Here is a 123,977-nt window from a genome sequence, read left to right on the forward strand (position 1 = left end):
CAGAACAGCCCCTCGAGCCACACTGCACCCAGTACAACTTTACATTTCTCTTGGTAGCCAGTCCAGAGCCCGGCAGCCTGATTCAGTGTGCTGGTCATACACTATGTTACCACAGCCAGTTACCACTGGGGCCTTTATACTAGTATTTCCCCTTCGCTGTTTCAGAGCATCTTTTACGTTGTGAGTTCTTCGGGTCAGGGACCTCGCCTGGCACACTGTGGTCATACTCAGCTCTAACTAATACCAGGGGTCGATTTCACCGGGGCTCTCTACTGTTGTTTTAATTACTAAAGCTGCTTTGTTTTCCCCCAGCATTCATGAAAGTACGTTGTATGTATCTTGCACTGTCTGAATCTGAGAGCCTGATCCAGCCCCTCAAGTCAATCGGAGTCCTTCTAACTGCTGCGAGTAAGCATTACAGTAAAAGCTGTGTTATCCGGCACTTAAAGCCTTAGAAACCGGCATGTCTGATATCTCCCAATACAAATCTTCAATAGGGTTGACAGGCGTCCGGTTGACGTAGGGCCGGCAGGCTCCCTACCTGGTTCTGTGTGGCTCCCTGGAAGTGGCAACATGTCCCTGATGTTCCTAGGTGGAGGAACAGCCATGGGGGCTCTGTGCACTGTCCCCACCCTGCCCTGAGCACTGGCTCTGCAGCTCCCATTGGCCGGGAACCACGGCCAATGGGAGCTGTGGGGGCAGCGCCTGTGGGTGGAGGTAGTGCGCAGAACTGCCTGGCCATGCCTCTGCCTAGGAGCAGCAGGGATATGTTGCCACTTCTGGGGACCCACACAAAGCCAGGTAGGGAGCCTGCTGGCCCTGCGCCAATCAGACAACTGGCAACCCTATTGAAGATTTGCAGGGACATGTCGCCATTTGCGGTGAGCTGCCCGAGGTGAGGAATACCTGTAGGAGCATGGGAAAGACAGAATGCTTGTCACATGGAGTGCTAATTAATCTCTACTTCTGGAGGAGGCAACAGATCTCTCAGATCATGAAATAGTGATTGCAGCAGAAACCTTTCGAAGCGAGGCTGGAAGACAGTGTCATGAAATAGCTCAGTAAAAGAAATTATTTTCACGGAAGAGTTGTGTTCTGCAGATCAGTTTTAGGTTCAAGTTTGTTCTTTTCCCTGTTTTAGAAGTCAGTGTAAAACCCTTTACCCTAGAGGCCAAGGGCTTTTCAGGATTGAAAAAATAAATAAATTGGACATATATATGGGTAACGAGAGTATCTAGAGTTCTGTTAGGGCAGAAAGAAGAGTTTGGGCATGTATATAAACCCTGGTGCTTCCAGGCATAACTAAGGGGGTCAGAATTTTTCCAGGAAGCAGATTATCCCCTAACGGCCACTGCAGGGCTTCATGCACCTTCTTCCGACACAGCTGGCCACGGTTTGAGAGAGGATACTGGAGTAATGGTCTGATTCAGCCTGGCAGTTCATAGAATTATAGAATATTAGGGTTGGAAGAGACCTCTGTTCCTATGTTGCCATGTGTCACAGGGTCACTGGCCCATTTTAGGAGGGAGCAGGGGCCAGTGCACCTGTAACTGATTACCTGCAGCCAAATGGGTTTAAGGGAAGACACCTGGGCCTTAAAAAGGAGAAGATGGCAGCATGGGATGACTGGCTGCCCACTGACCTCTCTCCAGCCATGGAGCTAAGAATGTTGCTAGAGAAAATTGTGGTATAGTGCAGGAGCTCTGAGTAACCAGAAGAGCAGCAGAGGGGGTTTGCCTGCTGACCTCTCTGAGGCAGAGTTGAGGAAGGCTGAGCTCTAACTGGGAAGCGCTGGGCCTGGCTGCTTTGGTGGAGCAGACTGGAACAGAAGAAATGCAGGACTAGCTGAAGACACCAGAGCTGAGTATGAGGATTTTGTGTCGGCGGGATGGACTTTAGTTTGGAACACTGATGATTGTTTTCAACTGTTTGTTATTAAGCGGGCCACAAGAGAGCCTGTCTGGAGTTTTATTAAGGAGCCCTCAGCGAAGGGGAAACTGAGACAGGCTGCTGCAGAGCCATTCTGAGGACACGACTGGGGGCTTGGGAGGTGATGCACCTTGTTACATCATGTTTCGTGGAAAGCTCTGAAAGGCTTCTTAAGAGACAAGGCCTTTACAAGGAATCATTTGAATCAGACAATGGATTTGACCAGTGCTGCCTTATCTCAGTTTGTGAATTGCCTGTGAACTCACTTTTTTCACTGTTGGTTATCTGCTGTTTGGTTTGAATATCTGTTGTTTCAGATTTCTTCATCCAGTAAGTACACTGTTTGTTCTGCAACTCATTCGAGCGGGCATTTGCAATCAAATGGACAATGCACAATTCTCCTTTGGCAAATATAGGTGGTAAAAATTATCCTGTAGGGAAATGTGACAACACCTTTGCGTTTAACTGCTTGCTCCTTTCTAGATGTAATTGAGGTTATGGAGAGGAAGTGACTAACAAGACCACAAAGAAGCAAGAGAGTGTTCTAGGCATGAGCAGCAGCCTGGAACAAGGGCGGAGAATTGGGAGCAGGGTGCACAGGGAGTGGTAAGGAAATCGGTTGTGTTGGCTCGAAGGGAGTGGGAAGAAAGCAGAGCATAGGTTTATACAGGAGCAGAGCCATTTTAGAGGTAGAAGGTTGAATTGGACTGGCAGGATGAAATGTCACTTATGTTCCCCTGCATAGTACAGAGGTCCCCAAACTGCGGGGCACGTTCCCCTAGAGGGGAATGTCTGAGGGTGGGGGGGCCTGGGCCAGCCCCCACGGGTGGGCGGGGAGACAGTGCCACCCAGCCCCTCCCTGGCCCTGGCCCCGGCCCCAGCCTCGGCGTGACTCCGACTTGGCAGTTTCAGGACAGATCAAAAACTTATTCATGGGATGGAACATGACACTGGGTAGAGCCTTCCTGAGTAGACCTTCACTGAATGATCTAGTAATTTTTTTACTCCGAACCTGGTGGGGCAGTGAAATGAACGCACAATTGATGCAGTAAGATGAGCAAAATACAGATGTGGGTCTGGATTTCTGAACCCCTAAATTCATGAGGGCTTTTGCCCAGGGTGTTAGGTTGTCCAAGCAGAGAGAGTGGCATCAGCTGCACAAGTCATTAATGGATTTGGATTCTGGGATGTTCTACTGCAGACCTGTCTCTAATAAGTTTGATGCTATTGTCTTTTAGTGTTTGAATGAAGCCGTAATTAAGAGCAGTGCCAGATCTGATCCCCTCCCCTTCAATCTCTTGAATTTGGGAGATGTTCTCCTGAAGCGCTGCAACTTGTAGCAAATGTCCTTTATCTGTTCATGGGCTTGAATTAGAACACCAGACCTGAATGCCTCTTATCCTTGGGGCAGTTCATATTTTGATCCACGTCTATGGCTCAGGCCCATCTTTGGATATTTAGTCCTGACGGTCCTATTTTGAGAGAGGGACACCCTACAGTAGGTGGAAGAACACTACTGTGAGAGCTTCTTATGCAAGGTGCATGCAACACAGATGCTTGTGCAACACAGATGCTTGCACAACAAAGACTTCTGTGTTACTACTCAGCAGTTCCAGGCACTGTCCTGGCTTCGCGTGTAATTTTATTGGCACAGTTACAGCCTGTAAATCAGAACAGTTGGAAAAGAGCCACAATCCCTGAGAACACCGTGTCCTACAATCAGATGCCATAGTTACAGGGGAAAAAAATGACGTAGTCCACGTTAAAGAGCATTTCACTCGCTAAAGCAACAGATCACAATCAAGATTGGAAGTGTACTCCTGAAGCTGCTAAAACTTGCCTGGGAAAGAAAAAATTCAGTATATTCCTCCCGATTAAAACACATTGCGCTGAAAAGGTTGATATTCCTCAGTGTTAATCTGGGGAAAATGCATTGCAAAATACAAAACACATGCCGCTGTGAGGGGGGATGAGTGGGTAAGGGTAACAGGGAGGGCTGCCCCGTTAAGGGCTGGGAGTGGTGGGGAAGGGTCAGCCTGTTCTGGGGAGGGTCCTCGCAGGTTCTGGGAGTCATCAGACCCACTTGAGAGGAGGCAGATGACTGAGTCTAATGATTACCAGCAAGGGAATAGAGAGAAGGGTCCCAGCTCTGTTAAAGGAGCCTGGGGCCCAGGAGAGAGCTATGAAAATGCCCTCCTCAAACAAAAGACCAAATTATAGACCTTGACGTAGAGAGCTGCAAGGGGCGGGAAGCCCTGGGGAAATCCCTGGGCAGAGGGAAGACCTTGGTTACTAGAATACCAGAGGGGACCTGCACTCTACACTGGGGAGCAGGGGAATTGCTTTATGTTGTCACACCCATGTTTTCTTTTTTTGCATTTGGGCAGCAAATGCTGGGTTCTGAACTCTGGTTACTCATTTGGTGTCTGGACTGTTCGTGATATTGCTGGGCATGATCTGGGGCTCTTTACTTTCAAATTAACTTATCATATCAAATAGCAAAAGAGTTAAAAGGAGCGAACTACACTTTGGACAACGGAGAAAAAGCCGGCTGTATAGAGCTAAATACAGACTGACTTAACTAGTGCTTGCAAGCTGGGACCAATCAAGGTTCAACACTCCATGTGGGAGTTTTAAAAGCTCTCAGTATTTGCCTCATTCTGTCCCCATTGACATGAATGATCAAACTCCAGTGAGAGCTGAGTTAGCCCAGTGCTGAGTGTATTTGAAAAGCCTACCCCACCCTGCAGGAAACCTGACGAGGCTGTTTTAAATGAGGCCTAAGGAGAGGTATGGGCAACAAGGGGATTTCTTGTTTCCCCACAACTCTGCATCAGTTACACTGGTGGATTGACGAAGATGACACAAGGTGGGTTCTAGCCATGGCTGAGTCCTCGTACCCGAGGGATAGGTGCGCTTACAATCCACAGACTACTGGGGGGTCCCAAAATCACAGTTGAGGTCGGTGAGCTCTCCTGCCATTGTTGTGGTGGGCCTTTGACTACGAAACACGATCGCCTTGACAATCATCCTCACTCATCTCTTCCCATTTAGAGCCTGATCCAATTTTCACTGAAGTCAATGGAAAAGCTCCCACTGAGGTCAATAGGAATTAGATCCAGCCTTTAAGAAACACTGAAACCTTCCCCCCACCCCACCAAATGTGTTTCAGGGTAGCACCTGTCAGTTCCATCTTCATTATCGCCTGTAACTTCGCTTTTTGTGTATTGTCCCCCCCACACACACACTCTGTTTGCTTTACCACTTTGAATTATATGATGGTGGTTTGCTTTTTTAAATTTAATTACGTTTTCAGGCATTTGAATCGGTTTTTGTCCTGTTATTCAGCTTGAACGTCCTAGTGAGACGACAGGAGACTCCTTGGCTGAAATGTGGGAGGCACATCATAAGTGCATGGAGAAGTAAGAGGCAGGATCTATTCATCTGAGGATCTCTTGCACCATGTCCCATGTGTCGTACAGAATGGGGCTTGAGGACAGTGATGAGGCAGGAGATTTAGAACAAATACAAAGAAATTTTTTTTTTTTTTTTGTGGTTCAGTAGCTGGGTAACTTTGACTCCTGATAACATTCATGGCTATGCAAACAAAAGTCTTCCACTGACTTCAGGGGGCGTTAGACTGGATCTGGCCATAATTACAAGGGTAATCATAAAACTTCCTGCTTCAGAGTATGAACTGGTTATCTGCGATGCTCAGGAATGAATCTGCACCCTCAGAAACCAAATTGCCCTGACGAGAATTATAAGTTGTGGGGGGTGTTCATATTCCTCTGAAGTGTCAGATAGACAACTGCCGGAGACAGGGTATGATGGAAAGATAGTGTGATCTTTTATAACAGAAGGCAAAACGCCATGTGAGATGTTCCAATGGGCTTAGCTGGTACAGCAGCCTGGTGACTTCTTACTTTCACAGGCATTGTAAGTCGTATTTATAGACATGCCAATATTACTCAGCTAAGGGCACGGGTGTTCTGCAAGGGGGGTTCATGAGATTTGACACCCAGCATTGCAATCATTTCTCTTGTACAGTGGGCCAGATTCTTAGACCCGGTAAATCATCATAGCTCTGTTGAAGTCAATGGCGCTATACCAATTTACATTAGCTGAGGATCTGGTCTTATTCCTTCCGCTCCATGCTTTTTCCTTCCCCATTGCTAAGGTGTTTTCTGGGGTACTCCTGTTTGATCGGTTTAGCTATAAATGTCACTAATAACTCCATACAGCTGTTGTTATGTTAATAACTAGTTATTTATTAACACAGAAGACAGATACTGTCCCGAGCAGCTTTCCAGTCTTAATTAGATGCAGATAATGCAGTTTGCCCAGAGGTCGACAGTCCAAACTTTAAGTTTTTTAATAAGCATTGATTAAAGCTTAGTAATACTTGGCCTATTCTTGCAAGTGCAACATAAGGAGGGTTTTGAATGAGGACGGAGGGGTTCATATGCAGGCATTGTAGAAGGTATGGACAGTGGAAGAAGGACCCAAAAAGGTAACTAGGAGGGAAATTTAGGCTAGATGGATAGTAGGGAGCAGTCAGAGTTGCAAGAAAGAAGCTAGAACTTTGGGGCCTGATCCAATGCCCATTGCAGTCAAGGGAAAGGCTTCACTGGGTGCTGGACTGGACCCCTGTGCGAAAGACGAGAGGAAGCCAGTGAAGAGATGTGAAGAGGCAAGGTCAGAGCAGGGGCAGATGTTCCAAGGGGATCACTTGCTAGACAAAATCCTACTGTGCAATAAGATCCATGCCTTTTATTGAACCAACTACCTATGACACATCAGTTCAGGCCAATTTGGGCACTTTGGCTGATGGTGGCAGAAGAAGGGGGATGAAGATCTTTGGGCCCAAAAGTTTGTCTATTCTAACTAACTCCTTGATCTGATTCACATGGTACCATGTTATCTACTTGGTCCCTTTCCCGCACTTAGCACCGTGCAATATTGGCATCAGAGGACTTTCTTCAAGTACAGGTGAATCCCGTTCTTGGAGCGTAAGATGAGCTGAGGTATTTTGATGGGGGGGTTGGCCAGATCCGGTGAGAGTTCGAAGCGGAGCAGAGTCAGAGCGAGAGCCACTTTCAACTCATTCATGGCGAACTGCTGCCCGATGCAGTTCCTGAGAAAAGAGACCCAAAGGAAATTCAGAGAAGTTGGGCCTGTATCAGCAAAAAGCATGAACCTCTCTCCATAGCTCACCCTCTCTTTTATATCTCTTTCGCCCAAGAACAGCCATTACTTATGGTTTTCTTTAGTTCTCTTACTCTGCCAGACAGACACAGTTATAGTACAGATGGCCATTCAGCAATTCCAGTAGCTGAGACTCACATACTACCTGCCTGATGTATCCAGCCTATTCTCAGACTTAACCAACCACTCGTCTTTCACACATGTTCTACTAAAACCCTCCATAAAGTTCCAGAGTGTCCCGTAAGACTCTTGCCCATCTGTCCCGTTTCTGGTCTCTGTGTGCAGCCCCTCAGGGAACAGGCCTCTTGCCTTTGCCTTGCCTTATGGTGAAATCTTGCAGTGTTTCCCCCACTAGATCAGGAATAAGGTACGCTCCCCCATGTATCAATGATTTATGATCTTGAAGGCTTGACTGGGTTTCAGGCACCTGTTTCCTTGCTTGGGTACCTGTAGCCAATGCTAGTAACCAACGGTCTCCTTCAAACACGGTGTTCATATTTATGTTTGTATTAGCCAAGATGGGCAGGGATGGTGTCCCTAGCCTCTGTTTGCCAGAAGCTGGGAACGGGTGACAGGGGATGGATCACTTGATGATTACTTGTTCTGTTCATTCTGGGGCAACAGCATTGCCCACTGTCAGAAGAAAGGATACTGGGCTAGATGGACCTTTGGTTTGACCCAGTATGGCTGTTCTTATGTTGCCCCTTCTTGATGCAATCAAAGTTTGGGGCCTTGGGAATGTTCCAGTTGGAAGCAGAAATTAATGGAGTCTGGTATCTATCTTGTTTATTTACAAGGAATGTACAAAGTCCATGTCTCTGAACACAGAAAGAACCAAAAATAAAAGGAGAAGTTTCTTATCTTAGAAGCCCAAAGTCTCTCTAGCTAACACCAGACCCAAATCTTTCTCACTAGCTTTTTCCAGGGTCATAGTGTGCTTACAGGCTCCTGCTTGGCTTTCTTGTCTCTCTCCCTCTCCCTTTCTGTTCTCAGTTTCTGTATGACCTCTCTCTTCCCACATCTAGTCTCCTGTCGACTGTAATATTTTGATCTCATTTCGGTTGTTAGTGCTGTGTAATGATGGTGGCCTGTGATGTACTGAAGGTCAAAATAGAAGATCTGGTGGCCCCTTCTAGCCTTAAACTCTATGGGCATGGCTACACTTGCAGATGTAGAGCGCTTTGAGTTAAACCAGCCTTCGTAGAGCGCAGTAGGGAAAGCGCTGCAGCGTGTCCACACTGACAGCTACAAGCGCACTGGCATGGCCACATTTGCAGCCCTTGCAGCGGCATTGGGAGAGGTGCATTGTGGGCAGCTATCCCAGCATGCAAGTGACTGCAACGTGCTTTTCAAATGGGGGGGGGGGCGCGCGGCGGTGGAGTGTGACAGGGGGTGTGTTGTGTGTATGTGGGGGGAGAGAGAGTGGGTTTTTGGGGGGCTGAGAGCATGTCAGCATGCTGTCTTGTAAGTTCAGATAGCAGCAGACACTCCCCCTTCCCCCCCACCTCTCTCTCTCTCACACAGCATTCCACACTAATGGTTGCTTTGTCTCGGAGCAGAGAAGCAGCTGGCTGTCAGAAACGGAGCTTTCAAAAGGCATATCCGCATTTCTGCAGCGATTCAAAAACAATGACAAGAGTGGCCACTTGACTTAAGGGGATTATGGGCCATTTCTGGAGGCTGATCAGAGCGCAGTCATGCAACACCTCGTTCACACTGACGCCCAGGCGTTGTAGCCAAGTCGCAACAAGCGTTATTCCTCTTGCCAAGGTGGAGTACCAGCAGCGCTATAGCCGCGGAGGCAGAGCGCTCTACGTGCCTTGCCAGTGTGGACGGGGAGTGAGCTAGGGCGCCCAGGGCTCCTTTACTGCGCCGTAACTCGCAAGTGTAGCCAAGCCCTATGACTCTAAAAGCCCTAGGACCATGAGAGGTTAAGAAGGAGAGTAAGGGAGGGGATGAGAGTGGGCACGAGAGAGATCAGGAGATGGGATGGGGTCACTTGGGCAAGTGGAGATATCAGAGGAGAAGAGCAGATGAGAATTTCTTTGTCTGAGATGGGGTAGACTCCTTGCATGATCCCAGCCAAGTCATTTAATCTCTTTGTGTCTCGGTTCCCGGTATCTAAAATAAGGATAATGCTACTTTCCTATTTTGTGTATTTAGATTATAAGCTCTTCGGGTGATGGTACATGACTGCCTAGCACGGTGGGACAGGATCTTAGCTGGGGCCTCTGGGTGCTACCGGAATATAGATAAAAACTGATGTCAACTTGGTAGAAAATATTAAGATTGTCTGTCTTTGGGGAAGGGCTCATCTGTTCCTTTGTGCTTGCACAATGGGGCCCAACCTTAGTTCTTGGCTGGGGTCTCTAAGTGCTTCTGCAATACAAATAGAAACATCTGCTAAATCACATTTAACAATGGTGGGTTCTTTTCTTCCCTTTGCCTTTTTAAATTAAAATATACTTCACCTTGACCCAGCAGCAAAAGGCAGGAAGGCATGAGAATGTCTGTCAGAGATGTTCTCTGGAGAAAATCTCCACGGATCAAACACCTGGAATGAAAGAGTTCATTTAAAAAACAAACAACAATGATCATTTCAGTTTCAAAACTACTGACCAATTCTTTCAGAAGCGACTAGTGGCCTTGGTGTCTGTGTTCTCGATGCCCAATTTGAGACTCCTTTATAGGATAAAACTGGACAAATTCAGACAAGAAACAAGGCACAACTTATCTTTCACAGTGAGGGTGCTTATCCATAGGGGTGGATTATGATTTTGTGGGGCCCTGGGTCAGAGCAAGTGGGGGCCCCTCCCAACCCCTTCCACCTGCAGTCCCCCCTACACTGTTGCTGGGGAGCGGGGTCGGAGCGTGGGGGCCTTGCCCACTCCTCAGGAGCGCCAGGCAGGCTAAGCAGGACAAACCCTCGTACCCTGACCCCGCTCCCCGGCTGGAGTGCCAGACAGATGCAGTGGGTTGGAGTGCAGGGGGCACCCATTTTTCCAGGAGCCTCCAATTGGCCAGGGCCTCTGGGCACAGGCCCCGTTGGCCCAGTGGCTAATCAGTCACTGCTTATCCATGGAACCACTGAACAAGGGACACAGTGGATTCTCCATCACTTGAAGTCTTTACATAGGTATCCAATCTTGATTTAAACAGCTTTCTCTAGCTCCGATAGAAATGGAGGGCTTGATATTGGAATTACTAGGTCCTGGTGTGCAGGAGATCAGACTAGATGATCTAATGGTCCCTTCTGGCCTTAGAATCTGTGTCTCTCTTCCCCACTTCAACCCCAGGAAGGGTCAAGTACCTGCCCTCTGAAAGTCAGGTCCCTTTAAGGGAAGTGTCCTAATTAAACTTGCTGATGACCCAAATTGGGAGCCATCAACAATACAGGTAGAACTGGAGAACTGAAGTAATAGAAATGGGATGAAATTTAATAGTATAAAGTGCAAGGTTATGCACTTAGACTAATAAGTATTTCTGCTATCCATCAGTTGGAAACAGGAGGAGAAAGACCAGGCTGCCTTAGTCAATCACAGTAAGACTATAAAAAGAAAAGGAGGACTTGTGTCACCTTAGAGACTAACAAATTTATTATGAGCATAAGCTTTCATGAGCTACAGCTCACTTCATCAGTGGAATGCATCCGATGAAGTGAGCTGTAGCTCACGAAAGCTTATGCTCAAATAAATTGGTTAGTCTCTAAGGTGCCACAAGTCCTCCTTTTCTTTTGGCGGATACAGACTAACACGGCTGCTGCTCTGAAACCTGTCAGTAAGACTATAAGCCACCACTGATGTGTCTCTGGGGAAAAAAGGTAAAGGCAGTCCTAGGATGTATCAGGCAAGGTCCTTCCAGTAGAGAGAGAGAAGTATTAATGCCAGTAGTAGGCACTGATAAAACCTCATCTGGAATAGTGGACAGCTCGGGTCATGCATGTTTGAGAAAGATGAATTCAAATTGGAACAGGTGGAGAGAAGGGTTTCTAGGGTGATCGGGGGAATGGAGGGCCTGTTTAACCAGGGGAGATTAAAAGCCTAGCAAAATGAAGACTGGGAAGGGGATCTGATTGTTCTCTAAATACATTGGATTAAAATGGCGGAGGAGGTAAATTAGAGCGGGAGAAAGAGCTATTGAAAATAAAGCACAATCTTGGCACAAGAACAATTGGGGATCTACTCCCACAAACAAATTCAGGCTGGAAATGAGAAGAAGGTGTCCAGACATCAGAGGATTTAGGTCAGGGGTGGGCAAACTAACCGGCCCGGCCCGCGAGCTCCTCCTAACCAGCCCCTGAGCTCCGGCTGGGGAGGCTGCTCCGGCCCCTCCCCCGTTGCTCCCTCTCTCCCGCAGCCTCAGCGCGCCATGCGAGCAGCGCTCTGGGGCGGGGGGGGTGGGGGGGCTGCATACGCCGACGGATCAGCGCGGCAGCATGTCTGGCGGCGTGCTAAGGGGGCCTGGCTGGGCCGGGGCGGGGCAGGGGGGTTGGATAAGGGGCAGAGGGTCTCGGGGGGCGGTCAGGGGACGGGGAACGGGGGCGTTGGATAGGGTGTGGGAGTACGGATAGGGGTTGGGGCAGAAAGGGGACAGGGAGCAGGGGGTTGGATAGGGGGTGGGATCCTGGGGGGTGATTAGGGCAGGGGGGCTCTGGAGGGGGCTGTCAGGGGACAAGGAGCAGGGGGCTTAGATGGGGGTGGGGTCTTGGGGGGGTGGTTGGGGGGGTCTCTGGAGGGGGTAGTCAGGGGACAAAACGCAAGGGGGCTTAGATCGGGAGTGAGGTCCTGGGGGGCAGTTAGGGTGGGGGGGGTCTCCGGAGGGGGCGATCAGGGGACACGGAGCTGGGGGGGGTTGGATGGGTCGGGGGTTCTGAGGGGGGCAGTCAGGGGGTGGGAAGTGGGTGGGGGTCGGATGGGGGCAGGGCCAGGCTGTTTGGGGAGGCACAGCCTTCCATACCCAGCCCTCCACACAATTTTGAATCCCAACGTGGCCCTTGGGCCAAAAAGTTTGCCCACCCTGTTTTAGGTTCTGGGACAGCCTCCCAACAGGAGCAGTGGGGCAGACGCCCTAATTTTCAGGCTGGAGCTTGATATGTTTATGGATGGGATTATATCACAGAGTTGCCTGCAAAAGCAGGGGACTGGACTCTGTCCCAGGAGGTCCCTTCCAGTCCTATGTTCTTTAGGTATCTCCAGTTGAGCACCCAAAAATCACTACTCACTTTTGAGGATCATGGCTATTATTTAGTTAGCCACCTGGCTCTAGTTGTCTCTGTTTTCATAAATTACAGCCCTTCAGTTGTATAATGGGGATTCTAGCATTGTAAAGCCACTCACTAGATGTAAGAATCAGGGAGAAAGTTTCCCTGCGGGCTTTTGCCTGTCTGAAAGCTCAACCCGATTTGCAGCTCAAAACAAGGTTGTGACACACTGAGATGGATTATTATTTTATTAATCTGAGTAAGGACTTAATCTCTCAGTTGGGCGTGGAGTGGCTCCAAAAACACTTAATAATAATCAACAATTTGCACAGCTATGGGACATTAACTGAGGATTGCAATGCAAACAATTAATTAAGCCTTCCAGTGCCCTTGTGAGGTACCAGTACAGATTGTTACCAAAGCCAATTTCTGTTTGGCTAAACTGACACCCACAGAAAGGTCTGGGCCCACATTTTGAAAAGTGGATGCTCACTCTGGGTGCCCCTTCTTCAAGGGGTGGGAAGGTTTAATTAATATGTCTAGACTCTCTGGGAGATCTTCAGATAAAAAGATGGTACAGATGTGCAAATAACTATTGTGTAAGTGCTTTAAGAGATCTACCCATCAGAAGAGGCTTCCTGAAATGCCTAATCAACACAGAGGAGGCAGGTGGACTTGTGAAATCCCTTTGCTGCTCTCCCCTAACTGTGTCTTTAATTGCTGACAAAGGTCTCTGACTCAAGGATGTCTCCAAGACCACGGAGTCAGACATTGTTCGAGCCAGGATTAAACCGAGGCGACCGGACTCCATGGGTTGTGTGCCCACGCACATGGATTTTCTTGTGGACTTTTTTTTGGGGGGGAGGGGGGGAGGGAGTGGGGTTTGTGGGGGGCAGGGCAGGGCGTGTTTTTGTGAAGTAGAAATAGCTCATCAATGCCACCCACCCATCTGGGGAGACAAAGCCAGGAAAGTCACAACACAGTGTGTATGAAACGTGTGCAGCCTACAATCTTCAATCACAGGGGCCTGTGTGCCAAGGTGTTTGGCTACTAAAGGTGCTAGCTCACCTACTAAAATACATACATTGAATGCACTGCTTGCAGCGGAAAGGGTCTCGTAACGACAAAAGAAAACATACCAGCGGATCTTTCCATATGCTGGGGTTTCTGTGAATGAGATAGATGCTTACTGCAGCCAAAGAGCCTGTAAAGCAAACAAAGGGGAGAAAATGTTTACTGATGCAGCAATTACAGAGGGAAATTCTATGGCCTGTGTTACACAGGAAACCTGCTTAGGTGATCAGTGGTCTCTTCTGGCCTTAGTCTGTGGATGAAATCCTGGCCCCACTGAAGCCCATAGAAGTTTTGCCATTTCTCCTATGAATCTTTGAACAGGAATTGGGATGTAAGGACCTACTATTTCATAGAATCATAGAAGATTAGGGTTGGAAGAGACCTCAGGAGGTCATCTCATCTAATCCCCTGCTCAAAGCAGGACCAACACCAACTAAATCATCCCAGCCAGGGCTTTGTCAAGTCGGGCCTTAAAAACCTCTATGGATGGAGATTCCACCACCTCCCTAAGTAACTCATTCCAGTACTTCACCACCCTCTGAGTGAAATAATAATTTCTTTGTTCTTAATCCATTTTATTCCATCTGTCTACATTTGACACTTGCGTAAGTGGCCAGGAGGTGGAAATTAGCAACAAGTTTCTGCTGCACCTACATCTTTCCCAGCCCCTGATTTAGCAGCCCACTTGCTGATCAGAAGAGTGGAGCTTCAGTACAAAATAATCTGTGTGTCTTGTCTCTCCGTCTGTAGGTCAAGATGGGATCATTTACTCAGATGTGGTAGAACTCAGTTCACATGTGTTTAAAAGCATGACAGCGGGCTTGGAAGAAAAAAGGGCAGTTTTGAATAGTTTTTTCTTGGGGTATGTCTACACTTTGAGCAGGAGTGTAAATTCCAGCTTGAGGAAACATTGGACTTCAATGACTGCTTTTCACAAGGGGCCAATCACATATTATCTTGGGCTTGAGGGGCCTGATATAAAGCCCAGTAAAATCAATGGGTTTTAAATCAGGCCCTGTCAGAGGATTTCTATTTGATTTGTTTTCCAAATTAAATGTCACTTGTTCAGTATCCGTTTAGGAGAAGAACAAGTCAACAGGGTGAAAATCTGCTGATTCCTTCTGACAGGGGGGTACTAGGTGTTTGCTGCCCCCTGCTGGAGGCCCTGCTGGCATGGCAATCCTGCCCTATGAAGCAGTCCTTTCGGAAGAGAAGGGTAGCGAGTTCAGACCTCCAGGAGTTGCCTAGAGAGGCCTCCCGGGATCAACTGCTGGATGAATAAAAGTGAGGCTAGAAGGGCTGGGAGCAGGCAGAGGCCAATCAGGGGCCAGGAAGACAGATAAAAAGGGTTGGCTGCTGTTTTCAAAGGCCAGTTCTGGGTGTGGCTGTGACAGAGAAGGCTCCGTCTCCCTGATTTAAGACTAAAACCTGGGCTGGTCATAGGCCTAACACTGATAGTTTGGTTAGATCTGTGAAAGACTGTTATGTTATGGTCTTTAACACCCAGGTGACCATTTTGAGTTGAAAATTATTTTACAGAAAACTAAATTAAGGTAAGCCTGCTCCACAGGACACCCCAGCTCTGGCGAGCCCATGATATCCCTATTGTGACTGTAGAGTAGCATCCCATTCCAATTTGTTTAGGTTACTGGAACCCCCGTGAGCATGAAAATTGTCAGGCATTAAACTATAAAACCATCATCTAGTATAAGATAAACCAAGAAATGAATGTATTTAAACAGTAGGGGGTGAAGTTCATCTCTGTGCAGAAGGGCTCATGAACCACTCACATCCCAATTAATCCTTATTTTTTAGGATTTAAATGAGGCGTACACCTTGTTCTGGCACATGGCCTGGGGTAAATTTCACACTACACACTTTGAGGTGAATAATCGAGACTCTGGCATGAATAGAGAGGAACAAATTAAATGCAATGGATACAGGAGAGCAAAGTCCAACTTTCCTCATTCATTTTTAAAGCAAATATTGTGCAAAGTTCAGAACTAGGGCAGGGTGCTGGCCGGATAATCCTGCAGAAAGAAATCTGTTTGTCCACCAATAAGAAATTTCCCAGGGAGCAGCAGCAGTGTAAATTGCCCCCTGAGCCAGGCCAAGGTTTCACAGTACTGGCCTGGAGGGAGTTTAATCTCCAAGATCTCATTCCGTCTCTACTCTCTTCAGTTATGTTTCAGTTGTGGTGGGTTTCTGTATGATATGATACCCATCCACAGTGAAACAGCATTAATTAACAGTGAGTAATTATGGAACAATTTACGAACGGTTGTGGTGGATTCTCCATCACTGACCATTTTAAAATCAAAATTGGATGTTTTCTAAAAGATCTACTCTAGGAATTATTTGGGGGGTAGGGAAGTTCTCTGGTCTTTGCTATACAGAAGGTCAGACGAGGAGATCACAATGGTCCCTTCTGGCCGTAGCATCTATTAACTGAACTTAGATCATTGATTCATTTCATATAGGCACATGACCAGTGGTCACAAATCATTCTTGCTCACTAATGTCATATGTTGTTTTTCAGCTGGCTAAATGTGCAATTCCATTACCCAACACTAGTCCCTAGAGCAATTGAGTATCCCTTTCTAAAGGACTTAAGTCTCCGCTCTTAATATTAGAGCGGTCAAAAATTTGACTGAAGATTTTTGCGTCGGAATTCATTCAATTGGTTTCCAACAGTTTGATTCTAATCACCTTCTTCTTACTGCATTTCATCTCCTGACAACCAGAGGGTGATGTCTGCAGCTTTTTATATAAATGATAGGTTTCAGAGTAACAGCCATGTTAGTCTGTATTCGCAAAAAGAAAAGGAGGACTTGTGGCACCTCAGAGATAAGCTTTCATGAGCTACAGCTCACAGTGAGCTGTAGCTCATGAAAGCTCATGCTCAAATAAATTGGTTAGTCTCTAAGGTGCCACAAGTCCTCCTTTTCTTTTTATATAAATGCTTGCTCTTCTAATGGCATATAACTTATTTAGAAGTGGGCCATATCCTTCTCTCCGTTTCTTAGGTTTTTAAAGCCCGGCTTGAAAAAACCTTGGTTGGGATGATTTAGTTGGGGTTGGTCCTGCTTTGAGCAGGGGGTTGGACTAGATGACCTCCTAAGGTCTCTTCCAACCCTGATATTCTATGATTCTATGATTCTAACTCTCCTGGCTGTCAATGGGAGTTGTATCTTTATAGCTGAGAGCAGAATCTGACCATTAAAATTAATGGAAAAGAGGAAGCCAAATGTACAGACCTTCTGGTAAAGTACGTCCATCGTGGAACGTGATGGGTTTGCTGAGCTGTCGGGATACTCCAGGTACTGGAGGGTAAAGACGAAGGCTCTCCTTAATGCACATGGTGCTGTAAGTCATCTTGCCAAGGTCATCCCTGAAATGACCCAAAGGCAAGGGTGTGAGTGAGTGATACAGATATTCCCAGTAGAGCTATTTTAGCAAGCAACAGCTGTACACAGAGCACACACAGAGTTTTCATCCGGCACACCTTTGGTTGTGATTTGGAATTATAATTTTCCCTACATCTGCTCAGACTTAATTTGTGGGTAACATATTGCACTGCCCGATGCCCTGAAATGCAGTTACATGGACTAGATTAAATATAGATCAGAGGTTCTTGGGCCACATGTGACCCAATTACCACACAGCTGCAGCCCAGCTCAGCAATGCGCTACATCTTGGCCAGTGAGGCGGGGTCCAGGCTGTCTTCTGCCCAGCGCGGTGGGGTCAGGACTGCCGGCCCGCCCTGTGTGGTGGGGGTCTTGGGTTGAGGCTCCCAGCTGGCCCTGCGGGGTCGGGAGTCTGGGACTCCCAGCCGGCCCCGCGCGGTCGGGGATCCAGGGTCGCCACCCGGCCACACAAGCTCCAGGGTCCAACGCTGCCGCTCAGCCCCGCAAGCTCCAGGGCAGCTGGCCAGCCCTGTGCAACGAGAGTCCAAGGTCTGGGGCAGGCAGCCAGCTGGCCCCGCAAGGTGGGGGTCCAGGATCAGGGTCCGGGCTGCAGCCCACAATGATAAATAAGTTGAGAACCACTGATATAGATATTGCAGGCCCAGTTTTAAGAAGGGCGTAGCATCCACTACATCAAATGAAGTTATAACTACTGTATATTCAGTGCCTCTGAAAACTAGGCCCTGAGCAACTTGGCTTTCTAAGCAACATTTATTAATATGTTATCACCGAGTAACGATATTGATAGGGTGGAATCAAATAAATACAAAAATATGAGATTCACCACTGGATAGTAGTCCGGTCTCCCAGAATCTCCTTGATCTCTTCCCTGCATCTCTGCTGGTGCTCTGGGTGCAGGGCCATGCAGTACAAGAGCCAGGAGATCCCACTGGCTGTGGTATCGTGACCCTCAAACATAAACGTGTCCACCTCGGCACGTAGGTCTTCATCGGATAATCCAGCTCCGTTTTCATCCTAATGACACATGGACACTGTCAGTGGCACAAATGAATCCAGCAGTAGGAATTACATTCACTCATCATGCTGGCTATGGCTAGGCCAACCAGTTCAGGCAGGAATCCAAAATCTCTTTGTTACAGTGCCCATGGACAACAACTGCTACCTCGCCTTGGCTCAGAAATGGGAAGAGGCAGGTTGGCTCCTCTTGTGGAGGAGCAATGGAGAATCGCTCCTTACAGCACACTTCTCTGGTTTTCTCCAGGAAACATGCTCTCCCACTTTCCTGCAGAGACTGTTCTGGAGGCCCAAAGGGCCAAATTCATTCTGGCCTTAGCCAATTGACTGCCATGAAGTTAGACCAACTTTTGACCAGTTGTATCTATCTAACGCTGACAGACCCTGGTCGTTGGTGAGCGGGATCAAACCTGGGACCTCCGGAACTTAGTGCATGAGCTTGTACAGCATGAGCTAAAAGCCAACTGGCTGTTAGCTAAGGCTGTAGAGCAGACTCATTAATATCTTTCTCTAAGTGGGCACAGTGCCACTAGATGGGAGAGAACACTACACCCAGGAGGTGTGTGGGTTACATCTACATTTCCTTTTCTTAATATTGCCCCTTTAGTCCAAGTTATGCCACCTGTCCGGGGAAAGGAGTTATGTCCCCTGTAAAAATTTATCTGCTGTTGTAGTAGCCAGGCAAGGTACTAACAAACGTCAACAGGACTTTATTTTTTAAAGTGGAAACCTCTTTTCCAAGCTGCTGCTGCACCCTCAGTAGCTCTCCCTCAGCCTCTTCAACTCCTCCCCCCTCCTTCCTGTTTCCTGTCCTTCCAGACACCCAACAGCCAGTGCTCCCAATTCTAATAATTACAAGCAACGTCTAAACACCACATCTGCCCTCTCCACTCTTCTGTGTAGATACACGCCACTCCAGGAGCTTCCAGCAAGCAACCATGAGGAAGGGAGAAGAGAATATTTTCACTCTCCAGCGCCATGGAAAGACTTGAGAGCAAGGCCTGCCTATGCTAGAGAGGGGTAAATTGAAGCAAGGGGGCTCCCTCGTGGACTGAATCAATTATTGCGGATTGGAAAAGGAGGTTATAGACAAGAAGTGAGGTTTACATCTGGATGCTTGATTGGTGACTCACTGAGCATGGGGACTAACTTCTCTTTTCACTTTCTCTACAGGGGACCCTGCAGCTAAAGTCTGGGGGACCCTGCAGCTAAAGTCTGGAGGCCCACCCAACTTTCAGTAGGATGAGAAGAGGGAATATTTTATTTAGTCACCAGGTGAAATTCACTCTATGCAATAGGCCAGCCATGAGGCTTATGCATCACTTCAGCCCTCATTTGAGGGCCTAAGTGATGCGTAGGTCCTGTGCTGGCTCTCAGCACAGGGGTGCAGTTCACTTAGTCTCACCCAGGCCTCTGGTGGTGAAGCCCAGTGGAACATACCCCCTGCTTGGTGGTATTTAGTGCACACACATTCCTCCATAACTCACTTTGGCGTGGAGAAGAATATCCAGAAAGTCCAAGTGCTTCTTCTTCTGGACCTTCTCACGTTCTCGCTCGTCCTTGAGAGACTCCTTCCGCTCCCTGATCACCTTGTCTGCATTAGAAAACGGTTGACGTACACCTTTCAGCTACCGCAGGTAGAGCACTGTAGTCCTGGAGACTGCCTACGTGCTCTCCAAACACAAAGTGGGGTGGCCATTCAACTGCACCAACCCTCATCTGACCTATGGGAACATGGTAGCACTCACTCTGTTACCATAGTATGTAGATCTGATCCCTCAGATTTAGACTCCTGGTGTTCATTGAAATCAATGGATGTTAGGCGTCTAAATACCTTTGAAGAGATGGGCCCTTGTGCGTCAGCAAAGATCTGTTAGAAGGAGGACTTCAGGAGTGGAGATTTCCTCCTATCCTGACCCCATTTACCTTAGCACCTCCACCAACCCCATTTACTACACTTCAGGAACAATAGGGCACAATTAGGATTCAGAGAAAGGTCATTGATCAATTCCAGTCCAGACCGGGCATGAGTCAGCAGCCAAAGCTGTTACCCCAGGATGGCTATTCATTAGCCAATGTGAAATGAGTTGCTGGGTCTCAGCCTGGTTCCTAGCTGCCCTGTGCTCACATCATGAGAAACAACTGGTACATCTGACAAGTAACTGGACCCCTGGCTGAAGATTCGGCACTGAGGCCAGAGAGTGTATGGGCCAGGTAGTCTGCACGACTCTCTCAGCTCTAGCCTTTTAGAAGAAGGTTGGAGCATGTTGGGATGGCTGCTGTTAAACACCCGAAACGCACAAAGGATTCAGGAAACCAAAGGCCAGGGTGTTGGGAAAAATACCTGTGTGGCGGTGTGCGAGCTGGCAGGCCTTCGCGAATTGGAAACCATGAGGGCTGAGCCAATAAATGAAATCATTGTGATACGGGAAGATGCGCAGCCTCTGGTGCACCAAGTAGCTGAGATCAAAGACGGCTCGGATGTAGGAATTCTCCCTGGGGTTGGAGGGGAGGGACAAACAGAAGGGATTTGCTTTCAGGAAATCAAATATTGTATGCCGCGGTGCACGTGGGCCCTGCTCACTTTCACCCATGGACACCATGACTTCCCAGCACCTCCTGGTCACAGGCTACAAAGCAGCACTGTCATCTCAGAGGGAACAGTTATCTCTCTCCGAGGTATGAGCAATGTTAGTACCGTAATGTAACATGGGGGAGCAGCTGAACGGGATTTTAAAGCGGAAGATGGTGACCAAGAATAGAAGGGAGGGGCAAATACATCAGGACTCCATATATTCAACCAGATACCACCCAGGAAGGAGTGGGCTATCGCTATTAGTTATAATACAGTAGCAACGGAAGGCCTTATGCAAGACCAGAGATCTTCTGGTCTAGGTCCTGTCTGCATATATGGTAAGACACAGTACACTGGACCATGCTGCAGGGAAATACACAGTCTGAATAAACAAGACAGTCAAAGGGTAGGAGAAAGGGAGAATTATTATTCCCCTTTTACGGATGGGAAACTGAGGCACAGAGATTAAGTGGCACAAAAGGACTCTGTAGCAGAGCTGGAAATTGAAGCCAGAGGTCTCGCATCCCCGTCCAATGCCTGAACTGCAAGACCATCCTTCCTCTCTGCCTAAGGAGGGAGGGAAGCAAATATTGCAACCTTTGAAAAGGCGGCAGTGGTCTCAATAATGCATCCGCTCCTGGGAGCCCCAGAGACACTCTGGCAGAGGCAGAATCTTTGCTGTGGGTTATCTGCTGAGAAGAAAATGTACATGCTGAGACTGTATAAAACTCTGGGAAATGTAAAAGTCACCTCTGGCACAGGGTGACTGGCAGCCAGAGGCAGGATTCCTGTGCATACCGCCCATTAAACTTATGGACTGTTGGAGAACTTTTAAAATGAAGATGGGATAAATTTATCAGGCATAAGCAACTTGCACAGTTTATTCACGGCCAATGAATAGCAGCCTTCCATGAGGACCCGAGAGCACCCGGTACTGACCTGTCCGTCTGGCAGTTGCTCTGGTAACTGAAGGCACATTTCATGATGCTGTCGAGAGTCATCAAGCTGACATGTCCAAAGAGCTCCACCGACTTCTCCTGTGCGATCAGCTGTTCCCATTTATCCTAGTGCAGGAAGGAGACAGGTGAGAAGGCCCAGAAATGCCTTGCCCTGCAATGTCAGCATTTACCTTCCACCTTAAAAATAAACGAGGGACACCTTGAACCAGTTGTGTATTCTGGGGACAAAAAATGGGAAAGGGAGATGTTCCCTTAATTCTCTTTTAGAGATGCTACCTTGAAGCAAGAGGAAGCTAGGAATCGACTTGGCACTTGTGGTATAGACCCAAGTTATTTTTCTCTCTCTTGCCTTTGTCCAGAGTCAGTTGCTTTGATCGTTACACTGCAGGGTATCTTAGGGTATGGTAAATTAGTCCCCAAAATTACTGTGTACAAATGGTCCCTCTTTAGCCAAACCCTGATGCAAAGGTCTTGGGCTAGCCCCCTGCACAGGAGTGAGCTTTCACTGTAGTCCCCATGTATAGGATGCCAGACACTCTGCCCCCAGCCTGAGCAGAACCTTCCTCTTCCTTACGAGGCACATTCGCTACCAGACAGATATCTGTCCCATGCCAACATTGCCAGTGTCAATTCAGACAGGAGACACACTAATGCTGGCCCACAGCCCATCCTGACGTGTCAAATGTCATTGCCAAAGGCCTCCTTGGAAGAAGCCTCGGGCTCACATCATGATGAGGTCAGAAATAACGGCCACAAGGGGAAGTGTTTGAGTACAGCAGAAGCCACAAAGACAGCTGAGTGGTCCCACAATGGGCTCTTAATGTTTAGTTTCCTGTGTCACTGTGAGGCTCTTAGGTGTTATAATAAAAGTCAATCTAAAAATAACTTGTTCATTGATCAATGATTTCAGGTACCAGTACTGACTGATCTAAAGGCTACTGGTGGCTGAGGATGTCAGATGCTTTGGCGTTGGTATATGATTTGTATTGCTCCTTACTCCTGCCTAGGGGTAGCCATAGCTAGATTAGCCCAGAAGCAGCCCTGGGAAGGAAATTGACTAAAAGACTTGCAACTCCATCCTGGGTTCTCCTTTGCATCAGTAGGGGTGTAAGTTGATTCAATCATTTGTAGGATGCAGCTTGCTTCCTTGTGTGTGTGTGTGGGGGGGGGGGGGGTAGCATATCTATATAGGCTTGGAAGGATTAGATGCATTGATAAATATCAGTGAATGTTAATTTCAAATACATACACAAACAGAGGGGGGAAATATTTCCATAGATAATAAATCAAAATATACAGATACTTAAAGTTTGATTTAAGGCTTTTAACTTTGTCAACATGATGTTGACAAACTGTATTTTAATGGTTAGAAAGCGTTACCTTTTTGAATCTCAATCTCTCTGTAATAATTATTGTCTGACACCCCCCCACCCGCCCCAATCATTTCCTGAAACTGTGAAAAATTTAAACTGACGATACAAAAAAAGCTTAACCCATAATTTTGCGCAACTGTCAAAATTTAAATCAAAAATTGAAAAAAAATGCTTAAAAATAATCAATATTAGCTGTCCAAGATATAAAAATGAATCAATAAATTCTACCAAGCCCATGGAGAGAGAGATCACCCTCTCATGGCACATATCAGAATAACAGCATCTGTTATATGGTTTGTAAGTTTATAGGTTCAGTAAAGGTGTTATACTCTGTAAATGGCTTCCAGCTGTTAACACCTCGAAGCTTGCACTGGGTTATTACTGGCATGTTGGGGGGAGAAGCCACAACTCTGTGGCCACTCTGCTCCCCTCCTATCCTATTCCCTGCCCAACTTGCTGGGGATCAGAAGTAGTAACACTGCAACGTGGGATCTCACCTTCCCTCCTCCCGCCCACCTGAAGCTGCAGGCTAAATAGAAAAGCTGGGTCAGTGGGGCATTATGCGCCCCGCACCACCACAAGAAGGCAAGGGAGAATCTTGCCCATCATATTTAAAACTGGAATGTATTAGCTTTTTTGCTGCCCTATTAAAGAAAGCAGCAAAAAAGGCAGCAATACTGGTCAGTCTTAAGGAGGTGTGACCTGCTAGTGAATGTGTGCCCCTTCCAGACCCATTCCAAAGAGGGTCTGGGTCTGTTACAGCTCCCCACTACACCCGGAGGCTCTTTAGCTCCATACAAGATGTACAGGCTGATGTTTTCAGCAGTGGAAATCCCCCGTTCAATCCCAGTTATATTGGCTGACACATACAGAAGATAGGGCTGTTTTATTTTTCTGTAACGATAGCCCCGTGTGGTTCAAACTTCATGCCAGTCTGTCAGTATTATTGCTTCTCTCCGTGCACATGTTCAGTTCCCTCAGCAGTGAATCTAAGCTGCAGGCCTGTCTTTAATTCTCACACTAGAAGGCAGTGTTGTCCACATGGAATCAGAGTTCTTTCAGGGACAATGCATTGCCTGTTTAGTTGCTCTTGTACCCAGACTCCCTGACAATGTAGCTGCAGAAATTAATGATGGTCCCGTGCACAAATCTGGTAACTATTATTTTTCCTGCATAGAGCCCACCAAGAAGTGAAACTGTAGTTGCACTGAGTACTATGCAAAGCAGAGCTTGCAGTCTAAACATTGTGAATATTGGCATCTCGGGGTATTTTCTAATCCCCAGATCACAGGGTTGAAGTGTCCCCAATCCTAGGGTTTAGGAATGCATGAGATCCCTTATTTAATCCTGCCTTTCATATAAGTACCTTCAAAGAGTGCCACCAAGAACCTATTTAATGCCTTATTATATAGCAGTAATCACTATTGATGATTAGATGTGATTTTTGGATCATGGTAAAATGGAACCCCAAATCCCTGGATTCTAGAATTGTTCTAGAATTGTTAGCTATTGAAAAGCAAGGAAATACTGCAGCTGGAATCCACTTCAGAAAGGCCCGGACTGCCCATTTCCTTACATTTCTAACAAGCAAAATGCATTAATTAACTCGAGTCGAGCTGGTTGGGACCCATCCCTCACAAACCGTTTCATTGAAAAATGTGTCCCTCGCAGAGCTGCTCAGAACACCGGGGCATCTTCCATAGAAAAGGTCAACTTTTCATGAGAAAACAAAACTCAGCCCCCCAAAAATATTTGGCTGTAAACTGCCGAAAAGTTTTTTAAAAAATTGTTTTTCAGTTTTGATGAGGAAAAAAAACAGAAATTTTCAAGGACAGCAGACCGGTCACAGCCAGATTTTCATTTACTCAAAACACCATTCTCTGATCAGCCCTGGTCCCTTATCTTTTTTTTTTTTTTTAAATGATATTATAGGCTCGGCCACAGAGTCTGTACAGCTTCTGGACCAATTAGTTGCAATATCTCAGAAAAGAATTGGGATTCATTCAAAAAGCTAACCACCAGAAGAGAGAATTTTCATAGAATTATAGACTGTACAGGCTGATAACAGCAAGGTAACAGCAAGGAAACTCTTGATCCATCACTTTGCCTTCAACCCATCAAGGATAAGAAACTAATATAATAAATATGGCAATAGCAGTAATCATTCCTACCAGCATCACTTTGGTAGAATCTGCCATCAATGGCACATAAGGTTTCAAAACGTCATAATGAAACCCTGGAGTCAGCAGTTTACGATGCTGGTACCACTTTGGCCCATGTAAGACCAATAATCCTTTCCCTGGGGGAACACAAGTAATAGAGTTCAGATCATTTCAGATTTTAAAGACCATAAGCAGATATTTTGATGTATACAGGTAAAGTCTGAGCCTACAGTAACCAGAACTTCCATCAGAGATGGAAACTATTTGGTCACATCTAATCCATCTCCTATTTGCTAGGATAATATATTTTCTAGTCCTATGAAAACAAACAACTGATAGAAATGTGGAGAGGATATTGATCTTTCATCTTCAAATTTCACCATGATTGCTCAGGATCATTCTCCAGGTGATGATTTTATTGTGGATAGGTGACCAGGTTTAGATGAAATAAGAACCTATTTGAATCTTCCACCCATAGCTAGTCTTTTACCAGTCTCTAGTAAAATTAGCTTTGGTTGCATATTCATTTTCATGCTTCTCTGCATTTACCAGTTTCAGACCGGACCAGAAGTGGATGTACAGAAATGCCTGTAGAATGGCTGTGTTCCCAAGATTCCTGATTGGACCCGAAGCAAAGAATAGTCTAAATCACAAGAGAATGCCAGTTCTTATGAAATCCACAGCCAGATTTCTAGAGCCAAGAAGTTCAGATGAGCAGCTAAACTTTGGGTTGCTTCTTCAGACTGAACCTTTGGATCTTCGCCCATCACTAGTCCTTGCTGGATTCAAGGTATGTTAATGGAATTTCATTTGTATATATCACATAAGTATATGGTTGCCAACTTTGACAAATTCCCGGAGATGTCATCACATGACATAATCTTTAAGTAAAGATTAATTTTTAATTCCTGGAGACTCCAGGACAATCATGGAGGGTTGGTAACCTTACATAAGTAGCATCTTGTGGGGGAGAGACCTCAGTGTTGATACAAAAATGATAATAAAAATATTAACTTTTTTTAAAGTTGTTACAAACTTGTCTGCACCTTTACTGAACATTAAGATATAGCCATAATAATGTTTTAGCCAGGATGCTTGAAAATATAACAGACATGAGTTTAGCTAATTATGTTACAAAATGTTAAAGCTAATCAAAGAGATTTCAGAAGGTTTCTGTTTCTAATAGCCAAGGACAAGCAATCATCAAGTAGAATAACCATTTAAACCCTGATAGGAAGAAAACTGATTGTGAAAGAAATGCAAAGTTGTGTTATCAGAGCAATAAATCAAGAGGTACATTGGGCCTATAACAAATCCCTTCCTCTTTTCTTTACAAAGAGAAACCCAAGTTTAAACTCACACAAGGAATGCTAGGAATATCCTCATTGAAACTGATTTATCCTGAAAATACACTAAAGTCTTCATTCTATATACCTGCAGAATATTCATGGTGGTAAATGTTTTTACTAGGGCTGTCAAGCCTTCCTATAATAATTGCTTGATATCATTGCTGTATGAATAGTAAGATGTTTTATGTACAAATATAGCAAAGTCATTTGATGCTAGACTAATGACTAATATAAGAAGCCATTTAAGTATAGAATAGTTATATTAATGGGGAATTAATTAATCAAAGCAAACCCTCATCCAACACAGGAAGAACATAAAATCATCATTCCCAAAATTTCCATCTAGAATCAACAACTTGAGCTAAGGTCTTACAAAGAGTTATTTAATTTTAAAAGACTGTTTTGAGGACTAAAAACTCTTATATAATGAACAGGAATGCTTGGACTTTTTGAAAACAGATTTTCACTTCCTGTCAAACTAAGGTAAAAACATTTTATCAGAAAATGGACTGACTGAAAAGATTTCAGAGGAACAGCCGTGTTAGTCTGTATTCGCAAAAAGAAAAGGAGTACTTGTGGCACCTTAGAGACTAACCAATTTATTTGAGCATGAGCTTTCGTGAGCTGTGGCTCACGAAAGCTCATGCTCAAATAAATTGGTTAGTCTCTAAGGTGCCACAAGTACTCCTTTTCTTTTGACTGAAGAGTTAGTTTTAACTTTAAAAGTTATCTGGATATACCCTGCCACAAGAAAAAGGGTAATTAGCCGACTGACTAAGCGGCAGTTCTGCAGAAAAAGACCTGTGGATTACAGTGGATGAGAAGCTGGATAGGAGTCAGCAGTGTGCCCTTGTTGCCAAGAAGGCTAATGGCATATTGGGCTGCATTAGTAGGAGCATTGCCAGCAGATCGAGGGAAGTGATTATTCCCCTCTATTCGGCACTGGTGAGGCCACATCTGGAGTACTGCGTCCAGTTTTGGTCCCCCCCGCTACAGAAGGGATGTGGACAAATTGGAGAGGGTCCAGCGGAGGGCAACAAAAATGATCAGGGGTCTGGAGCACATGACTTACGAGGAGAGGCTGAGGGAACTGGGTTTATTTAGTCTGCAGAAGAGAAGAATGTGGGGGTAGGGGGGAAGGATTTGATAGCATCCTTCAATTGCCTGAAGGGGGGGTTCCAAAGAGGATGGAGCACGGCTGTTCTCAGTATTGGCAGATGACAGAACAAGGAGCAATGGTCTCAAGTTGCAGTGGGGAGGTCTAGGTTGGACATTAGGAGACACTATTTCACTAGGAGGGTGGTGAAGCACTGGAACGGGTTACCTAGGGAGGTGGTGGAATCTCCATCCTTTGAGGTTTTTAAGGCCCGGCTTGACAAAGCCCTGGCTGGGATGATTTAGTTGGGGTTGGTCCTGCTTTGAGCAGGGGGTTGGACTAGATGACCTCCTGAGGTCTCTTCCAACCCTAATATTCTATGATTCTATGATAAAGGAATGTTGCATATTCATTAGACAGACTGCATGTTCAGGTGTTGAAAATGTCACATAAGCCAATCCCAAAATCATGGAGTCAAAAAATTAACCAGAATCTAAAACAAGTATAAAAGGTTTGTTTTCCTATAATTTCACAAAAATAAGAAGGGATAAGACTGAAATAAACACCTCATGCTCACACACTCCCAGTACTCATAGAGAAAGCACGCCCTAACTCATCCTGTCCATCTCCACAAGCAAGCTGCCACAGACAGATAAGAAAAACAGAAAAGACTCAAGAAGAAACAACCCAAAGCAACCTCACCACGACTTCAACATGGATCGGTGAGAGGAAGTTAACTCACTTGCAAGGGATTACATTTAAAACTCTTGTAATGATTTTATTGGAACATTGAAATGGCGTTGTAACTTAAATTTACTTATCATTTCTCCTGTTAATCACCAAATGATTAGATCATGTATTCCTGGAGAGGAGACACGGGCTAAACATTGGTAAACGGAGAAACAGTGGGATTTAATTGGATTTAGGATTCTTAATATTTGTACCTGGCCTGTTTTAAGACAGCTTGTTAAATGGCTTCTTTTAAGGAACTAATGTAAATATTGTCTTTGAATTCATAGGATTTAGTTAAGATTGCTTACTTTGCCCAGCTATAAACTGTTTGGGTTATTTTTAACAACTAGATAGGCTTAAACAAATTATTTTGCCAGACATTAAACACTTAAGTATCTAATAAGCTACTAAAACCAAATTCACAAGAATTTTGAAAACAATATACTTTGATCTTTACTTACTGAGGGAAAAGTGACCCCTCCTCCCCAAAGACGGGTTCACTCCCAAGGGTATAATCTCTGTTAAAAGTTCACCACAGAAAGGCTTGCAAAAGAGACTAACGGAAGTTACAGTCCAGAATCAGGGCCTGCAGCGAAGCCAGTCTCTGGGCAAACTAACGCTCAAAGCTGGCCTTTAGTGGGCTGCCTGATTGGCTCCACTGCTTATTGCTTGGAAGAGGCAGCAGACTGGCTCTTAAATCCAGCAGCAGCAGCAGTTCAGCAGACGCTTAAAGAATTAGCCCATGGCTGCAATAGCTTATACTCCTGCCTTGGTCCTAGCCCTGCTCCTGCCTTGCTTCACTTCAGGTAACCCAGCTCTGACCCTGGCTGCTGACTCCAGCTAGGACCGTTGGCTCTGATGCCTGGCTACCGACTTCTGTCCGACCACTAGGCCTCACTCCTGCTCTGACCACTAGACATGACTGCCCACCTCCCCATCACTGACACTAACCAGTTTATCACGCTGTCATTTGTGGTATTTTGTTTCATGTTTTCTTTTTCTCTCTTTCATAATAAAATGGCCCGACTTAATCATGGGGGTTATTTGGCTTGGTCGTGATCAAGGTGTTCCCCATGGTATGTCAAAGAGCCCTGGTGATTAAATAATGGAAGCCACACCACTGAGTTGGCAGTAAGAGAAGCAATCCATAAAAGCTAGCCTACTCTTTCTTGTTTCTCTAAACTCAATATTTTTAGTAATTTTTAAAAGAAAATGACTTTGTAACCACCAATTTAAAACTAGCCCTTTCAACCCTACAATCTGAACCTTCTTCTGCGGCATGTAACCACCTTTATCCAAAATCTTCTTCGAGTTTCACCTTTTTTTGATACACAATGCGTACATGATGATTTCAGAAAGCTTCCGGCCCTCACCGCGCCAAGGAACGCAAAATGCCATCGATTGATGGCTTGTTCTTGACTGACCTTGGCATCATTTCTGGTCGGGAATATGGAGGAGGCCACGAATATACGTACCAATCCATGGAACTATATGCCTATAGCTAACGTTATCCTTGGGATCTGGAAAAGTCAATTGAGAGAGAGAGAAGAAGACAATACTTTATTAGTAATGATTCACTGTACTGTACATTTATCTGTGGAGTACGCACCAACCTTCAGTTGTGAATGAAACAAAGTGGGTGGCATCAGTTCATAATGAATCAATATTACACAACAAAGCTACACCCAGTTCAGCATAATTGTGAGGGGGCTGAATGAAGGAGAGATGCAAGACTAGGATTAACCAAGGATACTGCGAGTCTAGAGCTGAATGGGAACACGGAAAGATATTTCTGTAAGAGTTCACCGCTCATCTACATCATTTTTCAGCACAATCTGTATGGACGTGCTCGGTATATTACTTTGTAGCTATCATAAATTAGAGCATGACCCAAAACTCATTGAAGTCGCTGGACACAGCTAGATATGGAACACTGAATGGGGTGGACCAGCTCTCTGTCAGGAAGGAATTTTCCCTTGGCAAGGACCTTGGACGGGATTTCACCTTTCACTGCAACGTGGAACATAGTTCACTTGCTGGGATCATCTGGGCATATCCCACCTAATCTATTACTTGCCATTGCAGGAGATTTCGGTATTGGGGACACCTTGGTATCTCCTGTTCTCTGCCTGCATCAAACAGTTTCGTCTCCTAAGGACTGAAATGCTTTAGTCTAACTAAAGTCGTTGGTCTCTATAGGGTATCAGGTAATATTTAATGGCCTTTGATAGACAGGAGGTTAGACTAGATCAGGGGTCGGCAACCTTTGGCATGCAGCTCATCAGGGTAATCCGCTGGCGGGCTGCAAGACATTGACTGTCCGCAGGCATGGCCCCCGGCAGCTCCCAGTAGCCGCGGTTTGCTGGATTACCCTGATGGGCTGTGTGCCAAAGGTTGCCGAGCCCTGGACTAAATGATCTAACAGCCCCTTCTGGCCTCAAGTTTTAGGAAACTATCAAAGACTCCCACCAGACTTCAGTGTGCCTTTGATCAGTCCCCAAGTGTGCAGTTTTTATGTACTACTTTAGAAAGTTTGATTTGCAACCAAGGAGCAGGAAATATGAGGTTGGAAAGAGTAACTGCTTTCCAGTCTGAAAGTACACAGACTGTTCCAAGGTAGTAAAAGACCCTAGCAGTCCTTCAGAGCGGATAGCAGTCCCTGGCTGGGCACAGATCTATGGTCAGACAGTTGCACACATGATGAGGCATCAAGCAGTAGAAATTCCTAGTGACAGCATAGGTGTGGAATTCTGCTTTGCTGTGAATAGTGAACACCAGGGAAATTATGCACGGCATTTGCAATTTGCAGTCATGTTGCAATCATTCAGAACTCAGCTGCAGCAGGCCTTACCTCCTCTGGCAAATAAGACCTTGGCATAATCAGGGTGGGTGATGTTTAAGAATGCTGAGAAAGTCCCAAACCAGAACGGGAAGGCATACGGGTACTTCTGGCTCCATTGCTCTAGTTTGTTAAAAACCTCCCCTTCATGAAGAAGCTGCAACAGCAGAGGAGAAAAGAGAGAAGAAAATAGGGTGGTTGGAAAACTCTCTGTCCAGAAGAGCTCAACGATAATCTTGCCACAGCCAGAAGAATAGGGAATGTTCATAGGACGTGACAGTTATAAACAGTCTATGGTCCCTCTGAATTGGCCTGATGTACTGCAGAGAGGGGTGTCATTTTTAAACGTTATATGAAATAACTGTTCATCCAGGGATTCTCACTAAGAAAAATACCTTTACATGGAATGCTGTAACGGACTGGTCAGTATATGTTACATGTCCCTACCCTGGAAACCAATCCACAGAGGATGTGAATCTGTTACAGCTCCTAGCAGGACAGTCTGGCTTTTTAGCTCATAGACGGACACTTCAGTTTTCAGCTCTAGGAGGTCCCTGGTTCAATCCTTGCCACAGTGGTACAATATATAATGGACTTTGTAAAGGAGCAGGAGGAATCTAACTAACCGATAAAGAGGCCAGATAAAGATGGGCCAGAAGCTGTCACAGATCAGGGCAACTGCAGTTCCCTTTGTGGTCTCACAAGGGCACCCACTCTATGCTCCCAACTCCTCAGCAGTCACCTCTCTGGGGCGGAGACCTGTGTCTCTCTCCCTACTGGCCAGGGCTTTTCCAGACTGCGAAGTTCCCCAGCAAGTCAGACTGCCCAAGCAAGCCTGCTTGGCTTTCTCCTCAGAGTCTGTGAAGAGCAAAATTGCCCCTGGCTAGAAATCAGCACCCTGCTCTTTTAAGCAAACACATTTGTTATAAAGGTGAAAACAGTGCAGAGGAAACATATTAAAAACAATAAAAGGACCTACACACATGCTAATTAGCTTATCAGAGATCATAACCCCCACCCCAAACTCCAGCAAGGGCTCTAGTAGGAGTCAGTCCTTCAAACCACACACAGGGTGTTTTTTTTTGTTACAAGTTCATACATCTTTTGCTCAGAAGAAGACCCCACATGAATAAATCTGCCTGTGTGTTATACATCTGGGGTCTCTGATTTACAGATTCCAGGAGCAGGTAAACAGACAATGGACCTCTCCTCAAGGCATAGCATCAAAAGGCTGGGTTTTTGCATATCTAGAAGGGGGATGGGGTCCATTTGCAATCATCTCCCCCTAGAGATTTCCTAGGAAACCCACTTAGCCAAAAGTTCATTCTTGTCCGGCACACTGTTTAAAAGAGTCCTTTGAAGCTCAGAACACTTCCCAGGGTTTGCATTAGTCACATCTTCCCCCTAGAGCCGTTACATACAATCCCACAATACATAAACATTTGCATCGTTAATACAATAACTCTTAAAATACTTAACTTAATCCAACAAGGTTTGGCTTAATGCAATGAGGTTTGTCCAGGATAGTGAAGGAAATTGCCATATCTGTCACAGAAGCATTCACCCATCCCTTCCACCAACCTCTGGTTTGGGTTTTTACAAGGGGAGATGCACAGTATGGTCTAGTAGACTGAATAAAAAGGTAAGAGCCACAAATTCCTCAGTTTCTAATCCCACCACTGACTTGCAGCATATCCTTGGGCAAGTCACAAAGGGCCAGATTTTAAACAGGTATTTAGGTGCCTAGCTCCCATTGATTTCAATGGGAGCTAGGCGCCTAAATACCTTTTAAAAATCTAGGCCTAAACCTCTATGCTTCCATTTTCATTCTAAGTAAAGTGAGAAGAATAATAGTGGCCTACTGCACTGGGGCGTTGGGTGCAGTCAGCAGTAAATGCTATACGCTATAGTGAGCTGTAGCTCACGAAAGCTTATGCTCAAATAAATTTGTTAGTCTCTATGGTGCCACAAGTCCTCCTTTTCTTTTTGCGGATACAGACTAACACGGCTGCTACTCTGAAACCTATTCAGGTATAATTATTCATATTAAAACTCAACCAGTGGGAGCTTGCAAGACAAAGTCCCACCACGGTGTTGCTCCTGTTTGAACACTGCAGGTTTCCAGGTCGGGATAGGGGTGCGCATTTTGGGGGGCTGTACGTCATTCAAAGCTGGTAGAGCCTCTGCACGCAATGGAACTGCTTTAACAGAAGGCTCGAGCCCGTGCTTCCGAGGTCAGAATGGAGCCCTAACTCTCTACCCCGAAGTTGGATGCTGAAGAAAGATGGAACCATTCAGGTAAGCGTGTCACAAAGCTTGGTCGGGCAACTCAAAAATCTGCTTTAAAATTCCCTGCTGTCAATAAACATGTTTTTGAACAGTGAATAAATAGGGATTTTGTACCGTATGGAGCAAAGGTAGATACCAGGCTTTTATAAGCTGCCTTTATGCCAAGACGATGCCACAGTAGTCAGCTCGCACAGGGCGCTGTTTCATATTCCATTTCTAAGCAGACTCACAGACAAGTAGGTTCTGATCTGTACTTGCAAACACTGGGGAAGTCAGAGTTACAGCCAAGCCATCCATTTGTCCGGTCATTCCAAACCACCAATGAAATGACATGGTACAATAACTAAGCCCAAGGCTGTGTTAAGGTGCAAGGACTGTACGTTAGAACAGGGACTGTCTTTTGATCCTATTTCAGGTTTACTCTTGTTCTGACGCTTTTGTGGGGCCCTTGTTTTCTCATTAACCTGGAAACAATTGAACTTTGGAACTCAAACACAAGCTGTAAATAGTTCGCCTTTTGGAGCAGGTCCAGAACAGCATTTCACTGGAGAAAAATTAAAGGCCAGATTCTGATACCGTAACTCACACTGAATAGGATCTTACTCTACAGCTGGAGCTATGCCTGGAGTAGGGTCCTACTCAATATGAGTAACTGGATCACAATCTGATCCTCAGTTAACAAGCGATTTGAGCCTGCCCATTAGACATCTGCCTAAATGGCCTCAAACCTGCTGCCTTTGAAGTCAATGGGAGCTGAATCAGACCCATTTTATAACAAAGGCCTGTCTGCTTTGTGACATTACTGGGGAGGGGCCAGGCAGAAGTTCCCTGTGAATGGGAGAGTGGGGGTCGGAGGGATAGGAGGGGGGAAGGAGGGGAACTACCAAGACTTGGGGAGGAAGGGGAAAGGCAGGGCAGCTCCTTCATCTCCCCTGCGCTGGACAAGATACAAAGCCAGGTTTGTGACAGTACCCATAAGACATGGAGCCAGATCAACAGGTAACAGGGAAAATATTTAGCAATCCCTCTTCCTAGCCCTGATCCACTGAAAATTCATGAGGTTCCGCAGTCTTTGCAGTCCACTAATTTCCATGGGTGCAAGACCATGCCCTTCACCTTTCACACCTAAACTTCAGTCCCAGGTCTTGTACAGCATCTAACAATTACAAGCACTGAATTCAGCCTAGTAACCTTAAACTGGTTATGTTTCCAGGAGAAATGGAAACATTTACAGCCATACACTAGAGTGGTTATGGATTTTCTCTACAGGTTATAAAGATTTAATTAAGGAATACCCTAAATTTTAGAAGGATAGTCTGGGCGACCCTAGTGTTCCTGGCTCTCAGTGCAGGATAGATGGCATTGGAACAGATGATGCACAAATTTACTCATATGAGTAGCCCTCAAGTCAACAGTCACTCACCACCACAAACCAATGGTCTATAATTAAATGTTCTTGCATACATTGCTCATTTTAATCTCCAGCTAAAGTCAATGGGAGATAGGACCTTATCCTGGATTCCCCAAACTACCTTCAGACCTGCTAGATTAACAACCAAGTATATATTTATTGTATTACTATATTATTATCTGTGCTTGTGTTAACTTTTAATTGATTTATTATTATAAAAATCAATAATAGCTACATTTACAATTATGGATCCTATGAATTCCTATTCCTGTAAGAAAGAATCTTCTTCTGTTGCTTTGCAGCTGTCAAAATACTCTTACCTAGGTCTCTGACTCTGGGTCTCACCCTCAGCACTGTTCCTGTCCTCTGATTCCTGCTATGACCACTAGGTCTGACCATTGCTGCTCCAATCACTAGGCATGGCTGCTCATACCCCAGTCCATGACAATCAGTGCTGACTGCTGAGTGTGGGATTTGTAGCAGGTGCTGTTACATCACAAACTGATCTTCACTACTCGGTACATCTCATTTGGCAGTGGAATTAACGAAACCCTACAAATTGGTAACAATATGTCCCTGAACCTCATTATCCGCCATGTATGGAAGCCTGATTCTAATGTGCATTCTGTCCTTCTCCAAAGGAATGACAACATGGAGAGTATTGCAGCGGTTTCACTCTCAGTTCACTTCCCAGTCAAACCAGAAGAGCCCTGGGATCAGCAGGTGGAAATTGGTGTAGTTTTAATGAAACTACCCTGATTTACGCCAGGTGAAGAGCTGACCCATAAGGAGTCATAAGGTGTTACCTTCTCCTTTGCCCTCAGTTAATCATTACCTCTTTGTTGTGCTTTTTGCACTGACCTGTGTCTTTTGTTCCTTACACAACATTCCTTAGATAATGACTTCAGAGCAAGCTTTGTATAGCAGGATGCATGACTTACCAATTATTTATATTAGCCAAAGGGGCACGAGGAGGATTCTCTCACAGATCCCAGGGACATTCCATATCAGTGAGATTTTTCCCGCTTCCCGCCCCCCTGCCCCCAGATTCAGGGAAGCTGCTTCCTCTGTTCACTGCATTGTGTCTATTTCATTTTTAAATACCACCTCCTTCTGCCCCACCCCCCAAAGTGCAAACTCAGCCCTTTTCCTACCTCATGGACATGGCCGTATAGCCAGTGGGTCGGATGACCTGGGAATCTGCTGAAAGCTTTGATCAATTCCTGTCTCCTGTGATACAGCTGAATCACTTTCAACAGCACGCAGGTCAAGCAGAACACAGCAGCCAGGTGAAAAATCCGATAGATATCCACCCCCAGCCAGGACCAGGGGGGCTTTAACCCTCTTTCTAGCACTGATGTCATGTCCCTGCTGCTTCTGTCTGACTCCCCCAACCTGCACTCATTGTCCTGTGTCACCCTTCCTTTCCTACAGATATAGTCAGCAGCCTCAGCCAATGCTGTGCAAAGAGGCAGAATCTCAAAGGCTGGTTTGCTGTCAAATCATGAGAGGCTTTGTTGGAGGGAAGAGCCCAACTGGCACAGCCTTGGGGAAACATTATTTTTGCGGGGAAGAGCTCAGACAGAGCAACAACCTGGCAGGTCTTTCCTGTATCCTATAGCTGCAGACTAGGCTGTGAAGCACATGACACTCACATCGGACAGGTGTCAATAATTGCACAAGGTGTAAGGTAGTGGAAAATCAGCCCCACAGAGTGACCTACATAGTTCAAAGAGGAATGCATTAACTGTGCCACATCTATGCTGTGCACTGAATGCGTCAGGGCACTGGCGGAAAAATTAGTATGGAATCGTGTAATTAAAGACTGTATCACAACCCATCCACATAAGGGAGCCAAATTAAGGTTGCACTGGCAGGATCAAGCACTGTAGCCAACATTTTCAAAAATGACTGCTATTTTTGGGTGCTCAGCTTGAGGTACCATAGGAGCTGCCATCCAAAATACAGGCCATGCTGGGCCAGTCGGAAACTGAGCTATGTGGGCAGAGGAGTTTTGCTGAGTATTGTTTGCTGGAGCTCTGTGTGGGTTCGTGTGCGCAGATACGAACTGGAAACACCACTGGAGACAAAGCAGGCAGCAAGAAAGCACCAGGCACAGCCACAGAAGCATTGGTGGTGTGACTCTGAGAAAAGCTGAGAGAGAGAGAGAGCTTTTGGGTGAAGTGCTGACCGGAAAGAGGCCTGGATCTTTGAACTAAGAAACTGTCTTCTGCTGTTTGATTCCTATTGTGATCAGGGGAAAAGGGCTTTATGAACATTCTTTGTAAATAAGCAGATTTGCACCAAAGAAATACCTGACTCCATCATCAATTTCTCCTCCTAATGGGAATAACCCGCAAGACCTCCAAAATTGGCTAACTGCTCAGGTCAAAGGATGTAACAGTAATATTATTATTATCCCCATGGACAGGTGCCAAATTGAGGTGTTTTGAAGTAAACGCAGATTTGATTAACTAGCCAGACACCAGAAATTAACCCCTGACTGCTGCTTCTCTTTAGCTTTTAAACATCTGTGCTGCAATAAAGAATATGAGCCAGCACGGGCAGGCATATTGGTCCAGGTACTTGGTGTGCAAGGCAACATTCACCAAGCTGACAAAAAGAAAAAAGAGTCACAGAAGAAATCAACCCATGGTCATTAGTGCCTTTCATAGAATCATAGAATAACAGAGTTGGAAGGGACCTCTGGAGGCCATCTAGTCCAATCCCTGCCCAGAGCAGGACCAATCCCAACAGCAGGACCAATCCCAACTTGATGGCCTGTCTGAAACAGCTGTCCATGCTAGGAATACAAATCTATTTCTTTAACCCATTCCAATCATAGCATAGGCACTATTTGCCTGCTAGGTGAAACTGAATCTTTCCACTGGGAAGCTGGCTAAATCACAAACCAAGACTGGCTTGGATTTGCCGCATGTAGGGCAGGGGTTCTTCATGGCACCGCGGCCCTCTTTGACAACAAAAATTACTTCACAACCCCAGGAGTGGGGGCCGAAGTCTGAACCCATCTAAGCCCCACTGCCCCGGTGGGGGAGGGGGGATCAAAGCCTGAACCCCACTGCTCTGGGCAGGGCGGCAAAAGCTGAAACTCAAGGGCTTCAGACCCAGTCACGGGGCCTGCAACCTGAGCCCTGCTGCCCAGAGTTGAAGTCCTTGGCCTTTGGCTTCGGCCCTGGGCAGTGGGGCTCAGGCTTCAGCCCCGGATCCCAGCAAGTTTAAGCCAGCCCTGGCAACCCATTCAAAGGGGGTTGCGACCCACTTTGGGGCCCGACCCACAGTTTGAGAACTGCTGATCTAGTGTATTTTCCGCTTGAATAGATTTCCTCAAATGCAAGTGACAATGATAGACAAGGGGGGTGAGGTAATATCTTTTATTGGACCAACACACAAAGTGGAGCGGATTTAATGAAAGGTGTGATTTTGCACCAATTTAGTTGAATAGGTGCAACTTTCTGTGTGAACGCTCCTGTATCAGTTTAAGCTTCACGTGTAGCAGTTTAACTTGCGCTGGCAAATTTACAAGTGCAAGCAGATCGAGGGACGTGATCGTTCCCCTCTATTCGACATTGGTGAAGCCTCATCTGGAGTACTGTGTCCAGTTTTGGGCCCCCCACTACAAGAAGGATGTGGAAAAATTGGAAAACGTCCAGCGGAGGGCAACAAAAATGATTAGGGGACTGGAACACATGATTTATGAGGAGAGGCTGAGGGAACTGGGATTGTTTAGTCTACGGAAGAGAAGAATGAGGGGGGATTTGATAGCTGCTTTCAACTACCTGAAAGGGAGTTCCAAAGACGATGGCTCTAGACTGTTCTTAGTGGTAGCGGATGACAGAACAAGGAGTAATCGTCTCAAGTTGCAGTCGGGGAGGTTTAAGTTAGATATTAGGCAAAACTTTTTCACTCGGAGGGTGGTGAAACACTGGAATGGGTTACCTAGGGGGGTGGTGGAATCTCCTTCCTTAGATATTTTTAAGGTCAGGTTTGACAAAGCCCTGGCTGGGATGATTTAGTTGGGGTTGGTCCTGCTTTGAGCAGGGGGTGGGACTAGATGACCTACTGAGGTCCCTTCCAACCCTGATATTCTATGATTCTATGATACTAAGCTAAATGGCTATAACCAGTTCTAAACTGATATAGGAGAGTCCACACACATCGGTTGCACTGGTTTCAATAAACTAATTTAAGGTAAACCAGTGAAACTTGTGTGTGTAGACGAGCTCTTAGGAAACAAACAAAACAAAAACAGACAAACAAAAAACACTGGGAATCGCATTGGTGGGGTGATGTCATGGATCCACAGGCTCTGTGCTATTCCCCAGCTTTTAAACAGTCCCTTGGAGAAACCCCTTCTGTGTGGCAGCCCCCACGGGGTCCTACTCTTCCTCAAGGATAGTCCACACAGCCTCAATACCTCCAAGACTGAGCCTCTGGGCTCCAGCACTCCTGCTTCACGCCATGAGCTCTGCCTGGGTAGGTCCACTGAGGTAGACACCTGATCAGAGGCTTTTACACTCTTCAGGGACCAATGCAGCTCAGCAAGGATTTGCAGTGAAACCAGGCAGCCTTTTCAGAACAGAGTAGGGTTTTGAGTCAACTGGAACACAGTATGCGGAAATCCTTACGTTAGCACAGAGAACTATCCATTCTGGCCAAGTCAGCGCTCCACCCAGCGAAGATGGCATGGAATCTCTCTCGGGTTCTGGCTCTTTGGGCATGGCTACACTTGCAGATGTAGAGCACTTTGAATTAAACTCGCCTTCGGAAGCACAGTTGGGAAAGCACTACAGTCTGTCCACACTGACAGGAACAAGCGCATTGGTGTGGCCACATTTGCCGCACTTGCAGCGGCATTGGGAGTGGTGCATTATGGGCAGCTATCCCACAGAGCACCTCTTCCCATTCTGGTGCTGTGGCTTTGGGGATGGGGGCGGGGCATTCTGGGTCCTGTCTCAACGCCCCGTGATGCATCGGTTCGCATCCCAGTAATCCCTCTGCTTCCGTCCACATTTGGCGCCATCTTTCAACGGTTTTTGTACTGCGCGCTCTGTCTTCCCTTTCGGTCTGCGGGAATGGAGCCAGAACTGCTAAGGAGTCTGCTGACGAGTCTCGCCGGCACATCACGTTTGGCAGTCAAGTTATTCCTTATGATCCAAAGTGACAATGAGGGCTCCGACGATATCAACTCGAGTAACGTATATGACACAAGTTTGCTTGTGGCATTCACGGACATGCTCACCACCATGGCATGCTGCTTTTGGGCTCGGGAAACAAGCACTGAGTGGTGGCATCACATCGTCATGCACGTCTGGGATGACGAGCAGTGGCTGCAGAACTTTCGGATGAGAAAAGCCACTTTCATGGGACTGTGTGAGGAGCTCGCCCCCACCCTGCAGCGCAAGGACACGAGACTGAGAGATGCCCCGCCGGTGGAGAAGTGGGTGGCTATTACAATCTGGAAGCTTGCAACTCCAGACAGCTACCGATCGGTCGCTAACCAGTTTGGAGTGGGGAAGTCGACCGTTGGAATCGTGTTGATGCAAGTTTGCAGGGCCGTTAATCGCATCCTGCTCAGAAGAACCATGAGTCCGGGTAACGTGCATGATATTCGCAAAAAGAAAAGGAGTACTTGTGGCACCTTAGAGACTAACCAATTTATTTGAGCATGAGCTTTCGTGAGCTACAGCTCACTTCTCAACGAAAGCTCATGCTCAAATAAATTGGTTAGTCTCTAAGGTGCCACAAGTACTCCTTTTCTTTTTGTGAATACAGACTAACACGGCTGTTACTCTGAAACGTGCATGATATTGTGGCTGGCTTTGCACAAATGGGTTTCCCTAACTGCGGAGGGGCGATAGATGGCACACATATTCCAATTCTGGCACCAGCCCACCTAGCCTCTGAGTATGTTAATCAGAAGGGGTATTTCTCTATGGTTCTCCAGGTGCTTGTGGATCACCATGGGCATCTCACTGACATTAACACAGGCTGGCCTGGAAAGGTGCATGATCCACGCATCTTTTGGAACACTGGCCTGTTCAGGAAGCTGCAAGCTGGGACTTGTTTCCCAGACCAGAAGATCACCGTAGGGGAAGTCGAAATGCCCATTGTGATCCTTGGAGACCCCACTTACCCTTTAATGCCATGGCTCATGAAACCCTACGCAGGGAGCCTTGACAGCAGCAAGGAGCGGTTCAACAACGGGGTGCAGAATGACTGTGGCATGTGCTTTTGGTCATTTAAAGGGCTGCTGGCGCTCTCTGTATGGGAAGCTGGACCTGGTCGATGACAGCATCCCCGCGGTTATATCCACGTGCTGTACCCTCCATAACATTTGTGAAGGGAAGTGTGAACCATTCACTCAGGCATGGAACTCGGAGGATCATCACTTGAAGGCTGAATTTGAACAGCCAGAGTGCAGGGCTATTAGAGGGGCCCAGCACAGGGCTGCAAGGATTAGGGATGCTTTGAGGGAGCAATTTGAGGCTGAAAGCCACCAGTAATGTCTGGTGCCCTGCACGGGAGTGAAGTGCAGTGGTTCCAATGTTAATAGGAATCTGTGTTCGCTACGCTGACTTGCAGTGCCTGTTTCTTTCCTGGGCTAAGGTATCTTTTACTTTATGCAATAATAAAGAATGTTTTCAAAGCCAAAAACTCCATTTATTGAAAAGAAACACAACTGCTTGGAGAAGGAGTACTTGTGGCACTTTAGAGACTAACCAATTTATTTGAGCATAAGCTTTCGTGAGCTACAGCTCACTTCATCGGATGCATACGGTGGAAACTGCAGAAGACATTATATACACAGAGACCATGAAACAATACCTCCTCCCACCCCACTCTTCTGCTGGTAATAGCTTATCTAAAGTGATCACTCTCCTTACAATGTGTCTGATAATCAAGTTGGGCCATTTCCAGCACAAATTCAGGTTTTCTCACCCTCCACACCCCCACACACAAACTCACTCTCCTGCTGGTAATAGCTTATCCAAAGTGACCACTCTCCTTACAATGTGTATGATAATCCAGGTGGGCCATTTCCAGCACAAATCCAGGTTTTCTCACCACCCCCCTTTCCAAAAACCACACACATAAACTCACTCTCCTGCTGGTAATAGCTTATCCAAAGTGACCACTCTCCCTACAATGTGCATGATAATCAAGGTGGGCCATTTCCAGCACAAATCCAGGTTTTCTCACCCCCCCCCCCAAAAACCACACACACACAAACTCACTCTCCTGCTGGTAATAGCTCATCCAAACTGACCACTCTCCTTACAATGTGTATGATAATCAAGGTGGGCCATTTCCAGCATAAATCCAAGTTTAACCAGAACGTCTGAGGGGGGAGGGGGGAGGAAAAAACAAGGGGAAATAGGCTACCTTGCATAATGACTTAGCCACTCCCGGTCTCTATTTAAGCCTAAATTAATAGTATCCAATTTGCAAATGAATTCCAATTCAGCAGTTTCTCGCTGGAGTCTGGATTTGAAGTTTTTTTGTTGTAAGATAGTGACCTTCATGTCTGTAATTGCGTGACCAGAGAGATTGAAGTGTTCTCCGACTGGTTTATGAATGTTATAATTCTTGACATCTGATTTGTGTCCATTTATTCTTTTACGTAGAGACTGTCCAGTTTGACCAAAGTACCTGGCAGAGGGGCATTGCTGGCACATGATGGCATAGATCACATTGGTGGATGTGCAGGTGAACGAGCCTCTGATAGTGTGGCTGATGTGATTAGGCCCTATGATGGTGTCCCCTGAATAGATATGTGGGCACAGTTGGCAACGGGCTTTGTTGCAAGGATAGGTTCTTGGGTTAGTGGTTCTGTTGTGCGGTATGTGGTTGTTGGTGAGTATTTGCTTCAGGTTGGGGGGCTGTCTGTCAACCGTGATTATCATACACATTGTAAGGAGAGTGGTCAGTTTGGATGAGCTATTACCAGCAGGAGAGTGAGTTTGTGGGGGGGGGGGGGGAGGGCGGAGGGTGAGAAAACCTGGATTTGTGCTGGAAATGGCCCAACTTGATTATCATACACATTGTAAGGAGAGTGATCACTTTAGATAAGCTATTACCAGGAGGAGAGTGGGGTGGGAGGAGGTATTTTTTCATGCTTTGTGTGTATATAAAAAGATCTTCTACACTTTCCACAGTATGCATCCGATGAAGTGAGCTGTAGCTCACGAAAGCTTATGCTCAAATAAATTGGTTAGTCTCTAAGATGCCACAAGTCCTCCTTTTCTTTTTGCGAATACAGACTAACACGGCTGTTACTCTGAAACCTGTCACAACTGCTTGGGAAACAGAAAGGGCAAGGGGGTGGGGCGGGGAACGGTACAATCACAGATTTGCGTATGTCCTGTCTGGAGTGCTGTGCAATGAGTGCTGCACTTCAGGATGGCTCTACTGCCTGGTGGTGGGGGTTGAGTGCAGAGGGTCGGGGTCGTAGTTTTCAGGGCTGGGTGGTGAAGCTACTGGTGTTGGTGGCAGCTGGTGGCGGTAAGAACCCGGATGTTGGGGAAAGTGGGTTGGAGGTGACATGGGGGCACAAGGGAAAGAGTTTTGGGACAAGGGCTGCAGGGGGGGTCGGGCGCAGTAGTGCTCCGCCTGCATGGCGACGAGCACCTGGATCGAGTCCACTTGGCGCTCCATTAGGCTTATCAGCCGATCCGTGCTTTGCTGGCGGAGCACCGCGCTTTTGTGCCGGCACTCCTCATTCTGCTGGCGGATCCTCCTTTCACTGTCCCGCCACTCCTGCCCTTTTCGATTTTCATTACTTGAATGCTGCATTACTTCATGCAACATGTCGTCCTTGCTTCCTTGCTTCTTCTCTTTCTGATTCTTTGGGGTCTTTCAGCCAGTGATAACACGGACTGCTGAGATCTCAAGGTTGCATCTGTAAAGGCAAACTGCAACACTTGACAGAGGCATTGTTCACACCAGACAGAGCAATGATTCCCCCCTACTTAAGGGCAAGCACAGTCTACACAATAGCATAATTTGCCCATCCAAAAGCGAGCGCACATAACCCATGGAAGCCCCAAAATGGTGAGTAAGCACAAGGTCAAGCGTGACTGATTGCTTCACGGCTGTACTGTCCTCTGGGGTTCTGTGCCTTGGGGAGAGCCAACAACGGCAGGGGGCCCCTACACTGAACACGGACCCCACATTTTCCACAGGCATTCGTCCTGGAAGATATCTCGCTGTTGAGGGTGACCTGGGAAGCAAGGGAGGGTCTTCAACGGCAATGCGGATTGCGTCCCTGCCCATATGCAGCTTGCCTGTGTGCAGCAATGGTCCCCCCGCCCCTCACGGCACAGTGGCGCAAACAAGTTAGCCTTAATGGGACAAGGACCACAGTTGCTCTCCCGAGAAACCTGCACAAGCGCATTGCCCAAGTTCTGGATGAGACCTTTGAAGAGATCACTGAGGCTGATTACCGCGATGTGAGAGAGCACATCAGTGCCCTGTTCCGCATCTAGGCATGCATGCAGCCCATACCCTCCTCACCCCAAGAGCCTGCACCGAATAACTTCCTTCCCAAAATAAAAACCGCTGACTGGGAACCTCCTCTGGTGATGTCCTTCCCCAAGCACCGGCCGCCACAACTGGCTACCTTCCTGCTGGCATGAGAACAGCTCCTGGCTGCATGCATCTAAGGATGCCGGGGTGTCTCCCCCAGCCTCAGCACCCTCGCTCCCGCTTTGCTCCTCCTCCTCCTCCCACCTTGTTGAACTGGGCTCTGAAGTGTCCATGGTGGTCCTCGGAGTGGAGGTGGGGTCGTCCACAAGTATCGTGTCCAGCTCTTTGTAGAAACGGCAGGTCGCAGGGGCAGCACCGGAGCGGCTGTTTGCCTCGTGGGCTTTGCGGTAGGCATTCCACAGCTCCTTCACTTTAACCCTGCACTGCAGTGTGTCCCGATCATGGCCCCTTTCCATCATGTCCCTTGATATCTGCCCGAAGGTATCGTAATTCCTATGGCTGGAGCGCAGCTGGGACTGGACAGCTTCCTCCCCCCAAAATTATGAGGTCCAGCACCTCGCCATTGCTCCATACTGAGGCTCACCTGGCGCGTGGAGGCATGGTCACCTGGAAAGATTCGCTGAGAGCACTCCACGCCTGGCTGAGCAAACAGGAAGGGATTTTTCAAAATTCCCAGACAATTTAAAGGGCGGGTCTGACGGTTGGTCACCTGAGGGCAGGGCAGTAGAGTTCAAAGTGATGCCCAGAGTGGCTAGAACAGGCATTGTGGGAACTTCTGGAGGCCGATCAGAGCACATTATAGGACCAGGGCGTCCACACTGGCGCCGTGGCGCTCCAGCGGGGGCACACCAAATGTTATTCCACTAGCCGAGGTGGAGTACCAGGAGCGGACCAGCTGCGGAGTCAGAATGCTCTACATGCCTTGCCAGTGTGGACGCGTAGTGAGCTACTGCGCCCGGGGCTCCTTTAATGCACTGTAACTTGCCAGTGTAGCCAAGCCCTTTGTCAGTTCAAGGTTTGAGCTTAACCCAGCCACCAGCCACCTTTTCCCTTTGCTTTTAAGTGGGGACCTGTGCTCTCCTTCACTGTTGGGAGGAGGGGGGAAATTCCTTCCTCTTGGTTGGCTGTTGTAAGGTGTGAATGTTCTGGCCAGTGCGGTTCCCATTGTCGTCTCAGATTCACCATAGATTTGGGTTGGTTTCAGCCACTCCTTTAATAGCCCATTCATTCCATCCCAGACAGCTAGGTGACACAAACACCTCATGCCTATTGCTCCACTCCAAGAGCATCTTTAACCGTTTTTAGCCCGCTGTGGAGCAATGGAAATCACAGAGGGAAACTAAGGCACACATAGGATTAATAAAAATATTACAGAACATTCCCACTTCATCACTGGTGGCAAGTAACCAGCAGACCATCCTCTGTGAGGTCCTCCAGGGGTATTACAACTAGTAGGAAAATGTTGGGGGATGGGTCTGGTTTCTATTGAAAAGTTCAACTTTTTGCCAAAAAACCTGAAAAGCTTTAGTTTCCAGTCCAAAAAATTCCCGTATTGGGATTCTGAGCTTTTCAATGAAAAGCTGACATTTTCCACAGAAAGCGGATACTTTTTGTGGAAAATTTAATTTAGTCACAAAGCCTCTTTTGATGGAAAATCTCCAAGCTGCCCTGTCTGGAACTTACTCTCCATGTGGGCCATGTCTACACTAGAAAGTTGTGCTACTTTAATGATTCCAGTATAGCTGAAGTGGTACGGGCGTTATATGAGTATATGGGCATGAGTAGAGGTATGTCTACACTGGAAACTTCAAAGCGCTGCAGCGGGAACGCTCCCACGGCAGCGTTTTGGAGTGCGAGTGTGCTCTCCCAGCGCTCCTGGTAATCCACCTGCATGAGGGGATTAGCTCCGAGCTCTGGGAGCATGGCTCCCAGCGCTCAGAGCCTGTCTACGCTAGCTCTTTAAAGCGCTCAGACTTGCTGCACTCAGGGGGGGTGATTTTTCATACCCCGGAGCCAGCAAGTTAGAGCGCTATAAAACGTAAGTGTAGGCAAGCCCTAAAGGTGCTTAGTTATAGCTATTTCTGTAAGGGAAGAGAATAACTATATTAGTATCAGACACTTTTATACTGATATAACTGTGTCTTCATTTGGGCTTGTACCAGTAGGACTATATCAGTAAAAAAACCAGACCCTTAACCAACATGGTTATCGTGGTCCAACTTTCAAGTGTCGATGAGCCCTTAGTCTGAAATGGCTCAGATGTGGCCAGGCTGCAAAGCCCATTTATTCACCCAGGCCTTTGTGGAGGGAGGGACACCCTAGAAACTATCATTTATGTGGCAGAGTGTGAGAATTGTTGGGTGTGGCTTCTCCTGTGCACTGTTAGCCTTGGCATAGGGGCATGGAGCATAGCTGCTGACTTTACTTTGGATTGATTGTTTTTTTATCTGTTGGCAAAGGCCTAGGCCAGGTGCTTTTATCCATAGTGTTATAAATCTGAATAAATAAGCAATAGAAATCTATTTATCAAGTTCAGTTGTCACAGGTGATTAGCGCCGTGGCATACACCCTCCATGGACAATCCTGACTCACTTCTGCACATGCCTCTGCTTATTCACCCTGACAACACCTCAAATTCCTGCCCTGTCATGGGGAAAACAATCACAACCACAGGCAAATGATTTGCTTTGCTGGATGCTTCTTGCAGTGATCATCTGGCTCTACCTACTTTCAACAAGCTATCTGTGCTGCAGACTACAACAGCCTGGGAAACAATGCTCTTTGTCACTGTGTAATAATTGCCCACCGCAATAATTTCATGACACCATGTTACAATAGGGGGTTATACAGGGTGTCTGCATGCTTTGGATGTTATAACAAGCTGCTCTGCCCCTTGAAGAGCCAGGAGGCCTGGAGCCAGCAAGCCCTGTTCGATAATCAGACGCAGATGGGAAGGGGTCAGGGGCATATTATAAAGGGCTAAGAGAATACAATTGGAGGTTTCATCACATGACATAATCTTTAATGAAAGACTAATCTTTAATTCCTGGAAACTCCAGGACAATCGGGGAAGTCTGGCAACCCTACAGATCAGGTGTGTGGCAATGCAGAGAGGGAGGAGAGAAAGAAAGATATGAAGATGGATGGATGAGGGGGACTGACCGTGAGGTATATAGCCTTTTGTTGCTTTTACACTCCTACATCTCCAATCCAATCACAGGGTGGGAAGAGTGGATGGCTCAGGGAAGTGCAGGGGGAGGGGAGGAAAAGGAGTTTCCCTTGTTAAATATAATTAGAGCCACAATACAGTCCTATGCGTCCACTAGCAGTAAGAAGAACGTGAGTAGTGCTTTATTTAGTTTTGATTTTATTTGTGTCCAGATTATATATGTGGGAATTATCCCATTGTATTACCGTGTAACCCTTGCTGATTCAAGACCCTATCCACAGCAATCTACCTTTGTGTTGCTGATGTAACACGAATAAATAGAGTGGTTAAAAACTAGATCCTCGTGTCTCCACTGCTTCACACTTGTTCAGAGAAGGTCATTGGTTGTGGGTGACGGGCCCTAGCAAATTCATCTCTGATAGGAAAGCTGGCACAGACAGTCTCACAGCTTTACCAGGGCCAGCTTGTTCCAGCCCAACCTTTCATCATGATGGTAGAATAATGAGTTACAAAGAGAGTTGACCTCAGTGGGGTGGTGTCAGGGATGCTTGAGGTGAATTATCTGAGAATGGAGCCAGCTAACCATGTGTTAAAGACATAGGGTATGTCTACACTACGGAATAAGGTCGAATTTATAGAAGTCGGTTTTTTAGAAATCGGTTTTATATATTCGAGTGTGTGTGTGTCCCCACAGAAAATGCTCTAAGTGCATTAAGTGCATTAACTCGGCGGAGCGCTTCCACAGTACCGAGGCTAGAGTCGACTTCCGGAGCGTTGCACTGTGGGTAGCTATCCCACAGTTCCCGCAGTCTCCGCTGCCCATTGGAATTCTGGGTTGAGATCCCAATGCCTGATGGGGCTAAAACATTGTCACGGGTGGTTCTGGGTACATATCGTCAGACCCCCGTTCCCTCCCTCCCTCCGTGAAAGCAAGGGCAGACAATCACTTTGCGCCTTTTTTCCTGAGTTACCTGTGCAGACGCCATACCACGGCAAGCATGGAGCCCGCTCAGGTAACCGTCACCCTATGTCTCCTGGGTGCTGGCAGACACGGTACGGCTTTGCTGCACAGTAGCAGCAACCCATTGCCTTCTGGCAGCAGACGGTGCAATACGACTGGTAGTTGTCCTCGTCGTGTCCGAGGTGCTCCTGGCCACGTCGGCTGGGAGCGCCTGGGCAGACATGGGCGCAGGGACTAAATTTGGAGTGACTTGACCAGGTCATTCTCTTTAGTCCTGCAGTCAGTCCTATTGAACCGTCTTATGGTGAGTGGGCAGGCGATACGGACTGCTAGCCGTGCTACCATGAATTATATATGGTACTGTACCATCTTCTGCCAGGCAGGCAAGAGATGAGGATTGCTAGTAGTCGTATTGTACCATCTTCTGCCAGGCAGGCAAGAGATGAGGATGGCTAGCAGTCGTACTGTACCATCTTCTGCCGAGCAGCCATGAGATGTGGATGGCATGCAGTCCTTCTGCACCGTCTGCTGCCAGCCAAAGATGTAAAAGATAGATGGAGTGGGTCAAAACAAGAAATAGACCAGATTTGTTTTGTACTCATTTGCCTCCTCCCCTGTCTAGGGGACTCATTCCTCTAGGTCACACTGCAGTCACTCACAGAGAAGGTGCAGCGAGGTAAATCTAGCCATGTATCAATCAGAGGCCAGGCTAACCTCCTTGTTCCAATAAGAACGATAACTTAGGTGCACCATTTCTTATTGGAACCCTCCGTGAAGTCCTGCCTGAAATACTCCTTGATGTACAGGCACCCCCTTTGTTGATTTTAGCTCCCTGAAGCCAACCCTGTAAGCCGTGTCGTCAGTCGCCCCTCCCTCCGTCAGAGCAACGGCAGACAATCGTTCCGCGCCTTTTTTCTGTGCGGACGCCATACCAAGGCAAGCATGGAGGCCGCTCAGCTCACTTTGGCAATTAGGAGCACATTAAACACCACACGCATTATCCAGCAGTATATGCAGCACCAGAACCTGGCAAAGCGATACCGGGCGAAGAGGCGACGTCAGCGCGGTCACGTGAGTGATCAGGACATGGACACAGATTTCTCTGAAAGCATGGGCCCTGCCAATGCATGCATCATGGTGCTAATGGGGCAGGTTCATGCTGTGGAATGCCGATTCTGGGCTCGGGAAACAAGCACAGACTGGTGGGACCGCATAGTGTTGCAGGTCTGGGACGATTCCCAGTGGCTGCGAAACTTTCGCATGCGTAAGGGCACTTTCATGGAACTTTGTGACTTGCTTTCCCCTGCCCTGAGGCGCATGAATACCAAGATGAGAGCAGCCCTCACAGTTGAGAAGCGAGTGGCGATAGCCCTGTGGAAGCTTGCAACGCCAGACAGCAACCGGTCAGTTGGGAATCAATTTGGAGTGGGCAAATCTACTGTGGGGGCTGCTGTGATGCAAGTAGCCCACGCAATCAAAGATCTGCTGATATCAAGGGTAGTGACCCTGGGAAATGTGCAGGTCATAGTGGATGGCTTTGCTGCAATGGGATTCCCTAACTGTGGTGGGGCTATAGACGGAACCCATATCCCTATCTTGGCACCGGAGCACCAAGCCGCCGAGTACATAAACCGCAATGGGTACTTTTCGATAGTGCTGCAAGCTCTGGTGGATCACAAGGGACGTTTCACCAACATCAACGTGGGATGGCCGGGAAAGGTGCATGATGCTTGCATCTTCAGGAACTCTGGTCTGTTTCAAAAGCTGCAGGAAGGGACTTTATTCCCAGACCAGAAAATAACTGTTGGGGATGTTGAAATGCCTATATGTATCCTTGGGGACCCAGCCTACCCCTTAATGCCATGGCTCATGAAGCCGTACACAGGCAGCCTGGACAGTAGTCAGGAGCTGTTCAACTACAGGCTGAGCAAGTGCAGAATGGTGGTAGAATGTGCATTTGGACGTTTAAAGGCGCGCTGGCGCAGTTTACTGACTCGCTTAGACCTCAGCGAAACCAATATTCCCACTGTTATTACTGCTTGCTGTGTGCTCCACAATATCTGTGAGAGTAAGGGGGAGACGTTTATGGCGGGGTGGGAGGTTGAGGCAAATCGCCTGGCTGCTGGTTACGCGCAGCCAGACACCAGGGCGGTTAGAAGAGCACAGGAGGGCGCGGTACGCATCAGAGAAGCTTTGAAAACCAGTTTCATGATTGGCCAGGCTACGGTGTGAAAGTTCTGTTTGTTTCTCCTTGATGAAACCCCCCGCCCCTTGGTTCACTCTACTTCCCTGTAAGCTAACCACCCGCCCCTCCTCCCTTCAATCACCGCTTGCAGAGGCAATAAAGTCATTGTTGCTTCACATTCATGCATTCTTTATTCATTCATCACACAAATAGGGGGATGACTACCAAGGTAGCCCAGGAGGGGTGGTGGAGGAGGGAAGGAAAATGCCACACAGCACTTTAAGCACAGCACTTTAAAAGTTTACAACTTTAAAATTTATTGAATGACAGCCTTCTTTTTTTTGGGCAATCCTCTGTGGTGGAGTGGCTGGTTGGCCGGAGGCCCCCCCACCGCGTTCTTGGGCGTCTGGGTGTGGAGGCTATGGAACTTGGGGAGGAGGGCGGTTGGTTACAGAGGGGCTGCAGTGGCAGTCTGTGCTCCAGCTGCCTTTGCTGCAGCTCAACCATACACTGGAGCATACTGGTTTGGTCCTGCAGCAGCCTCAGCATTGAATCCTGCCTCCTCTCATCACGCTGCTGCCACATTTGAGCTTCAGCCCTGTCTTCAGCCCGCCACTTACTCTCTTCAGCCCGCCACTTACTCTCTTCAGCCCGCCACCTCTCCTCCCGGTCATTTTGTGCTTTCCTGCACTCTGACATTATTTGCCTCCACGCATTCGTCTGTGCTCTGTCAGTGTGGGAGGACAGCATGAGCTCGGAGAACATTTCATCGCGAGTGCGTTTTTTTTTCTTTCTAAGCTTCACTAGCCTCTGGGAAGGAGAAGATCCTGTGATCATTGAAACACATGCAGCTGGTGGAGAAAAAAAAAGGGACAGCGGTATTTAAAAAGACACATTTTATAAAACAGCTGCTACACTCTTTCAGGGTAAACCTTGCTGTTAACATTACATACATAGCACATGTGCTTTCGTTACAAGGTCGCATTTTGCCTCCTCCCACCGCGTGACTACCCCCTCAACCTTCCCCCCTCCCTGTGGCTAACAGCGGGGAACATTTCTGTTTAGCCACAGGCAAACAGCCCAGCAGGAATGGGCTCCTCTGAGTGTCCCCTGAAGAAAAGCACTCTATTTCAACCAGGTGACCATGAATTATATCTCACTCTCCTGAGGATAACACAGAGAGATAAAGAACGGATGTTGTTTGAATGCCAGCAAACATACACTGCAATGCTTTGTTCTACAATGATTCCCGAGTACGTGTTACTGGCCTGGAGTGGTAAAGTGTCCTACCATGAAGGACGCAATAAGGCTGCCCTCCCCAGAAACCTTTTGCAAAGGCTTTAGGACTACATCTTGGAGAACCGCAAATGCCAGGGCAAAGTAATCCTTTCACATGCTTGCTTTTAAACCATGTATAGTATTTTAAAAGGTACACTCACCAGAGGTCCCTTCTCCGCCTGCTGGGTCCAGGAGGCAGCCTTGGGTGGGTTCGGGGGGTACTGGCTCCAGGTCTAGGGTGAGAAACAGTTCCTGGCTGTCAGGAAAACCGGTTTCTCCGCTTGCTTGCTGTGAGCTATCTACAACCTTCTCCTCATCATCATCTTCTTCGTCCCCAAAACCTGCTTCCGTATTGCCTCCATCTCCATTGAAGGAGTCAAACAACACGGCTGGGGTAGTGGTGGCTGAACCCCCTAAAATGGCATGCAGCTCATCATAGAAGCGGCATGTTTGGGGCTCTGACCCAGAGCGGCTGTTCGCCTCTCTGGTTTTCTGGTAGGCTTGCCTCAGCTCCTTCAGTTTCACGCGGCACTGCTTCGGGTCCCTGTTATGGCCTCTGTCCTTCATGCCCTGGGAGATTTTCACAAAGGTTTTGGCATTTCGAAAACTGGAACGGAGTTCTGATAGCAAGGATTCCTCTCCCCAAACAGCGATCAGATCCCGTACCTCCCGTTCGGTCCATGCTGGAGCTCTTTTGTGATTCTGGGACTCCATCATGGTCACCTGTGCTGATGAGCTCTGCATGGTCACCTGCAGCTTGCCACGCTGGCCAAACAGGAAATGAGATTCAAAAGTTCGCGGTTCTTTTCCTGTCTACCTGGCCAGTGCATCTGAGTTGAGAGTGCTGTCCAGAGCGGTCATAATGGAGCACTCTGGGATAGCTCCCGGAGGCCAATACCATCGAATTGTGTCCACAGTACCCCAAATTCGAGCCGGCAATGTCGATTTAAGCGCTAATCCACTTGTCAGGGGTGGAGTAAGGAAATCGATTTTAAGAGCCCTTTAAGTCGAAATAAAGGGCTTCATTGTGTGGACGGGTGCAGGTTTACATCGATTTAACGCTGCTAAATTCGACCTAAAGTCCTAGTGTAGACCAGGGCATACATGCCATTGGACTGCAGATACTTCATGTGTGCGATATACAGAATCTCTTTGTCAGGGTGATGCCTTCTATTTTCATTCCCAAATATCTACAAAGAACACAGGGTTTGTCACACAGGATAGAGCCCAGCTCCATCTGGTCTGCTTTTCTGCCTCCTTCCATATCAGAATAGATTATTGGCTTGTGTATATCAGCAAGGGCTCGTATTTGATGCTTCAGAAGAAGGCACAGTCCCATACGGCACACACCTGCCCACCTCCTGCATGTGTGTGTGCAGACATACCCTTAAAGTTACACACAAAGAGGGGAAAAAAACTTCTTGTCTCCTGCAGCTGGTTATTCACCTTTCTCCCTGAAGCCATAAAGTTTGATTACTTTATAATCTAGCGTGAACAGCTGAAACTATATGATCAGTTAAGACCTTCTCAAGCTCTTGTTTATTTAAATCCAGCCCTGGTGTTTGCTATACTGACATCCTACTGCAATAACTAGACACTGCATAAGAAAGGTCTCTTCTTGTTTGCTTTACATTTGCTAAGTAAATTCCTAGATTGAGCCCTTATCTTGTAATTATTTATAGGGGTAACAGAGGTGACGTGTGTGGGGAGGGGGCCATCCGGGGTCATGTGTTCCCCCTCCCACCTCTCCGATTTGCTTCTTGGCTTGCATGGAGCATGCTCACACAGATTGCTGAACCCGGCTGCCCTCACTCTGCCGCTCCACCCCCCACTATTGGCAGGCCTGGGCCGTCTCTGAGGATAGCTAAGAGAAAAGATTAAAAACTCACGTAGTTATGTACTCCTTATTAGAAACAGCTACTCTAGTGCAAGTGAAATGTAACCCAATAACTAACTCTGTCTTGTATCTAGCTGCTGCTCTGAAAGGCTTTAAATCTAATTCACTTTAGAAACCATGCATTGCTCTTGTGAGTTGAGCACAGGCGAGCAAAGCCACACAGGCTGAGACGGAAACCCTCCACTGATCCACAGAGCACGTACGGCACTGAGAGCAATTCGGTGAGCAATTCAGCCAAACTATACCACTAAGTCTAGTCCATGGGCCCCTAGGTCTAGCGAGAGATTTTGTGACAGGAGGTGGACTGAGCCCCATCTTCCCACATTTCACATGTGCTGTCTCTGCTCTGTTGTGAAGGTCCACTAGCAAGACACAGTCTCAAACGTTAACATCCTTGAAAAAAGCAAAAACACCCAGCAATGGTCAGCTTAGATGGAGAAGTGGTGTTATTGGACTGGGCAACGATAGGCTCCCCAAAATAGTTTTTGATGGTGAGCTGAAGCCCGGAAACCCCTGGAAGGGTGGTCAGTGGAAATGCACCCTCAAGCAGAATCTCACCGCACACGGCATAGATATTCGCAAAAAGAAAAGGAGTACTTGTGGCACCTTAGAGACTAACCAATTTATTTGAGCATGAGCTTTCGTGAGCTACAGCTCACTTCATCAGATGTTTACCGTGGAAACTGCAGCAGACTTTATATACACACAGAGAATATGAAACAATACCTCCTCCCACCCCACTGTGGTCACTGACCACAGTGGGGTGGGAGGAGGTATTGTTTCATATTCTCTGTGTGTATATAAAGTCTGCTGCAGTTTCCACGGTAAACATCTGATGAAGTGAGCTGTAGCTCACGAAAGCTCATGCTCAAATAAATTGGTTAGTCTCTAAGGTGCCACAAGTACTCCTTTTCTTTTTGCGAATACAGACTAACACGGCTGTTCCTCTGAAACCTGGCATAGATATTGATAACTTCAAAGCCATGGCCACAGACAGATCTGAATGGAGAGCCGCTATCAATAAAGGTTGCAAATAGTTTGAGTAAGACAGAGGTTAAAAAACAGATCTAAAAAAGGTTCAGGTGTCCTGCCAAGGCTTCAGTGGGAACCTGCGTGTTCCTGTATGATATCTGTTCGTGATCTTGCTCCTCACTGTACAGATACATGAGGAAACACGTGATGCTGTGATGTCATCATGGTATTGGATTATATAGCCACACGAGAACACCTGTGATTACTCCTGGGGGGATTCTGTGTCCCCACTGCATGCAAGCAGAATTCATGTCCCCCACGCAGATTTCTTTGCTTCCCCGCAGAAAATTATGAGGAATTCACCACTGCCCCCACCCTACCAAGCCCCACTCCCCCAGCACCCGGACTCCCCGCTGAGCCCCCCACACCCAGACCTCCCCTGCAGAGTGCCAACCACCTTCATCTGGACCCCCCTGCAGAGTCCCATTGCCCCTGCATGTGGAATCCCCCAATGAGCCCCAATGCATCCAGATCCTGCATTGAGCCAGCCACACCCAGATTGCCCTACACACAGCCCTCTCTCTCCACACCTGGATGATGGATCCCCCCGCACTAAGCCCTCTGCCACTGCATCCTGATGGGCTGAGCCTGCCTGCCCACACCCACTGTGCCAGGCGCAGAGGGGCAGGGCCCTGGGGTGTTTGTGGGGCAGACCTGGACCTCACGCTGTGTCAGGGGTGGGTGCCACCTCACTGCCGAGTCCCTGTCCCACGGGGGAACGCAGGGTGATCTCCCGCCTCCATGCAGCCAGTGGCCCGTGCACGCCATGCTGGAGCCCCCACATTCATTTATTGACAAATACAATTTGCAGAATTTTAAAAGAGGGTGCGCAGAATTTGTCATGGGTTGGGGCGGAAGTCCCTCGGGACGCACGTGGTGCTGTGATGTCACCGCTGCATCACACAATGCAGCCACATCAGAACACCCCGATGTCCTCGCCCTGGGAGTCGGATACAGCCCCGCGCTGCCGTGCGTCCACAGAATATCAGGATAGGTCCCCTAGTCCAACCCCCTGCTCAAGGCAGGACCCATCCCCCATCTTTGCCCCAGATCCCTAAATGGCCCCCTCGAGGATTGAACTCACAACCCTGCGGTTAGCAGGCCAATGCGCAAACCACTCAGCTGTCCCGCCCCCGCCGTTGCCACTGGATACGGCCCGGGGACCCCTCCCAACAGCTGATGGGCGATACCACTCGGGCCTGCCGGGAGCGGGACTGGAACCGACCCCTTCCCACCCCCACGCGCTCGCGAACGCGCCAGACGGGGCGGCTGGCCCTTTAATGATCCCGCCCCCTCCCGGCCGGGCGGGGCGAGGCGGGCGCCGCTGGCCAATGGGAGCGGCTCTTACTGGCAGGTGGGGCGGCGCTGGGGCTGAGGGGAGCGGAGCGGCGGCGGCGGCCGAGGGCGCAGCCATGGCCCAGGCGGCGGCGGCGGGGAGGAGGAGGCGGCAGCGGCGGCGGCGCCGAGGCGCGAGGCCCTGCTGAGGGCGGGGCCCGGAGACCCGGACACCGACCCGCCCGGGGACCGGCCGACCCCCGCTGAGACCCGCCCGACGCCCCCGCCCGAGGGGGGGGGGCGCCTCCTGCGGGCGCGGAGCCGCCCCAAGCTGGAGAGCCGGGGCCCGGCGGCGGTGCTGGGAGTCGGGTACCAGCCCCCGGCGCCCCCCGCCGCCGGGGCCCCGCTGACCCCGCACAAGAGGATGAAGAAGCGCAAGGAGCTCAACGCGCTGATCGGCCTGGCCGGGGACGGCCGCCGGAAGAAGCTGCCCAAGAAGGGGTCGGGCCACCGGCTGCTCCGCACCGAGCCGCCCGCCTCCGACTCCGAGTCCAGCTCCGACGGCGACGAGGACGAGTTCGGGCCGCCGGGCACCCGCTCCCGCTTCGCCAAGTGAGCCCCGGCCGCTGGGAGCGGGGAGGCTGGGTTGGGGGGGAAGGGGCGGGGTCTGGGAGGCGGAAGCTGGGTTAAATGTAGGGGACGTGGGGAGTGGGGGGAGCTGGGGTGAGGGAAGTGGGGGGGGGGTCTGGGGCGAGCTGGGACGAGAGGGGTGGGGTGGGGGTAGGGGGGAAACTGGGTCGGGGGGTGGGGGGGAAACTGGGACGGGGGGGGCTGGTTGTATGTTGGAAGGAAGCAGGGGGTGAGTTGGAATGTGGTTGGATTAGGGGATTAGTTGGTGTGATAAAGGGGGGCTGAAGGTTATTTTGGATGTTAGGTATTGGGTGTGGAGGGGGCTTAAGGGGGCTAAGAGCTGGGGGCATAGATGGATGTAATAGGTGAGAGGAACCGGAGGTACAATTTGGGAGGGGATCAAGGTTGTGAGCTACAGTGGGGGTTCTCAAACTGGGGGTTGGGATCCCTCAGGGGATTGTGAGGTTATTATGCGGGGGGTCTTGAGCTGTCAGCCTCCACCCCAAAGCCCGCTTTGCCTCCAGCATTTGTAATGGTGTTAAATATATTAAAAAGTGTTTTTAATTTATATGGGGAGGTCACACTCAGACACTTGCTATGTGAAAGGGGGTCACCAGAACAAAAGTTTGAGAATCACTGGGCTACAGTGTAGGATAGGCGTATCGGGGAGCTGGAGGTTATAGGACATGGGAGGTGGGAGATGGTTCTGGGCTGTGAGGGTAACTTGGCCTTAGCACCTAGTTTCATCAGGCTCTGACATATGAGGAATAACCCTTGAAGATAAAAAGGGGTTTGTGCGCTCTTTTGATAGCACAGTGTTGTTGCCCTATTGAGTTTGTTGTTCCCTGTTTCCCATCTGTCTCACCCCTTACTTGATCCTAGTTACTTCCATCTTTGTTCTACTTACCATCAGTTATTTCAGTTGCTCACTTTCTATCCTTAGTAAACCTGAGTGCTCCTTGACTCCTAGTTTCAACCCCTTCTTCAATTCTCTCTTCTCAAACACAAAATAAGTCTTAATTGTCAGCAGCGTGGTTCCCTCGTGGTTAAGATGGAGACCATTCTTCCTGCATAATTTCTCTTTCCAAAAGGTTAGGCTGCCTCTAATAGCCTTCATCCCATCCTTGCTTTCATGTGTCCATATTATACTGTTTTTGTATCCATGCATAACACATTACCCATGTCTAGCGGACATTATCTGGCTGGTGACATTTCATATAAAGCTCTCACACAGGCACTGACTGGTCTTTCTAATTTAAATTTACTTCAAAGACTGAGCTCTTCAGTTTTCTAAGTTACTGGTGGTGTTATGTAAGCCTGCCACTGGCTTCTCCCTATTTTTAAAAAATTGCTTATCTTCTTCCTGGAATCTGACACTTCTGCACCCACTGGGCAGATTAGTCACACACCTAGCTATCTGGTTTCTGGATGAATAAATCCCTTTCTGTCTTCCGTGTTTCTAATGCACCAACCACTGTAGTTGTAGGCACCACTTTTATTTTGTTGATGCTCAGGAAATTAGCTTCAGTTTCTCCTTCTGAGGAAAAAAGTTCCTCCATACTTCCTTGGTTGTCTTCCATCTCAACATCACTGCATGACCCCAGTAGCTAACCTTACAGGATTATTTACCAGGTAGTCTGATGATAGTCTCTTGGTTGCAAATGGATCCTTAACTCTTCTAAAGTAACTCATTTAATGTGTTCTTAGAATCTTTCCTTTTATAAAAGTCAGTAAGGGCAAAACGATCTTCAGAAAGATTTTTCTTAAATAAATTGTGTGTTGTCCCGTATGAAAGAATTTATCTTCATACAACGAGTAGAAATAGATCTGAAATAGCTTCTGTATTTTGTAACATGTATGTGGCATATGTTGCATGTTAAATATCCACAGAGGTAAAGAATAGTAATTAGACAGGTCGAATGGTTACCAGTATATGCACATATGCTTTAATTATACTATTAAATTTACAGATGAATTGATGCATAGTGTTGCTGTTATACTAGGTATAGAGGAAATACTTTTGCTGGTAAATAAATTCTGCAGTTAAATATTGAAGATCCTCCAACAATGACTTAAAATAAAAGGCTTTACATCTCAGGATTACAATACTTTTAAAATATCTTTTGTCATATCATAATTGGTCTAGTCCTACCCTTTAAGTCTACATTACTTTCCAAACAAACTTTAATTTTGCATTGTAACTCTATTGTAATAAAGCAGGAAACTCTGGAAACAGAAGCATGACAATTGACAACGGGCATGGAGGAGGAAGCATGTTTTCAGTCTCATAGGGATACATTTTACTATGAATACTGTTGAAATCAGATTTTCACTAATCAACTGTTTATTCCTGGAAATGCATTGCATAGATTCTTCTCCCCAGTGAAGCAAACTTGCTGTTTTGTTAGTGTGTCAGTTAAGTGAACTTGACTGTAGGTTGTCTTACTCTTAGAATATAGCTGTACATGTCCCATTGCAGATTCATGGTCAATTTTTGATCTTTTATTCAGGGGAGAATACCTGCGATGCTGCAAGCTCTGTTATCCACTATGTGCTTTTGTCATTCTGGCTGCTTGTGTGGTAGCTTGCGTTGGCTTAGTATGGATGCAGGTTGCCCTCAAGGAAGATCTGGATGCACTAAAGGAAAAATTTCGAACTAGTAAGTATATCAACCGATATATTAAACTGAATAATTTAGCTGTGTTTTACCCTCGCTGTTGGGAGAAGGTAGGCTGTGCGTAATGTAACATACTGTCCTGTGCTTCAGATTGTCACAAGACAAGGTCTAGATAGACGGGGTCAGAGCCTCAGCTGTCCATGTGTTTTTATGGAGATTTGTATATATCTTTCTTAAAAACACTGTGAAAATGGTTCTCAAAAATACCAGAGGTGTATGGTCTGTGGACTGTTAAAGATTAACATGATTGCAGCACTGTTTTTTTAAAGGGGGGGGGGGCGGGGGATGGCAAGTAGTCTTAAGGGATTTTAACACATCTTTCATTAAAATTAATGGAAGCTGTGAAAATTCCTTTGGCTGCTTTAAAAAAACTCAACTTCTTTTCATGTCTTTGAATGCTGCCAGTTATGTCCTGCTTTAGTACAACTTTGGCTATTTCTGTGTATCTTTACTTTCATTTGAAATTGCTCACTCCAGGACCCATTTTTCTCATTATTTATCTTCATCTCTTGTTTAAAACTGATAGTTGATAATTCTGAACTTAGAGGAATTTAGGTTTACATGAAACATTCTGCTTATTAGTATGAGTGTTGCTTTGTTCACTCATACAAGGTTGACACAGTTGCAGCACGATCAAATCACATCCCTGTGCATAGACTTCCCTCAAACAATTAAGCTTGTCCCCCCAAAGGGACAATGCTGCAAAATCAGAGTATGAACCCTCACATGAAAAGAAATACAGAACTATCTTGTTACTGTTTATTTGTATTACAGTAGTGCCTCAAGTTCTCAGCCATATTGTACTAAGCATAATGTACAAAAACAGAGAAGACTGTCCCTTCCTCAAGGAGCTAACAATCTAAATAGACAAGACAGATGAAGATTCGGAGAGAGGAAACATTATTATCCCCATTTGCAGATGGCACAGAGGCTCCCTGGCAGGGTTTAGAATTGAACCCAAATCTCCTGAGTCTCAGTGAAGGGCTGTAATTACAAGACCAGTTTTCCTTTTTGTTGGGGTTTATTTTTATTTTAACCGTTTCTCATTATTGTTCCTATTGTATGTTCCTGATGTTGCACTGGGAATACGCTCAGTAAACTGCTTCTGATAACCCAAAACACCTCTGCTTTACTTTTGTTATAATTACAGAGAAACCAGATTTTATGGACATGTTCTTATAACATGAACATATCCCTTAATTAGTGTTTTCCTTTTGATTTAAATGGTAGGTGATGTATTTTTTATAATTATGAGCTTGTATGCAAAGTGGACATGGTAGTTTCTGCCATTGATGTCTGAAGCAGCTTTGTGTAAGAGAGAGGATTTCACACTTATGATTTTTTTCAGTATGATACTAAGAAAATTCAAATGGAAAATCTCTTAACTTCAAATAGGCTTTTTTTAAAAAAAAAAAATCTGACAATTTTTCACCAAAGAAACATGGTCAGTGAGGTAATATATTTTATTGAACCAACTTGTGTTGATGCGAGAGACAAGCTTTCAAGCTACACAGAACTCGTCTTCAGGTCGGGGAAAGGTACTCTGAGCATCACTGCTAAATACAAGGAACCTGTTCCACCTTGTATTTAGCTGTGATGCCTGGAATGCCTTTCCTAGATCCGAAGAATACCTTTGTGTAGCTTGAAAGCTTCTCTCACATCAACTCAAGTTGGTTCAATAAAATATATTACCTCTCACCCACCTTGTCTCTAATATCCTGGGACTAACACTATGCCTTTCACTAAGACAGTTTCAGGTCAGTTGTCAATAGTGATGCTTAGAATTTATATAGTACTTAATCTTCAAAGCGTCGTACCAGCTTTAAATAGGTCACTTAAACGCATAATAATGAACACATGAAAGTGGGGAAATCAGTCGCATTCATTAATGTGAAAAACTTTTGCAGGGTTTCCTGGAATTATAAGTAGGAGTGGGAGGACAAGCCATCATATTTCAATGTGAGCTCTTAAAGTGAAAAGCATAGAAATGCAAAGGACTCTGTCAGTTTGTTTAGGTAAAAACATTTACTTTCTTTCTAAAGCTATTTTATAAATACCTGATTTACCTATAGGAGCTTCTGAATAAAACACTGTTTGGATCCTGAGGAGTCCATACAGATCTATTATAATCCTTGATCAGGACCCAAAATTGTTTTTTCTTTAAACAAGTTATAAAAAGTAATTTTTTTTTTTTAAATAAAAGCTTCTTAAATATTGGTATATTTTTGAGCCCAAAGAGGTAGGCAGTTAAATGTGGGGAAGCAGCCTTTCAGGATGAGGAAAGTGTGGGACTAGAAAACAGAAGTGTCGTGGGGCTGCCACCCTTTAGGGCTTTAAGGAAGCCCAGCACAGCATATAGCGGGGGTGGCCAACCTGTGGCTCCGGAGTCGCATGCGGCTCTTCAGAGGTTAATATGCGGCTTCTTACATAGGCGATGACTCCGAGGCTGGAGCTACAGATGCTGACTTTCCAATGTGCTGTGGGGTGCTCACTGCTCAACCCCATCCTGTGCCCCAGGTCTTGCCCCCACTCTGCCCCTTCCCCCAAGCCTGCCGTGCCCTCACTCCTCCCCCCTCCCCACCAGAGCCTCTTGCACACTGCAAAACAGCTGATTGTGTGGGTGCTGCCAGTGGGCGGGAGGCACTTGGGGCTGGAGGGGGGTAGCAGATGGAGGGCTGCTGACATATTACTGTGGCTCTTTGGCAATGTTCATTGGTAAATTCTGGCTCCTTCTCGGGCTCAGGTTGGCCACCCCTGGCATACAGCAATCAAGTACATTTATTTTCCTTGGAGAACCATATAAAGTCAGTGGGAGTTGCTGCTGTTCTTCATTTCCTTTGGGCCCTTTTAAAAATCCCCATCTTAAATTCTAAATAAAAATGTCGCTTTCCTATAGATCATAAATCCACAGAATTCACTGCACTTTCTTTAAAGGTGTGCTGTTTACTCTTTATTTACAAATTTCTCTTTAGTCAAAGAATTTTCTGTTCGCCAACTTGTTTTACAAGCAGACTTTTAGTGTGTAAGTACATGCATTTTTTTTTGTAAACGGAGTTTGTTGTCAGACGCCACCGGTGTGGTGCTCCGCTCTGTTCAATGATAACAATCGGCTGCATGCGTGTGTTCCCTCTGCTGACACAGCAGACCCCGAGAGAACCCCCAGTGACCACAGACTCCAATAAGGTGCGAAGGCACCTGGCCAGGTTTATTGTCAAATGAAGCACAGTAATAATTTCCAGCAGACTCTAAAGGACATACGACGAATATGTGCCCCCTCACAATGGACTGGCTCAATCAGTGGCAGGACTCTCCACTGCCTTCTAGGCTGAACGAAGACATCCACTCAGGGATGCATTCTTATACACAGATACAAACAAGTTGCACATCACTCCTGACACATTGAGGTACAACCCCTCTACATGTTAGCGTGCTACCTCTCTCCTGGTACATGTAGGTTCGAACAAACAACTCTCTCATCATATTATCCTTTTGACCCTGTCTTTAGGATGGGTCAGCCTGTTCCTCATTATCTCTGTGGAATGTGTTCGTACCGGGATGTTCTGGTGCCATCCTGGCACATGTTCATCCTATTAGTACTTCATACCCTTTAGATATGTGTTTACGTGCAGTTAGTAGCCTTCTTCTTGCCAACTTCTTTGAGCAGGGCCCGCCTCTGGCTCATAGCCTAACTTTGCTTTATATTAGCAAAGTCTTGACCATTACTTTAGTTTAGGCCTCTGATATCAAGAGTTTGTCTCAGAGCCTCATCTTACTTACTCTGTTCAGTACTCCAAGTTCCTTCAAGTGATATGAAATCACTCTAATCTCTTTGGAATATTCTTCATAGTCAGCAGTCAGTGTTTGAATTGGGGATTGGGTTTAATTTCATATGTTTTTTCTATGAGAGTACAGTTCTTGGTAGTTCTCATCACTTACTCATTTTACATCTGAAGAACTGGGGTTTTTACCCACGAAAGCTTATGCTCAAATAAATCTGTTCGTCTTTCAGGTGCCACCGGACTCTTGTTGTCATTTTGCACAGTTTCTTTATTACATCAGTTATTGTATATGCTCCCAACTATGATGTAATAAGAAAATAGTGCAAAATGATTGGATTGCCTGAAGAGATTCTAAAGATTGTCAGAAATAACCATAATACGAAGGTACTGTAAAGTGCCAAACATAGTAGACTCTCTCTAATTTTTGGCATCATGTGTTAGTTACTGTTGGGCAGGAGCTATCAATTTAAATCAACACTCTATTTCTGGGTTGATTCTGAATATATGAGGATTATACAGTGGAGAATGTTACTTGCAATGTTCCCCGACTACTGTAGATGTCACTGGCTACAACTTGTGTTTTAGCTTGTATAATTTTCACATCTTAGTCTGTTTTGCAGGATTATTCAGTTTTTCATTTCTTTTTTTAGTGGAATCTAATCAAAAAACATCATTCCAAGAGATCCCCAAATTAAATGAAGATCTGCTTGATAAGCAAAAGCACCTTGAGAAAATAGAGACTGGAGACATGGGACTAAATAAAATTTGGATAAATATCACTGAGATCAATAAACAGGTAATAGGAACAAATGTTTAATATTGAAAAATACTTCATGGGATATTTTCAATGTTTTAAATTTACTCTGTCGTCTTTACTTTACTGTGTGTTTACACTTCGTATGAAAGTAAGAATGAAAATGAACTGTCCTATACTTACAAGCATGCTAGTAATCAGTTCTCTAAAGACTTAATATGAGAAGTTATGTAGATGTAGGTTGAAATTTTCAAAGCTAACTAAGGGATTCAGACACAACTCCCTATAGTTTTCATGGCACATATATGGCAAAATGCCCTAGTTAGTCAGCTTTGAAAATCGCAACCAGAGCACATTACAGTGGATCAAAAATAGTGACTGACTGCCATTCATCTGGGAGGAAAAGTTTAAAGGAGACAGCCTCAGGTTGACATTGCTTCATCTTTGTGACAGAGATAATTATGCCATTTGTCCCTCCTAACATGAGGGCAGCCCCAAGTGTGAGGGGGCTGTTGGAAGTGGGAATTAGCATACCTAATTACAGCAGAAGCTGAGGGGGATGAAAGATACCTAAACCACAATCTGTCTCCCGTTTATGGTATTGTAAAGGCAAATAACTCAATACCTCTATTAGTATGTAACATGCTAAAAAAGATGAGTCAGGTTCTCAGCAGGTATAAAATGTAGCTCCATTGAAGTTAATGGCACTAAACTAGGTTAGATTAGCTGAGGATCTGAACCTTTTTGAGTGTTATCTAATTTTAATCATAATTTATTAATTAAAACTGACAGATAAGAATCTTAGTGAAGATAAAGATACCTTTTGCTGGGAAGATGGAGATTTAGATTCAGTCTGTGAAATTGTTTTCAAAAACAATTTCATGTTGGATAAAGTCATCTCTTTGAGTCAGATTTTTAAAGATATTTAGGTGCCTAAAAATGCAAATAGGTGCCTACTGGGATCTTTAAATTTTAAATATCCACCTAGGCACCTCTCTGCATCCTTAGACACCTAAATACCTTTAAATTTGGCCCTTTTGCACTAATCCCTTCCAAGTTTTCAATTATTTTATAGCTGGCCGCTTCAGGCCAATCTGGTAGCCTGACATACAAGGGGTTTACTAATTTCTGTCACAGCCAGCCTACTGCTAAACCAGTATCTATGCCTTTCTGCAGCTTGGGAAACTGCATATATTTTTACAGGAGCAGGCTGAATTTATATGTTTAACAACTGGATTGTCAAATGGAAGAACTTTGTACTTTGTTCACTTCAACTGCAGAGAAGTGTAAACTGCTTTTAAAGTGATGTGTTTAGCAAATGACCACAAATTGCTGATAGTTTTACTTGCTAATTGGCAATTTTGTAACTTGCATAGATCATATGTATAAGTCCATTTGAATGACTTAATCTTTTTAATGACTCAACTTCTGGTGCATTATTTGTAACTAATTTTTGAGCTAAACTATTTTGCAGAAATTCTTCTACTTTCATAACTTAGTTTTTCAGTGCGTTATGTATGTAGCTCCCATTTTATGTAGCTGTTTGAAGCACATATTAAGGGAGGGACAGACAGGAAAGTTGAGCATTTTGTTGTATCAGATACTGTGAATAAGCACGCTAACCAATAAGGAACTAGATGATAGTGCATTTCCTGCTTTTAAAAGATTATTGCTTGTCATTTTGTTCTCTTACAGGAAACTAATTCTATAGCAATGGGCAAATACAAATTGAAAAAATTTGTTGCAAACAAATATGTAGGCTTTAGTTCCTATGATTCTTACAAATACAATAAAATTTTAAACAATGTAAGGAGTAGTACTGATGTTTCATGTAATAGAGCTCTTACATAGGCCAACTTACAGTATTAGTTGTATGTCAGTTGTTCAGTGTAATATTCTATTTTCTTAATTATTTGACCTCATTACACTATAAACAAAGCTCCTCACAATAGTGAAGGTGCTTGTCCTCTCACCACCCCTGTGAAGTAGGGTAGGGCTGTTGTCCCCGTTTTACAGATAGTGAACTGAGGCACAGACTGAGTGACAAGCCCAAGGTCACACAGAAAGTCTGTGACAGAGCTGGAATTGAACCTGGGATTCCCAAATCCAGGCTGGCATGCCAACCACTGGGCCATCCTTTTCTAGCTCTTTTTCAGGTGACTGCGAAGTTCAATAAAGTACTTACAATATTATCAAGGTACAGTGTCATATTTGAGAGTTCACTGAATAGTGAAAGTGCAAAAATATCGAGTTTGGACATTTCTATTAAGACTTTGCATTTAAAAAGTTTCTATTAATAAAAAGGCATTAAGATTCTTTCCTTTTTCAGGTGGCAGTGATATGAATAAAATAACACAGTAGAGAAGATATTACTTTATAGGTCCTATTTTCAGGCACTTGTATCTCATCCAGACGATCAGTCTCTTATGCTAGTTCTCAATCCTGATTATTATAACTTAACCAGATGTTAGTACCACAAAAATGATTTTCCGTGTCTGTCTTATACACAAGATTTAACATGAATAGTAAAGGAGGGTAGCAATCTGTCCAAACAAAAGCAGTCTAAAGAGTGAAATTAACCTGATATGTACACCACAAATTCTTTTTTGCAAATTCTAAAGTTTGTGGTCAGGGTTTTCCTGTGACTTGCAGGGCCCAAGCTGATTAAATTCTTGCTTTTTGTTTTATGAGAAGGCATTAATAGTGTTAGAAACATCAGCCATCCCACATCTTTGTGGTGGTGAAGACTGGTTGGGCTATGGATTCTGTGCACTTCCAAGAAAAACACATGGTCTTAAGCAGTTGCTTGTGTTGAATGTCAGTTTATAAATTAAAGTAACAGTCATTTGGGGTGGGGGAAGATTGAAATAAAGAACTTTGATGTGTTTACTAATTCTAAATACTTTTCTCTGTTTTTAGATATTGTTTTTGACATCAGCAGTAAATCACCTCAAAGCCAACATCAAGTCTGCTTCTGATTTGATTACTCTTCCTGTTACTGTAGAGGAACTTCAGAAGGTAAGTATTCTAAATATGGCTTTTGGTGAACATCACACTAACTCTAAACTATAGCTGATTGCAGAAACATTTGGAAACTAGTCAAACAGCAGTAACTACCAGAGTCTCTCAAAGATCATATGCCTCTATGAAACACTGTTAGCTTGTGTTTATTTCAGTGGAACACCTTTACTGTCATGCTCAGTGATCCTTACTTAAGGCAAGCTAGAATATGATAGAGAATTCTCTAGACACATTTTAATTGGTAAAATGAGAAATATCTCTCATGAAATGGGTACACCTTTATGTTGGTTTTATATGTATATTACCATTTGCGTTGGTAATCTTCCTCCATTCACATGTACATGAAGGGCTTGGCTTTGTTTTATAACCCTTACAACCCTAAATCAATATTTATTTAGCTTTCTTTGGTTGGAAGTGGAAACATATCATTTTTTGGAAAACCTTCTTAAACTTCAACAGTAATGTAATTCTCTGTATGGTTTATTTTTATATTAACATGTAGACGTGCAGAAACTGTGTCATTTATCCAATAGACTGAAGTGACAGTAGGAAAGCCCTCAGGGTATTGTGTTTTCAGTATATGCATAGTGAAATTCATTATGAAGTGGTCAGTGTACACATACTAACCAGAATTTCCAAGTTACATATCTGCCATTTTATGTTAATAGCTGACAAAATTTAAATTGATTAGTAAAAGTCTTTGAAATTAGTTTTGCCTTCTGTATCTCAGCTACTTTTTATTTTAAATTTGCACTGGTTTAAACTCTTTTTTAAAAGTAACAAATACACACCCCTCTTGTGGTCAGAGTTCTTGTAGAGCAGGGCTCCACATGTGGAGAATATTTCCAGGCAATTGATAACCTCTTGAAAGACTAGCTAGATGGAAACAAGTGTAACTGTACTTGGACTTCTGTTAACTGTTATTGGGGTGGTTTCTGTGGCTCACGCCTTAGCTGAACTTTCTTTCAAAAAGAGGAGCTGGCTTGTTCCCTGGGTTAAGTGGTTGCCTAAACTTTCCTAAGGTCCACATTAGCAGTTTTGTTAAAGCAAATATTTATATTAAGGGAATACCTGAAGGCTACAGATGGGCTGGATACCCATCATGATGACAGTATCTAAGTGGAAGTCTTACAGTCTACAGACACAGAGTAAAGGGTTGGAGATGGGGATACAACAAACAAATCAATATAATGAAGAATTGGCACAGTGTGGTTGGTTACATTGTAGGGGTTTTGTTTTTTATTTGAAGCTAGAGATGGGTGTAGGGTTTGGGAAAGAAGGGGAAGAGGAGAGTATTTATAGCTAGTCACCTGTTTTGACATGATCAGGAGACTCCATTTTGGAGGCATTATATCAGTGGTAAGTCTTAAAGTAATTTTCCAGGAGCCCAAGGGCTGCACCCAGTTTGCACAAAACAGAAGATTGCAGTGTCCCCAGATTCCCCATCGCTGCCACCACCGACTTTAATATAGAACTCTGGTCTCTAGGGCTTCAGGTTTCAGCATGCAATGCTCCATTTTGAGCTGAATGATAAGGCTGCATTTCCTGCTGGAACAAGTCATGCTTGGCCACATCTCACTAAAGTTGAAGGCCCAGCTGACAGTATGACGGAACTTTGGGAGCTGAACTAGGTTCATGAAGGGCACTATTTCCAACCCTAAGCTAAGGTATTGGAAATAGTGGCATCCATTTTCACTCTTCTCCCAGATATCCTCTTGCTTGCAGTCTTACATTTGGTAAGTACAGTGTAAAGTTGGAATCCTGCCAGGAAGTACATTATGCCTTAACTTCATTTTAAAAAAAGTGCTTGAAAAACACTATAGGGAGTTAAATAAAATTGTTTAACTAGTTTTTAGGTTTGACAACTAAAAAAGTGGTGAAATTCTAACCTTTAAGCTTGGTGTCCTTCACTCCTCACTGTGTGTACATTGCAGCACATTAGATCATTCAAGAGATTGCTGCAGTGCGTAGATGGTAGCATGGTTTTTTGAATACTCTTGTGGAAAAGAAGCATATGTGGAGCTTCTTAATTTTTGTATTTGGGTGTTGCCTTGTTTGCTAGGGAAACTGCTGCTACCCCCTGAATTGTATTTAAGAATATTTTTAAGCCTCCTCTTCCATTGCAGTTTAATGTCTCTGAAAGCAATGGGGAGGCTTTTTTATACTGTTAAACAAGCCCGAAGAATTCCTTTACTGTATCAGAGTTCCCCTTGCAGAAGGGCAACTGTTTGAGGGTAAGTGGTGAGAGCACTGTTGCTGCAGTAGGACACTCTTCCATAAGAGTGGAGAGGGTGTATGCTGTGTGCTTGTGTTGGGATTTACAAGAGGAGAAAATGGTCAAGTTCATCTAAGTACGGCTTAACAGCCCAGAAATACTTAGATTGCTGCAGGAGGAGCATGCCCCTATAGATCCCCTTAAGTCACCCACATGAAAAATGGAAGAATACATGTGGATGGAGGTTATATTAATCTTCCTTGTTTGCATCAAAACATTTTGAGCAAAGACGAAGGATAAAATGGCTATTATATTCTGTAAATGCAAATCTGAATCCTCCAGTTCATCACATAGGTTTCTCACAATCTAGCTGCCTGGCATTTCATTAACAAAACATTGTTTTGCAAGTTGGTCTTTCAGGTTCTGCAGCTGAGCACAGCTGAAATGTATTAAGTTGCTATTTCTGTTTTCAGAGCGTAGCTACTATCGGTAGCACTCTAACCAGTGTTGCTCATGATGTTGAGGCTATGCAGGCGGCGATTGAAGAACACAAGAAAACCACAGAAAGACTCCAAAATGATTTGGTAAGGACAGTACTGATTTAACAGAGTTAAATATTAGCTGCATAACCTGTGTAAAGCTTAATGTGAACTCTGCCAAGTGCTGTGTAACTTGAAAAATAATAATTAAAGATCTCTGCAAGATGCTGGCTAGTATAATAATATAATAGCTAATAGTCTTCATGTGGCATCCATTGTACAGTAATAAGAGCATATTTTCTTGAGGCCAGAATCTCTGGTTCCCTCCATAGGTTTGCAAGACCAGAAATACTGGTTGCCCACTGTGTAGGTGTGGCACCTCCGGAGGGCTTTACACCACCTACGTGCTGCAAAGTACAACTTACTGTGGCTCTCGGCACAACAACTTGAGAGCAGTTGGGATTGTGGTGGTGCTAGGAGTAGGCTGGGGTGAACAAGTCTCTGGCCCAAATCAAGGTGCATACATAGGAAATATAGGTTCACTAATACCAGCTGAAACTCTCAAATAACTGAACCTTTTTACTTTTAAACCTTCAGTCTTCCTGCCACACTGGGAATGGACGTTTGTAAACTAACTTCTGCTGCTGCAGCAGGAAACACTTCAAGAACACCATAATGCTAATCGATTTGTTCACTTCCACTAATCCGATTTTTCTTTTATAGCAGGGTTAACTCTCTAACACTGACAACCAGAGATTCTTTGTGCTATGTGTTGGAAAATCGTTGGTGCTGATTCTAAGAAACTATGCAGTTCATTCTTAATTTTTCTTAACTGAAATGTGTATTACGTGCATGTGTACTTTGAATGCTGCATGTGATGGGGAAAATGGCTAATGTGTGGCCACTATTTTGGTGAAACGAATGTCTGGACCCTACCTATTTAATAGAACAGAAATCGTACAATGTGCCTTCTACTCGCATACTTAAAATATTCCATGCACAACCAACCTATGGTTCAAAATGTGTAATTCTTGCAGATATTTTACTAAAATATGTGAAGTTATGTCTACAGTCTTGTTTCATAGATGTAACAAAATATTTATTAATGTAACTTCTGCTTCTTTTGTTAGAATGAATACATTAAAGAAAATGGAGAAAAACAGATATCTTCACTTTCCGCAACTGTCAGTCCAAGAATTAGCAATGGAAATCAGACTGAGAATTTTAAACAGGTATTTCTTGCTTTTCCATTAAATACCAGCAGTATTGCAATGGGTAAAAGTACAATTAATATTTCCCTTAGGCAATTCAATATTGTAGTATGATACTATGAAGTATGTTTGTGTCAAGGCTGAACTTGAATAGAGTCCACATAAGCCAAATACAATATTGTAATGATATTCCTGTAATGTTTTCCCATAGTAATGTTTCTGCATGTAACTCTAGATGGATCTTTACAGTGCCTCCTTAAGTGACATTTTTCATAGCTTTACTAGGAGTATAGTGTAAGTGAGTACACTGCAAAGGCTTAGTAACTGGTGGTTGAACAAGTTAAGGGTGTATCTTGTAGTAGAAGTGCGACTAATGAGTTAAGGACTTGAAATAGAACCTGGCTTTAGTGTCAGGTACTTGCCTGTCAGCTTGAGCAAGAGAAGGAGTGGCAGGTGATGAGTCATTCTGAAGGTGGTAAAGTACAGAAACAGCTTCAGAAAAATGAGTGAATGGGACATATGACTAGACGGAAATAACCTTGGGATGGGAGTGAAACCAGTGTTTGTGTTTTTAATACAAACCGTGCCCACTTCAGAAGTAAACCTTGTATGAACAATGCCTAGTGCTTAAGCTTTTTGTCCAATACAGTAATTGGTATTGTGCTTAAGGTAATTTGCATTGAAATTAGGTTAATGCACACTTCAGTTAACTGCATGGCACCTGTTGTAATCAGAGTATTCATTGGCAGCAGTGAGTTTTAGCACTAGGAAATCCCATTTTCAAACAGCAAAAGCTAAAGTGACTCACTCTGTTCTCTCTCACTGTCAGGCAGTTCCAAATACACAGTAATTTGTGGGGCTCTGAGGCCCTTTGGAGAAGGATACTTGGTTGAGCTGGGCTCATTCACTGTTTCGTTAACTAAAATAATGCTGTGGCAGTGTTTCCAAACAACCGTAGTAGGATAACACAACTTGCTGTCTTTTTATTTCAGGATAACCAGTTCCTGCATGCCACGGTAGAAGAGATAAATGCTTCCTTAGTGGCGTACCAAAAGCTCAATGATCTAAAGCTTCTAAGTATGGATACAACAATCAGTAATATAACTCGAAGGGTTACATGGTTAGAAAACTCTGTGGTTGCTGTGAATACGTTGGAAAACAGAGAGAATTTGTCCACTACTGTGGTAAGTGCTCAGTGACCATGGGTGCCTGCTTGCCTTGTAGGGTACTTGAGTGGCTGAGGGTGCTTCCTGTGCAGCAGTCCCAGTCTGCAAGAGACTAGGGAGGCCTTTCACTACACTGGGGATGGACTAACCCAGCGGTGCTCAAAGTGTGGATTGGGACCCCAAAGTGGGTCACAACCCCATTTTAATGGGGTTGCCAGGGTTGGTGCTAGAATTGCTGGGGCTCGTGGCTGAAGCCGAATCCCCTGGGTGGTGGGGCTTGGGTTACAGCCCCCCTGCCTGGAGCTGAAGACCTCTGGCTTCGGGCCCACCCCTCCCCCCGGATGGTGGGGTTCAGGCTCAGGCGTTAGTCCCCCTTTCCGGGATCCTGTCGTAATTTTTGTTGTCAGAAGGAGTCCCGGTGCAATGAAGTTTGAGAACCACTGGCTAACCTAAAGGAAATGTGTCAAGCTGATGTTCTGAGAGGCTTAATATTTGATTTTAAAGGAAGTTGGAAGTGTCAGCTGCTGTTCAGGTATCCTAAGTGGCAACCTTAAGAATGTTTGTTTGTGTGCTGAAACCGACACAGTTCTTCCACCAGCCCATTAAGAATCTAGGCCAATCCCTGAATGCTCCTACCTAGTATTGCCTCTAGGATAGAGTTTTCTAAGTGTATGCTATACAGTAAGGGTATGCTGATGCTACAGTGTGTAGGAATTTACTGTATAAGTCTCATTAACATTGAGTCATGCAGATAAATTTCTGGGCTGAAATTAAATTCTAGGACTACATAAGGTAAGATTCCCAATGCCATATTTGAAATTTGCATTTAAATACACTACTTAATCCCATCTTGTTCTGCAGGGTCTTGGTTGGTTGTTGGAAAGTAGAAAGTGTGGCCAAGTCCATGCATGAGATCCTGCAGAAATATGTTTCACATAGTGTGGTAACCAGAATTAACCTCTTAATATTAATGTGGTTCTGGTGTATATTTGTTGTAAGTTTGTTTCTGTTTTACTGCTACATGCTTGCCCAGTTTGAAGGAAGCAAACTTAATTTCAGAAAACTTTAAGCAAATGTCTAAGTTCTAATATTCTCACCTTTTTCTTCAGGTGGGTAATACAACTACCTCCCCAAAAGTGGAAAGTCAAGATCAACTAGAGAATGAAACTGGTGCAGAAAAAGCACAGAATGCAAAGGTAAGCAGAGGAAAGTAAAATCAGTGTTGATTAGTAGATCATGCCATTAGTCATTTTAAGTCACATTTATTTAGATCAGTCTGATACTAATACATATTTTCAAAGACAGTGAGGTAGCAAAGTAACTTTCCCACAACATTGTGTGTGTGGGAAATGAGTTAAGATGGAAGTAAAACTAATAGGGTAAGATCCTGCCATCTTGAAATCTGTAGAAGCAGCATGCACATGAGTAAAAGCTGCAGGATCCAGGCTCCCAGTAACTACATCTCCCTCTGTAACTTGCCAAGATAGCTGCATTCAACAGCAATATTGCAACTGAAGGAGCATCGAGGGAGACTCTGAGGGGCCAGGGGCTGGGTCGTCTTGGCAGACAGCCCTTGGCACATCAACTGCTTACTAAGAGAGATCAGGACACTCATGGCATGTTTTGTGGTTAAGTGAAAGCCTTCCCCCTCAAGTAACAAACTGTAAAGACTAACTGAGAGCATCTCTAATAGACAAACAAAAGACCACCCTGATTAAATAACAGCAGCTGAATTGCTGTGGGTGGGAGTTATTTCTGGAAAACAGTTTATTCCTTTATATTCAGTATATAAATAGTGTTGGAGCGGTAGTTGGATGCATAAGAAATGCTTGTTCACTGGTTTAAAAAAACAACCTGTGATCATCCGAGTGATACTTGCTGAAGATCAAATACCTTCAGTAACCCTGTTTTTGTAACTCTTATGTAATCTTGATTTACATGTTCAGTCTGTGAAGTATGGGCCAGAGAATGGATAGATTGAGCAAAAAGTTTGAAAGGGACAGTGTGATAAAACTTAACTTAGATACTCTTAAAAGGTATCAGAGTATCTAACAGCCATGTTAAGTCCGTATTCGCAAAAAGAAAAGGAGTACTTGTGGCACCTTAGAGACTAACCCATTTATTTGAGCATAAGCTTTCGTGAGCTTCAGCTCACTTCGTCGGATGCATAAAGTGGAAAATACAGTGAGGATGTTTTTATACACACAGACCATGAAAAAATGGGTGTTTATCACTTAAAAGGTTTTCTCTCCCCCCACCCCACTCTCCTGCTGGTAATAGCTTATCTAAAGTGATCTCTCTCCTTACAATGTGTATGATGATCAAGGTGGGCCATTTCCAGCACAAATCCAGGGTTTAACAAGATCGTCTGAGGGAGGGGGAAAGGAATAAACAAGGGGAAATACTCTTAAAAGGAATTCAGATGGATGAAATAATTCCTAAGATGTCCTAAGAGTCAGTGAGTTGACATAACTTATAAACAAGACCCCAAGTTCAACTACATGTGGTGGCTGGGTTTTAGTACCTGGCTTAAATCCTATGTTCACTATGAGAATTAGCAAAATAGATCCCATGTGTGACAAACAAGCTCTGTATAAAGGTCTGGATATTTTCAGTTAATTTGTCAGGGATTTAGTAACTTATAACTCCTGCATCCCACCACGGCCATCATTGTTGCACAAAGACTTAAAAAATAAGCAGTTGAAACAATGCTGTGCAGCTCTACTAAGATGTCAGAAGCTTACCCCACGTTACGTTGGGAAAATATAGTAAATGAAGGCTTTAGTCAACATACTGGACACCTTACTTTTAGATACAAAATAGTGGTAAATAAAGCATGGGAATTTTTTGTTTAGAAACAAATAATGCAAAAAAAAAAGTATTTTTGCCTGTTTTAGATTCAAGTTCTGGTATTAGAGACTAATGCATTGCATAGGAGTGAACTCTGATGGGATATAGTTCCCTGAAGATTTTTTTTACCTTCTTAACCAACTGAAGTATGTAGGCCAACAGTTGTAAAGTGAATTCTCTTTACCTGCTGTGCTGTGCTGTACCTGGTTTAAAAAAAAAAAAAAAAGGTGGTTTTTAAGAAATATTTTCCTGTTGCTTTGTGCAGAAAATAGAAAATGTAGATCATCAGGTATCAAAACTAAGAGAGAAGCTTCAACTGATCAATGCTCTCACAAGCAAGCCAGAAAATGAAAGATCTGAGGCATCAGAAAAAGGTGGGAATATTATGTAGTAATGTCACATAAATTTGAAGGATCATTCTATAATTCCGAGAATAAGTAACACAGGTGAATAATTAATATTAAGATCTTGGTCAGGGAACATGAGTAGTCTTTAAAATAGAAAGAAATTGATGGTACTAAAACGGAGAACTCTTGCTTAGAGTTCAAAATATAACGTGTAGAAATTAAGTGAGGTTTCCCATGGTGCTTAGAAGGACCCCTTAACTTATGCTGTGTAGCATTTCCATTTATGTAGAAGCAATACAGGCATGGAATGAAATGTTGTTTGTCATCAGGATCTGTTAAACTATCACATTGTCACTTTATCATTTTAATACTAATTGGTGCTCAGTAGCCAAATTAAGTACTGCTTTTTCAATAAATATTAGTGCTTCTAAAAATTTAGCATAATGCCAGCAAGAGTTACAGCTCTACTACTGCACCTCGGTCCCGAACTTCAGTATCTCTGCTATTCCAGTCCTAAGTAATACCAAACATGTGCATCAAATGGCCACTCTTTACTGTAGTAGAAACTTGCTAATTCGCATCTGGCTAATTGCTAAACTTGACAGTTCCTTCCAAAAAAAGGCTCTCACCTCACTTACTGGGAAAGAGATAAGAGCAATAGTGAGACCTGTGTAGGAATTGCCATGCCAAATCAGACCAGTGGCGGTTCTCCAAAATATTTAGCACCAGGTGATCTAGAGGAAGGTGCAAGAAACCCTGGAGTGGACAATTACAGTATCTAGCCATTAGGAAATTTTGTTCTTTAAGCCCCTCAGCTAGAGAGCGGCATATGCCCTGAAGTGCACTCATACTGCAAGTGTGTGTTCTTTTCACAAAATGTACTAATGTACATTTCCTAGTATAGCATGGAATACTAAAACCACATAACTGTCTTACAGAATATACTTCGGTGATATGTCCTATAAGATGGCTTATTTGCTTGCTTCCTGTTTCTCCAAGTTAGATCTCTAATGGGTCTCCCTACTACTAGTGAGATATAGCAAAATCTTGCTACATGTTGAAAGTAGCAAACCACCCCATAGTACGCTTGAACCTAGTTTTTGTAAGGCAAAAAGTCTTTGTACCACTGGTCTATCTTGTCCCTGTTGATTTTAATTGTGTTAAAATTGATAGAAGTTATTTTACATTTGTTTTAACAGGTGGAAAAATGCAGACTGCTACGTCAAAGCCTACAAATCTTCCAAAACTTTTATCGAGAACAGTTGGAGGCAACATGGAGAGAAATGGACACCCAAGACGCTTGTCGTTACCAGGAATTGCCACCATAAAAGGTACATCTCGGTTTACCTTTGATTTTCATAAACACTTCCTATAAGTGCAGACTAACAGACCATGAATAGTTGTGGTATAACATAGCTGAGGCAGAATATGGGATGGTAGTTCTGGAAATGGAACATATAGAAAGTATGTTGACAAGTCCAACAGAAGGAAGGATGGATGGAAGAAAATGGGCTTTAGTGATTTGGAGAAGGGCCATTTGCATGAAATGGGAGACTGTTTTGAGTGTAAGGTGTATCATGAAAGATACATAAAACAGGGTGGGAGAGAAGGGATAAAAGGAGTGGGAAGGTGTCAAGGGCGCAGGATATAGCTGTAAGATAGAGCAAACTGGTATCTGGATAGAACTATTTCAACTCTTAAGTTGGCAAAAATATAATGTTTTAGCTTCAAAAAATGTGCAGAGAATAATAGAAATGCTTGTCCCTCCATATGATCTACATAACAAGTATAGAAACTTTTTAGTTGAAAGGCTTCTGTCATGGAAGGTAAACTAAGTCTGTATATTTTTTTATCAATATTTGGTTGGGGGAGTGGGTTTTTAGATATCATTAGAAATAGCGATTAAATGCTTTTGTGTTCACATTCACTAAGTGGATTCCAACTAAATAAAATCTACACACCTTCAGCAGAGCTTACACTTGCTTTCTGAATTCTCATGGTTACTGGCTTATGCTTTGTGTTTGACCTACTATATGTATACAAAGAACATCTTATAAAGCCTCATGTAGCTTTCCAGGCTTGTAAGGGACCATATAATGTAGTAAAAAAGGAGCATAACTTGTACTATAACATCGTGTAATTAAAGTGCTTGCTCCTTAAAACTTTGTCCTTTTTGCAGATCTTCAGGATTTGTTTGAAAAGACAGATCAAGGCATTGATGGAAAGCTATCCTATGAAGATCTCCAAACTCTGGTTGGCTTGGCAATACAAGAGCCACAGAGCTTTAAGGAATTTGATACAGACGGGGATGAAAAATACTCATTACCAGAACTGAGATTAGCTTTAGGTGTATAGCATACATATTTAGCAATGCAGTATTGATGAACTTTACTGTAGCTACTGAAAACTGCAAAAGCTACGTCTGCACTTTGCCCAGCATTCTTCAAATCTTTGGAGCTAACTTTATGTACATGTTGCCACCTTTTTAGTTTGCATTCTTTGGATATATTTAAAGATTTTTAAAGGGTTTTATGTATGGCATAATGTTAGGAAGTTCCTTCAAAATTCCAGGAAGATCATAAACTCAAACTACATTAGGAATAGTCAGCCAACATTTTCTTTCCCTTTAAGGGGCATTCTTGTGTTTAAATTGGAACATGTGTACATATAGACAAACCCATGTTTTATATTTCACATAAATTTGCCTTAAATTAGAGAGCTGCACTTTATATAGAGCCAGAAGAAATCTGTCTTTTAAAGGTAGGCCTTTTCTTCGTGTAAATATTTGAAATTGAATAAATTATGCATATTTTGGGGAGAGGGGGTGTTTTCAGGGCTGCATTGATAACCACGCTGGTTTGTAAAACATAAAAATGCAGGATAGTCTGGAGGCAGAGGGTATTTCAGTTTCCACTTGGATTTTAAATTGCCAGTGCATCCAGGGATGGTGTTTGAGTTCAGACTGAGGCAGATGCAAGGCATGATTTTTCATGCCATCCTACAGAGGACTTTCACTTTAAGAGGCAAGGAGTGAGAAACTTATTGTTTCTTTTTACATCATGAGCCCATCCGAATAATGACATGATTGGGACTAGGTAAGCTAGCAGTTTATGACCCAGTTCAGTGTTTCCTTTTAACTTTGTTGCGTCCGGGGTTATAATTTGTGGGAGGAGGATGGCTGTAAGGGGGGGAAAACTATTGGAACATTTTAATTGACTCTTAGAGTTTAAAGCAACCTTGTCCCCTGAAGCTGCTGCCGGCTGCCATCATGACAAGATAACTTGCAACCCTACCCTCCATATACTTGGCAAGCTTACAAGTGCGATAATGGTCTCCCTGACTGATCATGGGTGTTTATTTTTAACAGGGCTTCTGATATTGTTTCATGTTGTTAGTCTATCCATGACCACGAGCAGTTTGTTTCTAAACAAGCCTCTTTGTGCTGCAGTGTCACCAACAGGATGGGAAAGCCTACAATAAAGAGAACTTGGATGCAGTTTCCTTGCTGCATGAATGTTCACAGTTCTTAGGATCTTAGACGACTGTATATTCTTCTCATTCAAACGGGGACAAAAGGCAGGTGCAGGGTAAGATTGTACTACATATAATTTTTTTATTGATGAGTGCAATATAAATTTTCTTCACTATAGGTATTGCTTTGACCTTGAAACCAATATCCACACTCAGAGAGGAACATACTAATATGTTCATACTATAAATCTAAACTTGAAGACTGCAATATCCAGAAACTTTCTCTGGACCATACAGAAAGGCTTTTGCAAAATGTAGTATCCCGCAGGCCAGATCAGGGACAAATTAGACTTTATACAAATCGTTTCATTGGCCACAAGCAAAATTCATAGCTCATTTTTTGTGGTCATTTGAATATTGATTTAGTGGACTGTGAAATACACTGATGGTCTATCGATATGGGCTGTCTGGAAGTCTGTTCATAGTTAATTTTATGTGACTTTGAATGGGATGTTTATAATTTTTCAAGGAAATATTCTCTGGAAGTATTCAAATCAGTGAAAGGTTTAGCAAAATGGAACCCTTTCCTAGGTTATCTAGTCTGTTTCACCATCACTCTTCTGTCCTGTTTTGGGCATGTTTGCTTTGCTCAACAGGGAGATGCTTTCATTGATGTGAAGTTTTGAAACGCAGTATAACCTGGCTTCTAAGGCAAGTAGAAGTCAACACTCGCTTGTTCTGACCAGTTTCCACACCCCTTTTATACACTTCTGTATAAAATCCCTTAACCAAATAAAATTTCTAGCAATAAAAAATAACCATTCTGGTATTTTATTTGTACATTGTGTATCATAGCTGTATGCCAGAATTTGCACGGTATTTTTGCAAGGTTTATTTGTATGAAACAAAACTTCGGTAAAAGGTAAAACTTAGAATTGTCTATAATCGCAACTTTGAATGTTTTCCCTTGTTGCAGTTTGTTTTAATTTTGCAGGGTTCTTCTACAGTAATGAGAAATCTTACTCAAACAAAACTCTGGAAAGAGTGCATGCATCTCTGATCTCTAGTATTTTTATGTCCTGTATATGGCAGTAGCACTGAATTGATCAATTATTGAGGCACTAAGACATGAGACCATTTTGTAGTGCTGGTTAACCTTGGTTATTGTGCATCTTGGATACATATTGCCATCTCTAAGGTCATTAATTGGCCTTGCCACAAGGTCTGCAGCCTTACTATGATTGTGGAGTGGACATGTACAAGAAATATAACAAACTAGGGTCATTTAAAAGTACAGTGAATTATTGTTTGTTGCTGACTAGTACTTTTTCCATTTAATTTTGGCCCGCAGGCAGCCATCCTAATTTCAAAGTATTGCTCAGCATTCAAATGCTCAAGACTTGTACTGCTTCTCAGTTGCCACTGATGTTATCAATCCATGTGCTGGCCTAGATTGTTAGGTAAGGCACCAGCAGGCTTTTGCTGATCGTCCAAAGCCCTTATCTACACTAGTGTTGACTGGTCAGTGGTAGCGGCAGATCTGTTAAATACTTGCCTAGATTTGCTCTCAGCAGGGTGAGATGACTGGTGGCTGGTCTACATTTGCACCACCTGGCACTAGTGGGAAATAGAGCCACAATTGGTGAGACTTTTTTAATCATGTTCTGTCAGCCATGGGACTTAATGCTTCCCTCCACAACCAGAACAGCTCTTCCAAAATGAAACAGTGGGATAGTTCATGGAAGATACATGGATCCTAAATTCTAGTCTTTCACTGTGGTTAACTCGATGGATTCCAGTGTAGTTACTCTTTACTTACCCTAGAAAGGCTCAACCATGGTCACTAGGATGCGGTACTTAAAGGGAGATGCTGCCACAGAAGTACCAGTGAAACTTTCTTAGACCTTGGCTAGTGGAAACCCAAGCAGGAAAGGGTTAAGTCTGAGAAGCAGAGGTGGGTTTACTTTGGGAGAGCGGATGGAGAAGAGGACTTGACAGAGGTCTTGGCAGCAGTGGAAGTTTGAAAAAGGTTGCTTCTAAGCATTGGGAAAGGGACAGGAGAGAAGGTACGTCACTTTATTAAATGGGCTTTTAAAATCATTGACTCTCAATGCTCTTAACTTAGTGATGTAGACTCCTGTTTGAGAATACCTACATGAGAGAAACCTCTGGATGCTCCTGTTAAACTAGTACTAAAGCATTGCACTGGTGTAGCCAATTGCTGTCCAGGATTCTTACACACCCATTTTATAACCTATCCTAGAATTGTAAATAATTACCAAGTTGTTTTGCAGTGATTTTTTTTGAAGTTTTGTTTCCATATATGTTATGTTCTTGCCTGCTAACTTGTTTTTAAACTTAGATTTACTAAACTCAGATTTTTAGACTCAACAGTGTATAAGGACCATTTTGTTAATTTTAGTTTACCTGACCTTTCCTGTACAATAAGTGAAATGTTGGATTTTATTTCAATAAAGTTGGACCTATTTTGGAAATGTACAGAAGCTTTTTAGAGCTGTATATGGAGTAAATTAAAGCTGATTTTAGTTATAGTTCTGCACATGTCATCATGTAACATAACTGTTTAATTTATCTAAATAAAATATTTCATTTTTGTAGTGTGTACTTGAGTAAATCATTTGTGGAATAAACAATACTAGTGATAAGAAGATAAAATTTAAATAAAACCAGTGAGAAGACATTGCAAATTGAGATTAGCTTCACTTTCCCTGATGTTTCAAATGTTCAACTTCAGCACATGGGTACTGATGAAACCTTTTTATTTCATTCAGGGTTCTTATCCCACCCTTGTTGCCATAGTATCAGAGTATCATAGAACCTTCCAGAAGTGCATTAAGCAATGTGACACACATTTATTATGTGTAATTTTTTCCTCCATTTTTCCTCTGTGGGGAAAATTTTGATTTTAATTAGTTTGTATCTGCTGTGTGTGCTATTGAAGGCAAGAACAAAGAATTGCTTTATACTTGGAAAGTGATGATGTTTGAGGCAATTCTTTCATCAGTGTCTTCCATGATTGGGATAAAAAGGAGTTATGAATACTTTAAAAAAAATATGGACAAGTTTCTCTGGATGAAATTAAGCGTTGTCCTTTCGGCTTTTAAACTAGAGGGGGCTGGAAAAAGTGTGCTTTTGTTTTTTAAAGGGGCATCTCAAACTTCTAAAACATTCAGGAAATTACCCAAAATGTATGTGGGGAAAATTCTGCTCCAATCTAACATTAACCATGCATATTTTGATGGGCAAACTAATGTCCTAGCCTAAATTGAAGGTTGAGGGAGTTTTAATACAGCCAGGAGTTCAATCCTTGATATTCAAAGTCAATGTCAAAACTCCCTGTGACTTCACTGGAGCCAGGATTTCACCCCTGGTTTATAATGGAACCATGGTTATAACCTTAATTATGAAGAAATTTTCTCCATAATTAAATTAGCAACACAAAACAAGGCTCTAGCATGGATTGCCGCGCTTAACCCCAGCTATGGCTGGGTGGGTACGTGATTTGGGGTGAAAGGATGAAAAACACCAAACCTGTGTGGCTGAATACTTTTTAATTAAACCTCAAAGGGGGGTGGGGAAGGTGTCTGCAGCTCAGTTAATTGGTGGGTTAAGCTCTCAGTTTCTTATTTTGATACAGTGCTTTGGTCAGGGGTCTGGACATGAAAATAAGAGAAGGTGCATTCTCTACTAGTCAGAATGATGTGAAGATGAAAAGCAAACTGTGTGCCAAGCTGAGCAAACGGCTTTTGTGGTGATTTCCTGGGGCACCAAATAGCTGGTTTAACTCTAAGTGGAGATCATAGAATATCAGGGTTGGAAGGGACCTCAGGAGGTCATCTAGTTCAACCCCCTGCTCAAAGCAAGGCCAGTCCCCAATTTTTGCCCCAGATCCCTAAATGGCCCCCTCAAGGAGTGAACTCACAACCCTGGGTTTAGCAGGCCAATGCTCAAACCACTGAGCTATCCCTCCCCCCCTACATATAGGAAGTTGAAATTGGGGTGGTTCAGGTTTAATTCACTCAAAGGGGGAAGTATCTCTACTGCAGACCCTATGTGTCTTGTGAGTAACAAAGAAAACACATTTAAGCTGGCTTTGAAAGTATTCTGGTGACAGTTTGTTTTGTTTGACTTTAAAAATTTTTTCCATGTTTTATTTTGGTTTTCATCACAAGTGATGCAGTCCACTCTGGGTTTGACATGAATTATATCTCACAAGCAGAGTTGCCGTTACTGAGGTGGCATCTCCCATTTCCTAATGTAACGAAGTCAGGAAGAGAGCTGAATGGAACGGTCCTTGATGGAATGGCTGAAAAAGGATAAGAGGTTGAATGATGGAGCAGCGGTGGGAGGCTGGAGAGTGAACGAGCACAAGGCAGTTCCTGAAACGCCAGTTTGTGTGAACCCACACCTGTAAGGGAAGGGAAGAAAGCTCCATCCCTGTCTGTGGTGGTCTCTCTGTTCAAGCTTTTGCCATTTTGCTTTGGGCTGGCACTGGACTCGGGAGTGCATACCTCTGCTTTAATCCCATATTGAGCTCTCTTGTTTGCCCAGTGAACTACTGCATTGGGGAAGAATGTTTCGCTCCTCATCAGCTCAACCCATGCTTTTGCACGTTGCTCCCGCTGGATGGCTTTCTTCCAGTGAAAGAAAAACATGGTACTGAATATCAAGATGTAACATAGCCCTAGGCTCGCAAAGTAGAGAGGCAGCCAACCTGAAAAGCAAGAGCAGATGGTAAGCTCTTTGGTGCAGGGATCACATCTATAAATGCATTTCTCCAGCATGAGAAAGTTTGCAAGTTGCAGTGGGGGAGGTTTAGATTGGATATTAGGAAAAACTTTTTCACTAAGAGGGTGGTGAAACACTGGAATGCGTTACCTAGGGAGGTGGTAGAATCTCCTTCCTTAGAGGTTTTTAAGGTCAGGCTTGACAAAGCCCTGGCTGGGATGATTTAACTGGGAGTTGGTCCTGCTTCGAGCAGGGGGTTGGACTAGATGACCTTCTGGGGTCCCTTCCAACCCTGATATTCTATGATAGGAGACCTAAGTCTGATAAGGGCCTTTTTGGAGCTATCCTGCTATAAATGCCATGAAGTGTCTGTCAGTCATTTGATTTTTTTTTTTAACCCACTTCCATTAAGTATAGGAGAAAATTTTCCCCTTTTTCCCTTTCTATGTGTGGATCTTGGTGTTCAAGGCTAGGGTTCACGCAATGTCTGAGTGTTAATAAGTCAAATTATATTTTTAGAATAGGGTCCATTTGAATGAACCTAAACTGCAGCTTTAAAACATGTATGTGATTGCCCTGCACAAATGAGCACCAGTTGAAACTGGTGTTGGCCCCTGTCTGTACATTCTTTCTTTGTCTTAAGCTGTTCCTTATTGACTTAAGCTAAGGGTCCACGCAGCCTTTTTTGCAATGGTTTTACTAAGTGTTTTAAGTAACACCTTTAGTTAAACCAACCTAACTCTGTGTTTAGACTTCCCCTGGCTATCTGGAAAGCCAGGTTCAAACCCCAGAAGTGCCAGTTTAGATTGAACATGCAGTTTGTATAAAAGTTTTTAAGAAATCGTTTTAAAAATAAAGACCTGTCCACTCTGTATAATTATAGAAATTGTAGGCCTGGAAGGGACCTCAAGAGGCACCAGTCCATCCGCCCTGCCCTGCCCTGCCCGTGAGGCAGGACCAAGTAAACCCAGACCATTGCTGACAGGTGTTTATCTAACCTGTTCTTTAAAACCTCCAGTGATGGGGGATCCACACCATGGCCATGTGGTATTTTGAGTAAGGGAAGGGCCTGGTCTCTGGCTCAAAAATCTACCCTGTTGTGCAAAAATAGCAATGTTGTTACGATGTAAAATACTTCAGGATCCTTCAGTGAGAAATGTAATGTCAACACCTGGCTTTATAGTTTAGGCACCAGGGAAACAATTGTTTTTGGCTAATTGAAAGAGCTGCTTTCAGTCTGTGAGGGGCATAACTAGTGCATAGCCAGCAGTAAGGAGACACAGATAGTGGGATCTGGTTGATGGGGTAATCACCAGGCAAGTAAAAAGGACCAGTTATGAGCTGGATGCAGGAATTACAGGGTGAACTTCTGGCACGTGTTATGAGGAGCTCAGGCTAGATGAGCATACTGGGTCCTTCGTGCCTTAAAACCTACGGCTGTACTGTTACCAAATGCCTTTTGAACATAGCAAATCTATCTGCAGTCCATAATTAAAGCTAATAAAATCCATAGATGCTTAAAGAACCTAGATTAAAATATTGCCTCTTCAGATAATCACTTGCTAATGTGACCTTCCCAATTTCCGGGGAGCCGGGGCATTTCTTAAAACTTGCCACAAGAGAACAATTGTACGGGCTTAGCAGCGAGATTGCCTTTCACCGTACATAGTAGTCTGCGGGATGGGTGAGTGATCTTATTTGCTAGTCCATTTCACTTACATAATATTATTATTTGAGGTTTCAGAAAAAGAACATCTTAAAGAGGTAATAGAGAACTGATGACTAGTTTTCAGAGGGTAAATATGGTACTCACTGATGGGGATAATCATTGTTTACCCACAGCGTGCTCTTCGAAGAGGTGTGGGTGGTAATCACAGGTCTGTGCTGGTTCCCATCCCCGCTCTGGAGCGGGGAGACAAGGAGGGATTTTGAAGGCACAAACACACTGAGATTACAGCCGCTGCCTTTGCTGTAACAGAACTGCAGTCGCTGAGCATTCTGCGTCTCACAATGAAACAATGGCGGCTGCTACAGCTGCATCAGCAAGAGTTAGAACATCAGCCTAGGGTGTTCAGGGCCCTCCTGGGGCAGAGGGCCTCAATAATATCTGGTGGCATAAAATTAACCCATGTTGTGTCTTGGAAATTTCCCTTTGAAAGGAGTGAAACAGATACTAGAAATGTGACTAAAGCTATGTCTACACTAGAGACTTTACAGCAGCACAGCTGTATCCCTGCAGCTGTGCCACTGTAAGGTCTCTCTGTAGCCGCTCCATGCCAATGGGAGAGAGCTCTCCCATCAGCATAATTTAAGCACCCCCAATGAGCAGCAGTAGTGCTGTCCACACGGGCTGGTGCTTCTCTCGGTGTAACTTGTGGCGAGCAGGGGTGTGTTTTTTCACACCTGACCAACAAGTTTTATCAACAAAACTATAGTGTAGACAAAGCCTTACTCTAGACAAAGCCAGAACTTCCTCCAGCTAGCACCAAAGCCAGGGGCTGATCTATCACTGTAGACACCGCAGAGATTTGGGGTGGTATATTCATAGGCTTGGCAGAATTTGATTTTTGTGTGTGTGTGTGTGTGTGTGTGTGTATATATATATATATATATATATATATAATTTTGATGGATATCAATGTTTATTTTTAAGCATTTTTTATTTCTATTGATTTAAATTTTCACAGTTGAGGGAAAGGAAGGGGAAGATTATTATTTAATGACAGCAGATGTTGAGATTCTAAAAGTTAAACCTTTACAACCGTTAAAACACAATCTACCAACATCGCATATCAAAATATACGAAGTAAATATCCTCACATCAGTCTCTGTTAAGTTCTAAAGCAGCATTTTGCTTCCTTTGCCTATCTGTACATTTCAATTGTTATCCATGGAAATATTTTTTCTGGGTTTGTGGGTGTGCTGGGGTGAAACTGACGTTCATGGACAGTTATCGATGATGATAATCTAAACCTTCCAAGTCCACTTAGTCAGCATGCCCCTATCCCATCCCTTCCCACCCCACCCTATACACAGATTTAACCTAGCAGAAGTCTCTGTTTTTTTTTACTGATCATACAGCCACAAGCCTTTACAGCTGAATCTTACAGCCTAGCCTAACCCTGTGGTTTTCAGCCGGGGGGGGATTTTTAGTCCCTCTCCCAAAATCACTCTATCACAGATTCACCATGTGTACTTGGTGGGCTATAGCAGTGGTTCTCAACCTTTCCCAGACTACTGTACCCCTTTCCCAAATCTGATTTATCTTATGTTCTTCTCTTCTTCCCTCCCCCCCCCACCCCGCAAGTTTCACCTCACTTAAAAACTGCTTGCTCACAAGTTCAGACATAAAAATACAAAAGTGTCACAGCACAGTTACTGAAAAATTGCTGACTTTCTCATTTTTACCATATAATTATAAAATAAAGCCATTGGACTATAAATATTGAACTTACATGTCAGTGTATAGTATATAGAGCACTATGAACACGTCATGGTCTGTATGAAATTTTAGTTTGTACCGACTTCGCTAGTGCTTTTTATATAGCCTGTTGTAAAACTAGGCAAATATCTAGATGAGGTGATGAACCCCCCCGGAGACCTCTGCGTACCCCCAGGGGTCCACTTACCCCTGGTTGAGAATCACTGGGCTATAGGATAGTCATGAAGCATGAGACTTCTGCTAGGTTAAATCTGTGTATAGGGTAGGGTGGGATGGGATGGGATGGGGGCATGCTGACAGTGGCCAGCGCCAGGGGCCCCAGAGGGAACGAACAGAACAGGGATCATCCAGGGATCCCTCCCCTGTCGCCCATTCCCAGCTTCTGGCAAACAGGGACTAGGGACCCCATCCCTGCCCATCCTGGCTCATGGGTGCCTAAGCTCTGGGCTTCCCATGTGCTGCATAATACAGTTCTCCCCCTTCCAGCCCCTAATCTTCCCCCCCCCCCCCCCACACACACACTTCACCCCACCTTCCCCTCCCCTTGTCAACTCCCCCCGCCCCTCCCGGAACCTTTGGTGCCCGGAACCCTGGCGCGGGCAGCGCGGCGGAGCCGGCGGGGTTCGCAGGCGGAGCCGCCGCATGTGGGGCGCCGGGGGGGAGCCGATGGCGGGGGCTCTGCAGCAGGTCTCCGGCCTGTACCGGGGGGCGCTGGCGCTGCGCAGCCGGGCCGTGCTGCGGCCCCTGGGCCTGCTCTCCCCGCCGGCCCGGCTGCTGGCGGTGCCGCGGGGCCCGGCCGCGGGGGGCGAGCCCGGCCTGGAGGAGAACCCCTTCTACGGGCGGTACCGGGACAAGATCCAGGCGCTGCGCAGGTGCGGGGCCGCGGGGGGACCCCTGGGGGAGGGGGCCGCCCGGGGGATGGGGGTCACTGGGATGGAGGGGGCCGCCGAGGGGGGGCAGCCCAGTGGGATGGGGGGGTTACCGGGATGGAGGGGGGCAGCCCAGGGGGATGGGGGGTCACCGGGATGGAGGGGGGGCCGCCCAGGGGGATGGGGGGTCACCGGGATGGAGGGGGGGCAGCCCAGGGCGATGGGGGGGTCACCGGGATGGAGGGGGGGCAGCCCGGGGGATGGGGGTCACCGGGATGGAGGGGGGCAGCCCAGGGGGATGGGGGGGTCACCGGGATGGAGGGGGGGCTGCCCGGGGGATGGGGGTCACCGGGATGGAGGGGGGCAGCCCAGGGGGATGGGGGGTCACCGGGATGGAGGGGGGCAGCCCAGGGGGATGGGGGGTCACCGGGATGGAGGGGGGGCAGCCCAGGGGGATGGGGGGTCACCGGGATGGAGGGGGGGCAGCCCAGGGCGATGGGGGGGTCACCGGGATGGAGGGGGGGCCGCCCGGGGGATGGGGGTCACCGGGATGGAGGGGGGCAGCCCAGGGGGATGGGGGGGTCACCGGGATGGAGGGGGGGCTGCCCGGGGGATGGGGGGTCACCGGGATGGAGGGGGGGCAGCCCAGGGGGATGGGGGGTCACCGGGATGGAGGGGGGGCAGCCCAGGGCGATGGGGGGGGTCACCGGGATGGAGGGGGGGCCGCCCGGGGGATGGGGGTCACCGGGATGGAGGGGGGCAGCCCAGGGGGATGGGGGGGTCACCGGGATGGAGGGGGGGCTGCCCGGGGGATGGGGGGTCACCGGGATGGAGGGGGGGCAGCCCAGGGGGATGGGGGGTCACCGGGATGGAGGGGGGGCAGCCCAGGGGGATGGGGGGTCACCGGGATGGAGGGGGGGCCTCCCGGGGGATGGGGGTCACCGGGATGGAGGGGGGCAGCCCAGGGGGATGGGGGGGTTACCGGTATGGAGAGGGGCAGCCCAGGGGGATGGGGGGGGGGTTACCGGGATGGAGAGGGGCAGCCCAGGGGGATGGGGGGGGTTACCGGGATGGAGGGGGGCAGCCCAGGGGGATGGGGGGTCACCGGGATGGAGGGGGGGCAGCCCAGGGGGATGGGGGGTCACCGGGATGGAGGGGGGGCAGCCCAGGGGGATGGGGGGGTCACCGGGATGGAGGGGGGGCCGCCCGGGGGATGGGGGTCACCGGGATGGAGGGGGGGCAGCCCAGGGGGATGGGGGGTCACCGGGATGGAGGGGGGGCAGCTCAGGGGGAGGGGGGGTCACCGGGATGGAGGGGGGCAGCCCAGGGGGATGGGGGGTCACTGGGATGGAGGGGGGGCAGCCCAGGGGGATGGGGGGGGGTCACTGAGATGGAGGGGGCTCCCCTCGGGCCATTGAGGGGAGCGGACACTCCTGGGGGATGGGGAGCTGCCCGGGTGGAGCACCCTCGGGAGTTGGGGCTGGAGTCCTCAGGTATTGGGGTTCTGACAGCATTGGGAGCAGGGGGAATGGAAAGGGGGGGGAGCTGGTGCTTGGTGGGACTTGGGGGTCAGGGGTGCTGGGAGAGGCCCAGAGTTTGGGTCTCCTGGAAGCAGATGGAGCCTTCAGAGTTTGGGGGGCAGTGAGGGCTTGGGGCTGTGACGGGAATGGGGCACTGCAGGGGGAACGAGGGGGGAGCTGTGGCGAGCTCTGGGGTGCGGTAGATGGGACCCTCCAGAACGTAGTCTGGGACATGGTTTTCTCAAAGGTCTAGATATTACACATCCAATCCGGGATCCACAAACACAGTCTGCTGATATAAACTGGATATCTGCAGATTTGCAGGGCTTTAACTAGAAACACTGAGAATAGAAATCTGTGCTACGGAAAGTCAAGTTTTAAAATGCCAGAATGGTAGTAGCCAAAATGTAGTAATAGTCTCAGTTTTGTTTCAGATCCAATCCAGGTGTTTTTGAATCCCGCATGGAGAAACGAAGTGAAGTGAAAAAGCAGCCAGTGGGACATTCCAAGCAAATGGAATTTATCAGATATATGGAAGAAAAGGCAAGACCAGTTGTTAACTTCGTTCAGTATCATGTTCAAATTAGCTTCAAAATGTCATCTTTTACAGCTGTAATCCTGGAATGGGAATTACTGTCTGGAATTAAAAATGTTCCTGTTTGCTATTTATATGGTGCCTGAAAGTACAAGGCTCACTGAAAATATGCAAGACAGGTGCTTGCCCCAAATGGTGATATTGCTAGTAAATGCTGTGTTTGAATCTTATTCAAAGTGTTTGTGATCAGTCCCAGATCCATGAGGTCCAACTTGGTTGACATATTCTCTTTTTATGAATGAAACAAACTATTGAATAGTATTGGATCTGGAATGGGTCTTTAGAGAGCCTCTGACGTTTCCCAACTTAATGCTGAACAATTAATAAAATGGAGTGATTAGGCAGTTGCATATTGATTTTGTAATTAATAATCTACATTAATTTACTCCTATTGTTGATGTTTACTTGTCCTGATCCAGTATTTTATCTAAGTTAATTGCATTTTAAGCATCTTTACTACTTATTCCCTTCCAGAGACACTGCTAGAATGTTGCAGGGACACCATCTTCTCTTGGTGGGCATGAAGACTAATGCAGAGTTAATTTTTCTACAGTGTTTTTCTTTGTGTGAAGTATCAGTGCACCACTTACCCAGTCTAGACTGGTGTATTGAGTGTATTCCCTTCAAGTGCACTGCCAATTACAGGACTGCTCCACCAGGTGACCCACCACCATCATCACACGTAGGGTGCTGAAGTTGTGCTCATTCACACATTGGGTGCATCCCATTAGGACTTCACATTTTTATGAGCTTGAGTTGCATGGACGTGTACAGGAGTTCAGGTCTGAGAACTGTGGAAATCCTCCACTGGTTGATTAAGAGGCTGGAGGGACTGAGCTGTGTGGAAAGATGTAGGCCCTAAGTAGGATATATGTCAATAGTCCTGTTAAAGTAAATGAGACCATTTATGCTCACATACCTTGCTGGGTCAGCTCATAAAAAAAACTACCTATAGCTTGGCTAGGCAGGGACTAAAGGAAGACTTAACTTCCTATAAGTATTTGAAGTTGTTAACACCAAGAAGGGAGAGGAATTATTTTCACTCCATGCATCTGAAGAAGTGGGGTTTTCACCCACGAAAGCTTATGCTCAAATAAATCTGTTAGTCTTTGAGGTGCCACCGGACTCCTTGTTGTTTTTGTGGATACAGACTAACACGGCTGCCCCCTGATACTAGTTTCTCCAGGTTCATTTTCACCACTGTTACAGTGAGCATGATTTGAAATCTTGTTTTACTAGATCTGGAATATACTTGCTTGCTTTAAAGGTGTTGAAACTAGTTTTGGCCTGTCCACATGAGTAGTTAAATAATTTTCTGTACCAGTTAAGGTGGAGATGGTTGCTGACGAATACAGGCAGCCATCTGCTGTGAACAGTGTGTAGACAAGGGCCATGAGAAGTGCTGGAATCTCCATTGTTTGAGGCTCTTTAAAAGAGACAAGGTTTTGAAGCAATGGGCAATCCTTCATTAGCTACAAGGGTGGGCATGTCGTCTTAACTGATATTTCCTTTGCTAATTTCTGTTGTTCTTGTTTATTTGTAATACCCCAATGTGCTTCAAGAACAGAGCAGAGGAACAATGCCGTGGGTGTGACCTCATGTTAAAGAAAGCCTGTAGGTCTAATTTTGGACCTTGTCAATGCCCCTTTAACAACCAAGGTTACTAACTACGTAGGTATGTCCTTTGGTTTCTTCACTTCCACTCACAGGGCACGTGCTTGAAAGGTTTTGTCAATGGGCCTATTATGCTTGCTGAATATGGCAGTATAAATAACATGAAAACAAACTTTGAAGGCTTATTTTTAATTTTAGGCAGAAGCCTTGGGCACAAAAGCATCAAAGGAAGGATTCACAAAAGATAAGGTAAGATAACATGGACCTCCACATCTGGCTGTGGTGTGCATGGAGATTAATTTTAAACACTGCATTATCCGTAGGCCAGTTGTTGTGTGGGATGCAGGAATCCAAAATTCCTTGTGTTGTATCTCATTTTAGGAGTTTTTTTAGTACTGGAATAGTCTTAAAATCCCAGAATAGTTCAGAGGGTTCCATTCCTATCCTTGTCTCTGTGAAATATTGGAAATCTGTGCTATTCTGGGGATCAGTCTTGAGTGCACACAGAAATTGATACAAAAAATTAAGCTCCCTTTAGAGCTTATTGATGCCTCTCCTAGTTCCATCAGAGGAGATGCTGCAGAGGGACTGTATTGTGGTTAATATTTCAGTGCCAGCAATCTCCTTGTTTAAAATTGTGAAAGCTACTAACAGAGCACATGCAGGTAATGGTTGAAAGGGAAAAGGTCACAAAACATATTACGAGCACATGGGTCCTGTTGCAGTTAGATTCCTGGAACCAACATTTACCATGTATCCTTATGGATTCTGTTACTTAGCTCAGTATATATTTCCTTTTCTTTTCATTGTAGGTCTATCTTATGACTTACCTTTTTTTTTTTTTTTTTTTTGGACAATTAAGTGTACCAGGGTATGGTTTAAATGAGATGTCATTTCTGAACTTTCTGCAGCCTGCATTTGTCCTGTGTAACGTACCAGTGAATTGCCTTCATAGTGACTTCTTTGTGCTTTCTGTTGCAGACACTTGATTCAATACTTAATGTTGAAATGGTGAAAGAGAAAACACCAGAGGAAATAAAACAGGTGATACATTTACATGGAAATTTTACAATTAAATGTTAATCGTCATTCTGGAATTCACTTATTAGTATTTTACGTGTGAGGTTGGAATGTGTACTAAGAAGAATTGTGAAAATAAAGGCATCTCTTTCAGCCAAACATTAAAAAAAAAAATTAAATAGAAACAAAAATGAAAGTTGTCTCGGGGTTAGGTAACGTGACATAGGACCTTTCGCCTTTGGGTAGATCAGCAGTTTATATCTCGACCTGATCAGTCAACAGTTGCCGTCTGTGCAACTGGCAGTGTCCCAACAATTGGAGAAGCGTGGCGACCGAATTGTCTGTTCACCAGCTGCAGTCAGAGTTGAAGCATATTGGTAGGACATCTTGCAGGAAGCTAATGTCGCCGGGGCTACACCTATTCTGCGGTTCTTCAGAAGAGCTGACAGCCCTGGCTAGCGCTAACAACGCTGAGGAGGAGGGGAGGGAAGTGAATGTTTATTAACAACAGTAAGATGAAAGGTGGTTTTCCTGGTACAGTTGTGGGCATTCCACTGAGATTTATTTTCCTCTTTTTGTTTTTTAAAATCTGCTTCCATTCTACATATCTGAAGCAGCCAAACTCAAGCAGAGTTTTTCTGTTTGGTCATCAGATTGTGAGGCAATGGTATATAATAGGGTACCTTGTGTGCACAAATGTCTCTAGGGCTGCACCACACTTCAAGATTTCATTTGTTAAAGGCCCTTCTGAAGATTCTGATTAAGTATCAAGGATTAGAGGGAGGCAGTGTTTAGCAGTTAGAAAAGAGTTTTGAGAGTCTGGGTTGTATTTCTGTCACTGACTTTATTAGTGACTTTGAGCTGGCCGTATAAATCACTTTCCCTGCATGCATAATGAAAAGAACTTAATCAAATGCTTTGAAATTCTCAGAAGCAAAACACTATGCAAATACAGAGAATCATTAAAAATATAAGTACTATCTTCTGATGGGAAGGGTCTTGTACATTCCTTACTTAGAAATAATCTTTTGCTTGAGTTCTGTGTTTGTGAAAAGTCACATGGTCTGAAGCATTTCCCACCATCACTAAACTGTGGGCCACCAAATCTGACCCCATTGTTTATGGCAGTTGTCTGGTTGAAATATGTATTATTTGATACTAGTAGTATTGGAACATGAAATTACAGCTTTCAAAAATATATGGAAAAATTCCCCCTGCCCTGATGTACTTACAAACGAAGATTAGTTGATAAATGAATACTTTTAAAGGTGTTTAATATTAAATGCTAGATGCTTGTTTATGGTGTTAATCATATATGGCTTCCCTCCTTTCTTACAGATCTGGAAGCAGTATTTTTCTGCAAAAGATACAGTTTATGCGGTTATTCCTGTAAGTAGTTACTTTAACAAAATGTACACGAGGGAGGTCAGCATAAAAAGCTTTGCAATACAAGCTTCCTTTCCTCTAGGTGTCTGTTGCTTGTAACAACAATCACTTAATGAAAGTAAGGTTTCTAACCCCAGTCTCCTTCCTAAGCTGACCAGCCATAATTCTGCATGTAAGATCTGTAATTTGAAAGTCAAGCTTCTTAGGCTTCCGTTGACCTCAGTGGTCTTTGGAGAAGGCCCCTTGTGTATATTAAATGCATAGTCTTCATACTTTCCCAATTGTTGACTTTCAGAATCAGTAATGCCTGTGGTGTCAATCTCCTTTCTGCAGCACTGGGATCACACCCAGGTCTCTCTCATAGCAGTGTGGAGCCAGTGGTCTGTTAGACCAGAATAGTTCCGAAAAATTTCAGCCAGAATGGTTTATCCATTGCCAAGAATGAGCCTAGGGGAAAATATATAGCTTTTCCCATGTTAAACAGTTCTGGCGACCTTTTCTCTAGTGCCGCATGCTTTGGAGTAAAGACTTGAAAATTGGTAGTAAGGTGGCTCTTGTGTCCAGGGTGAGTTTTGTGTGTCCCCAAGAAAATATGCCCAAATTCGGTAAAAATCCTTGTTTCGAAGCAGGACAGATCAAAGCGCACTGTGGAACTTTTCGTGTGCGGCAGCTGGATCCATTTGGACAGTTAGTGTGTGTCAGGCTGCTGCAGGGTAGATTTACACCTCAGCTAACTGCAGTCTTAGACAATCCCAGCTTTTCAGTGACACCCCATGAGCAGCCTCTCCCAATTCATTCAGCCTGCCCCTGTCTTTCTTTTCTAGGCCCTTGGTCTGGAAATGGCTTATTGTTTGATTTGATCTCTCTTCCCATCACAGCTATAAACCTGGCTGTTGTGTTTTTTTTTTGGGGGGGGGGCGGGGGGGACTCCTTATCTGGGCCAGTGTTTTACCTTTCCTGCTTGGTTTTTTTAACAACCCCTTTTGATCTTACTCCATAGCAAGTAACCCACCATAAACAAACACAGAGGCATGTATCATATTCATAAAATATAATATAGATAATTCTCAGTTCATCATAGCTAAGGCTGCGATTTAGCCACGGAGGTCATGGCAGTCACGGATTCCGTGACTTCCATGACTTCTTCGGCTTCAGCTGTCAGCGGCTTGCGGTGGGGGCTGCAGCCAGGGCCATGCACCTCTGCCCCGTGGCTTGCGGTGGGGGCTGCAGCCAGGGCCCCTGCTCCATGGCCATGGCTGCAGCAGGGGCCGTGTGCTCCCCTGACAGCTTCCCAGGGTCATGCACCACTCCCTCCCCGCGGCAGCAGTCAGGGCTGTGCACTTGTGGCTGGGGTTGGAGCTGGGACTGTGTGCCCCTGCCCTGCAGCTGCAGCCAGCTCTGGAGCAGGGGCTGTGCTTCCCCCCCTCCATGGGTGCTGGAGCCGGGGCTTTGCCCCCCCCCAGTGGTGGGGGGCTCAGTTTGTCAGTGTTCCCCCCCGCCCCCCTTTCCCCCCCCATGGGACTCCTGCTGTCATTCCCCCCTACCTAGCCCTGCGCGCCGGGTTAGATTTTGTCACCGTTGTTTTTAGTAAAGTCATGGACAGATCACGGGCTCCCATGAATTTTTGTTTATTGCCCGTGATCTGTCCATGACTTTTACTAAAAACAACTGTGACAAAATCTTAACCTTAATCATAGTTGCTCATTCCTTGAGCACCGTCCATCCTGTGCACTGGATGAGGCAGAGGTCCCGTGGAAAAAATCGTTTATGATCCTGTAATGAAAGACTGGATCATGCCTATGTGCAAGAGGGTCAAATTAAGGTTGCACAAGCAACCTGAATTCTGGCATTTCCTAACTTTTGACTGCTTGACTTTGCAACCTTAATGTCCTTTTAACATAATGTTTGTGGGTAATATAAAATATATATACTTAAAGAGATTGCTATTATTGGCAATAAGATGTGTCTCCAATTAAAGCTGAGTGTTTCTCTTCTGAGATCTAATCTTTTTGTTATATATTGCACCCCCTATTTATCTGAGAGGTTGTGGATGGTTCTAAAACTTCAGTATAAACCAGATCTTGTATAAGTAGGGGAGCAATGCATGGTGCATGTTGTTTAAGGAAGCAGCTGCATTTCAGTAGCCTGCAGTTTTACTTGGCTGGATGCTGAATTATCTCTTTACAGTGTCCAAAAGGAGTCTAGGAGCTTCATCGTTCGAGCCCTGCAAATCCGCGGATATCCGCTTTATATCTGCAGACCATGTTTGCGGATCACGGATGGATGTGGATCCAAATTTTATATCTAAAGCCCTGCAAATCTGCGGATATCTGCTTAATATCCACGGATCATTTTTGTGGATCGGGTGCAGATACAAATTTTGTATCAGCGCAGAGCTCTATTCGTAGTACAGTTGAACAGCACATTTCTCCTGCCCTGAATATTTTATAATCTGTATTAGCATATGATGCAGCAAAGGGGCAAAGAAAACAGCAGGGAGGGGATATTGGGGAACACTTGAACGAAATTACATTGTTATGCAGAAAAGGCATGTGTGCAGCATGGTGGAACTCGCATGTTTGTGGGGAACAATACAACTTAATAAGATAAATATGATGTACGACTCACTTGAATGATAATCTGGCTTGTACTGTAATAAAGAGCAGAAGAGAATCTATAGTGTAAGTTCCTATGGGTCAGCAACCTGCCTGTTTGCTTGTGTATAAAGCACCACCATGCACTCCGTGGAACTATATTGGAGAAAAAAAAGTATAAGTCTGAAGCGTAGACATTTTTCAAGAGATAAAAGCTTTGAATTCCAAGAGTTTGTTACTGTCTTCTAGGGACTGCATTGTCTAGAAAGGGTGCTGATGATACTTAGACAATTAAGAGCTAACTATAACTTTCCATTCGCTCATTTCTGCAAACCTTACCAATTAAGGCAGCCTGACTTGCTTAATTGTTAATATTTACATATTTGAGACCGACTGTATATGCAGGTTGAACCGTATAAAGGTTAATGGATTGACTGAGTGATAAATGTGTATCCATTATTTTCATGTTGTGAAAGTTAATTAAATGATCTTGTTTCATCTCCAAAGGCAGAGACGTTCGATGTAATATGGAAGCGGGCCCAGAATTGTCCATCAGTAAGTGTGATAGATACTACATGCATATACAGCTTTAATGGATTTCTTCTACATAGAAGTTAGAGTAGAAGTTTATAAACTTTTGACCTTTTGTTATTCAGATTGTCGTAACTTGATTGTAAAAGCCATTTGATCAAGTATTTATTTTAGCGGTCAGTTAAAGACAGCAGGATGCTCATATCTGTCAAACATTTCAGTATGGGCATAACAGGCAAGGAGTTCTACAACCAAGCAGTCTCTCAAGCTTAGTTTTATGATGGAGATTTAGCTACATGCCTCGCATTCACCGTACTAGGTGTCATGTTGTTAAATCGCCTGCATGCGGCTCTGTGGAGAAGCGAGCTTTGTATGCTACAGCGAGAACCCTGTGCATCAGCACATTGTCTGGTGTGACACTTCTCTTTCAGGTCCCATGTCATCCTTTCTCTTTGTATGTGATAGTGTTACAGATGCAACACTGAAGTCTATAAAGCCAAATAGACCAGAAATCTCCAGAGAGAAGTTGCTTTCAAGTTGCTGTGGGACAGAGTTAGAAAAACTAAACAAATGTGAAAGCTGTTCGCCTCTCCTCGTCCCTGACTGACCTTTTGTGACTTTAATCCCTCATTGCAGCATCTGGGGAGAAGGGCAAGAATGTCGGGAGTGCTAGGCCACCGTCTCATTGTACAGTAACTGCTCACTTAACGTTGTAGTTATGTTCCTGAAAAATACGACTTTAAGCAAAGTGATGTTAAGCGAATCCAATTTCTCCATAAGAATTAATGTAAATGTGGGGGTTAGGTTCCAGGGAATTTTTTTTTTGCCAGACAAAAGACTGTATACACACACACACAGTATAAGTTTTAAACAAACAATTTAATACTGTACACAGCAATGATGATTGTGAAGCTTGGTTGAGGTGGAGGAGTCAGAGGGTGGGGTATTTCCCAGGGAATGCCTTACTGCTAAATGATGAATTAGCAATTGGCTGAGTCCTCAAAGGTTAACTCATTGTTGTTAATGTAGCCTCACGCTCTACAAGGCCTCACGAATGGAGGGAGGGGAGACAGCGTGGCAGACAGAGACATGCACCCTGTGTGTGAGAGAGAGAGATGCGCATTTCCCCTTTAAGTACACTGACCCCACTCTTAAGTACACTGCCTTGTTAAGTTAATCAGCAAGCTGAGACTGCAGCTGCTGCCAGGAAGCTCCCTCTGTCCTGTGTCCCCCTGCTCTATGGAGAAGGGGTAAGCGGGGAGGCAGGAGCAGGGGGGAGGGGGACACCCTGACATTAGCTCCCCTGTCTTCCCCCACCCCCAGCAAGCAGGAGGCTCGGGGAGCAGCTCCAAGGCAGAGGGCAGGAGCAGCGCATGGCAGTGAGGGGAGGGACAGCTGAACTGCTGGCAAATGATAGCCTGCTGGGCGACTGCTGCACAAGGACCTTAGGGAGTGGGGAGCTGATAGGGGGGCTGCTGGTCCACCCTGATTCCAAGCCCCCACCAGCTACTTCCAACGGGCTGCTCTTCCTGCAAGCAGTGGACAAAGCAGGCAGCTGCCAAAGGACATGAAAAAGGGAGCATCGCACAACTTTAAACGAGCATGTTCTCTAATTGATCAGCAACGAAACAACGTTAACCGGGACGACTTTAAGTGAAGAGTTCCTGTACCATACTGTTCACTGTCCGGTTTTAAATGTCTCAAAACACTGTTACTGAACATCCTCCAGGAGTCCCTCCCGTGGCAGTGAATCAAGCGATTCTGAGAACACAGTAAAGTTTAGGGTCACGAGTCTTTTAAATCTGAGCTTCTAAAACTATCTACTAGGAAATGTGAAGCTGGCGTGTTGTCTGCCTGGAAGATGGATGCCCCCTCTCTCCACAAAGCAGGTAGTAAACAAGAAGCAGCAGTGCAGACTTCCCTACGCTGCCCTGCTAGTAAGGCTCGACCCAAGCCTTTGTGTGTTTTCCTCCCCATCGGGAAGGCTTTCCTGGTGGTGGGGAAAGGCTCCGGGAGGAGGCTGGCAGCAGGGAAACGCTCTATCAGCTCCCTTTCAGTGCGGTGTGTAGCTACACACCACAACGTGGGCACAGCCTATTTTTCACTGTAGCTACACATACCCTGCACTCCAGCCCCAGCACAGAAAAGCCGCAAGCTCTGTCTCCGTAATCAACTCCCCGCTGTGACTCCTAACAAGGTTGCCAGTTAGGTCCCATTTCGTGCAGTGGGGTGCCCATTTACGCTGATGTGGGCTGGGAGCACATAAAACGCTGACTGTCTTTTTCTCCGCAGTTCCTGTGTGCTTTGCCAAGGAAAGAAGGCTATGAGTTTTTTGTGGGGCAGTGGTCAGGGACAGAACTGCACTTCACCGCGCTTATAAACATTCAGGTGGGTGTATTTTCTTGTATTACTCTCCGGGGTTAGGTTTGAGACTCCAGCTGTATTCAACTCTGAGTGACGTCTAGACACAGAGGTATCTTTAAACAAAACTACAAAACCAGGCAATAGTTTGCATGGTTTCCTCCAGCTCCATGTCATGCAGCATGTACAGGACTGGTGCATGATTTCAAATGAGGCATTCTAGTTCGGTGGTAGTGTATTTCTTCTTGGTGTTGTAAATGAAAGAGGTTGTAATCGTCTCGGATGTTTGTTAGGCCCTAACGGTTTTTGTTCCATTTGATTTGCCATACTAGATCAAACAACTGCTCTAGTGTTTTGCAGCCTTACCCTACCTGTTCATAGTCTGTCTACTCAATTAAGCAAGGTTTCCTTTCACACACCCACCAGCAATCAGTTTATGCATGAAGTATTTGACTGCTCTTCTCTTAGCCGGTGCATATGAGTCCAGAAAATCATCCCAACCTTTTAAAAATCCGTGCATGGGATTTTTCTCTCATTTGCAAGTTACAGTTCCACATGCTACAGTCTTCAGATTCGGCAAGCTAGGCAGGCTCGGACTGGCTCAATACGTGGATGGGAGACTCCAAGATTCAGTTTGTGACATTCATTCCTCTGAATCAGAACCTGATAATCCCTTGTTCATTGCCTCCCACAAGCTTTCTTTAGGTTCATCTATTAGCAAAACACCCCTGAGACCCAGTGTGCTAAGCTGCCTCACTCTTCCTTCAAGTCTTTTCTGAGTTGCTTCTTTTTCATTTGCTTTCCAGTTTGGCTTTTCCCTCCACCACTTCTGCCATCTTGCCTTATTTTGTTCCCTTTAACCTTTGAAATATATTAATAAACAAGTTAAATAAAAAAGTGTGGGGAGAACCACAGGGCCAACAATATACTTAACGTAAGCTTCTCTTGTGACCTTTTCAGTTTATCATCACTCACTGACCTTTGTCTAGCTTAGATTGTAAACTCCTCAACACGGAGGACAGCACTGGGTTTGTGAGTAAAGCACCATGCACTCTTATGGTGGTACAGCAATAATCCTGGAATATCAGAGTTGAAAGGGACCTCAGGAGGTCATCTAGTCCAACCCCCTGTTCAAAGCAGGACCAGTCCCCAGCTAAATCATCCCAGCCAGGGCTTTGTCAAACCTGACCTTAAAAACCTCTAAGGATGGAGATTCCACCACCTCCCTAGGTAACCCATTCCAGAGCTTCACCACCCTCCTTGTGAAAAAGTTTTTCCTAATATCCAACCTAGACCTCCCCCACTGCAACTTGAGACCATTACTCCTTATTCTGACAATAATAATTATAATAGTCCCTAGCTCTTAGATAGTGCTTTTCATCAGGAGATCTGGAAGCACTTTACAAAGGAGGTCAGAATCATTATCTCCAACCCATGTTGCAGGGTGGTACTGCACTGCTGGAAGTGACATATTTTCGGACTTGAAACCAAAGAGCTGACGGTTTACAGCCACTAAACGTTCCTTGGTACCTCTTGCAAGAATAGAGAAGCTAATCCTGATTGGTCATTCAGACGCTGACACTATAAATGGCCTCTCCATTTTTAATTGGATAAGGTATTCCCTTCTGATTCTCAGTTGAAGTAGAGTGATGTGTGCTGTAAAACAGTTGATGTCGTTGACCCCAGAGGAAGCTTCATTTCTTTAGTGGATGAAATGTTTCCTGGTTTTGGTTTCTAAACAATCGTGGGATCCTTGAGCATGAAATGTGCTATATAAACATCAAATTGAATGATTATATTTTGACCATTTGCAGCATTGGAGTCCGTAAATTCATCACATCCGACATAAAGTAGTACCATAGACATGGAAATTGTCACTGTTGTTGTTTTCCCAATTTTGGCACTATGCCACTGACTCTCAAATAATAGAAATGGTGCCAGTTCTGATGATTCCATAGTGAAGTTTATAAATTTGATGAAATAGATATGTGGACCCTTCAGCGGAGTCCTATAATTTAATATAGGGGATATTAAGCAGTTCTCTAGTATTTCCTTGGTTCTGTATTTACTGCCTTATGAAAATGTTTGAGTCATAAATAAAATGTCTATAAAGACCTTGGCTTCTAACTCCTCTATAATTTAATTTTGTTGTATACCAGCATAGTTATTCTTGTTCGTTTTAGACAGGCTTTCTAATGTCTCCTCTCTCTTTGATTAGTTTGACACCTATATATTACGTACTTAAATTATCATCTAGAATAAACCTTTTTTAACACAAAAGGTGTTGTCCCAAACGTGAGGTAACTCTGTTTTGGACTTAATTGTGACACATAAAGATGAATGGTTTCAGAGTAGCAGCCGTGTTAGTCTGTATCCGCAAAAAGAAAAGGAGGACTTGTGGCACCTTAGAGACTAAAATTTATTTGAGCATTAAGCTTTTGTGAGCTACAGCTCACTTCATCCGATGACGTGAGCTGTAGCTCACGAAAGCTTATGCTCAAATAAATTTGTTAGTCTCTAAGGTGCCACAAGTCCTCCTTTTCTTTTTATAAAGATGAATGAATCAGTGGACTGTAAGCTGGTCGTTGCCTAGGGACCAGTGATCATGACTTGATTGCATTCAAATTGGGCAAACAAAGGAAAATCCCAACCAGTAATATATTTAACGTGGTGCTTTAAAAGGGCTAATTTTCCAAAGATGAGGCAAATTATCAGAGAAATTGATTGAGGGGGAAAAATTTAGACAGAAAAATATGAAAATTGAGAGATATGTAAGAAGAGTTTATTAGATAGCCAAAAAGCCATGATTCCACAATCAATAAAATGGACACTTTTGCCCAAAAGCCAATCGTGGTTCAGTGGTGAAGTAAAGGCGGCAATTAGAATTAAAAAGGCAATATATAACAAATGGAAAGGGGGAGGGGGGAATAGCAGTCAATATACATTAGAAAGTCTGAAGGGTAGAAAATTGATCAGGGAAGCTAAAAATATCAGAGAAAAATGGCTGACAGGGCTAAGGACAATGAGAAGGAGGTTTTAAACATGTTGGGAACAAAAGAAATCACAGCAATGGGATAGGCCCATTACTAGATGTAGATGGTAAAACTGTTAATGGTGCAGAAAAGGCAGAAGTTCTCGTTAAATATTTCTGGTCTGTATTTGTAACAAAGCAGGATAATGTACTCCTATCACATGAGGATGATGAAGTACTTTCTAGTCCATTAGTGACTGAGGATGTTACATCTACTACGGATGCATATTTTTAAATCGGCAGGCCCAGATAGCTTGCACCCAAGAGTAATGAAAGAGCTGGCTGATGAGATCTCTAGTCCTCTGATGTTAATTTTTAATAAAACTTGGAATACCAGGGAAATTCAGAAGACTGGGTGAGAGCTAATGTTGTGCCAGTTTCAATTAAAGGATGGGAATATAATTAATGTCAGTCAACATGGTTGAAAGGAAAATAGGTCTTGTCAAACGCACCTGATTTCATTCTTTGAGGCGATTCCAAGTGTGGTTGATAACGATAACTTAGTAGACGTAATAGACTTTTGTAAGGCATTTGACTCGCTACCCCATGACGGTCTGATTTGAAAATTAGCACCGTACAGCATCAGTAAGGCACACATTACATGGATTAAGACCGGCTGACTGCAAATGTCAAAAAGTGGTTTTCAGTGAGGAATCATCATCAAATGGTGATGTTTTTAGTGGGTCTCTGAAGGCAGCGGTTCTAGGCCTGACATTTTCATCAGTGGTCTAGAAGTAAATACTGATAAAATTTGTAGATGACACGCAGATTGGGGGAGTGGTAAATAACGAGGAGGGCAGGGTAGTCGTACAGAGGCATTTGGATCATTTGGTAAGATGGACCCATTCAAACAAATGTCTTTAATACAGCCATTTGCAAAGATATATATCTAGAAACAGTGAATACAGGCTATATCTACAGAATGGGGACTGTGTCTTGGAAAGCAGTGACCTGAAAAGGATGTAGGGGTCATAGTGGACAAGCAATTCACCATGAGTTCCCAGTGCGATGCTGTGGCAAAAAGGGCTAATGAGATCCTTGGATGTGTAAACGGGAGTAATGAGGAGGTGTTCAGGGAAAGGATTTTACCTCTGCACATGGTATTGGTGAAACCAAGCCTGACTAAAGGAATAGGGTCCACGTTTTAAAAAGGATGTTGAAAAATTGGAGAGGAGGCAGAAGAGAGAGAGAAAATGATTCATAGGCTGGAGAAAATGCCTCACCGTGGGTGATTTAAAGAGCTCAATCTGTTTAGCTTATCAGAAGGACAACTGAGAGATGGCTTGAGTACAGGATATACAAGCTTTCACAGGGAGAAAATACCTGGTACTCCGGGCTCTTTAATCTAGCTGAGGAAGGCAGAACACAAACCAATGGCTAGAAGCTGAAGCCAGCAAATTCAGATGATAAACGAGGCACACATTTTTATCAGTGAGAGTGATGAACCGTAGAAACAAACTACCAAGGAAAGTGGTGGATTCTTCATCTCTTGCTGTCTTCAAATCAGGACTGGGGGCCTTCTGGAAGTTATGCTGTAGCTGAACACAAGTTATTGGGCTCAATCCAGGGGTAACTGGGTGAAATTTAATGGTCTCTGCTATACAGGAAGTCAGATTAGATGATCTGATAGTCCCTTCTGGCCTTAAACTCTGAATCTGTGACTTACTGTTGGCTACAGACACACAGAAATGCAAATAATTGACTCTTAATTAAAATGGCCTCTCCTTGACCTTGCTAGGAGGACAGTGGGGAGACTCTGAATGAGTGAGTCTATGCACTCAGTTGATATTCAGATTCTTTATTAGCAGACTATTAAATATGCAATAAATCTAGGGCACTGTTAAGTCTCTCTCTTATCTCCTGCAGACCCGAGGTGAAACTGCCTCTAGCCAGTTGATCTTGTACCATTATCCTGAACTTCAGAAGGAAAAGGGAATAGTGCTAATGACAGCCAAAATGGACTCCAGTTTCCTGGTAAGAGAATCTCATATTGTTTCCTTAGTGTTCTTCTAAGATCTGATATCTACAGCTATCCATTGAATAATTAACCTAGGGAACAGCAGAAAAATTCCCGAAGTCTGCAGACTGGGTGTCTAGTGATGGTATTTTATGCCACGTCTAATTCCCCCCTGCCCCCCGTTCTTGACGGTAGCATAATTCAGAAGGATAATTTAGAAAAGTGCAGAATTTTGGAGCCTCTGTTTCTCTTTTTTAGGGAAGGGGATTTAAAGAATAATAATAAAAAGTTGGCACTCCCCAGCAATGTTAAAACACACTTTTTAAAGTTATCACTGATGGACAAATCAGGAGGCCCTTTTTTTAAGCCTGCAGTGGATTTTCTTTGTGCCTTCCCGTACCTCCCCTGAGTGAGGATGTACTGCCACTTGGATAGCTCTCATAGGACATGTAATGAGCTTATGGGACTCATGTTGCCAATAACATGACTAGCACGCGTGCAGAATGTTTTATTAGAGGATGGGCTGTTAAAGGGCGAGAGTTTAAGGTCGTTTCATGTTGTTTGGAACAATCTGCCAAAGGAAGTGATGGATTCTCCATCTCATGAAGTGGTCAGATCAATATTGGACGCCTTTCTGATAGATGTACTTTAGTCAAACACAGTTATTGGATTCAGTGCTGAGGTAACTGGATGAAATTCTGTGGTCTGTGCTGTGTCAGACTAAATAATCTAATGGTCCCTTCTGGTCTTAAAATCTATGAATGTAGATACCTTAATTCTGCATTTCCACACATTGGCAAAACAAAGTGTGACATTTTACTGTTATGCACGTTTTCTTTTCCTCCAATATTAGTTTATTTTCAATCACCCCAATGTTCTGTTGTTGATAATTTCCAATTTTAACTCCATCACCAAAGTTTTGTCTGTGAATTATATATTATATATAAGTATATTCTATCTTAATACTAGAGTGAGGCAAATACTCAAAATAAAAACCTTTTAGTGAATGTTTGTATGAATTTTTAAACAAATTTGTTTCATCTCTCTGCTTTCTGTAATGTTTCTATAAACTAATTTTACATCCTCATTCCACTGTCTTTACTCGTGCACAGGATCCCCTGCTGCTGTTTATTTTTTCTTGTAAATATCCTCTCTTGAACATTTCACAATCTCTTTATTAGCATTTTGCTCACTATACAAACAAGCAACCGTTGTAAGACATACAGTACGCACTACACATATGACCAGACAGAGAGATAACAGTCTGTTATCTCTTGCTGTGAAAGGAACCTGTTGGGGACGTGTCACATCCTGGTTACCTGCCTTAAGAAAATAATTTTCAGTATAGACATAGAACTCCTTAAATATTATCTGTACACACATTTCACAGTGATTATGATGTCTAGTGGGCTACCGGATCTCGGTAGAGACCTCCAGTGCCACCCTTTAGTGAATTATTATGCATACATCTGACACAGGGGATCACTGTAAAACTCTGTGTGCCCCGTGTGTCCTCTGTCGGCACCAAGAAGTTCCTGGGTCACAAATGTTCATAGAAATAGTTAGTGTGGAAATTGGAGAATATTCAAGGAAAATGGATTTTTAATTCAGAAACCATGCTGTGGGCAATAAAAATAAATAGGGGTATGGAACGGCTGCCATATCAGGAGTGATTGAGACTGGGACTTTTCAGCTGGGAAAATTGATGACTAACGGGGGATATGATAGAGGTTTATAAAGTCACGACTGGTGTGGAGAAAGTAAATGAGAAAGTGTTATTTACTCCTTCTCATAACACAAGAACTAGGTGGTCACCAAATGAAATTGATAGGCAGCAGGTTTAAAACAAACAAAAGGAAGTGTTTTTTCACACAACGCACAGCCAACCTGTGGAACTCCTTGCCAGAGGAAGTTGTGAAGGCCAAGACTATAACAGGGTTCAAAAAAGAACTAGATAAATTCATGGAGGATAAGTCCATCAATGGCTGTTAGTCAGGTTGGACAGGGATGGTGTCCCTAGCCTCTGTTTGCCAGAAGCTGGGAATGAGCAATGGGATGGATTACTTGATGATTACCTGTTCTGATTGTTAGTTACTCATCCAGTCAGGAAACTGAGGCATGTGACCCAGAAGTCCAATCAAAATGAACCAGCACAGCTTGGCTATTGGATATGTGTGAAGAACTGCTCCCAAGCAGAACATTTTGAATAATTTTCTATAATTAATAAAACTGAGAAAATTCCGGTCTTTTTCTCTTATAGTTTCCAAACAGGTGAAATTGGTCCTTCTCTTTGGGCCATGTCTGCACACAGAATTGAACCACTCTAACTTATATCTGTCTAGTTAAAGCAGTAGGACACTTCAGCGTGGATGCTGTTATGCTGATGTAAAGGTTCCTTACACCAGTATCGCTTACTCCTATATGGGAAGGGGAATAAGTAGGGAGGCCACTTGTCTGGCTTTGAAACAGACCGTCCTCATTTGGGCTGATTTGTCCTCTGTCTAATATTGGATCAAAACCGGACGTAGTTGTGTCTGGTATTGGATGAGGGCACCGTCTTTAAGAGCGTGCCACTCCACCCCTCTGCCATGACCTTGAATGCACCGTGTGGGGTGACCTCCCACACACCATGCATGCGAGGTCATGGTGGGCAGGCAGGACTATACCATTCCCTGAAGTACCTGAATGTCTGGTTGACTGAGAGTGGCCACCCTAGGAATAAACCATACCAGTATAAAGCACCTTTATACCAGTATAACTCTGTCCACATTAGCAGTTGTACTGGTATAACTATGTCTACAAAATAAAATCTCACCCCTAACTGACAGAATTTTATACTGCTATAAAAACTGTGTTGTTCAGAACTTTGTTCTGAGTTCTTTGCCTAGCTGTGTTTAATACAGAGTATTACTGAAAACTTTTACGCAGGAAGTCTGACAAGGAGCAGAGAGGAAAGTTAAGGCATTCAGAGTCTTGGAGGGAGGGGAGCATGAGAGGGATGGTGGAGCTGTGGTTCCTGAAATGCGTAGCTATAAGGAGATGAAGTTAGTAGGAGCAACACAGAGGTAAGCAGGTCAATGACAAGATGGATCAGGCTTGTGGAGAACTTTGAAAAATGTGAACTTTGAATAGAGTTAGGAGCTGAGTAGGAAGCTTGCTAAGGCAACAGAAGCAGACTGAAGAGGGATCTGTTTGCAGCTTTTCAGCAACCGCAGAGCTTTTTTGAAAGGCGAACTTACTTTCATGCCAGAATTGCTACTTGCGCTATTTTGATAAGTTCTTTTTTTCTTTCTTTTCTTTTTTAAACCTTACAGAATGTCCCCGAAGCTCAGTGCATAGCCAATCAGGTGCAGCTTTTCTATGCGACAGATCGTCCAGAGACCTATGGATTAGTGGAGACCTTCAACCACAGACCTAATGAGTTTAAGTACATGGCCGTTATAGCAGAGCTTGAGCAGAGTGGACTTGGAAGAGAACTGAGACCTCGATGGGACCCTGATAAAGCATAGTGTCTGATTTGCACAGCATCTGGGCCAGACGCGACTGAAATTACTCATTGGAAAGGGTCCTTGACACAGGAGTTTTTTTAATTGGGGGCAAACTCCACTTTTTATATGGGCCTGTTTGCTCCAGAGTTGGGCTGGACAGAAGAAAGATTCAGGGAGTGATATTCACCCCTGACTATTTTGTATCGGTGCAAGGAAATTTGGCAGCCTAACTAGGGCCGAATGGAAACAACGCACCTTAACACAATCTCATCAAAACAACTCTTTCAATATCTAATGCCTGAGTGCTGTATTCCTTTGGAAATGATCAATCAAATGAGAGAAGGGAGGTTACTTGCGGGAATATGTCAGCCACTGGGTGGGGGTGGGGGGGGAAGAGAGCAAAGGATGGTTGTGTTCAGTAAAAGCTATTTGGAAGTTGCCCTCCACTATAACTGCACGGGTCAGTGATTTTTATCTTGTATGAAGATGATAAATTCCCCTCTTTCATCCAGCCGTGAAAAGATAATGCAGTTGATGATCCAAGACAGGCTCCTCTTTGTTGATTAATGTGTGGGATTCCCTACATAAGATGCATGCTTTGCTTTCTATGCTGGTGCAGCTGAGGACAAAAAACAGTCAGCTGATTTAGATTTGGCTCTGGGAATGTCAAGTTTTTTAATTGAGACATGAACTTCATTCAGGTGCCCAGCTGTTAGGGGACTGTATTGGAGATCATTTCACTGATGACAGGATGTGATAAATGGGGTTTTCTTTTTGCATATTGGGCTTTCTAAAGTGGTCCAGCAGATAATTAAAACGTTTTAGAAATCATACTAGTTCATTTTCAGATATCGTCTGGACAGCCAGCTCTTAAACATGTCACCATTTGAAAGGGGTAAAATATAACTTTCCTTTATCATTTGGGAAAGACACTGTATACAACATTAAAAATGGTCGGGAATAGAGAGCTTTGTAATTCTGTTCAGGATTACCGTGGGATAACTCATATGCACTGGAGTGAATGTATCACACATGATATAACTGAGCAGCCATTAAAGTGAGTCTGCCTTAATAAACCTTGGTGATCTCTGGTGAAACTAGCGTCTTTCCTGCAAGGATCTTTCAAGCATTACCTGAAGTCCTGTTGTTTGCAATGACAGTGGGAAGAAGCCACTGAATCCTTGAACAAGGGCCGTAACGATATGCACAGTGAGGATGCAAAGGCTGTGCACAGCTCATTGATAATATGATGCTAGTGCCTTGCTCGAGAAGTAAACAAAAGGCAGCCAGGGTTTCTCTGCAGCTGTAGCTGCAGGCGAATAAAACGGCAGCATTTCTCAAATGGATTTCAACCCCCTCGGGAGCAGTAATTACCATCTTTAGCACATCCTGCGTGTTGGTAGTATCCAGAGCACCTTGCAAACGTTCTTTACTCCTTCCAGCACCCGATGAGGTAGGTAAGCATTATTTGTCAGAGTGGGAAATAGAGCGAGGAAGGGTAAGAGACCTGCCCCCAGCCAGAGAGGGAGCAGTGATCGGAGCAAGGATTGTAACCTGCGCTTGACCCATTATTAGAATTTCCCCCGCACACACACACACACACACACTGCTGCTTCTCTCCTGTTGGGCCAGCACTTGCTCCCTTGATTCATACTGTGCTCATGTAGCTCTCCCTACTGCTGGTGGAAGGAGGCTCAGGTATCTCCTGAGACCTGTCTGACCCTCTCCCTAACCCTGGACCCTCTGGAGGCTTCTCCACATGGTCTTGGGGACAAGGTGGACACTGGTCAGGGCAAGTGGAAGAGGGGGTGGGGATGGGATTGGGGATGTGACACTCCTCTGTCATCTGAACAGGAATTAGGAAAGAAGATGTGCTGGCTTGGTAAGGGTCCTGGGAGTCCCTGTGGGAGCAGCTGTAAAGGAACGGGCACCATAGATCATGGAGCCAGGATGGAGGCATAGAGCCCTCACATAGATGGTCCTGGCTTCCCACAGATCCCTGGGCATGTGTTTGGTTTGAGGTGTGCCCTGATGTGCTCTTCTTCAGGGGTTGGATGTGAACCTTGTTCCCTAACGGGGATGATGTGGCGGTGTGTTGCTGGAAGAAGAGCCTCATCCTGCTGTTTTTCTCTGCAGGAGAGGGTGCTCTTGGCCTTTGATAGTCGGTGACCTCATCTAGGCTTTGATTAGGTTTCAAGTTCCTGTGTGTGTGTACAGCACCCTGCACAGTGCGGGGGGATCAGTCCTGACTGATGCCTGCCTGTTGGTGCTATGATACACCTAACAGACTACGGCTCTTCAAAAAGCAAAGCAGAGCATAGAAACAGTTGCCTCCTTCTGGGTTTCTTGTAGCCCTCCTGTTACATTTATCAGCTTCCCTTCATGTGCTGAAATAAGGATGTTTTCAATCTGTCTACCACTTTCTGGTTTCAAGATTTTCCAGCTATCGCAAAAATTTTCACTACATATGTAGCATGACACCTGCTTGGGTGATTGGCAGGGGGAATCAAACCTAGGACTTAAAACTCAGCCTTTGTCTGAGCTAAAAGACCTTAAGCTCTGTTAGCTCAAGGCTGTAGCAGGTTCCCATTTCTGCAGTCCTCCCCTAGAGGGGGACAGAGAGCCACCCAGAGTAAGTGTGTGTTACCCATCATTAACCAACCCTGTAAATAGTTACAAGGTAAGAAATTGTTCAAGGGACTTTAAAAAGCAGCAAACATAAAGCAAGAGAGGAGGCATTTCTTTATGCTGTGTGTAGTTACCTCAGTAGGATGTCAGTATCGCAATCACTGGGACAGCATTAAAATAAATAAAGGCTTGATAATGTCAACCGATAATAGCATTTGCAGCTGTACATGCTAAGATAATAAGGTAATCAGTGTTTATGGTTTCAGGGAAAGACGTGTATAATCATTTGCAGAGGGTCGAGAGGGAGTTTTTCCGCCACGGACAGAGTTGCTTTATGGATGCGTGAGCGCACCGTGGCAGGGGGGAAGCCATGTGGCAGATGAGAGTTGACTTCCTTCTGAAGCATCAATGGCTGCAGTTAGTTGACATTTTTCACGGGAAAAGTTTTGTTCCCACTGCAAAGTGTGCGTTTTGTCAAAATTGACTTGTTTGCAGAAAAACGCTGATTTTTTTTCTAGATTTGTTTTTGATTTTTCGATTGAGAGAAACGGAAGCCACATTTTTCATTGAAAGTGACATGCCAAAGGAACACTTTTGGTTTCGCCACGTTGGCTTGTTTAGTTTTGACCAGACATGCTGACATTTCAGTTTTTTGTTCCGATCCGGAAACTAATTTTGAAACGTCAACATTCCCCACGAAAGGAAAGGTCTGTTTTTGGACCCACTGCTTGTGAATGCAGTGCTTATGGCCGGCTCTCTTGTTTTCTGTTACAAGGTGCCATTCTTCTCTTGCTGCATGGGGTGGTCTGTCAAGAGAGTTTCACTTTGCCCTTCTCCCTGGCACCTTCCTGGTGAGTTTCTCAAGGCTTTTTACAAATGCAGTGGACTGAACTTCACAACACCCCTGTGAGGTAGGACAATGCTACTGTCCCCATTATATGTATAGGGAAACTGAGGGACAAACAGCAGGACTTGCCCAAGAGCTTGCTTTGTCCTGTTACACAGCTGAGAATAAAACCCAGCTCTCCTTAGTCCCGTGCTTTAGCCACTAGATTATCCTTCCCCTTCCTAAAATAAAATCAGGTCTAGGGCTCAATCCAGCTTTGAGCAGAAGAGATGTTTGTTTGTTTTTTGTTAGAAATGTGAATGCGGAGGAGGATGAGTCATTGTTCTGTGTAATGAGGTCAGAATCTGAAGGGATCCAGTACAGAACAGTGGGGCTTTGGAAGCCTTTTTACTATTGAAACGTCTGTGTTCCTGAAACTCTCTGGATGGGAAAACCTGTCACCGACAGACAAAGGCAACAGGGAAATTTGCACCACCGAGGATCCTGCAGAAGGATCTGTTTCAGAAGGTACGTGGGTATTGAGACGATTTTGGGGGTCCTTCGAGAGGGGTTTGTCATTTTTATTTTCTCCATTTGGAAGCCTGTCTCATCCCCTGTCTCTACGCATCATCTGTCTTCCCATCACTTCATTGTGGGACCCTTTCCCCTCTCCCCCTTTCCAGGGCCTGACCCTACATGAATGCGCCGCCTGCTCTATCACTGGGACCTGATGATTCAGGGCCGCTCCCCAGTAAGCTGAGGAGAAGTGGAGCTGACCAGTTTTGTTTTTTTCTCCGTGCAACAGGAGCAGCGTTACGTAGGGGCTAGAGCGGTGAGAGCGTCACGACGCCTGGGTTTTATTCCCAGCTCCACCTCAAACTCGCTGGGAATTTGGACCAGGCACGTGGGCGCTTTTGTAGCTGTGGCCCTGTGTGCCTGAACTTAACCGTCTCTCAAATGGCTGTGACGCTGTGCTGGCCTGTCACGAGGTTTAACTGTGCCTCCCAGAGCACGGCTCTTGCTGTGTATGGGTGTCTCAAGAGCTCCAAGAGAGCTGGGTCTCTCCTGACAGCTGTTTCATTCTCACCCCACAGCTTGTTGCCTGACTCTGTACAGCATCTCAGCCAACAATCAAACTAAAGCCCCTTGCTGGTTACAAACCACCCATATAGTTCAATATTAACAGGCCTCTCTTGGGGGTCAGCATCTGTCACATCATGACCATGCCTCCGGCTGATTCTAAATAGAAAATCAGTAGCTCTTATTCCTTTGAAAGTGCGGCCTGGTCTTACTGTGCTCACTCCACTGACTCGGGTTTGCGTGATCCAGGCCAATTGCCATGGTGAGTGGTGGTAGAAATTGGCATCAGAGCTTTGAGGAGATGAAAGGCCCAGTAGAAACTCCAGGCCTGATTCTTCCTGCCACTTACTCAGGCACACAGCTTGAGGTTGATAGAGTAAATGGTGGGGTTTAATGCCATCTCTGTACCCTGCCTTTGTGCTATGGGGTTCTCAGCTGTGGGACTGGGAAGGAGCGGGAGTAACTTAGCAGCCTGCTTCTGAATCACATAGAGGATTTCTATTTAAAGTCTGTAAACATCAAGTCTCATCCACTTTAAAGGACACTATTTATTTTCTACCTTTGTGTATGATTTAAAGCCACAAACTGTGATACCAAGTTGAAATTAGACAGGGGTTTCTAACCATCAGAGGAGTGAACTTCTGGAGCAGCCTTCCAAGGGGAGCAGTGGGGGCAAAAAACCTAACTGGCTTCAAGACTGAGCTTGATAAGTGTATGGAGGGGATGGTGTGATGAGGTTGCCTACAAAGGCATGTAGCTGATTTGCGCCTGCTAGCGGCAAATAATTCCAACAGCTGGAGATGGGACACTAGATGGGGAGGGCTCTGAGTTACTACAGAGAATTCTTTCCCAGTTGTCTGGCTGGTGAGTCTTGCCCACATGCTCAGGGTCTTAACTGATCACCATTTTTGGGGTTGGGAAGGAATTTCTCCCCAGGTCAGATTGGCAGAGACCCTGGGGGGTTTTCACCTTTCTGTGAAGCATGGGGCCCGGGTCACTTTCAGGTTTGAACTCATGTAAACGATGGATTCTCTGTAACCTGAAGTCTTTAAATCACGATTGAAGGACTTCAGTAACTCAGCCTGAGTTTAGGGGTCTATTACAGGAGTGGGTGGGTGAGGTTCTGTGTCCTGTGATGTGCAGGATGTCCGACATGATGATCATAGTGGTCCCTTCTGGCCTTAAAGTCTGAGTTATTTCTTCCAGAAGTCATCCCATCTGGAGTTGGAGACATGGAGAACCCACCACTTCCCTTGTGAGTTTGTTTCAATGGCTAATCACTGTTGCTGTTAAGAAATCTGTGCCTTACTTTGAATGTGAATTTGTCTGCCTTTAACTTCAAGCCAATGGCTCTTGTTCTGCTTTGCTCTGTTAAATTAAATAGCTGTTTAGTAGCCGGTATATTCTTCAGTATTTTCTTACTGTGAAGGTACTTAGACGCCATAATCAATCCCCTCTTGATCATGTTTGTAATAAGCTAAAATCAAGACTGGATGCCTTTCCAAAGGATCTACTCTAGTTCAACCTCAAATTATTAGACTCAATGCAGGAATCATGGGGCAAAATTCTATGGTCTGTGTAATGCAGGAGATCATACTGGATCATTTTTTGGTCTTAAAGTCTCTGAAAGTCCTGCTCTGAACGTTAGATGGCTTTTCTGTATCACATACACTGAGCCTGGAGTGCTGGTGAGAGTGTGTTTGCAGTCTTAGGGGGAACTGGAAAAAAAAATTGTAACTCAAAATAAAAGTAGCACACCATAAAGCCACCAGAGGGCAGCATCGCCTACTGTTTGGGAAGGACCACAGGACCCAGAGTTAGAAAGGGACTGGTCCTCATATTTAGGCACTGAATGTTTCTTACTAAATGAATTTCACAATCAGAATCTTCATGGCCCACACACCACAGATCAGAGACGCTACTGTGGAGCCTGCTGATATGTATGATAGGTAAATAAATGGATATGGTTTAAATCACTGAACGTACAAATGTAAAAGGAAAGATCAGTTAAGTTAGGCCAAAACGTAAAGAGAAATCTATAGTTAAACGGTCATGGGAGTTCAGAGTACAATCCAAAGAGTTGATGAGCACAGGCCATGTCTAGTTCCCGGCATCACCAACGCGAATAGGATTTTAGACTGATCAGGGAAATGTTTATGGTGGTGGAGTTGAGAAGATGCCCCAATAGTCCAAGGAAAGCAGTGGCATCACATGGATTGTATAAAACTAGACTCTAGCAACCCCTACAAATTCTAATCTATGGAACAATTTTGTATTGTCTCCTATTGAGGCTGAGTGGCTTAGATAACAGGGTTCCTCATCACCAGAATAATGCTGACAAACTAGAGGGAAATGATGCAGAGAAGATGCATCAATGCTTTTTTTGCCTCTGTCTTCACAAACAAGGTCAGCTCCCAGACTGCTGCGCTGGGCATCACAACATGGGGAGTAGATGGCCAGCCCTCTGTGGAGAAAGAGGTGGTTAGGGACTATTTAGAAAAGCTGGACGTGCACAAGTCCATGGGGCCGGACGAGTTGCATCCGAGAGTGCTAAAGGGATTGGCGGCTGTGATTGCAGAGCCATTGGCCATTATCTTTGAAAACTCGTGGCGAACGGGGGAAGTCCCGGAGGACTGGAAAAAGGCTAATGTAGTGCCAATCTTTAAAAAAGGGAAGAAGGAGGATCCTGGGAACTACAGGCCAGTCAGCCTCACCTCAGTCCCCGGAAAAATCATGGAGCAGGTCCTCAAAGAATCAATCCTGAAGCACTTACATGAGAGGAAAGTGATCAGGAACAGTCAGCATGGATTCACCAAGGGAAGGTCATGCCTAACTAATCTAATCGCCTCCTATGATGAGATTACTGGTTCTGTGGATGAAAGGAAAGCAGTGGATGTATTGTTTCTTGACTTTAGCAAAGCTTTTGACACGGTCTCCCACAGTATTCTTGTCAGCAAGTTAAAGAAGTATGCTAGATTGTCGGGCTCAACGGGTAGTGATCAATGGCTCCATGTCTAGTTGGCAGCCGGTGTCAAGTGGAGTGCCCCAGGGGTCGGTCCTGGGGCCGGTTTTGTTCAATATCTTCATAAATGATCTGGAGGATGGTGTGGATTGCACTCTCAGCAAATTTGCGGATGATACTAAACTGGGAGGAGTGGTAGATATGCTGGAGGGCAGGGATAGGATACAGATGGACCTAGACAAATTGGAGGATTGGGCCAAAAGAAATCTGATGAGGTTCCATAAGGATAAGTGCAGGGTCCTGCACTTAGGATGGAAGAACCCAATGCACAGCTACAGACTAGGGACCGAATGGCTAGGCAGCAGTTCTGCGGAAAAGGACCTAGGGGTGGACAGTGGACGAGAAGCTGGATATGAGTCAGCAGTGTGCCCTTGTTGCCAAGAAGGCCAATGGCATTTTGGGATGTATAAGTAGGGGCATAGCGAGCAGATTGAAGGACGTGATCGTCCCCCTCTATTCGACATTGGTGAGGCCTCATCTGGAGTACTGTGTCCAGTTTTGGGCCCCACACTACAAGAATGATGTGGATAAATTGGAAAGAGTCCAGCGAAGGGCAACAAAAATGATTAGGGGTCTGGAACACATGACTTATGAGGAGAGGCTGAGGGAACTGGGATTGTTTAGTCTGCAGAAGAGAAGAATGAGGGGGGATTTGATAGCTGCTTTCAACTACCTGAGAGGTGGTTCCAGAGAGGATGGTTCTAGATTATTCTCAGTGGTAGAAGAGGACAGGACAAGGAGTAATGGTCTCAAGTTGCAGTGGGGGAGACTTAGGCTGGATATTAGGAAAAACTTTTTCACTAGGAGGGTGGTGAAACACTGGAATGCGTTACCTAGGGAGGTGGTAGAATCTCCTTCCTGAGAAGTTTTTAAGGTCAGGCTTGACAAAGCCCTGTCTGGGATGATTTAATTGGGGATTGGTCCTGCTTTGAGCAGGGGGTTGGACTAGATGACCTCCAGAGGTCCCTTCCAACCCTGATATTCTATGATTCTATGAAGAGCAACAAAAAAGATTATGGTACTGGAGGGGCGGGTATGTGCACGCGCGAAATTGACTGATACGAAGAAAGAAGAGTAAAATATAGCTTGGGTAAGAGATGTCCTTCAGTGGGGAAGGACAATAACCTACAAATATTTGAAACGTGTAATAGCAATTAGGAATTATTTTTAAAAACACCGAGGAGGGGAATACAACTAGGAGCAGGTTAAGGCAATGAAAACTGAAGATCAAGATCAAGATGAACAGATGTCACTCTCAGGAAGTTTAGCTGGGGAATCAGCTGCCAATGGAAGTAGCAGAAATCCTCAGATGTGCGATAGATTTAAAACCAGACTAGACAAAATGCTAGCACAGTGAATGTCTACTAAGGAACAGTCTTGTCCTGACAGGGAGAAGGTCTTCTTCATCTCCAGTGCCTTCGTCTCTGACGAAAGCCATGCAGACGGTTGTAACAATGCCCTGACTGTCTTCATTCCAATATTCCTGTTGAGCTTAAATCTTGGAATTCCCTGTACTCCTTCATTATGGGGTGCTGAGTACAGGAGAAAAGCCTCAAGTTTTACCTTTCCAGAGGTCATCCCAAAGGCTATCCATTGATTTTTGGTTGCATTTCGGCCACTCGAAATGCATATTCGGGGAGGAGGTCAGCAGATCTACTTCTCCACTTTTAGCCAGGAGATTTGCTGCTGGAGATCAAACGTGCTGTGGGCTCCCACAGCACTAGCTACTGCTGCCCAAAGGGTTGAGACCTAATATGGCTCATGAGCCCAGATCCTTTAAGGTAATTAGGCTCGGTGAAAGTTTGGAGCCTAAATAGCTTTAGGGTGACCAGACAGCAAATGTGAAAAATCGGGACCAGGGCGGGGGAGGGGGGGTAATAGGAGCCTATATAAGAAAAAGACCCTAAAATCGGGTCATCTGGTCACCCTAAATAGCTTTCTGGATCTGGCCTTTGGAGACCCAACTTCTATGATTCAGACTAAGTCTCAGTTCACACCCTACCAGGAGAATCTTCAACACAGGCGCAATGTCCCAGGGAGGGGAAAAGCACGTGGGAAGAGGGAAAGGGAGACAGCCAAGACTTCTGCAAGTGAGCCATGTCCGTTGCACACAGCTGCAGGCAGACCTCCTGCTCAGGAGTCACTAGGTCGTTGCACAGATGAGGGTCAACTGGGAAAACCACAGTTTGTTTCCTAACCAGAGGCGTGGCGTGAAGGAGCACAGTGAATTTATGATCCGCAGCTTGGCTGTGCTGTTGTTGGGAATGAAGTTAGGGGGGATGGTTTTAATTTGGTGGAGTTCCCTGTATTGCTGTGGTATTACAAAATGGGACTTCCTGGGGTGGTGGTGGGGGAACACTGGCCTTCTTAAAACATAGGAGAAATAGTGCAGCTAATTCTGTATAAGCCAGCAGCAATGGGCTGCGTTAAGGGGAAATGAGGTGATCAGCCAGTTTCTTAGATGGGGCTGACTAGCAGATGCTCAGGAATTGAAAGATACATGCAGCTCTCGCATCCACACAACCTGCGATTACTGTGTCGTGGGGTTGAGTTCAAGGCTCCTAAGACTGGATCAAGTCACCCCCTTCTCCTTGTTAAACTAAATAGACTGAGCTCTTTGAGTCTATCACTATAAGGCAGATTTTCTAAACCTTTGATCATTCTTGTGGCTCTTCTCTGAATCGTCTCCAATTTATCAACATCCTTTTTGAATTGTGCATCCGCACTTAAGAATCAAGTTTTGACCTTCCCTGGGGCTGTCAGAGAATGAGCTCCAAATTCTCACTCCATGGCAGTGGTCTAAGGGGTGGAGCCATCTTTCTTCATTAGTGCCTTTCCTTGCTATAACGACAAAGCCAGCTTTCATTTCAAGGGGAACCTGGCTTGGCACAAAGAGTGAGTTACTCAGCAGCATTCCCCAAATGATTTGTATTTCTCCTTGTGTAAAGACCTGGCTCTCTGTGCATTTCCCAAACGCAACGTGGCTTTTTTCTCTGATGGAATGGCCGTGGGTAGAGAGGGGAGGGAATCGGCTCGGGAATTGGCTCATCTTGTTAAAAGAGAAATGTCATTTCTCCGAGAGAGTGGATGGCTTGATTAATCAGCTGTTTGTAGCAGCGTTTTCAAGGTCGTAGCCTGTGATGTGTGTTCTGAGGTCTGCATGGGAATTACCCAACACCAGGGCTGGAACAAACAGCGGGACTGGAAAGGGAACTCTAACCAGTAGTGCGGCAAGCTGCCAATGTGGAATTCGACGTGACTTAGGGATGTGTTTGGGGACAAGAGTCACTGGCACAGAACTGCTGATTGGGTATCATCCATGCCAAAATGCTAAGGGCCATGTGCCTGGCTCCACTACGGGCTTCCTGTGTGTCTTTGGGCAAGTCACCTAGCCTCTTTGTGACTCAGTTCCCCCTCTGTACAAACAATGGGGATGATAGTACCGTCTTTGTCTGCCTCATCTGTTGAGACTGCAAGCTTTCTGGGGCAGGGACTGTGTGTATGTACAGCACCTTGCGCAACAGCTCACTGACCTTGGCTGGGGCCTTTACATGCTACTGTAATACAAATAAGTAATAGGTTAGACCAAGGGCTGTATGTGACTCTAGGGGTCAAAACAGGCAAGATGGATCCATGGTGTTTCAATCAGCAGTACATCAAAGCGCACCGTGGAGCTTTTAGTGTGGGTATCAGCATCCACTCGGCCAGTAAGTGCATGGCAGGCTAATGCACTGTAAAATCATACCTTGGCGTGCCACACACTGATTCTCCAGCTAGACAAGCCCATACAAGGAATGAACTTGGCACAGTCGGTATCACTTAGTGTCGTATAAGCTCTGCAGCAGACCCAGGCCAGTCTGTCTCTGACACTCTGCTCTCATGGAATTTACAAGCTCCGCCGAGCTCCGTGGGGCGCTTACAGACGGTGTCTATCACTTGGGGGCCCAGAGATGTTTCAAAGAGGCAGGTTAGAACTTTTGGGAACTTATCATGCATCGCTTGACAAGTTGGGTCTATGGGATATTCTAGATGCCCAGAATCTTGGTGAGTTTTAATCTTGGGCAGAGAGTTTTCCACTGGCCCTAGGAGTTTGTGATTTTCTATAGCAAATACTTTTTCAGGGGTTCATTCACTGCAGGAGCGCTGCCTTGTGGCCAGACATGGCGTAGCGGCTCTCTCCCCATATGGCGCCTGCTGCTGACAGTCATTTCATCGCTGCAGTGGGCTCCCTTCCCATAACTCAGCCCTCAGGCCAGTCACGGTTTAGTCCTCCCTTTCTGGGATAACAGAAAGTCTCAAACAACTCCGGGCTCATGCAGCTTTGCCAGGGGCTGGTAGGAGAACCCAGGCTTCCCACTACACCAGGTTCCTGCCCTGGGACCGTACAACACGCAGCTGAGGTCTGTGCAGTTCCATTCTTTGCAGCTGTCTCCCTGGGCTCCTTTCTGCTACCTTCTTCTCTGCAATTTCTCTAGGTAGACCTTCCTTCCAGGTTGGATCCTTGTTCTCCCTGCTGGGCTTCATCTTCCCCACCTCTCTATTCCCAGAGAGTGACTGCAGATTTCCTCCCTGATGCCCCCTTCTGCTACAGCCTTCCTCTCGTTATACTAACCAGCCTGCTCCTGCCGAGCTGGGCTTCATGATCTGTTAAGCCTGGATCTCCCTCAGGTGCAGCCATCTACCATACGTGGCTGCTCAGGCCCACATTAACCCCTTCTGGGCCTGCGTGGGCTACACACCCCATCACAATGTGACTCGCCAGTTCTGCACCTGATCCCGTCTCGCAGTTTAGCGAGTGTTCCCAACGGGCAGTTCCTAAACCATCGGCGCTCCTTTAGCCTCACCGGGGGAGGCTGCTCTCTTCAGAGCTACCGTGCCTGGGTTCTATCTGTCATGCTGCATGTTAGCTCGGGGCCTAACCGCAGGACGTGCAAAGTCGATTTCCATTGACCTCTTCGGCTCTGTGGTTAAGGCGCTGGATTGGGACACGGCAGACCTGTCTTCTGCGTCTGGTTCTGGCACAAACTTCCTGGGAAACCTTGGACAAGGCACTTACCATCTCCCTTCTCCATCTGTAAAATGGGGCTAATAGTATTCTCTCTCCTGATGCTCAGAGAGACTGGGACCGTGGAAGTACCTGATCCATTCATCATCTAACAGGATTGGACCCTCAGCCTGCGTGTGGCCACGGATCGCTACTATCGCCTGCTTTCTAAATCTTCATGAATTATATGCCATGAGTGAGCAAAGGGGAGATGCCAGCAGCTGTCTCTAGTGATCCCACCCTTCAGACATTTGCTTTGAACTTTCCCAGCCTCTTTAGTCCGAGAAGAATCCAATTACCTCAAGCAGATGAACACTGTGCTCCTGCAAAGACTAAATTAAATCCCTCCTGACTTGGATCTGAACTCTGGGCGGACGAATGGCCTTTTCGACAGCAAGGGGTGGGGTGAATCGGTAGCAAGCGTCTACAATCAATCCCATTTAAACTGGATCAAAGCTTGACCTTTGTCTCCTGGCATGTTGGGTGTCTGACACGACTGGTATTTCAAACCATTGTCATTTAGTGATCCATTCGAGTTCTTCAAATCAAAGATTCTTTGGAGGTTCCATTTTATCACCTTTATTTTGCTACGGCGCGTGGGTTAGATCCCTCCATCTGCATCAAGTGAACAGTGCAGCCATCCAGTGTCCCTGTTATCCACAGAGAGCAAAGAGAAGTGCTAGCAAGTTGTAGTCTTCTCCACTTCTGCTGTGATCACAATTTTATTTTGGGTCAAAGGCCCTGATCTGAGAACATGCAATTGAGTGACTTCAATGAGTTGTAGTCGCTTGGCACCTCTGAAACTTAGGCCACAAAAGCCTTGGGACTTAGTACCCAATGTAATTTAGGGTGGCCACATATGGATGTTACCCAGGGAAAACGAGGTCTCCATGTTGCTTCAGAGCACATTCATGCCACGTCAGGATGTTGCCCCACTGCAACATCACATGGACAAACATGTCGAGGGGCTAGGAAGGTATTTTAGGTCCTGAAAGCATGGCTTTGTTGGACGTATTATCCACCCAATACAACTGGGATGGCCTTGGAAAGCCAGGACAAGTAGCTGGATCTCAGATGTAGGGGGTCACATACAGATCTGAGTTCAATAGACCAGGACGCAAATAATAAAGGGAGAGCCACGTGTAACCCACTGCTCAGTATGTTATATGTGGATGTGAATCTGTTACAAGCTTTGGTTCTCTAGCATGAGCTGTAGGGACTCACTCAGGCTTTTAGCTCTGAAGGTTGCCAGTTCCATCCCCAGTGTTGGCTAAGATGGTACCCATCACACATGCATTGATTTGTTCTGTATCTTCTTCCCAAGGGCCAGACAATCCAGGCTTTCGTTAACCAGGAGTTGATTGCGGGGAGGAGTGACAAAAATAAGACACTATGGGGACTTCTTCAGTCATGTGTGGTTGTGCAGTAAAAGCTTCTTGTGATGTAAGCTGGTATGACAGGGTGCTTTTGTGCAACAGCTTCAGAAGTTGCTAGGTAACCATGCTTTGGCCTCCAGCCAGCAATTACCTGTTCCGATGGCATTCTAACTTGTCTTCATTGACTGAACACTGGGTGGGGGGGTGGGAGGGGGTGTCTTTCTCTAGCTACTTGGGCAGTTTAATTCTATCCAGATCAATCAAATCTCTTACAAAAAAAAAAACCCCAACAGCCTCTAAAAACCAACCACCAAGATTTTAAAGATGACGTGTAGAGATGGGGGAAATGGGTTGGAGCCTTGTTTGTTTCAGAAAAGCTTAAAAGTGTGTGTGGGGGGGGGGGGAGATTGTGATGTGTCTTTAAAAAAGCTTTTTACTTTAGACTTACCATATCAATAAATAGCCACGGACAAAACCAAATAGGAAACAGCATTTTAAACAGACTGACTGAAAATACTTTCTCCTCCCAATTTCTCCACTTTCGTTTTCTGGACTCTTATGATGTCATCATTTCACTAGGTCTCCCATCATCCATAGAGACTTCCAGGAAAAAAAGAATAGACAAGATCTGAGTTTCTAACATAATAAAGGGGAGAAATTCACCATAAATAAGGGAAAATTTCCCCTTGGAAATCACCTTTAAAATATTCCACTCTATAAACAACAATCACCCCTGTCAACCTTTTCCAGTCTGAGTCTATGAGGAATTGCTCTGAATTTTTGCTTAAATTGGGATAAAACCACTGAACATTTGAATGGAAAAGGATAGAATGATGGTATTTGTAAAGGAACGTTACTAATTAAGCCTGCAATAAGATCTACATTCCCTCCTTATATTTATCTGCAACATTGACACTTTCTTTACAAATATAGATTCCCTCCCCCACACACCAAAAAAAAAAAAAAAGGGTCTCACTTCATATTTTCCCATTTCTGCATCCCAGCACATGTGGTATGGGATATCGTTCTGAGGTACTCTGTTAAGTGCTAGTGTTTTTTTAAGAAATATTCTCTTTAGTCAGGTCATGGTGAGCCAGAGGATTATGGGAGTTTGTAGGTGAGGCCCGGGGACTGACTGTGCATGCCTAGGGCACTGCGGTAGGGTGGAGGTGCAGAGTTGGAGTATATTTTGCTCTCTGTGTTTAGGTGATGTTCATGGCTCCCCATCCAAATCATGTGACGAATTGCCTGGCTATTGCAGTCATGGACAGACTATACAGCAATGCCATCATATTCTGTCAGTCATCAAGGTGGTGTTTTCTGTCGGAGCTGTCAAACCTATCCCAGTAACAGTCATTGCATGAGACACCCAATCACCCTCTTAGCAAGCAGTCCTCTCTAAACTGCCCTGCTCGCACTAGCAATCCCAGCAAGGACAGAATCTGTGTGCTGCGCTGGATGTGGAGACCGAGTGGGTGGGGGGAGGGTGGAGTGTGTGTGTGTGTAAAACGCACCTTGGGTGTTTTATACGGTCCAGCCACAAGAGGGTGACAAAGTTACACAGTGGGTTAGCATCTCAGGGACAAGGGCTAAAAGGAGCCAGGTTGCTGATGAAGGTGGAGAAAAGCAAATGTAGCACTTATCTTCAAAGAATGGGATGGCAAGTGATCCTGGCGATTACTGTCTTATAGGTTTAGCTCCTCTCCTGGCTGGGACTGAGAGTTCCTTTTTTGCATGGCTAACTTCCTTTTTGGCTCTTTACAAGCATTTGCCTTTATCCCTAAAAGACATCCTATTCCCCACCATGTGGGATAATAACAGAGATGGAGAAGACCTCTTTAGCATTTGGGTGCATTTTCCTGCAAGGGAGGGGCACAGTCTCCTGCTGGAGGGTGCGTTATTGCATCTGATACCAGTCCTGAAAGTGCTGTACTGCCCCAGACCACACTTGGCCCTCCCCATCCTCCCAACCTTCAGCCCTGGTACTGTCCTGGCAGTGGGATTCATACTGGTGCACTCTGCCATCTCATCCGGTCATACCCTTTAGAGAGACTAGCATCTGCTATATTACCAGTACTGACCATGCACTGGGGCTGAGCCATGGACCTTTGAACACCTTCATAAGCTAGCTGCAATGATGTTACATGGGTAATTGGAGCAGCCATGGGGTTGCAGCATAACTGTGAAAACCCTGAGCTCTCTGGTTATTAACAGGCTGCAGTGGACTATTCTATTTCATGGCAGCCCAGTGGCTTGTGCATTGCGTGGGGGTGGGTCACTAGGGTGGGGTTTTCCCGTGACT

At 45.2% G+C, this 123,977-nt stretch overlaps 4 protein-coding genes across 5 annotated transcripts; 2 read left to right on the forward strand and 2 right to left on the reverse strand.

Annotated features, from left to right (window-relative positions):
• Positions 1 to 6,176: 6,176 nt before the first annotated feature.
• LOC142068304 (cytochrome P450 4B1-like) lies at positions 6,177 to 36,103 on the reverse strand. Its single transcript, XM_048862639.2, has 12 exons — positions 35,793 to 36,103; positions 30,951 to 31,095; positions 29,575 to 29,619; positions 24,932 to 25,059; positions 21,368 to 21,492; positions 20,198 to 20,349; positions 19,341 to 19,447; positions 17,663 to 17,853; positions 16,669 to 16,802; positions 13,477 to 13,541; positions 9,609 to 9,691; positions 6,177 to 7,066 (listed from the first exon to the last, which is right to left on the reverse strand). The coding sequence occupies exons 1-12, from the start codon at positions 36,000 to 36,002 to the stop codon at positions 6,898 to 6,900; spliced, it is 1,554 nt and encodes a 517-aa protein (XP_048718596.2). The 5' UTR covers positions 36,003 to 36,103; the 3' UTR covers positions 6,177 to 6,897.
• A 19,979-nt stretch (positions 36,104 to 56,082) lies between these two features.
• On the forward strand, positions 56,083 to 81,165 carry EFCAB14 (EF-hand calcium binding domain 14). 2 transcript variants are annotated; one of them, XR_007358198.2, is made up of 12 exons: positions 56,246 to 56,554; positions 59,083 to 59,231; positions 63,679 to 63,824; positions 66,702 to 66,800; positions 69,492 to 69,602; positions 70,628 to 70,729; positions 71,701 to 71,892; positions 72,984 to 73,070; positions 74,990 to 75,098; positions 76,271 to 76,402; positions 77,251 to 77,831; positions 78,520 to 81,165. XR_007358198.2 is itself a non-coding variant. In XM_048862647.2 (11 exons), exons 1-11 carry the CDS (start codon positions 56,367 to 56,369, stop codon positions 77,424 to 77,426), a joined length of 1,491 nt encoding a protein of 496 aa, XP_048718604.1. In that variant the 5' UTR covers positions 56,083 to 56,366; the 3' UTR covers positions 77,427 to 81,165. The 2 variants fall into 2 exon arrangements, 1 of the variants encoding a protein (XP_048718604.1); XM_048862647.2 differs by having other exon boundaries at positions 56,083 to 56,554; positions 77,251 to 81,165.
• Positions 81,166 to 82,013: 848 nt separating this feature from the next.
• Positions 82,014 to 85,816, reverse strand: TEX38 (testis expressed 38). The gene has a single exon (XM_048862662.2). The coding sequence runs from the start codon at positions 83,345 to 83,347 to the stop codon at positions 82,766 to 82,768; it is 582 nt and encodes a 193-aa protein (XP_048718619.2). The 5' UTR covers positions 83,348 to 85,816; the 3' UTR covers positions 82,014 to 82,765.
• A 1,544-nt stretch (positions 85,817 to 87,360) lies between these two features.
• On the forward strand, positions 87,361 to 108,775 carry ATPAF1 (ATP synthase mitochondrial F1 complex assembly factor 1). Its single transcript, XM_048862658.2, has 9 exons — positions 87,361 to 87,605; positions 89,557 to 89,665; positions 91,530 to 91,580; positions 92,313 to 92,375; positions 93,690 to 93,740; positions 96,839 to 96,886; positions 99,155 to 99,250; positions 104,121 to 104,228; positions 107,526 to 108,775. The coding sequence occupies exons 1-9, from the start codon at positions 87,376 to 87,378 to the stop codon at positions 107,718 to 107,720; spliced, it is 951 nt and encodes a 316-aa protein (XP_048718615.1). The 5' UTR covers positions 87,361 to 87,375; the 3' UTR covers positions 107,721 to 108,775.
• The last annotated feature ends 15,202 nt before the right edge of the window (positions 108,776 to 123,977 follow it).

Source organism: Caretta caretta, chromosome 8, assembly GCF_965140235.1.
Source record: "Caretta caretta isolate rCarCar2 chromosome 8, rCarCar1.hap1, whole genome shotgun sequence".
Classification (NCBI taxonomy): Eukaryota; Metazoa; Chordata; order Testudines; family Cheloniidae; genus Caretta; species Caretta caretta.

What these genes read in the sequence shown, in the direction of transcription:
- LOC142068304 (XM_048862639.2), bottom strand. Translation starts at nt 36,002, where the DNA reads ATGACATCAGTGCTAGAAAGAGGGTTAAAGCCCCCCTGGTCCTGGCTG. An exon ending in GCATATAGTTCCATGGATTG is followed by an intron (nt 25,060 to 29,574) that starts GTACGTATATTC and finishes GTGTTCCCCCAG; the next exon opens with GGAAAGGATTATTGGTCTTA. An exon ending in TGGACGTACTTTACCAGAAG is followed by an intron (nt 13,542 to 16,668) that starts GTCTGTACATTT and finishes TTTGCTTTACAG; the next exon opens with GCTCTTTGGCTGCAGTAAGC.
- EFCAB14 (XM_048862647.2), top strand. Translation starts at nt 56,367, where the DNA reads ATGAAGAAGCGCAAGGAGCTCAACGCGCTGATCGGCCTGGCCGGGGAC. An exon ending in ACCCGCTCCCGCTTCGCCAA is followed by an intron (nt 56,555 to 59,082) that starts GTGAGCCCCGGC and finishes TCTTTTATTCAG; the next exon opens with GGGAGAATACCTGCGATGCT. An exon ending in AGACTGAGAATTTTAAACAG is followed by an intron (nt 70,730 to 71,700) that starts GTATTTCTTGCT and finishes TTTTTATTTCAG; the next exon opens with GATAACCAGTTCCTGCATGC.
- ATPAF1 (XM_048862658.2), top strand. Translation starts at nt 87,376, where the DNA reads ATGTGGGGCGCCGGGGGGGAGCCGATGGCGGGGGCTCTGCAGCAGGTC. An exon ending in GGGCCCAGAATTGTCCATCA is followed by an intron (nt 96,887 to 99,154) that starts GTAAGTGTGATA and finishes TTTTCTCCGCAG; the next exon opens with TTCCTGTGTGCTTTGCCAAG. An exon ending in AAATGGACTCCAGTTTCCTG is followed by an intron (nt 104,229 to 107,525) that starts GTAAGAGAATCT and finishes TAAACCTTACAG; the next exon opens with AATGTCCCCGAAGCTCAGTG.
- TEX38 (XM_048862662.2), bottom strand. Translation starts at nt 83,347, where the DNA reads ATGCTGGAGAAATGCATTTATAGATGTGATCCCTGCACCAAAGAGCTT.